This window comes from Erpetoichthys calabaricus, chromosome 13 (assembly GCF_900747795.2).
Source record: "Erpetoichthys calabaricus chromosome 13, fErpCal1.3, whole genome shotgun sequence".
Lineage (NCBI taxonomy): Eukaryota > Metazoa > Chordata > Cladistia > Polypteriformes > Polypteridae > Erpetoichthys > Erpetoichthys calabaricus.
Genome location: NC_041406.2, coordinates 118352236 through 118491971, shown reverse-complemented (window position 1 = coordinate 118491971; position 139736 = coordinate 118352236). Strand labels below are relative to the sequence as shown.

The 139736-nt window shown below is 39.2% G+C and overlaps 1 protein-coding gene and 1 long non-coding RNA gene across 3 annotated transcripts; both read right to left on the bottom strand.

The window, feature by feature from the left end:
- Positions 1-26155: 26155 nt before the first annotated feature.
- On the bottom strand, positions 26156-92698 carry dpy19l1l (dpy-19-like 1, like (H. sapiens)). The gene is made up of 22 exons (XM_028817503.2): positions 92318-92698; positions 86871-86895; positions 85731-85818; positions 83010-83147; positions 82239-82359; positions 73567-73660; positions 68736-68793; positions 65795-65886; positions 65607-65706; positions 57567-57644; positions 55478-55564; positions 53259-53318; positions 52242-52322; positions 50343-50444; positions 42480-42551; positions 42043-42119; positions 41341-41365; positions 34695-34814; positions 32959-33133; positions 32749-32848; positions 29014-29139; positions 26156-28930 (listed from the first exon to the last, which is right to left on the bottom strand). Exons 1-22 carry the CDS (start codon positions 92508-92510, stop codon positions 28762-28764), a joined length of 2181 nt encoding a protein of 726 aa, XP_028673336.1. The 5' UTR covers positions 92511-92698; the 3' UTR covers positions 26156-28761.
- A 20001-nt stretch (positions 92699-112699) lies between these two features.
- Positions 112700-123782, bottom strand: LOC127530080 (uncharacterized). 2 transcript variants are annotated; one of them, XR_007936612.1, is made up of 2 exons: positions 123750-123782; positions 112700-113439 (listed from the first exon to the last, which is right to left on the bottom strand). It is a non-coding gene; the product is annotated as an uncharacterized LOC127530080 (long non-coding RNA). The 2 variants fall into 2 exon arrangements; XR_007936611.1 differs by lacking the exon at positions 123750-123782 and adding an exon at positions 119133-119218.
- Positions 123783-139736: the final 15954 nt, after the last annotated feature.

Below are 139736 nucleotides of genomic sequence, written 5' to 3'. Positions count from 1 at the left end.
TGAGAAAATAAATTCTGAAACAAAGAAGATCATTTGAAGATGATGGAATCTCTACCCGGGACTGATTTAAATTGCACTCCTGTGATCTATTGGATCAGAGCTGCGATGACTTCCAGGGAGAATCAGGATCAAGGCCGTGTAGGTCAAGTCTCTGCAGGAGCAGCCATCACAGTTAGCACAGTGAAGGTTATAAGAGGTGCTATGTGTCTCCGACAGTGTGGCACTGAAGTCAGGTATGCTTGTTGTCACAGGACTGGCACAGCCGAGTATGAGAACTGTGCCACTTAACAGTAGCCAATATGCAGTGAAACTATAATAATAATAATTCATTACATTTATATAGCGCTTTTCTTAGTACTCAAAGTGCTACCCACACAGGGAGGAGAACCCACAATCTTCCACAGTCTCCTTACTGCAAAGCAGCAGCACTACCTCAGTGCCACCTGTGAGGAGTTTTTTGATAATTTTTGTTTCCTATTTTAGTTTTCTAAGCTTCATTTCCTTCACTCAGCTTTTTCTTTAGCACTCGCTGTACGTCCCTCAAAGACTCTTTGTCACCAGACTTGAATGCTCTTCTCTTCTCATTCAGCAGACCTTTTAGCTCATCAGTAATCCGAGGCTTGTTGGTTGGAAAGCAGCGCACTGTCTTTGAGGGTACCACTGTGTCAACACAGAAGTTACTATAATCTGTGATGCAGTGACAGAGTCCCTCAGTATTGTCCCCATGTGACTCGCACATCATTTCCCAGTTTGTCGTTTGGCAGCAGTCATTCAGAGCCATTTCAGCCTCCGTCCTCCACCTCCTCACTCATCTGGTGGTACCAGGATGCCATCCAGTAACAGGCTTGTAACTGGGAACTACTGAGTAAATGATACCTACATGGCTCAAGCTGGCACTGTGCACACTGTACAGTAATTAGTTATGGGGTATTGCCCTCTAGTGACTGCAAAAAGGAATTTGCCAAGCAGACAACCCTAATCTTAACCATAGTGTAAATGGACGTGGCTCTGGAGGTCTGCAGCCAGACTCTATTGACGACCAGTGAAGTCAACTCCACCTAGCTGGAGCACCAGGGTGGAGGCTCTGGGCTGTAGAGATATATGTTTGAAGTCTTGGCTTCAGTTTCTTTGCCTTTGACTGTCTGTCACATGAACAAATATGTGGATTAATGGTGTAAAGTGCCTTGCAATGACCTGGAGTAGCAACTGTCCACAGTCATGCAGGCATACAGGGTGCAGGGTTTCATGTGACAAGTTCTGCAGAACACATCTAGAGAAATGCCACAGAAGGACGTACCCCTAATGCTACATCAAGAAAACTGATGGCAGTAAGGGCCTCAATATTGACATGAAGAAGTCAAGAAGTAGGGGCCATGAAGAGACCTGCAATAAGGGGTTTAATTTAAAAAAGACAGGGTGTGAATGATGACTTGGCATTTAGGTGTGTTCATCCTGGACCATTCCGAGGGAGGGATGTCGGAAAATAAAAATATGATGAAAGAAACCACCATGTTCCTTCAATCAGTGCTAATTTCAGGTTCATTTGTTTGGGAGGAACTCCTATTGGTTTATTTGTTATGTGATACACAGTACTGTGGATAAGTTTTAGATCACCAAAGAAAATGATTTTTACAGTTGGTTATCTTGGATTTAAGTATTTATATGTTTGTGAAAAAACCATACAACTTTAGAATAAACACAAATCAATGTTGTTACAATAAAATGTAACAAGAATGTCTTGTGAAACAAGCCACTTGAATAGAAAACTGAAGCAGTTCGCTTTGGTATGCTGCTGTGTTTTTGTAGTAAATCCTTTTTAAGCGTCTTGCAGGATTTTCTCAAACTCCTCTTTTGACTTTGGTTGCTTTTTGTTCTTTTTCCTGTCCAAGTGATCCCACACAGCTTCAGTAATACTGAGGTTAGAGCTCTAATGTGGCCAGTCTAATAACGATGGTGGACCATCCGCTACAAGTTGGTGTTTGTGACTGTGTTACCTGTCTGTTTGGGGTTGTTATTGTGCTGAAAGGTGACATTTCTATCAATAAGTCATTTTTGCAAAGGTACAGCATGAGGAATCAGAACTTGTATTTCTGAGCAGTTTTAAGTTATCTAAATACACATTATGTCAACAGCTCCACAGCAATAGCACCAAATGAATACAAGTCTGATGCAATAGATCTACTACACTACAGCTTTAGAACAATCAAGTGATAGTATTAAATGTAACTTTTAAAATATTTGGCAATACAGAATGTCAAAACAAACACATAACAAAAAATAAACACACAGCCACTGATTTCTGCAACAGGATTCCTAAAGATGGTGTCTCCATGCTTCATGTGTTTCTGTCTGGCTGTCCAGCCAAAGAATGATTGAGTTTGAGAAAACTACTTTGTGTCCTACCCCTGTATCATCAGTCAAGTTCAAATCAAATGTTCCTCACATCAATACCAACAAATATTCAACAAGGCAGTAGTCAGTGTAGGGGGCAGAACAGTGAATGCTGGTTAGATGGTGGTGTAGTGGTGATGCCTCCTACCACCAGTGCCCCACTTTAATTATTCCTTGGACTGTGTTATGCGCAGACCTCGCATGTTCTTTATGTGTTTGTCTGGGTGTCCTCAGGACCTCTGGTTTCTCCCTTGTGTAGCCATTGCCATTCTGGACTGTGGATCCTGTTGTCCTTGAAATTGGCTGGCAAAGAAGAATTGGGCTAAATGGCCTGCTCCTGTTAGAGCACTTATTTGTTTTATTGTTCTATGACCACTAGAAGGCTACTGTACAGCTGGCAACAGCGCCACCCCAAAGGAGAAAACAAATTCAGCTCAACTATTGGGTCAACTACACCTTAGTTGGAAGTCCAAAGTTTTCTTCAGTAGATGTTTATCTGTTTCTCTTATTGTCTCGAAGGTGGCCACTCCAGAATTGTGGATATCCCTGGGTACAGTTTGCCTTCATTATCTTTTTTGGCTCTGATAGCCTCCTGATTCTTTCTCTTTCTGTCTTTCCTGATTCTTCCTCTCCTGTGTTAGTGGCAGACCTAAAGAAGTCCCACTAGAATGCTGTATACATCACTTCCTCCTTCTGCTGTTATGGCAAACTGATGCCAACCCTGTGCAGCCTGAAAGTCAAGTGGGGTGCTCAAACACAAGTTGTTGTTTCTAGTACACATATAAAATCCCCCAAACACCACAAAATTATTGTATAATATTGAGCTGATGGCCAGAAAGAAGAAAGCCAGGATCTCTTTCAATCTGTGTTGCGTTACTACAGCCTACACTAGACCTACTAAGGTGACTGTGAGAAGCCAAACCAGAGTTACAACTGTTTGGCTTATTGATATGCTAGGCTGGGCCTAACTTAATCAGACAAACCAGACCTGATTCTTATTTTTGTGGTTGTCAGGCAGATGACGTATTTTTGGCAAATACATCAGAATCATACAAAGAGGCTCATCGACTGTATGGTCAGATACGGTGGGTCCAGACCAGAGAGAAGAGCACGAGAGTGACTGATTCTGACCCAGTTACATTATCCTAAAGACCCAATGACAAGATGGGATTTCAAGGTGATTCTTTTTTCCTTTGCTTCTTGAACCTGGAAGCATCAATAACGTACACAAAGATGAGCTGGGCAAATGAGGACACACACAGTCAGCAAGGGGTTGGTGCAAAGTGGTTAAGTGCTTTTACTTTGAAAACAAATTCAAAAGTGCAGTGCTTCACTTAGTCTATAAATGAATAATCCAATAACATGATGTGCAAGTTACATTCAACAGTAAATGAAAGAATACCCATCTGAAATGTAATACCACATTGACCTTAACAGTAAGAGTTCACATCATTGCACATTATGTCAGATTATTTTCTTCCATGAAGTTCCTGCTGTAGTCAGATATTCAGGATGCCACTGTAAGGCTGATCATCTGATACTAAATACCACCATTCTTTTTTGTGCGTTAGATTTTCAACAAGAAAATGTAATAATAATAATAATAATAATTCTTTACATTTATATAGCGCTTTTCTCACTACTCAAAGCGCTCTAAGCTTTTATGAGCCAGAAACCTGAAGTACAATGTTAAATAACATTATATATATGGTATGTATGTAAAAACAAAACAAAAATAATAATATCTTTTGCTTTCTAAGTGTTATCAGCTTTTGGGTTTTATAGCAAAAGCCTTCCCTTTAAATTGCATGGTTCGATACATTACAGCAACTTCTTCTTTGTTAATAATGTTATTCTTCACAACAGAGGCAGAAGACAGAAGAGCCATTATTGGCCACATAAGAGTTTTGAGTCTGGACTTAAACAAACTGAGTTTGGAAAAACGTGGCTCAGCAGTTGTATGGATAAAGATGTCTTCAGCAACTGAAGCTGAGTTGATAAGAATGCCACTGATGCCTTTGATCTTACCCAGTATTGCTAGGACACCATTCCCTAAGCAGGTAACTGCAGAATGGAAAACTTTCAGCGCTGTCAGTAAATGCTACCCAGCAGAACTCACATCTAAAACCAGCTTACCTGTCCCTGTTCCTTTCCGCGTGAGCAGACCCACATGTACACACAGAGACGCTTTATTACAGGCGTCTGCACTTTAAAAATGACTTGCTGGGTAGGTAGAGCATATGGTGAACTGGGAAAACAAGTTACTTTATACATCTTGAGTAATTTTTGAAAGTGACAACAATCTAATAATCATAATAAACCTTGTAAAAAGTCTGGGGATATAAGCAGAGTGAATGTGTAAGGCTGGAGTGAAGCCACTACAGCTACCTTCCGCATCATAACATAATACCGACACAACTAGCACACAAATATTATTATATGTTGTTTGTAGAATTAGTAGCAATAATTATTATAATTTGTACTTTATTTCATGAGATAGTAAGCAATTGTTTGCCTAGTTTGAGCCACTGTATTCACCCCACTGTGCACATCCCTGAAGGAAAGGTTGGGATATAAATCCAGACGACCAAATGCATGAAGAAGAGTTGAGGTGGCCCATAATCCAAAACTGAGATGAAAGTAGCCAGTATTGCATAGAGGCTACGATACTGGATTTTAATCTAAATTGGAAAAAAAGGCCAGTAAAAAGTTCTAATGTACCTGGACCTTGTAATTTACCTTTGCTAAAAGCATCAGTCAACTACAGTACATAACACAAAAATAAGCAGAAGAGTGAAAACAGTCCAAAACACAAAGTTTAGGAGCAAGCCAACCACGCACAATCCTAGAATCAAGAAGGCTTATAGCCAAATGCCCCTTTTGATTTCTCTTGCCCCACCAAAACTGTAACTTCAGCCCAACAACTGTTATAGATGGGAGGGGCCAGAAACAAACTGAATGTGGGAGAAGAGACCGAGGTGGAGAGGAGTCCGCATTCTGAAAGAATAATGTGCTCATGAAATAAAGTGCTGTCTAAATACTTGAAAATAAGACTTATCTGATCAAAAAGACTTGCGAATCACATGACACAGGTGAACTGATTTTCTAAGGGTAGTTGGCAGAGACAACATCAGAAACCCTGTCCTGCACAGTCCAGATCTTCAGCTAGTTGAAGGCTAAATTGCTCACCAGAAAAGGGCATGACAGTGGCATCACAGTGCCCTCTGGCTCAAGGTCATCAAAAGAAGACACAAAAGAGATGCATGCTCAGGTACTGGGAGAAGGCCAGATCCAGATCCAGGTATCAACATTTGAACATTATTTAGATGATGTTTGGGATGGTCAGGTGCTGAATAATGATGGCTGTGAATAAGCACTTTTCAATGTATGGGATCAGCTAGAAACTATCTAGTATGCCAAATACAGAGATTGAATTCAGTGAAGAACGAATTTCAAAGTGTTTACCCAAATTCTGTGCCTTCATAATAAGCATCATCTTCTGCAAATATCTGAACTAAAGATGTAGCTCAGGATATCTGCTAACAGGAACCCTGGCAAGTACCCAGTTCTTTTGGCTTGTTCACCCACACAATCCCATTAACTGTAGGAGGGCTAACAGAGCAAACTTTCCAGGACTGAGGACTACACTAACTGATAATTGAAGCAGTGAAGAACATGTGTGCTAAACCTAAGGAATCTCTCGAGGAGCTGCAGAATAGAAATACTACACCTACTAAACCAAAAGCCAAGACCAAGCCTTTCCAGCATGTGGGGTACTACTGGAGATTCATACCCAATTTTCCTGATAAGGAGGAGGAGGTTGAGGAGCATGCTCTGATACCGTGTTGCCACACTCACCACATGCTGAACCACCTGGACTGGGACCCGAGTGCAGCAGGTGACACCTCTGCAGCACACTGGAACAACTTGGGGTTTGTTTACCGTGGCTGTAGTGCCAATCCTGCCACCAACCCCCAAGTTTTCCCTGCAGGTTGGAGGACCAGTTTCCTGATAAGGTTATTAGACCTCACATATAGAGCTCACAAGAAAGTGGTCTTGTGGTATCAACTAGACCAGAAAAGAGTGTTTCATGACCTAAAGAAGACCCTGGCTGCAGTGCCTGTTCTTTCTCTCCCAGTTTTTACTTATTTGCAGTGTAGGCAGTCTAATAAACACACCCCTGGCCTAGGTATTTGTTCCCAGCAGGAGCGGTGACTGCGTGCAGGTTGAGCAGGAATCCGTGCTCCAGGCCCTGGGTATGTAGGGGCCCCAGGCAGTCTGTGCAGAAACTCATTGTGTTTCAGCGCCATCAATGACAATATTAGAAAGAGAGGCGGTGACAACTGCATGGGGCTACAAAAGGTGGGACTGCATAGTGACTTGAACCAAGTGGGCTGTTATGTTTTGAGCACATCAAAAGAGTTTTTCAGATGTCATTAATGACTTTGCAACTGTGGATTCTATAGAAATAAGTGCAGTAAGAATAACATAGTACCTGTTATTTACTATATTTGCTTGACAAGATGTTAAAAAGATGTTTTGTTGCATTCGGTTTGCAAATTATAACGTAAGAGCTGATAGCCTTTTGTATTTGGCTTGAAATGTGAAAAAGGCACACTGGAAATGATTGGCATTTGGGTTGTAATATTAGACAGGGTCATGGGGGTCGAAGCCTATCCCAGCAAGCACAGGGCACAAGGCAGGATTCGTCCCTGGACAGGGCACCAGTCCATCGCAGGGTAAACACACACACGGGCCAATTTAGCATCGCCAAACCACCTAACCTGCATGTCTTTGGACTGTGGGAGGAGACCGGGGCATCCTGAGGAAACCCACATTGGCACGGAGAGAACAAGCAAACGCCACAGAGGGAGGACCTGGGACACAAACCCTGGTCTCCTTACTGCACTGCGCCACCATGCAGCCCATGTTACAGAATGTAAGTGAATAATATTTTGCATTTGGGTTGTAGTGCAATAAAATACACTTTAATAATGTTCTGTTATTAAGTGGCTAGTACATTGTGAGAATGAGTCTGAGGAGGGGCCTGCTAGTACAGTTCTGACATGTATAATGGCACCCCAGGGCCCCATTGGATGTTATATTTGATCACAGTTCATTATTTTGGATGCGCTCTTATGTTTTGATAATATGAAAGTTTGTACTTTTATTGGGGGTTTATTTATTTTTTCAGGTGAACTTCAGTTTCCTGGCCAGTCTACTGTTTAAATAAAGGGATAAATAAAGGAGATTAAACAAAGTGTGCAGTCTTTGGATTAACGTTTGCATAAGGGCACCAGCTCCGCAGTGAGGTCAGGTTTCACTGGACTGCTGCCTGTTTACACGTTACATTGTTGGTTTCATTAATAAAAACATGAAACGAATCAATGACACGCTTGCTTTTTTAGACATGTACTTCATATATTTTTTGAAAATTCTTTGAATGTTTAAAAGTGCATAAAAGATGGCACAGTCTTCCACAACTGTGAATGCCCACTGACATTTGTCACATCATCAAGATCTCATATGAATATCCAGATCATGGCAGAATAGACAAAAAAGTAACCCGATGACTGTGACGCTGTTATTAGAATGGGCAGCAGATTTTGATTCTGCTGTTATTCTGCTTTTATTTCTGTATGTACAGTTCATTTGATTCGACTGAATTGCTTTCTTTTTTATCTGCATTGACAATTTTGTGCTTGAGTAGAATCCTTAAGAAGTGCTGCCCAGTGACGACTGTTATCTTGTTTTACATTTGATAACTCCTGGACAGACTGCAGTCCCCTTGATTTTGCACTACACTGAGTGTGTACCCAAGTAGATAGATGAAGAGTTGAGAGGATGAAGTATGGGAACACCACCCTGTCACTGTGGCACTGGGGAGTAGTTCATGTCTTAGACTGTCATGCCTGTTTTTATTATTTCACTATTTCCGCCTGAAAATTTCCATTTTAGGTGACAGGTCAGTCCAGTTGTTAATGCTGGTGCCTCTAGTCATTGCTTGTGTGGAGTCTGTATGCTCTACCTGTGTAGGTGTGGGTTTCATTCCAATATCCCATAAAAAACATGCAGCTTTGGTAATTAGTCATTCTAAGCTGGCATCACAGGCACAAATCTAAACTGCCAAGCTGAACTTACACTTGTAAAGCTGATATCAAATTCCACATCCCCGCTCACAAAGCCAAACCAGAGACGGGCACCATGAGCAGGGGGGCAGCTGAGAATGTGACTTACCTGCATGTACCTTACAGCTCGACACACAAAGTCAGGCGCCAGAAAGTCTCTGGAGAAGCGCCAGATGATATCAGTCAGAACATTCAAAAGACCCACTAGGAAATCTGCAAGAACAACACACTGTGCCATTAGCATTTAAGGACAAAACTAAGACAAATATACCTGGTGCCATGCTTGATACACACCACGCTAAAGCGCTACATTCAGGGTTCAAACATGCAGCAATGTTAGTCCTGACTGAAAGGACATCATTTTTACAACAGTATGCAATTAATTAAAGTAACTTTTGGAAACAGTGTCCAGGAGCACAAGAAGCTACAAAAAATATTTCTGTTAAATTACATGAATTGAGATCTGGACTCTGGAAAAAGAAATCTTCTCCCGAGGTATTGGATTCTTGCAGACTGCATCAGATTTTTCTCCAGGATTTTCCTGTATTTCTTTGGCCCTCTCCCCTCAGAATCATCCCCACAGCATTATGCTGGCACCGCCATGCTTCACTGTGTGTTTAATAATGTGCAATGTTTGGTTTACATCATGCATGGTGTTTAGTCTGATGACCAAAAGACTCAATTCTGGTCTCATCAGACCACAGAATCTTCTTTCAACTGACTTCTGAGTCTCTCATGTACCTTCTGGCAAACTCCCACTGACATGTTGATGCGTTTTTTTTTAACAATGGCTTTTTCTCATTGCCACTCTCCCATAAATTTATGATGGGTGAAGCACCTGGCCAACATTTGCTGTTTGCACACTCTCTAGTCTCAGACACTGTGGCTCGTAACCTTTTCAGAGTTCTCATAGGTGTCTTGGTGGCCTTCCTCAGTAGACTTCTTGCTCAATCACTCAGTTTTTGTGGACGATCTGCTCTAGGCAGATTTACAGCTGTGCCATAATCTTTCCATTCCATAATGACTGATTTAACTAACTCTAAAGGATATTAGGTGTGTTGGATATTTTCTTGTCTCCATCCTGACTCCAACCAGAACATCTGTTGTGATCTAAAAGTGGTTTCACTGCCACTAGGAATGAAGCTGAGGTACATCAAGTCTTATTGTTACATCTGTGAATGGGACACTGAAGAGTCTCATTGAATTAAAAAGAACTGGCTGCTCCATAAGCATTTGGTTCCAGGGCAGAAAAGTGAGGCACATAAACCACTAGTTGACCCAACAAAAATATTTATAACTCCTTTTCATAAAAAGGTCCAGGACACCACAACATCAAAAATCTCACTGGCCATCACAATGTTGTAGAAGATGTGAAGGATGTCACTTCCTACATTAAAGGGAGTACAGTCTACTAAGGAAGAAGAGCCTGCTCTGCCATTTCTAATATAGTTCCTCTGTGCTCTGAGACCAGTCCAACCTGTAATTGATGTGGACCCCCAAGTACTTGTAGGAGTGGACCACCTCTATCTCCACTCCTTGAATTGTCAGTGGCCAAAGAGGCTCTTTGGTGAAAGTCAATAAAAAGTTCCTTGGTTTTACTGATGTTAAGTTGCGGACAATTCTCTTTGCACCAAGAAACAAAATTCTCCACCTGACTCATGTTCTCGGTCTGACAACTCCTGTCCTTACTGATACACCCCATAATTCATTTCAGAATTTCTGAAAGTGACAGAATACAGATGATTCCATGAATTACTTAAGACAAGATTAGGAAAGGCATTCTTTTTGGTCCAAAAATCAGACATGTCATCAATGACAAGTGGTTTGAAAATCTGCGAGTGGGGCCTGAGGATATCATATGGAAGGCATTCAAGGACATTGTTGAGAATTTTCTTAGCAACTACACAGCACCAAACTACATTCATCATGCTTAAAGCAATAAATCTATGAATTGCAAAATAATGCTAAAGATTAATTTTCTGCAGTCACACTTAAACTTCTTCCCTGCAAATCTTGGTGTAGTTAGTGATGAACACACAGAAAGGTTTCCGCAGGACATTGCAATGATGGAAAAGCAGTGTTAGGGCAAATGGAATCCATCAATGCTGGCTGGCTGCTGTTGGAAAATGAAATAAGAAACATCAGGGGCCTCATGCATAACACGTAGAATTTGCACTATAACATGACGTAACCACAAAAGTGGAAATGTGCTTACGCATAAAGAAATTCAGATGCATAAATCTGTGCGAATGCCAACTTCTACGTTCTCCATAAATCCTGGTCAGCGTGAAAAGTAACGCACGTGCACACGCCTTCTGTCCCACCCCAAGTCCTCCCAGAATTACGCCTGTTTGAATATGCAAGTGAATATAAATAACCCTTAAGCTCAGCCTTCTGTGAAAAGGCAAGGGCAAAAGCAAGAGGGAAAATAGAAGAATTTCAGCGAATACCAAGTGGAGACAAGGAAAAACGTACTATTTGTTGGTTTAAACAGTGGTATAAACAACAAAAGGAAGTTGATCGAGTGACATAGCGTGTCGGAGAAACTCGAAAGCTCAAGTTCACAAAGTCGCACAGTGCCCGAAATAAAAAAGAAATCACATATCAAAGTTGCTGTGAAAAGGCGAGTCAAAGCCTACCGTTTGAGTGTCATATGAAAGCTTATTAGGGTACAGACAAAAAAAAAGGCACACAGTGTGAAAAAAGCACAAAATATCACCTTTAATCTCTAAATTTCCACTTTAATCACATAGTTTATTTTGTCATTAAAGTAGAACATCATAAACTTCAAATTAAAATCGTTTAATTTAATAGTTTCTCAATCCCATCGTAACTAAAGTAGCAACATTAAATGCTTTGTTCTGTATTTGATCTTCTATGTGCTCTATGTGTGTGAATCACTACATGCTTCTGGGCTTTCTCTTCCTCCAACAGGACACAGAATCCATTACATTCGTGATATTACAGCCCTCTGAATAATTAAAATACTGAGATGTATACGTGATATCATTTTCATGATGATAGGAGTTAAAGCATGTTATGAAACATGGGAAAACGGTGGCGCATTGATTGTTCATGTCTCACACAAGATGCTTGCTGCGCCATGCGTGACCTTCGATGAAATACTTTATTGTAGCAGTACTGTCTCTTTCAAATGTACTAACCTCCAATTCCTGTCTTTACTTTTCTCCAAATACCCAATCGCCACACAATCAGCTCTGTAATAGACGTTAAGCCATCTATAAGCTTAGGACACCGATTCTTCTAAACTTTTAAGGAACATTGAAATATCTTTGTAGTACGTGTTTAATTAACCTATCCATCTATCCTTCCAGTGTCATGTCAGTACCAGCAAGAATACAGTGCGAGGCAGGAACAATCTGTGAATGGAGCTCCAGCTCCTTGCTAGTGCTGCAGCACCGTGTAGTTAAAGTTAAAGTTTTATCTGTATAATATAATAAACATATTTTGCTGCATTTCATCTTAAGAATGATATTGTCATCATATAAAGTGGCTTTATAAAGTGGCTCAGGTTGTGCAATATTATAACTGTATTGCAAGTTTACAGTGAGGTGATTGTACTTATAAGTACAAACAGTTCTACAAGGAGCACTTGATGGACTGATTGAGTGCGTTTATAGTTCTTGGGATGAAACTGTTTCTGAACTGCGAGGTCCGTACAGGAAAGGCTCTGAAGCGTTTGTCATATGAGAGCAGTTCAATAGACAGCATGGCTGAGGCAGCGTGTGCTTGATGCTGTATACCAATAATTCTCTTTCCGATCAGCTGCTGTAGAGCTGTGATTCACACTCAGATACAGTGATATAAATACTCCGAGTGGTGCAGTGAGAGTAATATGGAAAAAGATGATCCGCTGTGTCAACACCTAACGGGAGCAGCTGAAAGAAGAAGAAGAAGGTGCAGTGAGAGTAACAACGCTAAAGCAGTTATGGTATTTGGAATAGTTTGACCAGTCTGTGGACCATTATATTGTTACAGGTTAATTACAATCAGATGCACTAAACTAATAAACAATTTTAGGTTAATTTCAGTGTATTTATAAAGCTGTGTCAGGGATGTGGATCTAAAAAAAGAAAGGGTAACCACACAGGAACAGTAGCACTGCTTTGACACTGGGTGCCACCAGTCTGCAAAACCAAGCAGAGAACTTGCATACGCCAGGATTGGAGCTACCGTGAAAATGTGTCTGGCTTTACACCAAGTTTAGGTTTTATACATCGCGATTTGAATGTGGAAACGTTCTTACGCAACATTTTTGTGCGTACGCACCATTTATACTTGAGGCCCCAGATGCTGAACAGAAATGAAAACAGGCTCAACTGAACTAATGCAATGTTTCAGCACCATTAAGTGGGCAAACACACTAATTTCATGTGTCTCTAATTGTTATGTGATGCAGTCAATCTGAGATTACATTTGTGTTCAGCTTAAAGCTGTCTATCATAATCATCACAAATATTTCAGGAAACAAGACTTTTGAAAAAATTAGTTTTCCAGTGATATTACTAAGACAATTGAAGATCATTTCCCCCAAGAACCACAGCCATTCCCAGCCACACAGAAATATTTATGCTTAGGAAAATAATGCATCTAGACAGATGAAATATATAATAAAAACTGATAACAGTGTACAAATCATATGTCTTCTTTTGTTCTACCCTTTCTTTTGTTTTAAAAAACGAAACACCACAACAAATATAAAAAGAAAAAGTGCAAATCCAGACAATTCAACACAGCGAGTACACAAAATTGATCAAAAACTGCTGCAATACTCACAAACACAACCTTAACAAATGTGCTGGCACAAACACACTTCTGTTTAGCATGTATGATTGTTTTTTGAAGATATCCACAAACTTGGATGACATGTCTAATGTGCCACTTTTTGTATATTCACATCAGTTGTGCTAATTATGGCATTTCTGTAGAAACGTTACATACTAACCAACACCATGTCGTGACAACAACAGCTCAAGATGGCGGCACCCATAAAAAGCAAAACTGTAACAAAAATGGCACAATTTCTTTTTTGAACCTCCTTAGCAATACATTTTTTTCTCAAAAAGACATGTAAAAGGCACTGAATTTTTTGGCTTGAAAAGGGACATTTTTATTAAATCTCTGTAAAACGTGCAAAACACCAAAAGTACAAAGTCACAAGTGTAAAAAGTATAATAATAAAAGTAAAATAATAATAATAATATGAAATTAATAATAATAATGATGATGCTGATATCATCAGCAGTTACTGGTTGCCATCTATTTGAACGGGAAAACTGCAAAGGTGTACAGTCATTTACCCGATACTCTTCATCATAATGGTTCTCAACAACAATTAAAACATATTTTAAATTAAGTAAGTGGATCTTGACTGTCAATGTTCGCTTTTATTCCTGTCTGCCTCACAAAATCAAAACAAGGGTCACTTTCAGATTCATCAGATTCACTTTTGGTTTCACTGTCCATTACAATTTCACTGCCTGAAGACAGATTCATGTCGTCATCACTGCTAATATCACTGTCAAGAGCGTGCTAACACCTGGGCTGCTGAAAAACGTTTCTTACGAGATGTCATTATGAGGCAAAGAGAAGACACATCTACACCGTTGATCAGGTAACACTTGGGCCTGACGCTTAGGTAAGACAGGCCTATACAGCTGCCTGAGTAACATTCGGGACTAATGCTAGCACTTCCACAGTACGAGTGACGCTCGGGTCTAACACTAAGGAGGTTAATAACTAAAAAGAACAATAATGGACACAGAAACAGGTGCTCAGGAAGTACACAGAATCATAACAGCTGGAACATGCAACTGAATGGATACAACACAAACGAAGGGCAGATACACACGCTCAAATGCATCCAGAAACATTGACAAAAGAGGGTCTGGGGTGTAACATGTAGAAATGAACCATCTAGATGTTGTATAAAAACCACATTTTTACCTGGCATTCTGAGGAATGTTAAAGCAAATGTGTTCATGTTTGGTTCCTGAAAGCCACAGTAGCCATAAGTTTTTATTCCAATGCAAATACTATTGGAAAATGTTATGTTCATTTGTGTTTGAAGTTCTGTTTTTTTAGGTTTTAGGTTTCATTTAAGGTGTAGAGCTCCTCCTGTATGACTAAAGTCGAGTCTCCCCATGTGAGGGCTGGCAGTAATGGGGGAAACTGAATCTTCTTTATAAGGACAGTTGCGGCAAAAGGAGAAGGCTGAGGTGTAGAGAGAGTGCGAAAGTGTGTGAGAGGTGCACCAGTCCTAGGGAGAGCTGGGTGGCTCAGCAGATTGAGGCTCCTGCTAGATTTCTGATTAGGAGTGGGTTTAGGATTTTTTGGAGTGGGCTGTTGCAGAGTCCAGTTTTTGTCATTTTTAAAGCCTGCTAACAACCCTTTCTGGATTGAGTAAATATTGAGGTAAGAACCTTTGTCTTTTTTCACTTTGTCTTTATTAATCTGTCCTGCCTCCACACCAGTGATTGTCTTGATTTTACACTTCAGTTTTTTTTGTTAAACCAAAACTGTGAGTTCTTTTTAACTAATTTATTGTGGAGTAAGATCTACCTTTTTTGTGTATCTGCCTCTCCTTTATAACTCCAGTCCCAGTCGGTCCCAAACTACTAGTAAGGCATCTGCTCCCACAGGTGGTTTGTGGCAGTGAGGATATAAAAACCTAAGAGTACAGTTTCTGTTGACAGGGTTGCTCACCAGTATGGTTTCTTATTGGATTGAAAATTCATTTCACTTGCAATATGGTATAATCCATCCACCCATTATCCAACCCGCTATATCCTAACTACAGGGTCACGGGGGTCTGCTGGAGCCAATCCCAGCCAACACAGGGCACAAGGCAGGAAACAAACCTTGGGCAGGGTGCCATCGCACCACAGAATATGGTATTCTTCATCAAGAAAACATGGATATACTGTAGTGATGAATAATTAAATAAACAATTCAATTTAATAAACATACAAGAAGACGAGGGGGGTATTTTCCGTACGTCGCTTAAATCATCCGAGATCAGATGCCTCATCTTGGATGAGTTAATCCCGGTGAAACTCATCCGGGATAAATCATTTTTTCAAACACAGCCGCGTAGTAGATTAGTTGAGCTGGATCTAATCATACAAGATGAATGCGCACGCCCGCGCTGATTGAAAAGCCCATATATGTTGAGTCTAGAAAACATGATCAGCAAGTCTTTGATAGGCTGTAACAAAATGACGAAAGAATGGGCGCATTTTTTTTCACACAAGCGGAGCTAGACCTTTCATTCGAAGGACATGAAGAATTTCAAGATTTAATATGCACAAGGGGTAACACTGCAAAAGCAGCCCAAACCAGAAAAGACGGCTGGCAAAAAGTGGCCGACAAATTAAATGTGTGTGCATACTTACTGAAAGCAGCGTTTCATTTCCTATGTGTCAGATTAATTATTATTTAATATGTCATAATTCCAGATCAAATGTGAGCACAAGGAGAACACGGGAACAGGTTAAAGTGAAGTACAAGAATATACTTCAAACTGGTAAATATTGGTATACTAGCAAAATACCCGCGCTTCGCAGTGGAGAAGTAGTGTGTTAAAGAGGTTATGTAAACATATATATACATAAACATAAATACACACACACATATATATATATATATATATATATATATATATATATATATATATATATATATATATATATATATACACTAGCAAAATACCCGCGCTTCGCAGCGGCAAAGTACTGCTTTAAAATTTTTATTAAGAAGAAAAGTAAACCTTTTTAAACTGAGGGAAAATATACCAATAATTATTTGTTAAGGATATCTTTGTATACCATATTGTCAGTTCGGCGCTCTGGTTGTAATATGACCAAGCTGTGTGCTGAGCTTACTCTTGAGCATGCAACATATAGTTGACCATGTGAAAAGCAATCTTGCCTCAAATCAATGCCAACCTTTTGTAGGGTCTGTCCCTGAGACTTATTAATTGTCATTGCGAAGCAGAGCCTTACTGGAAATTGGAGGCGTTTGAATTGAAATGGGTTTCATCGATAACTTCACATCCAGCTTTTGAGAGTTTAAACATTCATAAACATCAAAGTGTCCACTACTCAAATCGTCACCTGTGAATCTAAGATGTTTAAGAGGCATTGGCGGTTGTCCAAAGGTGTAAAATATTTGGCCATTTCGGTACACTTGAAAGCGACAACCGAACAATTCAGAGGCAGCCATCCACTGACATGCAGAACCATAGGTGAAGGGCTTAAGCATTTCACTCTTATAGTGCTCCTGTGTAGTATAATTATCTCCTGTACCGTCATCAGTCCACACCTTGAACCTGTCCCAGTCATTCAATACATAAGACACAAAGTTCCTCCGGATATCAAGAGTGAGCCTGATATGGCCGTGTAATATGTAACACAGAGAATGGAAAAGGCAGTCGCCATCTCCGGGCATGGAAACCACTTGGTAAGTGACAGTTTTTTGATCGATGGTGATCACCTCGATAGACTTGTTAATGGGGGTACGGCTGGAACGATAAAGAAAATGGGTTCCTGAACAATGTAAACTAAGTTTAAAATATCTACACAATAACTATAATCGTAATAAACGAACAATAAAACATCAGAGAAGCCGTGGATTAAATAAAAAGGCTGCAGTTATCAGCATCGAGACGTGAATACCGTGGTGAAGCAAGGAAGAGAATGAAGAGACCGGAGTGACGGACGGCCTTATATAGGCAGGCAGCCAACTATGTGGGAGGCATGGGGATGGGGGACCCAATGCCGCCTCACACGGCGACCAAGCTGCAGGCTATGGACGTATATATGTACGTAAGTAGGATTCAGTTAGTGTTGGGAACCCGCGTACCAAATTTCTTGAAGATGGGCCTATAAGTAACAAAGAGCGTTGGAAAGTTCAATATGGCGGCCAACAGTGGCGTCATACCACCGAAATAAGTACATACATCGGTTTCGGTTAGCGCAGGGAAGCTGCCTACCAAATTTCGTGAAGATGGGGCCATAAATAAGAAAGTTTAACATGGCGGACGTTGTCGACCGTTATGACCATTACGCGTAGAATTTCGAAATGAAATCTGCTTAACTTTTGTAAGTAAGCTGTAAGGAATGAGCCTGCCAAATTTCAGCCTTCTACCTACATGGGAAGTTGGAGAATTAGTGATGAGTCAGACAGTGAGGGCTTTGCCTTTTATTAGTATAGATATATATACACACACACACACATATACATATATACACACACACACACACACACACACACACACACACACATATATATATATATACATACACATACAAACATATATATACATATTTACATATATATACACATATATATACATATCTACATACATACACATATATCTATCTATCTCTATATCTATATATATATATCTATCTATATATCTATCTATATCTCTATCTATCTATATCTATATATATATATATATATATATATATATCTATATATATCTATATATATATATATATATATATATATATATATATATATATATATATATATATATCTATATATATATATATATATTATATATATATATATATCCATCCATCCATCCATCCATTTTCCAACCCGCTGAATCCGAACACAGGGTCACGGGGGTCTGCTGGAGACAATCCCAGCCAACACAGGGCACAAGGCAGGAACCAATCCCGGGCAGGGTGCCAACCCATCGCAGATATATATATATATATATATATATATATATATATATAGCAAAATACCCGCGCTTCGCAGTGGAGAAGTAGTGTGTTAAAGAGGTTATGAAAAAGAAAAGGAAACACTTTAAAAATAACATAACATGATTGTGAATGTAATTGTGTTGCCATTGTTATGAGTGTTGCTGTCATATATATATATATATATATATATATATATATATATATATATATATATATATATATATATACATATATATATAGCTGATTACCCAGTGGATTTGCTCACTGAGTGCAAGAGAAAAAAATAAAATGCAGTATGTATAAAATAAGTTTGTTAATTGCCAAATTTATTTTTCCACAAATAAAGAGCACTTACAATAACATAGAAATCAATATAAACAACATTAACATCATTATCATATGAGAATATGAATATGTAAGAAGCACATTGCATATAAATATAAATTATTAAACAGTAAAATCTTCTTCTATAATACGCTACCGTGGCTATTCGTTTGTCTGTCCAGGATTTTAAATCACCTGTAGCTCGCAAACCGTTTCACCTATTGACTTGAAATTTGGTACACATATACAACGTCATGTCTACTATTCGCTTTCGGGGTGATGATTTTATTACTCTTTTTATCTTTATTTTATTTTATTGTAGAATCAACTCACAGCTGCGCAAACCACTGCGGCCGTAGCGGATGCGTACGGGTGCCGTTTTCATTCCCTACCACCTTCGCTAATCATTCTTGAGGCAGATTGAAGACTTAAGTGCCAGCTTAACTGAAAAATTAAAGAAAACATACTAAGTTATCGCAACACAAAAACTAACTTAATCAGTTTTAACGGGAAAAGATGCCGACGAAAGAAGAGAAGCAGCGGGACGCTAGGGTAAAGAGCTGCTCATTAAGCAGCAAGTGCATCAACCTCTGAGCAAACGAATGGTAAACGTACAGAGAAAGAGGATAAATAACATGAATGCTCATGTCAAGTGTATTCACTCCACGTTATCGTGCAGTGCGCTGTTACTGGTATTTTCATAAAAGAATTTGAACAACATATAAGAAGCGTATAAATTATTAAACAGTAAAACATAAACATTTAAGAAGTAAAGATACATTGAGTACTACTGCAGTGCTTTCGGGTATAGTACATTTTTTGTTTGCCCATAACATGCATAAATGTATACATTTTTTGGTGTACCTACCCGAGAACACGCGACATGACCCGGCAGTTAAAAGTTTCTCGCTCCAGCAATTTTAACTCTGTTACAAAGTCATTCAAAGTCTCGTTTATACCTCGTGTCTTCTCATTAAACTTGTATCTCGCGAATATGGTATTGCAAACGGCAGCTGGAGCGTTTCTATAAACTCAATTTAAACTTACGGTTTACACCGTGCTTTGAAGATATAGTACGCGACACGTGTTTCGCCGTAATTGTGGGCTCATCAGGCGTACACACTCACTGCACTCCCTTACGGGAATCGAACCTCGGCGCTAGAGGCGAAGCCGCTAACGTTGTGCCACGCCGTGTGTTTCGTTCATTTGACAGCATGTAGATCGGGGTAATTACATTGCAGGCATTCGTAGTCTGAATCACAATCTGATTGTATGGGTGGTTACCTACCAGGTAACGGTTGTGGTTAGTCAGCAAGTCGGCTAACTTCTGCCACAGTGCCCTCTTTCAGTTGCGAGAAGCGGATCATAGAATGGTTGAAATAGTTTAATATATATAGCAAAATCCCCGCGCTTCGCAGGGGCGAATATGGTATTGCAAACGGCAGTGGGAGTGTTTCTATAAACTTAATTTAAAGTTACGGTTTATACCGTGTTTTGTTTCATATTCTTTTCCTACCTTATCAATTGTGTAATGTGTTTTTTGAACAGGTTTGATTCATTGAAGTGATCACTCCTGCTCATTTAGTCACTTCACGTGAGCTGCTCTCTTGTGTGATGTTGCGATGTCCACGGCTTTATTTAATGTTAGCTAAGACCCGGCACTTAAAAGTTTCTCGCTACAGCAATTTTAACTCCGTTACAAAGTGATTCAAAGTCTCGTTTATACCTCGCGAATATGGTATTGCAAACGGCAGGGGGAGCGTTTCTATAAACTTAATTTAAACTTAGGGTTTACACCGTGCTTTCTCAATTGTGTAATGAATGTTTTCTTCAACGCTCTTTGGGGCTGTTCCTTGTTTTCAGTTCACGTGATTATGTAGGAGGCGTGATGACGCGACACGCAACTCCACCTCTCACGGCCATCGAGCTGCACTCCATTCCAGTACATGGACAAAAAAGAGGTTCCAGTTATGACCATTACACGTAGAATTTCGAAATGAAACCTGCCTAACTTTTGTAAGTAAGCTGTAAGGATAGAGCCTGCCAAATTTCAGCCTTCTACCTACATGGGAAGTTGGAGAATTAGTGATGAGTCAGTCAGTCAGTCAGTCAGTCAGTCAGTCAGTCAGTCAGTCAGTGTGGGCTTTGCCTTTTATTAGTATAGATAACTATTTAAAAAATTGTTGACATAAAGAATCATATACTGTATAATGTAAAGAACATTAATTTTAAAGCTAATAAGAAGGCAGACAAGCAAAAAACAGGTGGAGGTCCACGCTGTCCAGACCAAACTTGCAGAAGAGTTGGCTCTCCAGCAAAATGCCCATCGCCCTGTTTCTGAGGGCATTCCAGGGGGAAGCTCCTCCTCAGAACCAGTGGCAGGATGCAGTGGTCACTTCATTTCAGGTAAAGGATGGTCATTGCATATATTTCTCCTCCATGTGTGCTATAGGTATGTTCCATATAGCCCTCTTTTTTTTGTTGGATCAGTTGCAGGGAATGTCATATCCCTAGAACCTGTGTCTGACCAACGAGATATTAATGAAGGTCGAATATTTGATGAAGATACTGTGTCTGATTATTCATCAGGAGGAGAGGTACATTTTCCAAATAATATTTGATCAAACTCCACTCTGATCAGTCCCATGTGCCCCAATCACATTTGGAAACCCTGGGTAATGAGAATGTTAGGCTGATTGTGAGATTCTTTATGGAACTGTGGGTGTTTTTGCCTGTGTATTACCTACCTGCAATGGCATGAAACGCCTCTTTTGTCTGCGCACACAGGTGTCCAGGAAACACTATGAAAACCCGAAGGACATCTTTCAGAGCCAAACAGACTTTATGAATTGCCTGGTAAACTGCACTTTTAGTTAGATTTTCCGCATCGCCTACAGTATATAAAAAAAGTGCTGCTTGCAAAAAAACTCAAGGCAATGCATACTGTCTGTGTGGTTGTGAGAGCCCGACTTCGCCGAGTTTGACTTCGAATATAAGTTGCTAATAAATCTTTGAGGTACAATATTCCCCCTCGGCTAAATCGGTATCTTTCGAAAAGAATTTCCTCCGGGAGCAATAAAGGATCTTGCCGATCACGCAAACCCCTCTCTATATGAAATTCTCTTCTTATAATTTGCGTATCGATATCAATTGGCTGCTCATTCATGAATGGTGAAGTCATGACTGAATGAATTCCACGCACGGACACTGATCACGTGTGTAAACTAATCCTTGATTACGTCGAACAAACCTGCTCCGAGCAGGTTTGAGGATTAGGATGTGTTGCTATGACAACACTTCCAGCAAGAGTTTCGAAAAACCGACAGATCCAGGATCAGGCCAAATCATCAACAATTACATCCGGCTAAACGAGTAATCCATGTATGAAAAATACCCCCCAACTCCGCAAATGATAAACATAATCAGGTCTTTGGGAAAACCTTCACCTTGATAGTGGTGCCATTCTTTGAATTATCAAATAAAATGAGATTATTCTGTCAACCCTGGTACAATCTCAGCTGTTCTCACTTTAGTGATGAATCTAATTATAAATTCTAGAAGTCACTTTGATGACGGCAAGGAACTGATGATATAATAAGACAGCTGTCTCAGCATACGTAATCTCTCAGAGGATAAAGAATGTCTTGAAATCACTCATTAACTTTTATTACCAACTAGGCCCTAGCGTCAGGTTTTGATGTTGACTTTTTTTTTTCATTTATGATCCTTGAGTTGCTGTCTTGTTTCTTGGTTGCTTTACTATTATGTTCTCCCATCTTTGACTCCTTGCTTGTCGTGTCTACAATTACATCTGTGTCCATCAGTTCTTGGTTTTTTACGCTCCCACAACAATCCTTGGACACTTGCATACAGTGCCAAAAATTTTGTCCAGCCCGGTTTTTGAGTTCTGTGTGACATGATGTCAGATTTGGCTTTTTTTCTCTGTTTTTTTGTGTTGTTCCAATGCACATAAAGGAAATAAACATGTGTATACCAAAACATTTGTAATTGCAACAATTTTCTGGGAGAAATGGTGCATTTTCAAGGAAAATTCCAGGGGTGCCGATAATTTCGGCCATGACTGTATCTCATAATTGGCGGTTTGACTGAGGGGTTATGAGATTTCATGTTTTCCTCCTGGTGGTCTGTTTCACTCATCTAATATTTGTCACAATCCTCACTCCCCCCAGTTTGATTATATGAGAATATCTTGAGGAACAGATGGGTTGAGTCTCTTGCTACATTGATATGGAGACACATAAGCCTCACTACTCGATGTTATTTTTCAGTCTGATGTGACTGATCGATTTTTGTAATCTTTCTTCCTTATTGCAAGTTGCCACAGGGAAGGCTAACACACCTCCCCCCTCTTTTGCCGTACTAACCACACATATGATGGACCTGGCACATTACTGTCCTCTTTTAATTATAAATTATTTCATTTCACAGTCTTCAAACAAGTATCACACCTACTAGGCTAAAAGCTCGCACTCTCATTTGTTCTTGTAAATGATGCTTTCATCACTCAGCACTTGGCCACATCTAAGTGCCATTTTATTCAAGTGGATGCACTTCAAGATGTAAAAAATGAAAATACATTTTAAAGATGAGTGTGATAAAAATACATACACTGGCACACTCAAGAATCCTCTTACTACACACAAGTATAACAGTATGGGTGCAAGGATGAGGCCACTAAATTAGAAATATTGTTTAGCTCAGCATCAAAAGTAAACTAGAAGGTGACAAGTTTAAAAACACAGCCCAAGTGTTAACACACGCTGTGGGTTTTCCTTTGCAGGTATTGATACACACTTAGGAACTTCATGTTGCAGTTTGGTGGACACTTAGTGAGGACCTCTTTGATCCATTTTGACTGTCATTATTGCTTCTGCTAATTATCCTGTTCTTGATGCAGCGGCCATCTCTTAGTTATCTCAGACATTTCTCGTGACTACGGCCCTGGTGCATGTGTAGCTTCCTCTCACTCGTTTTATTCAACTGTTGGGCAAGCCATGGTGTTGTCAAGCTTCTGCTGGGAAGGCACAGATTTAATGGCGCCTCTGCTGAGGTGAAAGGGGTTACACTGTGTGATGAGCTCAAGACAGCAGAGGACAAGCACACGTCCACTCCCTAGACTGCTAGTCGCAAAATCCATGCAGAGCTTAGTGGCCCAATGCTGGCAAGAGTTGTGCAGAATGCATCATGCCAGGAGGAGACCACCTTGTTCTGCTTATGACTCTGCATATCCAAGTCATGTGGAAGGAGGATAATGCTTAGGTTTTATAAAACATTGCTGAAGCTCCATTGTGTGCAATTTTGGTCTCAGTTTCAAAAAGAAGACACAGGTGCAAGAGATGAACTACTAGACTGACTTCAGAACTGCAGGCTATGAGGTCAGAGAAACAACTGAAGGAGCTGAATTTGTTCAGTTCAAGCGAATAGAGACTGAGGCGACATGAATCAAGGGTCTCAAGCTATGAAGGCAGTCAGTAGGGTGGAGACACACAGGTACGGTAAAATCTGTTCCTCATTAAGAGTCCTGAAGAATTAATGGAAGTTGGTTATGAGTACATTTTACATCGATGCTAAGAATCTCAGCTCTTCACAAAGGGGTGAAGTGAATCCGTCTTCAGGCAGTGAAACTGAAGCGATTCTTATGAATCTGAAAGCAACGCTCGTGTCATTTGCACATTTGCAGTGTGCTGTTAAAAAGCTGATCAATCTAGAAAGAAAATCCACAAGGAACTGTGACGTTGGATTGTGCATTTCACTGTCCTTCATGATATACCACACAAACAACACATTTTGACAGTATGAAAGGTATTAATGGTATTTTTATTATTATTTGTATCATTATTATACTTTCTACACTTCTTTGTACTTTTAGTGTTTTGCACATTTTACAGTAAAAAGAGATTTAGTAAAAATGTAATTTTTCAAGCCAAAAAATGCAAAGCTTTTTGTTTATTTGAGAAAATAAATATGTAATGCTTAAGGATGCTACAGTGCAAGAACAGGTTTTTAAATTTTTTTTAAAATTTGTATAAAACTACATTTATTTGCTTGGAAGATGCTTTTATCCAAAGCGACTTACAAAAAAAGGTAAACACAGTTGAGTAACATTGGTCTAGGGCCTGTTTGTTCAGTAAGTGTAACAGGACAGGTAACAAAAGTTGATTGCCACAAGTGAGAAGGTGCAATAACTAATACTACAATAATTGATTATGATAAAGTAATTAAACCTAAACAACAAATTAACCAGCAATTTAAAAGATCATAGTTTTTTTTTCTTATATCAATCAGATATTCACAGAACAGATGGGTCTTCAACTGCTTCTTAAATACATCGAGGGGGTCCACAGTATGAATGGAGGTGGGTAGCCGATTCCACCAACTAGGCGCTAAATAGGAAAAGCTTAATAGCACATGTGGGTACTCCTCTCCTGCCAGAAACAAACTGCAGTAGTTCAGGTGCGACAAGACCAAAGTCTGGACCAGAAGTTGTGTGGCATACTTGGTCAGATAAAGTCTGATCTTGCAGATGTTGTATGTTAAAGAAAGTGGAGTAAAAAACAGAGAAAAAGGAACTGCAAAAGTCGTCCCATGCAGTTAAGCAAACAGCAAGAAAAGCCACTTTAAGGAATTCAGACCTTTTTATTTTGCCCTTCTATTAAAACGGATCCTGTTTGATTTTGGATAGTGAGCTTGCTTTAAGTACCTCAGCTTTCCAATAAAATAAGCGAGAAAGACAAATTTGAAGTTGCTGCTTATTTAACAATAATGTTAACAGCAAAATGTCTTTCACTTATAGAGCTGTTAGGCATGTAGTCTCATGTCTTCTTGATAAACAACTTATGAACATTTGCGGCTATTTTAAAGATTGTACTGTGCTTATTATTTGTTGTTGTGTGTCATACATTATAAACTTTGGTAAGAAACAAGCACTGTTTACCATTATTAAAATGGTAATCCATATTTATAATTGGGCGGCACGGTGGCGCAGTGGGTAGCGCTGCTGCCTCGCAGTTGGGAGACCTGGGTTCACTTCCCGGGTCCTCCCTGCGTGGAGTTTGCATGTTCTCCCCGTGTCTGCGTGGGTTTCCTCCGGGCGCTCCGGTTTCCTCCCACAGTCCAAAGACATGCAGGTTAGGTGGATTGGATATTCTAAATTGGCCCTAGTGTGTGCTTGGTGTGTGGGTGTGTTTGTGTGTGTCCTGCGGTGGGTTGGCACCCTGCCCAGGATTGGTTCCCTGCCTTGTGCCCTGTGTTGGCTGGGATTGGCTCCAGCAGACCCCCGTGACCCTGTGTTCGGATTCAGTGGGTTGGAAAATGGATGGATGGATGGATATTTATAATTACATCTCAAGAATTATGAATGAAAAAAAAAGTATAAATATAGTAAATGCATACTTTTAACAGTATAAAAGTTGTAGTGCAATTAATGACTAAAAATGATTAAAACCTAAAAGTACAGACATTTTTACATTTAAGCAGTGTTTAATTGCCAATACAGTAGTACCTCAAAACCTACATTAGTAACGACCTAACACAAAAAAACTATTAAGACCCCCCTATAAACACCAAAGTACAAACTTTACTAATGGTAAATAAAAATAAAAAAAAAATTGCCAAAAAAGTTTACATGAGTGATGTTGAGGTTGCTTGCTGGGGATGATATGGAGGAGGAGGAGAAGGAGGTAACACTGAAGGTGTTGGAGATGTTGATGGCTGATTCTCATCAGTAGCAGACAATTGAGGCCAAGTGTTGACACGCTTGTCCAGAGTGCCCTGAATGCTCTGGCTTATCTTTTCAACTAGGATGAGCCAATATAGGGCGGCACGGTGGCGCAGTGGTAGCGCTGCTGCCTCACAGTTAGGAGACCCGGGTTCACTTCCCGGGTCCTCCCTGCGTGGAGTTTGCATGTTCTCCCCGTGTCTGCGTGGGTTTCCTCCGGGCGCTCCGGTTTCCTCCCACAGTCCAAAGACATGAAGGTTAGGTGGATTGGCGATTCTAAATTGGCCCTAGTGGGTGGGTGGGTGTGTGTGTGCTGCGGTGGGTTGGTGCCATGGATGGATGGATGAGCCAATATGGAGCCAAAACATTGTGACAGTCCCACATAATCTTTGCAAATGCTTCAGTGTAGAACACAATTTTCCCATGGCAGATTGATATATACAAAGAATGTGAAGAAATAACTTCAGCTCGAATAATATTAAACTTATCCTTGAAGTCAGTGATAGCCTAGATACTGGGCTATCTTCGTTGAAACCTCCCATTACTTTTAAAAGTGTGTTCTTACTTTCACAAGATCCCAACAGATAGAGTGAAGTTCAGCCTAAACACTTCTGAAGGCAAATTAAAAAGTATCACACTCAGGCTTTGGATTTTTTTTTTTTGAAAACTGTATTAAAAATATTTTCCAGTGGTGCAGCTTATTGACAGACAACAATTGACAATTATATTTACAGTGCATGTCTAAAATAAATTTTAAAGTCAAAAATATAATTATATGGAAACACTTTTCTTAACAGCTCACATTTTTAAACTTAACATCACTAAAATCAATATATCAACATGGTGAAAGAAAAACAAATATATTTAACTCTAAAAAAAAAAAAAAAAATTCACGCAAATACCGAATGGCATAAATGATAAATCAGTGTGAGGTCTGCTCAGAATGGGGGGCTGTATAAAGCGAGCGCCTGCGGCCACAGAGACTCACTCGGACCAAATCGGGCCTCCCATTCACGTATGAATGTCCAGTCTCACTCCTAGTGTGGCGTCCAACCAAGAAGTGGAACTTTAGTTTGAAAGCAGGGAACGCCTCAGACTTTCACTGTGCATATCTGACCTCAATCTTGTCCAGGTTTTTTTTAAATTATTTCCTTATGGTATAAAAGTCAAATTTGATTTTTTCCAATTTTTTTACTTCTGTGTAATTCTACCCCACGGCTAAAGGTAATAATGATAGTGTGATGGACAACAGAATTCACAATGATGTTGGAAAAGAAGAAAAAAAATAAAAATCTATCTATTTATAATGATTTATTATAATTACTTGGGGAGTTGGAATGAAAATGTAGCAAATACAGGATAAAAGAGAAGGCCTTTCTAGATGCACGAGTATAAAATGCAACGTGGCATCACTCTGACTGAAAACAGAAAAAAGCTACCAAGCCCACAAAGGAGACGATAAAAGGCATCACTATGTGAAAACCAAAACTAAAAATGTTTAGTACAATTAAAATCAATTTTAAACAAGCCATTATGCTGCTAATCATACGGCACATTAGAGTGTCTTTCCATCTGAAGGTTTATTCTTTTTCACCAATGTCACCCTCTCTGTTGGTCACTTAACTTACTTTAAATTAGTTTTATTAGTTTTTGGATAAAGCACTGTTGGAAAAAGTTCTGACACATTTTCTGCTATTTGATTCAACACTTCAAGCAAAATGTGCAATACATAAGTGAAAAAAAAAAAAACGGAGATGTGCGTGTGGGCAAACAGGCCGGTCACAAAACAGAGGACTGAGGCACAGTAGATGATGGATGATGCCACAAGATTTCTTGAGTACATGGGCTATGGCTGCAAATGGGAAATGCAGATTGATAAACAAGCAGTGAACATAATCTTGTTTTTAGACACAAAATGAGAAAATGAGCTGCAGGTAGCTATATCTGAGAATTACACCAGCTAGAAGAGCTGGTTGAGATCAGGCACGTGAGATTTACCCTCTCAGGCGAAATAAAGAGAGTCACCTAGCTCCCCAAGTTAAAGACTGGCCACTTTATGAAGCAACACCCTTGCACAGAGGTTTCTGCCACAGTGTGTGTTTGGCATCATTTTTCAGGACAAGGCTAGACTTTTAGTCCTGAATGGACGTGTTGCTGCATACTGTAGTAATATTTCAAAAACAAGGTATGTGAGCTGTCCATGTATTCAACTATATTATTTCAAATTTCATTGTAACGTGGCTGGCCATGTACATGCACCTGAGAGCACTGCATCTGTGGGACACACAACCAAGAGGCAGTGACTGGGGGGGGTTGATTTTTTTCAAAATCCCTTACAGTCTCAGTTATGCCTTCCATCATGGGATGGCAACAAATGACAGGAGGACGAATCCTGCTGCTGCCTCAAATGGAGCTTATCTGTTTCACTTCAGCAGTGGGGTTCTTACAAATCTTTGGTAGCTTTGGGGACTCTCAACACAGTATAAACATCGTTCTGAAAGACCATTTTAAAATGTGGCTGTGGATTTTGCTCAATCAGTGTACACAGAGGGACTTTGCCTATATTGGATGGGTCCTCCACATCCCAGATCTCTGGCATGCTACATCCAGGCCTGAAATACAATGAGAAAATGAGATTAGTCTTGTATCCTAATGACTTTACCTGTCAGTCCCAAAAAGTTCAAGTCACACATACCGTGTGCGTCGTATGCACCAGGATTCCTCCAAAATAAAGTAGTCCACTTTGAGTCTCATCAAATTTTGCTTCACAACCTCGGCTGGTTTACGGCTATACATGGCATAAACAAGCTTTGTTCTTTCTCTGTTGGAATGGAAACACAATATTAGAAAAGAGGAAATAAAACAAGAAAAGAATTATTAATATTTCAGATTTCAGGGATAGCCTCAATGGAAAGACAAAGTGATTAAAGCTTAATTCAAACCATAGGCAGTGATGTTCTCTGCTCAGTTGCTCATTCTTCCTGCACTCTATTTCTGTTTGGCGAGATGTGCCAAGTGCAACCTAACTAGGAGGAGAAATGGCATTGCCCATGACCATCCTAGATGTTTAGCAGTGCTTATTCAATGCAGTTGTTCCTTCATCTACTTATTTCCCAGCAGTACAGTTCTTTCATCCCACAGCTACCTGACGTTCTTTAAATATTCGCCTAGTTAGGGACATATCACAAGTGAGTCACAGAGTGTGTGGGGGGGGTTCAGATGCCAGGATTTGAATTTCAGGACTCACTACAAGAACGTCCTCGGAGTGTCAGTACACTGGATTCAAAGGCTCCTGTTTGTCCATAGAGTATACTGTATAGGAGCTCAGAAACAGCACAGCAACAGTGCAGCTTGCAAGTGCACATTTTATTTAAAGATATTTGATTATGACCTGCGGTGGGCGGGCGCCCTGCTCGGAGTTTGTTTCCTGCCTTGCGCAATGTGTTGGCTGGGATTGGCTCCAGCAGACCCCCGTGACCCTGTACTTAGGATATAATGGGTTGGATAATGGATGGATGGATGGATGATTATCACACATTAGAATCAGGAACCAAACTGTATTGCTTGGGTGTGAATGCCAATTGCTCAGAAACATGCCTTACAACAGCAGGCAGAAAAACAAAATAACAAGACATTTGACCAGGCTTGCTAGTCATCATTACTAAATAAAGTAAAAGATTCATGAACTACATGTTTAAAAGATAAAAAGTTGCAAATGTCATATACATATGCCAGTGGCGGGCCGTCAGGGCCTGCAAGGCCTTCTCTGCTGGCCTAAAAAAATATCTGAATCACAAACTGATGTTAATTATATTTTGTCCATGAATACTTATTAAATAATTCCAAATAGTTTGTCTTCCTTTCATAGCTTTTCCGATGGTTGTGCTGCGCCTGCTTCCAGACATGTATTTTCGTATTAAAGCATTTAACCAATCACATTTCAGCCATCACTTGTTGCCAGGCAGGGTCAAAGTCAAAGAAGTCTGCCAGGAGGCCTTCACAATCCGTTCTGCAGGCCCTCCAACACAAAACAAATGTTGATTAAACTGTTGCTTCAACCAATCAGATTTTGAGTTGGTTTCACTAGGGCTCTCTAGCAGGTGTACGGCAACGTCACCGTATTCAGACCTGTTGATTGGATAGGATGGTGCAGATGGTGTAATAGAAAAACCTGAATGAGAGCATCATGGGGCAGCTGTACACATTGGTATGTTTGGCGGTGACCATTCTCGTGTCCACTGCTTCTGTCGAGCGGACTTTTTCAGCCCTAAAGCAAATCAAAACTTATGCCAGAAATACGACAGGGCAGGTTCAACTTTCAGCATTAGCTTCGATGGCGATAGAAAGGGACTTCATGATGGAACTGAAGCGCACGGATAATCTGTACGACAAGAGTAATTGAACTGATTTTGAGGAAAGAGAGGAGGATCGATTTTGTTTACAAATAATCTGAATTTTTGGTGAGTAAAATGCTGCGATTTTCCTAAATAATATTGCAAGTTTATGAGTTATTATTGATGTTTTTTATGTGTGTTGCGGGCTGTAGCTGCAGTAGAAAGGAACTTGTACACCCCTGGTTTGTCTATTCAATAAAGGCATTTATTGTGGCTACAGGAGTTATCTATCTGCGATGCAATGGCTCTTTATACTGTATTTCTGCATATTAAGATAGTTTTTATAACCATAAATTAGTTTTTGAGGGGCAGGTTGATTCAGATGGAGCACTACTGAAGGCCTAGGTGTGAAATGCATGGTCCGCCACTGACATATGCCTGTGAACCATCCAGAAATCAGGAAGGAATATGCAAGCTCCTAATTATGATTTAGTGGCTCCTAATCATAACCATATAATAAGTAATAATTTACATGAATGTTTTAGTCACTGTTTTTAAAGTGATTCTTGCTATGAGCATAGTAGCTAAGCTATTAGCAGGAGGCTGGAAAAAATTAACAAACTGAACTGTTTTATTGTACTTAAATATAATATGCTGAATGCAAGCTTCAAGCTGTACAGATTCAGAAGACCACAAGACTACAATACTGAAATAATTTATAGTAATTATTAATAATAACAACAACAACAACAACATTTATATATTGCTTTTTTCACCTCTCAAAGCACTTTACATAAACAGAGGGGAACCACTTCAGCCACCACCAATGTGTAGATCCCACCTGGACCATGCAATGGCAGCCACTAATGTGCTAGTACGCTCACCACATATTAGAGATAGACAATTAGAGATGGAATGATTAGGGGTCAGAACTGACAAGGATGTGATTGGTAATTTACTTAGGACATCAGGAAAAACCCTATTGTTTTCTAAAGATGCCCAGGGATCTTTAATAACCACAGTAAGTTAAGACCTCGGTTTTACATCTAATCTGAAGGATAGTGCCATATTTAAAGTATAGCCAATATTACCAGGTCCACAGTTTTCTTGCCCAGTTGGCCTATTTTTGATCGTTGTTTGCAAGGAAAAAAATGGGCTTTCGTGGGTTGCAGTTTTTTGGGCTACTTTTTTTTAAAAAACATGGTACTTTTGGGCTATTTTTCAACCCCCCTCTACTGCATTTGTATAATGTTTTTCATCCATCTGGCAACCTTACCCTGATATTTGCACTTGTATATTTTCTTTACTGAAGTGACACCCCTACCAGGGTTTGATGGTATGTACCTAACCCTCCCACTTTGACATTTGCCCCCCCCTACTTTTCAGTGTTTTATTTTGTCTACTTCGGGTATTGAGTTATTTGTTTGGGCAAATTTGTTATTTTTAAGCTGTCATAGGGCTAGAAATTTCTTTAAAGACATGGCAACGCTGAGCACAGGGTACCAGTCACTGCACTGGGGCTTTGGGATCCATGCGCAGACTACAGGGTAAGCACCCTCTCCTAGACTCACCAACAACGCTTCCAGCGGCAAACCTAGCCTTTCCAAGATGCTCTACCATCTAAGTACTGGCTGGGTCTGAACAGGCTTAGTTTCAGGGGGATGACCTGTTCTGAAATGCATGTGTACTATGGCTATTCAAGCGTAGCTTGTACTCATTGTGTATTCTTGTACTATTTGGACCATTCTTCATGATGCTGCAGTTATCATCTACTGTTTGCTTCAGTATTCCTGCACTGTGAACTACATAACAAAATTATTGTGTGCAGTACCATAAATAATAAAAGGAAAGATTTATACGGCATTTTCAATGTAAACAACATTTTGGTAGCAGCAATGGAAGCAGAAACACTCATTACATGGCAGACATGTGGTACAAACTTCAGAACTGTGAAAAAGATGTTAGAAAAAAAATTATATGGTTATTAATTATGTGGACAATTTAAATCAGATTACTCAACATTGTATTCTACTGGGGAAAAAATCAACCATCTACACAAATCCAGGGTTCATGGTGGATGAATTAAAAAAGTCTACCTCAGTCCAGCATCTTCATAGTGGGGATGGTTAACAATTGGTCTGCCAGTTGACAGTTTGACACTTGCCATGGTTGGCATTGCTCCAGCAAATACAGCATCTACAAGAGAAGCATTGAGAGACTCTGTAAATACAGCATCAACAGTTGAAAGGTGGAGCTTGTCCTGAGAATTGTAGCGCTGACAGAAAGCTGCTTGCACCTCTGCTTACCTGCTTTTGTCCTGGTTTTGATCCACTCAAGAAGCTCCTCCTGGGGGACATTGCTGAACTCTCCAATAATATTCCACTGACCGCGAAGATTAGCAATGCCTTGGACAGCCATGGCAGATATTATTCCAACCACCAGCAGATGATGGAGGGCCTTAGGCTTAATCCAGCCAAACAGCTACAAGCAAAGCAATATTATTGATAAGGGCAGGATCAGGTTTAAGAAATGCAGGACTCTGAACTAAGTGTTACCATTTGAAAACATGGAAAGTTACAGTTCATTTTTCTCTGTCATCATAACACTGCATATTAGGCATGGCAGTATTTCTTTATTATTGTCTATGATGGAAGTATTATAGGTAAAATTAAAACAGTTTTAGAAAGTACAGATATGATAACAGTGTTTCTGAAGTCATATTACAAAGATGCTGTAAATTAAAGCATACAAATCAGCAGGAATGATGTTAAGATAAAGGCCTTTAAGTGTATAAAGTCAGCCATGAATCTGAGATTTACAGTATACTGGTGTGTATCTTCCATGTGATGTTCACTTTGGGTTGTAGGTTCTGGGTTCATAACCTGCATTCAAACTTGTTTTACTCATGTTTAGTGAGTGTCTCTAACTAGAATGTTGTTTGTATTTGTTTTTTTTAATAGTTCCTTATCTATTCAACAATCTAAGGTCAACACCACTAAATCTCAAAATAACAGCAAAAGTGAGTTGTATGTAGCCCAGGGCTATCAAATGAGAGCCTGCTCTTCAAGTTCTGTATTTGGATGGTCTCTTCAGGTTTAAAACAGTTAACTTTAAGGGACATTTATTAAACTTTAATCCACAGCAACACTGACAGTAATACAAACTTGGTGAGTTGTGAATAAATCCTACAACAGTCCTATCTGCAAGAAGCAAGCCAACTGCCTGTCTAGACAAGATCAGTCAGAAGCAAGGTAACACAACACTATACTGACACATTCTTTATGCAGAAAATAAAGATCCTGCTCTATAGCTCTCCTTAATACTCACATTTTGGAACCCATGTTATTTGGAGTTTTTTGAAAAAGTCAAGCTCTTTGGAGGTTGGCTGTAGACCAATGACATGTCTGAAGCAAGGTGCAAGTGAACAAAAAGATCAACATAAACTGCACACTATAGATTCTATAAATGCTTCATTTTGCACATCTGTAAAACAGTTTGTAATTGAGCATCTAGAATATGGCACTTGTAATATTAGTCCCTTTAGTGTTTGTCTTTCTAGTTTACTCTTTCTTTCCTACTTTTGGGTGGCATTAACCATACTTTAGTAGCTATTTCATTGGTTTCAAAAGGTGAACATTTAGTAGACATCAATAAAAAGGTTGAGGCACACAAACACCTAATGAGAAAGGGCTAGTGAATGGTATACAGAATAAACATTCGGGTTATGCATTTTTATCTTCAGCTCTTTCTGCTTTGGCTCATTCCCTTCACATACTGCAGATATCAAGGACAATAAAGCATTTCTCTCCAGCCACTTGGGTGCTCTAGGAGCTACTGGGTTTTATTCAACCCTGTTTTTTATTCAGAAGTCGGTTCTAACTTTACACTTAACTCTTACTTTCACTAAAGTTGAGACTTCTCAGTTTCTGGATTTATTATCAAACTGGACAAACTGAACACAGGCACAGTGCAGTCATAGAGGCTTACAGGACTTGCTCCTGTAAGGTTAAATTGTGTTTTTATAATGAAGCAGTTGTCTTACCTGTCTTGAACAGATCAGTGATGCCATAATGCACATGTGAGGAGTAAGAAAAAGCTTCAGCCTCATGATCAGAATTGCAAGCACAGCAAAAGCTATGAGCTGGAAGAAGTGGTACACCATCTATAGAAAAAAAAGCTTGACATTTTCATTCCCATCAAATAAATGGCTTAAAACAAAAGCTAGATATTAATGGTGGTGGGTGAAGATAGTATAAAAAATTCTGTTATCAAACAATATCTTATTCTTCAAAGTTTAGTATGGAAATGATCACAGAAGAACCTCAAAGACTTATCAAAATGGAGTGACAGTTAATATTATTTATGGTGGATGGTAGATTCTTACACATTTTCAACAAGAAGCAAGATTATGTTAATGCGGTGCCCTGAGCTCTTTGTTTTGTGGTTGTGTGCTTGTTGTTGAGCAGAAGAATGTGTGTGCTGTGATGCATATATTTCACCAATCCTAAATTCTTTCTGATGTGGCTGACCAACAATACAGACTGAGAGAGTGTGAGAGGAAATACTTCAATTGCTGGCTCTCAACTGGATATCTCAATTAATCCTTTCCTTTCACCCAGACTGAAACATCCATATTAATGTCACGATGGCCTCATTTCATCAGCCTAATTCATTTAGGCACAGCAACAAGAAACAAAATAAAATAATCAGCAATGTGTCACTGTAATGTGTGTTTCAAATGGATTTACAGACATATACTGTACTGCATATTCTATACTTTGGCTGTATCTATACATTTTAGATTTTATCTTATATTTATATGCACATGTAAGAATTTTTAGCTTTACACTAGAAAAAGAATTTCACTTAAATTGAAAATCCATGCAAGAATGATTTTAAGAAAACTTAATTTTTCAGGTGTAAGCAAACATTGACAGACTGCAGAAAAACAGATGAGGTCACAGGGATGGAAAACGATTCCTTATATAAAAGTTTTTACTCATAAACCTGAACATGTGGCACAAGCGGGCATGTGACATAAGAGAGATAAAATGAAAATTTCAGAAAAATGCTAGGTAGCTGTGGGTGACACTGAGTAATAAGTTAGCATTTAGAGAATATTGGTTGTAGTTGTCCCTTAACAGGACCATTTGTTATACAACAGGTAAACCCAAAGCTTCATCCTCATCTTCATTTAACAAACTGCAGTTGAACAACCCTGAAGTATTGCAATTGTGTTTTACTGCTAAGAACATAAATGTAATGACAAGGCCAAAGGAGAGCCAATGAATATGCAGGATAACTGACCCATGAATGAGGAGAAAAGCAGGTCATTGATTCAAAAGCTCAATCTGGTTTAAGTACATTTCTCTATCATGCAAAAGAGGATTTTCTGGAAATGGTGTGTGCTTAGGGGATGCTTTAACATTTGACAGATTTCAGGTAAATGGCTGAGGCCTGAAAGAACTGTCAAAATGGACAGGAGTGAAATGTATTCTGGGAAAGCTGAAAGACCAAGCTTGTGCGACCAGTTTGTTTGCAGCTTTTGATACCCATGGAGAAGTCGTAGTGGTCGAGGTGCCGCTAAGATTTACACTGTCAAAGAAACAATGATTTATTTATTTATTTCAGTGGGGACAACAGGAACGCACCCAGCCTTGGCCGGACTCGTATATACTCACTCAAAGAGACACTGTTGAACAGAAGATTACATCAAAAATAATACGATATTTTATATTTCTATTTCAGTTAATCTAACAATTAAATGCTTAACCATTCCTACTCCTCTACTGTAAGGACCAATAATAATATAACAATAAACACTTAACAAACACAACAATGTTCAAGCTTATCATCAAAGTTTTCTTTGTATTACTGCACATGAGGGTTGGTGACACTGAAAAAATATTACATGTCTATGCAGAATTGTGAGAAATAAAGAAAATTGTAATTCTAGAAGTAACAAAAAAATAAGTTTGAATCAAAAATGTACACTTGTAAATCACACATTGAAAGAGAACCTACAGTATTGTAGTCTAAACATGTTTCTATAGAATACTCTAAAATTAGTAAGCACTAGTTTGTAATGCTTTATAAAATAAGAACACACGCACCCACACACCAAACGGTCAATTTAGCATCACCAATTCACCCAACATGCATGTCTTCAGACACTTTTTAGTTTGCTAAAGACATTAATAAAAACCATAAGAAAAATGACATAAAAAAAGAGAACATTAAAAACTATATGCAAGATGCCAAGCAAGGCATTCACATTAAGTTTACTAAACCGTAGCTATGCCTGACAGTGACCAACCAAAAGCAGCCTACTGTAAATAAGTCACTTTTAAGTTTTATATACTGTATATGTAATAGGTCATTCATTTCTGGAAGAATACTCGTATAGTTAAAAAACTACAAATAGCGCAACTCCTGCTTATTTTCCATTTTTATTTTATATTGAACTTTTCTCAGCGTGTATCATCACAAAACACATTGTCCACAAACACACCCATTAATGACATCCCAAAACTGTATGGTGAAGCAATCATTATAGTTCAGTTTGATGCGTACAAGCTAATGCCTATAAAATGCTGTATATAAATCATAAAATTCCTCTGCATTATTTTCTGTGCATTGTAACCACAATTGGGTTAATTATTTGGCTCCATACCATAGGTCACTGTCCACTGGAGAATTTTGCAGTCAGTGCTATTATCCATGTCCTTATCTGAAGAGACGCCGACAACTTTGTTCCGTATAAGGGTTCTCAAATTGAACATTCCTACAAACGCTCAGAACTGTAACATATTTGAAGCCTTACTCTTCAATTAGATTACTTTACTGGCTTCATTTATGCTGCCTAAGCAAACTGCTTTGAGATATTCATTTATCTTGGTTTCTCATTTAAACAACAATAAAAAAAAAAAAAAAGTTAATCCATTGTGGACCACAGAAGTAACATCTGAAATAAAATTAAATCAAGCTTTCATGAGGCAATTTTTACAGCTTAACAATTTTGAAGTACAGTATAGGCCATGTTTCTACAAATTTGTTGACACAGATTTTTCTGAAAACACTTTTTTTAGTCTATTTGTTATCTAACTGCTTTAATTCACAGGTCCAGGGTTATAAACAATTTGTTAAGCTGGTGCTTAAAGCTGTGGCCTCAACCAGCCTCCCTGTACCCGGCTCAGTGGGAAGTTTACTATCTTGAAAGTGATGGATGGTTGATTTGTTTTTATGTTTTGTTTGGATATGAAATATTTGACTAATATATATAGCGTACATTTTATATGAAAGGTAAACAAATATGTTAGTATTAAGATTCTGGAGAAAGTTTTTTAATCTGTATACAGTTAAAAAAAATCCAACTGCTTCAAGACTATCATAAACTTTTCCCTATCAAAATTGCTTCATAATGTCTATATGGTTATCTATGCATTACCCATATTTCTTATTTCAGATGGAGGATATCGAAACAGGGCTGAAATGATCGGCTTCTCATAATGATAAAAGGAAGTTTCAAAACTGTTATACTGATGTCAAATTGATAAGGAGGAGTCAATCAAATTAAATGCAGATGGAGGTTTCAGTCCATTATCTCGAAAATCAAAAGCTCAGATAATCATAGCAATGTGCCAGTTAAGAAGAAAACTTGAAAAAAATAAAATAAAAATAAAAATGATAATAAGTAGATGAGGTCTGTTTTTAACAAGCTGAAAAAGTGTGGAAGGAGCTTCAGCAGTCATGATGCATCAGTCATACATCCGAAGAAGCTGCTGCAGCGTGGGCACAACTAAAAACTATGTGCAAAGATATTTTACCCAACCACTGCACCTTTACCAAAAATGATCTGATCAAAAAATCCCAAACAATAAATAAACTTATTAACATTAATACATTAAAACATTTACAGATACCTTTTATTGTTTTTTGCTTTGGCCTTTCATTTTTGATGGGTATTTTACTAATAAAAAATTAATAAAAATAGCAATTAATTTATCATTTTTAGAATTTCATTTTTATTTGCATCTGATTTAATAACATAAAACTAGACACTTGCATTAACAAAACAAAAAAATGCTTTTCAATTTTCATGAATATCCTACATGAGAAGGGACTGGACCACCACAACAACCTTTTGGATAAGCTTTTCTTATCAGTGTTGTTGATAATCTGCATTATGTTTTGAACACTGCCTTTGTATAAAAGGAACATAATTGATGTGATTAAAATAGTGGATGTAAACTATTTCTAGTGATTGTTTTCCACATCACATTTAGAGATTGACCAGTAAATACCTTAAAAACTAATCAAAACGTTCGTTTGAAAAATATAATGTATATTATCACAGATTTAATGGACATTTTTGGGTTTATACAATTTTAACCTATACAATATTTAAATTATTAAAAAAGATGCATCTTTCATTAACAGCTGTATAAAAATGAATATTAACTTTGATCACCATTTTAATGCGAACAATATACAAAAACAGGAAAAATGTGCTTCTTACATGAAAAAATAGCATTAAATCACTTTATTATTACACTGCTGAGAAACAGATTTTATTTGTAAAATAATTTTTGCAAAAAAAAAAAAAAAAATGCTAATGTATTCTTTTATTTTTCTCATGCTGGCAGTTACACAATAAACTTACTCCAATTCTTATGGAATAAAGTGTTCCTCATGCACCCCTCAAAAGACTTTTGCCTTAAATTGAACCTTTTAATTTTTGTAATTTCTGAAGCAAAACAGTTTAGTATGTAGATTCATACGAAATAAAAACTAAAAAAAAACTACTGAAGATAAAAAATAGCATGTCAACTATTTCTTTAATTTCTTAATTGTACATGTGTAGTATTGAAAAGGCTATGGTGCAGTTTGATTTAACAAATACAAACATTCAGTTTCAAAATAAAATGTCATTGCTAAGAAAATGCCAAAATGTTCATACAGTTGGTACTAGGAAGTGATAAGGCTAAAGAATTAAATGTTAAAAATGTAGGAAAACTGATTTTTTTTGTTTTGTAATTACACACGTGAAGAGAAATTTGGAGATTTCCAATGAGCTTATATATTTTTTTGACAGTCTAAAGGGTTTGTACGAGACAAGATAACATTACAGCGTTGTGCAGGTAAAGGCATGCTTGTTTTATGGAAAACTTGAACTGCATAGTTGATTCTCCTGTGCTGCAGATAAAATCAAATTTATATAGTATTTAAGCATCACAGAAAAAGTTCACACAGATCCCTGTGTGGGATTAACCACAAAGTTATTATTCTGTTGTTTAACTGATAAGGAGCCCTCACAGAGACTGGTAAAATTATTTTCTCACAAAATACAGAAGCTATGCTCACCTACATTATCTCCAATTTTTGTAAACTGTGACATATTGCATGCAAACGGTGGTATTAAAAAAGCATCATTAACAACCTACAAATGCCACACTTTGTCCAGCTTGCAGAGTCTACCTTGTTTGACAGATGCGGTTAGCCACTTTGAACCATGGTCATCAGGACTGCAAGTACAATACAAGTGTGTCTTACAAGAATGTCTGGATTGGCTCATGGAGCTTTACACCATCTAGTGGATGAAACAGCATAATGCAGTTCTAGTGATTATGAACTGAATGAAGTAGTGATGCAACTGTACAGCACAATGTACTCTGCCTAATGATGTAATTAACCGACACTGACAATGTTTTTAATAATCAATTATGATGATTAGTTGCTGCAGCCCTACAACAGATCCACCCCAGTACTTAAAGGTTGGTATGGTGTTCTTTTCCTCAAATGCTGCTACTTGGTTCCAAAATGCTTCTTGCCTTATGCATACTTAAAGCTTTTTGTTGTAATTAGACCACATTTTTGATTTACTTTTGATTGCTCTTCAATGAAGGCCATGTCTATGTAAGTAATGCTGCACAACAGAGCTGCTCCCACCATTCATTTCTCTGCTAAACCTGCCTGCTAGTGTTTTGCATTCCTGCACATTATACAAGCTGTTCTATCTGTCAGTTTTGTTGGTCTTTTAGATCTTGTCTTAACCGCCAGTTTCCCTTAACTGCCATTTTAGACTATGGAAATTGCAAGCTGGACGTGCTTTGATATCACTTTATGCCTTTCCCCTACTTTGTAGGCATCAATTACTTACATTTTCTGATCCTCAGTCAGTTGCCTAGATTAGCCTATACCTGTAGTTGTTGAGTTTTCCACAGTATTTAAAGAGTCAAAGAATTCATCAGGCTCTGGAAATGTCATCAGCTAACAAGTGCTAATAATAATGCTAATAATAACAATACTACCACTAATGATAATAATGCATTTTACTTATACAGCACCTTTACCTTTCTCAAAGAGTTTTTTTGACCAGACTAACACTTAAAAAGCTAGACCACACTAATAACCTAACGTGATTTAAGACTTTACAACAGAAAGGGTGGTGAAACCTTTTCAAATGCCAAATTTACCATTTTGTTTTTTGGCATTTTTTGTTATAGGACTCTCCAACTGATTCTAACTTTGCATGGCCCTTTGTGGTTTACCGAGAACTGCCCAGTACTAAAAACAGCATTTTCATGCCTCTAGAACATTTGCCAGTATAAGTACTCAAAATGTTCTACAACAAGAAATTCTACTCCCTGCTCAGCAGACATTAACTAGAGCAGAGAATAAATCCTTACCTCTCCATTTGAAAACTGTGCAGTCCTGAAAAAGAAACCCAGAAAAAAAATACTTTAAAATTATTTTATTATTTTGTTTGTTAATTTTCTGGAAAGACATAAATGCACTGTTACTTTAAAGATAAAGGCAATCACTATATTGATGCTTATAAGAAACACCAACAAAACATTTAATAACTGACATACTTAGTCTGTTATTTCACTTACAACTTTATTGATGTGTTTAAGCTTTTGATTAAACAGACAGCTCTTAATAAGGGAACACAACAGCACAATGGTTAGCACTTGCTTAAAGCTTGCTTCCTGGGTCATAATACAGTGACTAATCATTTCCTATGTGGAAGTTACACATTCTGCATTGGCTACTCCAGTTGTTCTTGCACTTCCATCAAAGACATGAAAATTATATTAAGTGAGGACTCCAAATTGGCCTTTTTGTAAGTAGGAGTGCCGGTGTGTGTGTGTGTATATATGTGTGTGTGTGTGTGTGTGTAAAGGGGCCTTGCAAAGGACTCTCTGTCCACGGCTGCTTATAGCTCTGCCCTAGTGCTGCCAGTATAGGCAACCCACAGCAATCCTGAACTGGAGTAAGTTGATTTTTAAAATGGTAAGTTATGAAGCTTTTAATATTTAATATGTATTAGTATTATAAATAACTGGTGGCAGAACAGGAACAATGCCAGTGTTAGCAGAATCACTTACGTTTCCAAAGAATATTTATCACCATTTACCATGTGACTTTCAGTCTTTCTGGAAAAAATCCAAACATCCTTTATGATCTGTAAAACAAACAAATAAAAAATTAAATAAATAAGATATAAACAGTCAAGACAAATCACGATTAGAAGGATATTCTTCCAGAATCTATGATTGTACAGTAGGTTTCACAAAAACTTAGCTATGTCTGATTACTATTTATAATGACTTCCAATAACTGAGGCTTTTATTTTCCCAGTGTTATTTGCTCTAGCTCAAGCTGCTCCAAGATATAATTTAGGGGCTGATTAATTTAAGACACAGCACTCTACTTGGTGCCATAAAATATACATAGCGTAGCTAGCAGCTTAAGTCTATAGTTAAATGAGAAGATTGCATGCTTTAAGGGCCTTTCAGCGTGATAGCTGCTAACTGCATTTTACCTTCACTGTAATTGCAATGATGACAAACAGGGTAGTAGGAAGCAGCAGAGTTCTTGTATATCTCAAAGGAGTCTGCAATGAAGGAAAAAGAAGAGTGGGGTTGGAAAAGATTGCTAGACTACAGAAATTACAAGCCACATACAGCATACCGTGTAGTTGGTAGCTTCCTATCCAAACTAAAGAACATGCAATTGGTTACTTATGAAAGGACAACCATCACAAAATATATCCAAGACACTGAAAAAACTGCATTGGCAAAAGTACAGCATCAGTAGCCAGAGTGAAGAACTACAACATGCTGAAAACACCAATAACCTGGCACTACACCAGGGATTGCATTTGTCCCACACTAACAATCTTCAAACCAGACAGATTCTTCATCACCTATGCCAGCAGTCACCACAGCACAGAGCTCACTCAAATTTTTGGCTTGTTTTTGAAATGACTAAGATGCACCGGAGATCAATTCCTCAAATGGTGAAGAATGAAGGACGGAGCATTTTGAAATATGACAAATACTGGACAAGACAGGCAAGATAAAAATTCAGTTTATGGGTCACTAGCCTATTTTCCTTTTTAAGGCTGTCTTTAATACTGACAGTCTAAAAAAAGGTGTAAAGGTCCTGACATTAGCTGCTTTGTTGTTTCTTTCACAATAATTTGTGCAAAGTGCTTATGCCTGTCCTGAAGGTTCTCAAATACAAGTTTCATTACTCAGTTGTCAGAATACTTTGGGATCTACTGAATTGTCTCCTTTAGAATTTTGAAGATTTTAATTGGGTCCCTGTCAACAGTTTACTCTACCTAAGTGAAAAAGCTGGGGTTCAGTTCCCAGGCCCAAGATATCAGAGTTTAAAATGCAATACATAATTATACAATTTCTTTACAAAACTTCCTAATCACTTTCTGTATTACCTATTACCAAGACAGGATTAGTGAAACTATAGGTGACAAAAAACATGCCTTTAAAGGTGCATAACTAATCAAAAATGTTAATGAAAGAATAGGTAAAGGATACTGGGCTCAAAATGCTGCAGTGAATAAGCCTTGATAAAATAGCAAGGTTGTCAGTAACATAAATGTACAAAAATGTAACAACATAACATATAAGAATGCATCGTGAAATGAAAGTGGGACTAGAGAGGAAACATTTCCAGAATAAAAGCAAACATGCCTGAAAGAACTTCCATCAATGTGTAAAAAAAAAAAAGGTGTACATGAAAAAAGACATCTGAAAATGTCCTACTTCACAAAATATTTACAGACATATGGTTACAAAGATAGCAGAGACAACTAAACAACAAACACAGGGTGAGCCTGCTGTTGCTGTATTGGTAGCAAAATTTAAACAAATTATGAGAACATTTGTTCAATAAGTGTACTGGAATTAAAATCTTACTCATTATGGGCTGAAACAGGGCAAACATATTAATGATTGCCATAGCTGAGGATGGCAGAAGGATATAGTCAAATAACAACACTGCAATTAAAAAAAATTATTTCCAGAATGTGCAGGAAAACAAGTTTCTACAACACCTGTGCCAAGTCACAAACCACCAAACACCAAAAAATATTTTGGACTTTTTGGTTACACATGTCAGAGAAGCAGGAAAATGAACATGATTTATTAATACAAAATGAACATGATGTATCATGCCATGCCAGATATGGCACATTTGAAAATGTAACATTTCTGTTGGCTAGGGGAAGGACATATAAAAATTAATGCACCAAATCTTATAATTAAATATCCTTGTACTACAGTCACTGTTCAGTGGACCACAACTATATAAATTATTTTTTACTTCTCTCTCAGGTGGTCAAAAAAGCAGAAATATTTCAAGGGCAGCCCAAGGCCTTATTTACACTCACTAAAAAAGCTAACTAATTGTGACGTTTAGCCTTTCAGACTCAAATTTCACATCTGTTGGTGCGACAGGCATCTGGGAAGTAAAAACATTGTTCACTGGGCCAGTTTCTGGTTATACCTCTCTTATTAATATCACAGTTATGGATAATGAAACTGTGAAGTACTGTATGATTTATATTGGGAGACTTGCAATAGGTACTCACATATAATTTAAGGCTAAGATAAAGTAACCTTTGTCACTGGCAAAGGCATCGAAATTATATTTATCGCAGAGTCAAGACATTCGTTAAGAAAGCTTAGACATTTTTCTAGATGCTCCAAGATTGCTACTAACTCCCTGATAATTTTTTTCCTTTAAATAATAAACTAACATTATAAAAAATCTAATATAGGAAGTTTTTATAAAATAAGATGCAACATGAAAACTGCATAATGTTAAGAAAAAAAATCTTATTTGATATTAAGCTATTTTTCTAATAATGAAAGTAGTATTTTCATATAAAGACTGACAATTGATCCTTGATAAATGTGTCAAGAAAAAAAAACACTAACCAAAAGCATACAAATCATTAATTTCTCTTTTAAATGCAGAATTACTCTGCACTGCCTAGATATATTTAAAAACCTTTTATACAAGTTATTTTTAACATGTTGTATATTATTGGACACACCCCCCTGAACTTGCCATTGCCTAGAAAATAATTTTTTTTAGAAAAGTATAATTAGCTTTACTTTTCACAATGCTAAGATGATTTCTGTTAACTTTGGAGAAACATTTTTTAGCTCAAACCTTGAATGACACCAACCACAGTGTAGCAGTGCTACCGTAGGAAGAACTCCATTTCCCAGCAGCCCAAGGGTGATTACCCGCATAGGATGACTAGAACAGAAGTGGGGCTGCTGGGAACGAAAGAGGCCAGCGGGAAAGTTGAAAATGGGACCTGATGGAGCAACAGGAGATCGGTGTTTTTGTGTATCCTCTCCAATGTGTTGTCTAAAAAGTCAATTGGGCCAGGATTGTTTCCGTTAGGATGAATGGACTGTCTCGTGCCTGCCTGTTTGGTGTATAGTGGTGGATTTATCATCATGCGTCTTCAAAAGCAGCGCCCCTGGAAATCTGGCCCCTTGCCACTCAGGACTACCGGTAGAACTGTTTCACTCATTTTCTACGGAAGCTATTCTTGGGATTCTCATCTTCACACCATACCATTTCACCTGCTTTTGCTGTATTGGACTGTAAAAGGATGTTGTTGTGAGTGTTTATTGTTGTTGTTGTTCATTGTCATGTTACAATTGTATCGCTGAAGGGGAAAAGGGGGGGTTTGTCTGATTGTTCTTGTTTTGTATTGGGTTTTCATTTAATATATTTTTTTATTCATTTGTTGGTTTTGTGTCTCTACGGAAGCTCTGAACCGCACAGTGAGAAAAAATTATGGGATAACTCTTATCTCGTACGTACGGGATACTTTTACGTACGTACGAGATGTTTTCGTGTACGTACGGGATACTTTTACATACGTACGAGATGTTTTCGTGTACGTACGGGATACTTTTACATACTTGCAATAGCTGTGACGTATGTCAGGTACTGCCCAGAACGTCAGTCACAAAATACCCATCACATACCCCGTTACACTATGGTTAAGATTAGGCTTGTGGGGGGGGTAAGGGTTTGGGTACGTGCTTTGTTTACAGATATTCGTCTGCTCACTCATACGGAGCACCTGAGGAGATATGGTGTTTTTTTCTTCCTGGGAATGCATAGCCTGCTTTTATAAACTTGCCAATATCCATTTCTGTGGACTGTAACTGTGTGAGGAAAACATCAGACTGTTCAGTGATATGTCCCGTTTCCAGAAAATGATGTACAGTAGCACGCGATGGCATTTGGTGCTCATCTGAATGTATGAGGAGCACACGCAGTATTGGCCGGTGCGACCTTAAAGCACCTGGTGCACAGGCTATGGTAAGTGGTGGGCACGATATATATACATGGTGGGCATGACATAGTAAGTTGTATGCAATAAATTGTTTCCCAGGAAGAAAAAAACATATCTCCTCAGGTGCTCCGTACGAGTGAGCAGACGAATATCTGTAAACAAAGCACGTACCCAAACCCTTACCCCCCCACAAGCCTAATCTTAACCATAGTGTAACGGGATATGCAATGGGCATTTCGTGACTGACGTTCTGGGCAGTACCTGACATACGTCACAGGTATTGCAAGCTGCAGTTAAACCCATCTCCTACCATCCCACACCTTTAATAAATAAAAGCCCAGCCGTCTGCTTTTTTATATCACAGCGCTACAAGAGCTGGAAGTGACGTCAAACTGAAGCGCCAAAGCCTTGGTAAAGGCATAATTAGGTAGCCGCGAAGCGCACTTTTGTAATATTTTAATGCAACTTTATCTCATACGTACGTGAAAACATGTCGTACGTACGTGAAAGTATCTCGTATGTATGTGAAAACATCTCGTACGTACATGAAAGTATCTTGTACGAATGTGAAAGTATCTCGTACGTACAAGATATTTTCATGTACATACGAGATAAGGGTTGTCCCAAATTTTTTTTCACTGTGCGGTTCAGAGCTTCCGTATGTCACTGCTTGGGACTGTGTGCAGGTCGGGCAAAGGCTGAGTGCGTCCCTGGAATCTCCACAAAAAAAATAAATAAATCACTGTCTCTTTGATGGTGTGAATCTTAGCGGCACTGGACCGCTACAACAGTATATTCCAGAATATAGTTTCAGAAATTTATATTGAAGTCTTAAGTGGTTTAAATAATTACTATTAAAGACATGAACATCAACACATAAGCATGGCAAGCATGTTTCTAGTACGTGATATACAGCAGGACACTTACTTTTGCATTTGGTATATTCCTGTGGTCAACAATGTGGCACAATAGGCATGCATCAGTCATACCTTTAACACATTTTTTAAGGCATATACATTACTGCAGGGAAACACCTGGCAAATGAGGCAATCTTTACATTAAGTAAGCTTTAAGTGAGTACTGTATATAACACCTTTTAGTGAGTGACTAGACTGAAAAACATGGAGGCTGGATTACTTGTCTTCTGACTATGTATGCAGTTTATCACTGACACTGTTGAACAAAACACATCCCTGGGTGCCAGTGGGAATATCAGGATATAAAATTCTGCAAGTTATCAAGACCTTTATGTTGGCACAGCATGGCATGAATTATTTACCTGTTTATGCTGGGCAGACTACATTGAAAAGCTATATTAAAGTTGAATTATTAAATCGTATATAACTACTGTGGGAACCAGCCCGGACACAGACAGGCGGACATTGATGGTTTAGTCACCAACACACGTTTATTCGCCATATGTACAATATTTACAGTTACTGCACATAACCCATTGCCCCTGCACCACACACCCTCAGTCCAGGCCTCTCACAATCTTGCCTTCCTTCACAGCCTCCACTCCTCTCCTCCGAGCTACGCCCACTTACACCCGACTCCAGCTGACGAATGATGGGAGGCGTCCCCTTTTAAGTCAACCCGGCCATGCTCCAGGTGCCACCTGATGAGCTTCCTGTCCCACTTCCTGGTGTGGTGGAAGTGCCGCATGATAATAATAATAATAATAATAAATTTTATTTATATTGCACTTTATATTTTAGCAATCCCAAAGTGCTAAAATGAGCACCCGGAAGCACTCCAGGTGTCCCTGGTAATCCTTCCGCCAGCACCTCCGGGTGTGGCAGAAGTGCTGACGTCCAGGACTTCTCAGGTGCCCCCGGCGGTGACCATGGGCCACTATAGGGTTGAGCTTCCATGCTCCGTTCCCGTGGCCCCCATACCAACTAGGGCGGCTGCCCTCTCATGGTCCGGAAAAGTGTAGTCCCTCTCCCAGTCCTTCCAGGCATCCTGGCTGGGTTCCACCCCCAGCCGCTTACCACACTATCCATTTTTTTAACCTTATTTATCCAGCGATTACACAGTTGAAAAAAGCCAGAGACTATCCTGGGGCAACAGGTGTAAGGCAGGAACCAATGTTCAACTTTTTACAATAGTTTTACAAGCCTTGCCACTATTTAATTTTTGCTCAAAGACATTTTTCTTTTCTCTGGAATTCCTTTTTAAGTTGTGCTTTGTGCCTTTCACTAAGGGTATCAGTGTTAGGTCTACCGATACAATTGAAATGTATTGATTCAGTCTTATGCAGAAATTATATCACCATATGAGGTGTTCAAAAGACTGCTAAGCACCTAGTGTATTGAATTTATCAAAACCCATTGAAACTCCAGAACCTCTTATCACACATATACAGTATATGGTTCTTAGCATCAAACGGCAGATTTGAAAATTCACCTTAAGTATTACAGTGGAACCTCGGTTCATGACCATAATTCGTTCCAAAACTCTGGTCGTAACCCGATTTGGTTGTGACCCGAAGCAATTTCCCCCATAGGATTGTATGTAAATACAATTAATCCGTTCCAGACCATACGAACTGTATGTAAATATATATATTTTTTAAGTTTTTAAGCACAAATATAGTTAATTAAACAATAGAATGCACAGCGTAATAGTGAACTAAATGTAAAAACACTGAATAACACTGAGAAAACCTTGAACAACAGAGAAAACTAACACTGCAATAGTTCGCGCTATAGCGCTACGAACTGCTGGCTAAAAACACTTTTTTTTTTTTTTTAAATGAGTTTTAAGCACAGGGAAAAAAATGAACATTTGAAAAAAATCCGTAATTTAATAAACCACCAAGAAAAGTAGCATTGCAACAATGCACGCTACAAACCGATCGCTGTAAACAGAAGTGAAAACAAAATCAATCCCGGTGCATTCTTTAACTGCCTTCCTACCTTATGCGTCCAGCTCTCTCTCTCGGGCGCCTCTGCGCCACCGCCCCCCCCCCCCCCCTTCTCTGTCTCTGTCTCTCTCTCTGTGTGTGTCTCTTTCTCTCGTGTGTGTGCGTTTCTCTCTCTTGCACGCGCGCCTGTGTGTGTGTCTCTCTCTCTTGTGTGTGTGTGTGTGCGTCTCTCTCTCTTGCGCGCATGCCTGTGTGTGTGTGTGTATATGTGTGTGTCTGTCTCTCTCTCTCGTGCGCCTGTGTGTGTGTGTGTGTGTGTGTGTGTGTGCGCGTCTCTCTCTCTTGCGCGCGCGCCTGTGTGTGTATATGTGTGTGTCTCTCTCTCTTTCGTGTGTGTGTGCCTCTCTCCTGCGCCTGTGTGTGTGTGTGTGTCGCACGCTCTCTCTCTTGCTCGCTGCACAGGAAATGCACAGGGAGAGACTGAACACGTACAAACCGAAAGGGAAACTGGCTTGTTCGTATACCGAGTGTGTGGTCGTGAACAGATGCAAAAGTTTGGCAAACTTTTTGGTCGTAAACCGATTTGTATGTGTTCCAAGACGTTCATGAACCGAGGTTCCACTGTATCTGTGAACTACACATTTTTGTTTCATGTTAGGCGCATCTGAATGTACATACAGTACAATCTGTATTTTATAATTTGAGGAGTACTTCTTTTGAAGTCAATGGCATGAAAAAAACATCAGATGCACACTGACAAATTAATGCAATTAGAAATGACAACTTCCTAAAAAAAGAAAAAAAAAAAGATTTCAATACAGAAAAAATGAAAATGAAGAAAAAAAAACAGAAGGAAAGATGGGTACTTGTTTAAAAATAGGGTTATAAATTGTGTGAAAGCAAATCTCAAGCTTATTTGGAGATAGAAATCTTGTATTTGGAAACAGAAATATTTTCCCTCTTCTACTTATGGTGTTGCCCTTGAATATTCTCAGTGTTAGCAAGTAACACTGTAAGTTGTTAAATAGTCCACCGAAACCTACTACAGACTAGTCAGTAACTGGAAAGATGAAATATAGTTGACATATTATTAATGAAGAGCAAATAGAAAATAAATCCAGTCTAACTGGAGAGAGCAGTCAATTTTGAACCCAACAAAGACTATTTTATCAAAAAACCCTTACCTCTTTTTCCATAAAGTCAAACTCTGCAGCACAGGTATACATCATGGTATCAAAATCTTTGTAGCTTGTAAACTTAGACTTTATTAAATTACTTATGTGTGCCTGTGAGTAATAAACAAAAAACAGATCAATTGAGCTACATTTCATAAGCAACATCATTGAGACAGTAAACACAGCAGACATTCAGAGTTAACATATCTTTGAATTGGGGGATTGTTGTGATGGGGGGTGGTGGTGGTGGTGTTGTCAACATGATACTTGCTCTCTCTCAAATAAAACAATGTCAAACAGACTGCCTATTGTTTTCACTTCTATCATTGCAAAATTTTTTAGTATCCACACAAGATATTCCATTTTTTAAGGTGGTGACTCTTACTGACTTTAATTGTACTGCCGATGCCTCCTTCTGTCTGGTGTTCATACCAGCCCAACATAACATAACAGGTCGGTGTCCTGCATGTCTCGTTTTCCTCCTCAGCTCTTCCTGACACATTAATGATGCCATAAGGGGTCCTTTTTGCATACATGGTGCTTTCAATGTTTACTATGCTGGATTTTATTTTTTTCACATTCTAAAAATGTAGTTCTGAATTTATATTTCCATACGGATGCTACTCATACATGTTTGAATTAAATTACCTGTTCAGGGATCAGCTCTAATGAGTGGTTTAGGTTAGTCTCTAAACATCTTTTTCATATACAGTAAAACAAGTTTTGCACATTGGTCAGACATGTAAGCATGAATTTCCAACTGTTACTCTGTACACATCACAATACTACTACTCCTATTACTACTATATGTGGATGGTTGTCCATAATTTCTCTTCCAGTTCTCTTTTCAAATATGTTTGTCACTGAGCAATAACTGACAGCAACTGGAGTTTCATACCACTGCCAGGATTTCTTGTGGCATGTCAAGGCTGCATGGATATTCTGCTGCCTAACTGTCTTAACTTCATATCTGTTTTACATGCTGCCGACTTACAGAAACAATATGGGAACAGTTGTAAAAATTTCACAGATAAGCACAACATAGCATGGCAAATTGAAAAAAGTATTACCAGCAAGAGCAACCTGGTAAAAAGGAAATTAGGAAAATAAATAACATGGCCAAGATGAATGGAAAATGAAAATGTAACATGTGTTCTGGTTGTGTGAAATGACAAAAATGCTTTGACCAATGATGGAAAAGAAATGGAAGCAGTTGTTCAAGTGTAAAAAAATAACCATGGACATGGTGATGTATAATGTGGAAAAATCATGTGGAGTTACACATTTACAAAGAAAGCAGTGAGTTATAATTAAGTATAGGAAAGGAGGCATTGTGATGGGCAATAAATCAAATAATAATATTTAAAAAGAGAGTATCAATTAAAGACATATTTCAAACGTGCATAGGATGAGAGAAAGAACATCTGATAAAGGAATGGAAGAAAAGAAGATATTTATGGGAAAAGAGGAGTCATAAAGTACAACAACCAATAGCTATGAGTAAAGTCAGAAGACTTGACAGGTATTATGTGTGATGTAAATTGAAACATGGTGAAGGGAAAGTGTTACAGTGAATCCAAGGCGAGTGTGGGGTTTATTCCAAAACTAAACAGGATCAATGCAAAGAGTAAAAATTAATGAAGTGAAAAAGACTAATATACGGAGTTGTCTCAAGTAATGGAATAAAAAAATCCAAAAAATGAATGTTCTTATTCATTCATGCAAAAACACACAAGACTCACTTCCACATAATCCCTTACCATAAGTCATCATTCTAATTTTTAGAAAACAGAAATAAGAACTCTCAACTATACTTCCTGAAACCCAAGGTGGCATAAATGAAAATAAGGTAATAAAGATGCAGTGCTTGAATATAAAAAAAAAATACATACAATTCCAATAACTTACATCATCTGAAGTCCTGAGAAGAATGGACAGTAACATTTTCAAAATTATAGTTGATATCAACAAGATGATGCTCTGGGCAATCTATTGAAGAAAAATAAGTGAGAGACCGTCAAACAAATTAAAAAGTACTAAAAACCACAGCAATAAAACAAACCAATACATCTACTTATAGGACTGTGTTTAGCTCTAGCTCGATTAGCTTACTTTTGATCGACTAAAATTGGACACTAATAAATTATATTATATATTTATATATATATAAATAAATGAATGAATCCACTAAAGCTTGACACTATGTTTATATCATGTATTTCAACAGTGTATTAAGATGTTCAGTGCATATTTCATGGTGGCACAATGATTACTGGTAATACGAGGCAGCAGTGTTTGAATACTGACTCGTGGTGATCTCCATGATGTATTTTCATGTGTAACTATTGTTTACATCAGTGTCCATCTGAACATTTGCTTTTATAATTTTCGTAATTTCTAAGGTGCTCTGGTATGGATAGTAATATGTCTGTATATGATGGAAAGTATCTAGTGCCTCGGGTGAAAGCTTACACCTGCTGTTGTAAGGAAAGACTCTGCCAGATGCAGAACTGAATTAAAAATGGATATCCATACTGTATATAATGAGGATATCATTTTAAAGACATGGTTATTTTGGCTTAATGATTTGATAACTAGAACCAATTAAATATGTGACTAAAGATTTCACAGTACTTTATTAGTGTTTTGGCATCTGAAGGAAACAAGCACACACTCCTTTCACCATTAAATTATTATATCTGATTTTTCAGATGAATAAAACAATAACTCTGAAGATTAGAGGGCACATTTAATTTGTGAAGGTTTCTTTAAAAACATCAGCTTGTGTTTTATTGTAAGACATGAAGATCTAACAAATGTGAATACAATCTGGTGGTAAAAATACATTATTTATGAGGTGAAGTTCTACATCATCGTCTCTTTTGTCATTTTCTTTGCAAGTCATATGTGCTTAGTTTTACTTACCCACAATAGAAAGCCCTCCTTGTAGTACTGAATGAGTTTAGATTTCAGTGCAATTATACCCTAAAACAAAGAATAGATAGAATGATTCACCACTAAAATGGATTTTTATATTATTTTTCTCCTCAGACTTTGGAGAAATGAGACCAAATGATGTAAACAGAACCCTGCCTTCCCTAAGAAGTCTCATCTGGTTATCAGTTGTTAAAGGCTTAAAAGGTAGATGCTCAAATTCTGAGTACAGCAGCCCTCACCAGTACACTCTGAGAATTTTTAAAAATGATGCCTCAGACATAATTTTAACCACAACAGAGTAGAACTGAAGAAAACAGAGGAAAAAAAACCCACTAATGTGGAAAAATTCTATAAATGAGGACTGAAAAAACAATATATTCAGACTTGTATTGTGTCATGATGTTGTAGAATAGCTTACTGTCACCCAATCATGACCAAAATACAGTCATTTCAAAAAGTTAGTACATACCATGGAAACTGTTAAATTTCTCAACATATAGATCTGTACGTAAACAGTACCTACAGATACAAGTGATATACTTGAATAAAAAACAGAAAGAAAAAATTCCTTTTTAGTTATTTATTCAACAAGAATGTCAATAGGTGTTAACAGTGTACTGGGGTTAAAGTAAGTACATCCTAGGCCTCAGAAACTGGTATTTCCGCCTTTAGCAGAAATTTTGCATAACTGCCCACCAGTCTCTGACACAATGAAATTTATTGACCACTCCTCCATACAAAATTCTTTAAGTTGCAAAATGTTTGTGCATTTTATTGCATGTTTTGTCCATTTCAAATCCCCCACAACATTTAAGTGGGATTCAAATCAAGGCTTTTACAAGGCCTGTCCACAACCCTGTCTTTCTTCTTTTTGTGTTTGCTAGTGTGCTTCTGATCATTATCGTTTTTAAAGGTCCATTTCTGGTTCAACTTCATCTTTCAGACTGATGGACTCACTTTCTCTACAAGCTCACTTTGATATAATGCACAATTCATAAACTGCCTTGATGGTTGTAAGGAGGCAGGAAAATAACCCCAAACCATAACATTCCCACCAACATGCTTCACAGGTAGTATACGGAAATGCTGTCTTTGGTTTGCACCACACAGAATGCCTGGTTTTTGCCTATATGATCAATGGAAAACTGTAGTCTTGCTCTAATGTTCTTTTTGGACAGCAAAGGCTCCTTCCCGGCACACTTTGCATGCAGGTCAAAATTATACAATCTCTCTCAGATTGTGATGCATGCACTTTGACTCCCACTTTTGCAAATTACCTGCAGATCCTGCAATGCAATTTTGGGGTTCTTGGAGATTTCTTTTAGTATTAAATCATTAGCTCTTTGGATGAATTTACGGAGTTGGCCAGTCCTCAACAAATTAGCAATCTTTTGAAAACTATTCCACTTAGGGATGATTTTCCGTACAGTGGAATACTTGATTTCAAATAATTTCGCAAACTTTATAAATCCCATGCCAGACTCATAGGCATCCACAACCTTCTTTCCGAATAGCAACGAAAACACCAGACCCTAGATATCGCCAGCTTAAATAACACGGGTTCCACCTGCATTATCTCTAAGGAGGTTCTAATCATTGGAACTTGATATGGAGCACCTGATTTAAATTTTATAGATTTGAAGTGGTGATAAAAGTCAAGGTGTACTAACTTTTTAAATGTGACAAAACTGCATTTTTGTTAATATAGACTATATGAATGAATCCACTATGTAAATTGTATGTGCCATTCATTCAAACCTTTACCTGTAGGCACTGTTTGCATGAAAATCTAATGTTTGCCTGTTCAAACAAGTAGAGAAAGTAAACACTTCTCATGGGATGTGCTTACTTTTTCATGTGACTATTGCTTGTATTCACTTCTGGCATTATTATTTAAAATAACTGCAAGTGACAGGTAGCGACCTAAAGTAGATCGATGTTTCATAGAAATAAAACTGAGACTTGCATAAGCAATAGTGCACCAGAAACTCAACATGTGCCAAAGCATTTATCTAAAATAATTTTCTGTTTACAGGGTGAAAAAATGACTGACTATGCATATAATTTAGCAAGTGTGTACAAAAGAAGCAAACTGAAAACAAAAATAGCAACAACAAACCAATTAAACTTCATTGAGGATAAAAAAATAGTGAGTACTATTATGGACAGAGCTAGTCAATAAGCTTTAACAAATTAGGTTCTCTTACCCCCATTGACACCAGTGAAGAAGCATAAAAAGAAGTCAACAACATAGAGTTTCCAAACATAAGGACAAAACATAGCAAAAGTGAAGCCTGCAAGACAAAAATGATGGTCAGAAACACATCTTTCTTAATTTTGCCTTTGAATGTATTACCAAGTGCTTGTCATATAGATCTGGATGAATGAGAAGCTGCCATGAGAAATTAAAGAGACAAGATACACAAATCACTACCATGAACACTATTTCTGCATGGAGGATACAGCTTTATTTTAAATTTGTCCTATGTAATTTGGGAAGCTGGAGAAGTTTGTAGGGTACATAGTGACCCTGAAAACATGCACAATAACAGATTTAAAAACTGCTAGCTTAAGTCTCAGATTTCACCAAATATCATCAATGTCTGTATGTTTCTCTCATGTTGAGTATTTTTTCCTTATTTATGTTACACACCAATGTCATTCTGTCATTAGTTCTGCTGCTTTAATGCAATCATACAATTAGATTTTGTACATTAAATTTTTGGGTCATTTTGTTTGGTCATGGTCATTCTGTTATACATTGCATTTAATTCTGATTTTCTGTATTTGTTTTACTTTCATTCAGTCTTTAATCATTACAATACAAGAGTTTCAGGATGGTTGTTTATACAGTTTCATTTAAATTTGTGTTCTGATTTAAATTACTGTAAAAATTTGTTTTTGTTAGTCCATTGCATTTGTTGCTTTTGTTCTTTTCATTTTACTAGCTTTTTCCAATTATCTATATTCTTCATCTTTTGTTTTGTTCCAATTAAACATTTAAATTGTCATTACATTTTTTGCATTTATGCTTTATATATTTAAACATCTCTGCCTTTTCCCCACATATACCTTTTTGAATTCCTGCATATTACCTATGTATTTATATTTTCATAAGCAGGTACAGTCAATTCTCATTATCTGCAGGGGTTACATCCCTGAAAAAACACTTATACTGAAGCATTGATCCTAAGGGAAAAATAGGGTTAGGTTCTGATGGGATGCTGGCTCAGGAAGAGGACTGGCAGGGGGTAATGATCTTTCTACATGTTCACCTATGGAAACCTTGTAATGACTTACTTCCTCTATAGTCAATTTTGATTGTCTTCTAGACACTCTGCCACAGACTGTGAGCAACTGCAGTGAGGATAATCTGAAGACTTCACTAAACCATCCAATTGGTAATGGCGGTGTGTACAAAGGGCAGGGACTTTATCAGTATGAGCCAATGACCTGCATCTACTGGGAATTCTTGTTCATGGGGGACAATTGCAAACCCAAGTCCCTATTATGAATGGGGTTCAATGACATGTCTTAATTTTTTGTCTGTCCAAGTCTTTTTCCTCTTCTGCATGGCTGAAAAGAAAAAGAAAAAAAAAAAAACTTTCCCGATGTCTAGACCTGCCCTCAGCGAGGACATTATCAATGAACGGACATGATTAGATCACAGGTGTCACAAAATGTGCTACACTTTATAATAGCGGATAAGCGAATCCTCAGGGCTGGAATCCGCAGATAACAAGGATTTACTGTTTTTCCTAGTGTCTTGACAGGTTTTTGCCTGAATTTTGGGAAAAGCAACAAATATATGAAAGATGAATAGAATCAGAAACAACTGCCCTGTCTTGGTTGGCAGTCAGTACAGAAAAGAACGGAACAAGAAGGACTGAATATATTCTTCTCAAATGAAAGCTTTCTTTCTTAATTTAAAACTACAGGCAACATTTCAACAAATTCCATTTCTTCCATTAAGACCTTGCAAAGTTCAGAACCACTAAAAATTGGCTGGGATTATTACAATAATAAAAACAGAAACACTTCCTGTGAATTCTGACACTCCCAATCATACCAGCTATTACCAATAAAAACATAATTTCCAAATGAATATATGGAAACATTTCTGCTGAATCAACAAAATTTATAAACAGAAATCATCCCTTTCTAAACTTACCCACAAAGGCAATTCGCAGGTATCTGAGAATGTGAATACTGTACTAATGTTCATCTTTTTGTCCGCAATTGCAAGCATCAGATGGCACAAAGTAATGCACAAAAGAAACTAACACAAGTATTTACCATGTGGGCATACAAAAGGTGCTGCAGTCTGTCAGATTCAAGGTAGCCAATGATGTAAGCAGCAAATAATGATGCAACCTGAAAAACAGTAAGTTAAGATGAGAGTGACGGAGACTATTCAAGGCTTGCATAAATACTGTTCTTCCAAAGCTGGGATGTGAAAAAAAAGCATTAGCATTTTCTAACACTATTCCTACCCTAGCAGCAATCAAATTTTAAAATCTTAAAATTAAGGTCCAATCCAAGGAAACAATTAAATGGCTGATGCATTAAACTTAGATGAACTATAATCTAATCGCTCTAAAACACAGTAAGAAAAAGTAACTAAACCAAACACCTGTGACTTTATCACTGTACGATTCCATTAGGTCTACATTTTAAAAAAGAACAGTGAAGAGTTACCAGAGAGCTGGGAAGCTACAGCAGATGTAGTAAGGGTGACAGCAAGAAGGGTGATTGGCGTGACATCTGGAAAGTGGAAGGAGGAAAAGGAAACCTGGTGGTGGAATGAGGAAATACAGGAGAGTATACAGAGGAAGAGGATGGCAAAGAAGAAGTGGGATAGTCAGAGAGGTGGCGAAGGCTAAAGAAAAGGCGTATGATGAGTTGTATGAGAGGTTGGACACTAAGGAGGGAGAAAAGGACCTGTACCGATTGGCTAGACAGAGGGACCGAGCTGGGAAAGATGTGCAGCAGGTTAGGGTGATAAAGGATAAAGATGGAAATGTACTCACAAGCGAGGAGAGTGTGTTGAGCAGATGGAAAGAGTACTTTGAGAGGCTGATGAACGAAGAGAACGAGAGAGAGTTGGATGATGTAGAGATAGTGAATCAGGAAGTGCAACAGATTAGCAAGGAAGAAGTAAGGACAGCTATGAAGAGGATGAAAAATGGAAAGGCCATTGGTCCAGATGACATACATATGGAAGCATGGAGATGTTTAGGACAGAAGGCAGTGGAGTTTTTAACCAGATTGTTTAATGGAATCTTGGAAAGTGAGAGGATGCCTGAGGAGTGGAGAAGAAGTGTACTGGTGCCGATATTTAAGAATAAGGGGGGGGGGGGGGGTGTGCAGAATTGCAGGAACTACAGGGGAATAAAATTGATGAGCCACAGCATGAAGTTATGGGAAAGAGTAGTGGAAGCTAGGTTAAGAAGTGAGGTGATGATTAGTGAGCAGCAGTATGGTTTCATGCCAAGAAAGAGCACCACAGATGCAATGTTTGCTCTGAGGATCTTGATGGAGAAGTAAGGCCAGAATGAGTTGCATTGTGTCTTTGTGGACCTGGAGAAAGCATATGATAGGGTGTCTCGAGATGAGCTGTAGTATTGTATGAGGAAGTTGGGAGTGGCAGAGAAGTACGTAAAAGTTGTAGAGGATATGTACGAGGGAAGTGTGACAGTGGTGAGGTCTGCAGTAGGAGTGACGAATGCATTCAAGGTGGAGGTGGGATTACATCAGGGATTGGCTCTGAGCCCTTTCTTATTTGCAATGGTGATGGACAGGTTGACAGACGAGATTAGACAGGAGTCCCCGTGGATTATGATGTTTGCTGATGACACTGTGATCTGTAGCGATAGTAGGGAGCAGGTTGAGGAGACCCTGGAGAGGTGGAGATATGCTCTAGAGAGGAGAGGAATGAAGGTCAGTAGGAACAAGACAGAATACATGTGTGTAAATGAGAGGGAGGTCAGTGGAACGGTGAGGATGCAGGGAGTAGAGTTGGCGAAGGTGGATGAGTTTAAATACTTGGGATCAACAGTACAGAGTAATGGGGATTGTGGAAGAGAGATGAATAAGAGAGTGCAGGCAGGGTGGAATGGGTGGAGAAGAGTGACAGGAGTGATTTGTGACAGACGGGTATCAGCAAGAGTGAAAGGGAAGGTCTATAGGACAGTAGTGAGACCAGCTATGTTATATGGGTTGGAGACGGTGGCACTGACCAGAAAGCAGGAGACAGAGCTGGAGGTAGCAGAGTTAAAGATGCTAAGATTTGCACTGGGTGTGATGAGGATGGATAGGATTAGAAATGAGTACATTAGAGGGTCAGCTCAAGTTGGACGGTTGGGAGACAAAGTCAGAGAGGCGAGATTGCATTGGTTTAGACATGTGCAGAGGAGAGATGCCGAGTATATTGGGAGAAGGATGCTAAGGATAGAGCTGCCAGGGAAGAGGAAAAGAGGAAGGCCTAAGCGAAGGTTTATGGATGTGGTGAGAGAGGACATGCAAGTGATGGGTGTAATAGAACAAGATGCAGAGGACAGAAAGATATGGAAGAAGATGACCTGCTGTGGCAACCCCTAACGGGAGCAGCCGAAAGAAGAACCACCAGGATTTGCAAAGGTTTGGGATGGGGAGATATCAAAGTACATCACATGGATGAGCAGAAGATCTACCTAGAAAATCACCCACATCACGATCTCTCTCTGTAATTAGGCAAAGCTACCTTACTTCACCTATACTTTTTGTATGTTGAGTGCATCATGCAGTCCAGAGATCAGACAAGACAAAGAAGAAGCCAAGTGCTCACACTATATGGATTGTTGATGTGCATTGTTCCTGTTCCAAAGAAGGCAGATGCTTTTTCACCTAATGACTACAGACTAGTGGCATTTGCGTCTCACATCATGAAGACCTTTGAGGGACTAGTCCTGGACTATATGAGTTGTCTTGTGATAGACCACCTGGATCCACTGCAGTATGCCTATCGGAAAAATATTGGAGTGGAGTGCAGGATGCACTTATCCATCTGCTCCACAAGGCTTATTCTCACCTGAAAAAAGTTGGAAGCCCTGTGAGGATTATGTTTTTTGAATCCTGATTTCTCCAGTGTGCTCAATACCATACAGCCATCTTGGTTAAGGGGTAAGCTCAGATATATGCAGGTTGATAAGCCTATGGCGTCCTTGATAATAGACTACCTGTGTGATATTCAAAGACTGTTTTTCTGATATGGATTTGAACATCACTGGAGCACCTTAAGGAACAGTCCTGTCTCCTTTTCTCTTCACTCTGTACACCTCAGACTATAAATACAACACAAGGACATGTCACTTGCAGAAATTTTCATGATTCTGCACTTATGAGGTATATCAATAAGGGGGAGTATAGGAGTCAGGTGGTGAACTTAGTTTCTTGGTACAAACAGAACTGTCTGCAACTTAACATCAGCAAAACTAAGACACTGGTATTGACTTTCAATGCACCAAAAAGCCTCTATGTCCACTCACCATTCAGGGAGTGGATATTGAAGTGGTGAACTCCTACAAGTACTTGGGGTTCCACATCAATGACAGGCTGGATCAGTCTTATAACACAGAGGAACTATAAGAAAGGGCAGAGCAGGGTCTTTTTTCTTAGAAGACAGCTTTTCTTTGGTGTACTTGGCTATTAACGTCAATTCGAGAGATGCCCACCAAATCAACAAGCTAATTAAAAGGGCTGACACAGTTAGGGGACACATTCTTGACACCCTGGAGGTAGTACCAAAGAACACAATTAAAAAGAAAAAAAAAACTGAGTATCATTATGAATGATGCTGCACATCTTCTCTATATCACACTAAGACTGAGGACTTTCACCCAACAAATTATTCAGCAGAAGTGTGTCACGAAACACTACTGGGGCTCTTTTATTCCAACAGAAATACACCTGCATAATGCCTGACAGTGACTGTGAAGGCCAAGTTAGATTTTTTTTTCTTTTATATTTTATTTGTGGTGTGTGTTCAGACCACATTATAAACACATATTTATCTATCTATGTACAGTAGTTACATTTTTTTAAAGAACTGTTAAAAATGCCAAATTTCCTTCTGGGGACAAGTAAAGTTCTATCTATCACACAGGAAGAAACAACAACACACATATTCTGGAAATGCCCTGTTGCAAAGGCAGAGCTGGATATCCTGGAACTAGAACTTTGAGACAGTGTGTACCATGGAATAATCTTCTGGTACTTTATAGACTGTTTCCTGGCACCTACACACATCTGTAGCACCTCAAGAAGGCTTGGCACCTCATGTGCTGCATAAAGGGGATTCAGGATTGTCACAGGTGCACCAGGAGCCTGTTTCGGGATTAGTTTATCTGTGATCCTGCACAGTCTAAGGAATGTAGCAGCAAAACCCTGCATTTTTTTCAAGACAAAAATTAATAAAAAGGACATGGTTATTACTAATTTCATTAAAATGTCAGTTGATGTATTATATCACTGCAATGGATAGTGTAAATATTAGGATTAGGCATTTTGATTAAACTTGAATTATAATGTCCAAATGTGGCAGAGTGTTAACTTTGAAAGGAACATGGGCTGTGGTTGCCTGTAACATCAGCCAAAGTGTAATTATTATTTTTTTGTGGTTGACCAGAGATCTGTTCGTTAACACTTAAATATCAAAATTAGTTAGAACATGACTCCCTACCAAATAATGCTTAGGAACAGAAAACAAACTATAAACTTTTGACAAAACATCAGTGTATGTAAACTGCTCCACTTTCTAAAGACCCAGTTACATCCTTTGCATTTTGCGTTATTTGTTGAAGAAAAAAAAAAGTTATTTTTGTTCATATTGATACTGTATTCTAAACAAAGAAACGGAGTAGTGTATTTTATGTGACAAATATGCTCTTTGAAGATAAATGAAAAATCATTGCTTTCTACTACCAATATGAAGATTCAAGGTACATGATGGAAACTGATAGTAAATGTAACTAAACCACATATCAAATGATAAAACCTATCATACACAAAAGCAACACTGAATTGGTAAGAAAAATTAGTGGAATAATAAACAAAAAAAAAAAAAAAAATAAAAAAAAAAAAATACAGAAATATGTATATGAAAATTAAAACTGAAGTGACCTGGCTCATTAGTCTCTGACTTCATTAAAACGATCATTGTTAGAACACCAAGGCCAATTCTGTATACAGTGCTACAAGAATAGTTTCATAGCCACACACACACACGTCCTAATGTTTCACTGCAAGCAAATCTATTTTTTTTTAACTTTTTGCTAAATTTGTTGCTCCTTATTTTTCTGTCTTAAAATGTGTGTTTGATGCGAGTTTCACTATAATACTACTTAAAGTATATGTTGATAGTAATTGAAAACTTATGTGGGAAAACTAAACTGTAGTAAATTGTTCCTTACTTCTTATCTGGCTGTCTTAATATGCTATACTATATATACACAAAGTTCAATTTTATCTTGTTGCATACAAACTATATGCTCTTATATGATGCAATATAAATTACTGATATAATTTGATACAGAACGAAAAAAATGTGCCCCTAATATTTCAACTCATCACCTGGAGTTTTCATATCTGCCAACAGCCACTATTCTTATGATACAAACATTTAAAGAATAAATCAATGATGAAACAAACAACAATCTGCCTCTTACGCAAGGTATCAAATTTCACATCTAATTACACATACCAGCCATCCAAGGAATTTACCACTAAATTACTGGTTTATTGTCATCTATAAACAGAACTGGAACGGAGTATCCTGGGAAACTTGATCCAGCAACATGCCAGTTTCAGACCTAGGTATGATTTGCCAGGTCTGCTTGTGTACAGACAAAGATGTAAAATTTTGGATCAAGCACACTAAATATCACTTAAGATATGTTGAACAATGAACTAATCATAAGAGACTCAGATCAGTCAAGAGATTATTTTCTATAACAACTGCAAAAGATTATCTGATTTCCCCCCCAAAGTTAGCTATATAAAAAATGTGAAAATTATACAGCATGTAAAACAAAGGAATGATTCTTCATCAAATTCAGAAAAAAAGCCATTGGCCAGTTACTGCTAGACTAGATTATAACAACATATACTTTTTTTTTTTTTTTTATTACTATTTTTCATATTAAAGAACTGGAAGTATTTTCTGTCAGACAAAGAACCACATGTTCAGGGGACAATAAAGAACAGTCAAGTGGACAGCCTTGTTCTTTTGCAGTATTAATTGAGTTTAGTGTAATGTTTACAAACACTAAAAATATAGCAGCATACATCTTCAAAATCTTGCTGCTTTGTATAGGGTTCTATTTTTTTTTTAAATTTGCGTTCCCATTCATCTTTTAGACTGAAACAAAAAAAATTACTCACAGTGCATCCGGAAAGTATTCACAGTGCATCACTTTTTCCACATTTTGTTATGCTGCATCCTTATTCCAAAATGGATTAAACTCATTTTTTTCCTCAGAATTCTACACACAACACCCCATAATGACAACATGAAAAAAGTTTACCTGAGATTTTTGCAAATTTATTACAAATAAAAAAACTGAGAAATCACATGTACATAAGTATTCACAGCCTTTGCTCAATACTTTGTTGATGCACCTTTGGCAGAAATTACTGCCTCAAGTCTTTTTGAATATGATGCCACAAGCTTGGCACACCTATCCTTGGCCAGTTTTGCCCATTCCTCTTTGCAGCACCTCTCAAGCTCCATCAGGTTGGATGGGAAGCGTCGGTGCACAGCCATTTTAAGATCTCTCCAGAGATGTTCAATCGGATTCAAATCTGGGCCACTCAAGGACATTCACAGAGTTGTCCTGAAGCCACTCCTTTGATATCTTGGCTGTGTGCTTAGGGTCATTGTCCTGCTGAAAGATGAACCGTCGCCCCAGTCTGAGGTCAAGAGCACTCTGGAGCAGGTTTTCATCCAGGATGTCTCTGTACATTGCTGCAGTCATCTTTCCCTTTATCCTGACTAGTCTCCCAGTTCCTGCCGCTGAAAAACATCCCCACAGCATGACGCTGCCACCATCATACTTCACTGTTTCCCCCAAATGTGACGCCTGGCATTCACACCAAAGAGTTCAATCTTTGTCTCATCAGACCAGAGAATTTTGTTTCTCATGGTCTGAGAGTCCTTCAGGTGCCTTTTGGCAAACTCGAGGTGGGCTGCCATGTGCCTTTTACTAAGGAGTGGCTTCCGTCTGGCCACTCTACCATACAGGCCTGATTGGTGGATTGCTGCAGAGATGGTTGTCCTTCTGGAAGGTTGTTCTCTCTCCACAGAGGACCTCTGGAGCTCTGACAGAGTGACCAACGGGTTCTTGGTCACCTCCCTGACTAAGTTTAGATGGCCGGCCTGCTCTAGGAAGAGTCCTGGTGGTTTCGAACTTCTTCCACTTACAGATGATGGAGGCCACTGTGCTTATTGGGACCTTCAAAGCAGCAGAAATGTTTCTGTAACCTTCCCCAGATTTGTGCCTCGAGACAATCCTGTCTCGGAGGTCTACAGACAATTCCTTTGACTTCATGCTTGGTTTGTGCTCTGACATGAACTGTCAACTGTGGGACCTTATATAGACAGGTGTGTGCCTTTCCAAATCATGTCCAACCAACTGAATTTACCACAGGTGAACTCCAATTAAGCTGCAGAAACATCTCAAGGATGACCAGGGGAAACAGGATGCACCTGAGCTTAATTTTGAGCTTTATGGCAAAGGCTGTGAATACTTATGTACATGTGCTTTCTCAATTTTTGTATTTTTAATAAATTTGCAAAAACCTCAAGTAAACGTTTTTCATGTTGTCATTATGGGGTGTTGTGTGTAGAATTCTGAGGAAAAAAATGAATTTAATCAATTTTGGAATAAGGCTGTAACATAACAAAATGTGGAAAAACTGATGCGCTGTGAATACTTTCTGGATGCACTGTATTTGTCCAAACAGTAGTAGTAATAGAATAAACAGTATTGCAGCTTACTAGGGTGTTCGTTAGAACCAATAACTGAAACTGAAGAGTGTTCAGTTAAAATATGATCAAACAACATGGAGGTGCCAAAGAAAAGATAAATATATGAAAGGACACTCAATTAATTTTAGCTATCAGGAAGAGGTTACATTTTAAATGTTATTCACTGAAAAAGATACAAAACAAATGCAAAAGGGAGTTGCATTTTTATGGATGGTTCTCCAAGAAAAAAAAAACTCCAGTGAAATATATACATACACATTTCATAATATTTTACAGGCGTGCACACACACAGGTTACCAGATGATACTTACCTGAGTAAGTAAAACAAACTGTGCAAACTGCCAAGGCAGCATGAAAAACACATTTGACACAGAAAGGGCGACAAAGGCACATTTTCCTGCTTTGGGAGTCCTAACAAAACAATAAGATTAAATGTATTAAAATGAAGCGCTACACTCAAAAGACTAGACAAAGTTGGCCAAAAATGTGCTGTCCTCACCTGAGAATGTGTGTTAAAACCAACATCTGAAAGATAAGAAATGGGTAGGAGAAACTCTCGCGCAAAGGTGGAGTCCACATGACACGTGTACTCTAAACAGAAAGAAACAAAGCACAGGGCTAGAGTAAATGAGAAGCAAAATGACACAGGCAGCTGTTGTTTTTAACTGTTGTGTGAAGTGCGGCCAGCTCATCTCAGTTTATTACAGACAAACATCAGAAGATCTTTCCATTTGTGGGTAACTGTAATTAAGCCTGCACTTGTGTCTTTGTACTGACTTATTTATTGCTGCTTTGTGAAAAAGAAATATTTGCACCTTTAGGATACACTAAGCGTATGCCAATCCATTGGACAGAATGTTTTCTGACATTCAACCAATTCCTAAAAAAATAATACTAGAGTGAAAAATTTGCTCCAAAGTTTCACCCTTACTTCATAAACCAATATTATTGAACGTGTAATGTTCCTATCTAATCACATATTCTCAAGACACACTTTGGCCCAGGTGAATAAAATAATCTTGAAATTCTCCAGGAAAAAAGCAATACATGGTCTTGAAATGAAGATCTTTGGGACAACACTCAATCTTTTCAAGCATGAACATCATTTTCAAGCCAATATCATTCCAGGAAAATAACACAATTATGAAGCAAGTATATGAAAACAGTAGAACTACATCCAGAAACCTACAGATGCATTACAATAGGTCTCTCTCTAGTCAGTGCTAAAGATGAACAAACTGCAGGTACCTGCTTGGTATGGAACAAAGGTTACAAGGATCATTTGCCTAGACTTGGCACACTAAGCTTGAAACACATAGTTACTGCTAAGCAGTTGCAAAAGGTCTCATCAGCAAACTGGTGCACCATGATTTGTTCACAGACCAAGTAGAAATGTTTCTGAAGACTCTGCAATTGTCTATACAATTTTAAACAGGAAGCTCTGAATGAAAACAGATCCTGCTGGTTATCTCTAATAGACACAAATGTTGCTGATGTGTAAAGCAGCATTTTTTTCTTTGCAGGATTGTATCATGTCACCATCACCATTTATTACCGTTGACTGAATGAACAGAAATCTGGAATATTAGAATGCAAAACCACTGATTTTTTGGATGTCACCTGTTATGACAGTGCTTACAACTTCGGTGTCACAGCCATATTAGATTGCATTCAATTTCTGGCTCAATTGCTTTTAGTCTAGAGCTACCTAATCTCCACGTGGGTTTTCCTCTGGGTACTTGGGCTTTTTTTCCCCCCTACCCAGCCTGGGTAGGTGAATGATGATGTGTGTATGTGCGTAAATGTACCCTGCAATGGTTTGGCATACCAGACAGTTTCTTCACTTGTGCCCACGTACTTCAGACCATATGACACTGAAGTGGATGAATGGAGTTAGAACATGCACTGATATGTAAAGTTGAAGCTCCAGGACCCAAAGAAATATAAACATTTATGTATATACATTTATATATATACACATTTACTGCACTGTATGATTTAATTTGAATTTGATTGCAGGATATTATCAGACTCAACAGAGTCTTTACAGAAGGTGTATTTGAATTTTCTTTTATCTTTTGTTGTATGTAAAAATACAACACGAAGCATTATAAAGTACCAGCAAAATGCCTTACATAAAAATAAAGACTGGTAGATATCTTTTCTGTTTTCATGTTTAAATATTTCTAGGTATTTATGACACACCAGAAAGTATTGTCTCAAGTTGGTGTGTTTTTCCATTCAAAGACAAAAGAATTTGATTCTATTTAGACTACACTTAAGGCAGAGCACATGGATTCAATGCTGCATTTTAATGTGTGAACTTGGGCCATATATAGTTGGGCAGGTGACTATGACAACAAGGAGGCCGGGGTTCAAGTCCCAGGTGCTGCCTGCATGGAGTTTGCATGTTCTCCCTGTGTCTGCATGGGTTTCCGCTCCAAAGACTTGGTTTCTGATGTGTCTGTGTTCACCCTTCAGTGGTTTGATGTCCTGTCCAGGGATTGTTTGAACATTGCATTTAATGTGTGTTGGGATAGGCTCCATCTTCCAAGTGACCCTGCTTTGGATAAACATGATTGGAAAGTAGATGGATGGATGGATGTTTGAACTTAAAACATGATTGTATTGCATCATGTCAAAATGACATAAAACACAATCAGAAGAAATTGATTTAATCATGATGCAATTAAGTGTTCAAATCGAATTAACAAATATCTTCAAATTATAACACTTTATTGCAAATCAAACAGAACTGTTTAGAAAGCTCAGATTTTACAATTACATTGAAGGACCAACAAACCTTTGACTCACATACTTTCTTTTGTATCTTGTGCAACACCTGCATTTCTATCTCCATCCATCCTCTTCCACTTATCAGAGATCGGGTCGCGGGGGCAGCAGCTTGAGTAGAGATGCCCAGACTTCCCTCTCCCTGGCCACTTCTACTAGCTCTTTCGGGGGAATCCTGAGGCATTCCAAGGCCAACCGAAAGACATAGTCCCTCCAGCGTGTCCTGGGTCTTCCCTGGGGAATCCTCCTGGTTAGACGTGCCCGGAACACCTCACCAGGGAGGCGTCCAGGAGGCATCCTGATCAGATGCCTGAGCCACCTCATCTGACTCCTCTTGATGCGGAGGAGCAGTGGCTCTACTCTGATCTCCTCCCAGATGACCGAGCTTCTCACCCTACCTTTAAGGCATTTCTATCTTGCATTTCTATTTCTCTACTCCCCTCACATATGTCAGTTCCATAAATTCTATACTTTATGTGGAAACCTGATGAATTTACAACTGTTCATACTTTGCACTGTTAAGTTTTAACTTTTGATCTTATGTTTCAGAGTGGAATTAACTGTCAATATTTTTTCTCTTGTAATAACAACCATTTTAGAATCAAAAAAATTCAGTTAATTTATAAGATATTTTGGTAGAGACTTACCTCCCCATGGTTAAAAAAGAAGCATAAGACTGTCACAATTCCTCCAAGGCTGCTGCCACTGACAGAAAAAGAGAAAAGGCCGTCAGACAAATTACTGATTACAATCTAGAAATGTAATCTGTTTTGAACACTTTAGGGCTAGTCACTGACAAGTACACATGACAACTATGAAATGAACAGACAAAATAAAAGAGCCAAACAATCTGAATTCTTCTTGACACATTGCCATAACAGAAAAAACATAAAAGAATGAAAATTAATCTCTAATGTAGGAAACAGCACGGACATTGAACTCGTGAATAAACCAAGTGTAGCTTTGTTAAGCAGCGGGAAAACACCACTTGTTGGTAGCTGACAGGAAGGTGGGCAAGTCTGCAAAATGTATGGTGAAAATTATGTGGTCATTTTGAAAGTTACCAATTTCTCCTGTGAGAATCTTAATAAATTAACAGTATGCAAGGAGTTTAGAGGAGGATATTACCAAAATTAGTACAACTAGATATTTAGCCTCTGCACTGTGAAATCCTGAATCTTTCAAATTGATTTTAAAACCTAAATATCTGTGAATTTAGTCTCGGGTCAAACTATTTAACCAAAGAGCTTTTCAACTGGGATCATGACAAATAAAGTAAAGTCCAAAAAGAGAATCCTTATATGGCCTTGTAAACTAAAATGCAAAGAAAGGTGCAAGTAAAACAACAACCAAATACTAGCAAGTTGGGCCAATGGAAGAAAAGAATCACAGTAAACATAAAGCAGCATTGCCCTCTGGTGGGGAAAGCAGTGTCAGCCTACGAACATTCCCATTCCATTTGAGAAACTGTCTAAAGGAGTGATTTTTGAATTGTGTATAGGGGAATTCTAGGGTTTCAGGTTTTTACTTGAGCTAGTCTCAGAATCGGGGACTAATTTTTAATTTTAATTGATTGTACTTTTTATCTCCTGCATTTTCAAAGGCATCAGACAGCAAGAATAACAATTAAAAGAAATTGTAAATAACAGGGGATGTACAAACCAGTGTGTTTGTTCATGCTGGTCCCAAGCACGGATAAATGGGGAGGGTTACGTCAGGAAGGGCATCCGGTGTAAATTTTTGCCAAATAAATATGCGGACAACAATACAAATTTCCATACCGGATCAGTCGAGCCCCGGGTTAACAACGACTGCCATCAGTACTGTTAGCCAACAGGGTGCTGGCGGAAATTGGGCTACTGTTGGCCGAAGAAGAAGGAGAAGAAAAGGGGGGAGACGTGTCCGGAGGCAGGAGGAAAGTAAAGAGAGCTGAACTGAGGGTAGGAACTTTGAATGTTGGCAGTATGACTGGTAAGTGATATATTGTGCGTGCAAGAGACTAAATGGCAGGGGAGTAAGGCCAGGTGAATTGGATGTGAATTTAAATTGTTCTATCATGGTGTGGATGGGAGGAAAAAATGTGGTAGGAGTTATTCTGAAGGAACAGTATGTCAAGAGTGTTTTAGAAATGAAACAAAGAGAGTGTCAGACAGAGTAATGATTATGAAGCTGGAAATTGGAGGTGTGATGATGAACGTTGTTAGTGTAAATGCACCGCAAGTTGGGTGTGCAATGGGTGAGTTGGATGAAGTGAGGTACAGTGTACCCAAGGGACAGAAAGTGGTGATTGGAGCGGATTTCAATGGGCATGTTGGTGAAGGGAACAGTGGAGATGAGGAGGTGATGGGTAGGTATGGTGTCAAGGAGAGGAATGAAGAAGGCCAGAGGACAGTGGATTTTGCCAAAAGGATGGACATAGCTCTGGTGAATACGTATTTTAAGAAGAGGGAGGAACATAGGGTTACGTATAAGAGTGGAGGAAGATGCACACAGGTGGATTACATCCTATGCAGAAGAGATGATCTGAAGGAGATTGAAGACTGCAAAGTGGTGGCAGGGGAAAGTGCAGTTAAGCAGCATAGGATGGTGGTCTGTAGGATGATGTTGGAGATCAAGAACAGGAAGAGAGTGAGGGCAGAGCCAAGGATCAAATGGTGGAAGTTGAAAAAGGAAGACTGCAAGGTTGAATTTAGGGAGGAGGTAAGACAGGCACTGGGTGGCAGTGAAGAGTTACCAGACAGCTGGGAAACTACAGCAGATGTAGTAAGGGTGACAGCAAGAAGGGTGCTTGGCATGACATCTGGAAAGAGGAAGGAGGAAAAGGAAACCTGGTGGTGGAATGAGGAAATACAGGAGAGTATACAGAGGAAGAGGATGGCAAAGAAGAAGTGGGATAGTCAGAGAGATGCAGAAAGTAGACAAGAGTATAAGGAGATAAGGCGCAAGATGAAGAGAGAGGTGGCGAAGGCTAAAGAAAAGTCGTATGATGAGTTGTATGAGAGGTTGGACACTGAGGGGGGAGAAAAGGACCTGTACCGATTGGCTAGACAGAGGGACTGAGCTGGGAAAGTTGTGCAGCAGGTTTGGGTGATAAAGGATAAAGATGGAAAGTACTCACAAGAAAGAAGAGTGTGTTGTGCAGATGGAAAGACTACTTTGAGAGGCTGATGAATGAACAGAACAAGAGAGAGAAGAGGTTGGATGATGTGGAGATAGTGAATCAGGAAGTGCAACGGATTAGCAAGGAGGAAGTAAGGATAGCTATGAAGAGGATGAAAAATGGAAAGGCCGTTGGACCAGATGACATACCTATGGAAGCATGGAGGTGTTTAGGAGAGATGGCGGTGGAGTTTTTAACCAGATTGTTTAATGGAATCTTGGAAAGTGAGAGGATGCCTGAAGAGTGGAGAAGAAGTGTACTGGTGCCGATATTTAAGAATAAGGGGGGATGTGCAGGATTGCAGTAACTACAGGGAAATAAAATTGATGAGCCACAGCATGAAGTTATGGGAAAGAGTAGTGGAAGCTAGGTTAAGAAGTGAGGTGATGATTAGTGAGCAGCAGTATGGTTTCATGCCAAGAAAGAGCACCACAGATGCAATGTTTGCTCTGAGGATGTTGATGGAGAAGTTTAGAGAAGGCCAGAAGGAGTTGCATTGCGTCTTTGTGGACCTGGAGAAAGCATATGGCAGGGTGCCTCCGAGAGGAGCTGTGATATTGTATGAGGAAGTCGGGAGTGGCAGAGAAGTACATAAGAGTTGTATAGGATATGTACGAGGCAAGTGTGACAGTGGCGAGGTCTGCAGTAGGAGTGACGGATGCATTCAAGGTGGAGGTGGGATTACATCAGGGATTGGCTCTGAGCCCTTTCTTATTTGAAAAGGTGATGGACAGTTTGACAGACGAGATTAGACAGGAGTCCCCGTGGACTATGATGTTTGCTGATGACATTGTGATCTGTAGCGATAATAGGGAGCAGGTTGAGGAGACCCTGGAGAGGTGGAGATATGCTCTAGAGAGGAGAGGAATGAAGGTCAGTAGGAACAAGACAGAATACATGTGTGTAAATGAGAGGGAGGTCAGTGGAATGGGAGGATGCAGGGAGTAGAGTTGGCGAAGGTGGATGAGTTTAACTACTTGGGATCAACAGTAAAGAGTAATGGGGATTGTGGAAGAGAGGTGAAAATGAGAGTGCCGGCAGGGTGGAATGGGTGGAATGTCAGGAGTAATTTGTGACAGACGGGTATCAGCCAGAGTGAAAGGGAAGTTTCTACAGGACGGTAATAAGACCAGCTATGTTATAAGAGTTGGAGACGGTGGCACTGACCAGAAAGCAGGAGACAGAGCTGGAGGTAGCAGAGTTAAAGATGCTAAGATTTGCACTGGGTGTGACGAGGATGGATAGGATTAGAAATGAGTACATTAGAGGGTCAGCTCATGTTGGACGGTTGGGAGACAAAGTCAGAGAGACGAGATTGCGCTGGTCTGGACATGTGCAGAGGAGAGATGCTGGGTATATTGGGAGAAGGATGCTAAGGATTGAGCTGCCAGGGAAGAGGAAGGCCTAAGCAAAGGTTTATGGATGTGGTGAGAGAGGACATGCAGGTGATGAGTGTAACAGAGCAAGATGCAGAAGACAGAAAGATATGGAAGAAGATGATCTGCTGTGGCAACCCCTAACGGGAGCAGCCGAAAGAAGAAGAAGAAGTAAATAAAGAGTATTTTTACCATAACTTCTTGATAGTAAAAAGTCTCTGTTGTCAAATTAATCTGTTTAATTTTGCTACCCTAATTTTATCCACATATTGAAAAATTAACAGACTTCAGTGAAAACAATAATGAATGCTAAAGGTGAAGCTGACTGTTCTCTGTAATATCCACCTTTATGCTCACTAGTACAAATTGCTTTAAATAACCAAACAATTAATAAAAAAACAAACAGGAACTTATCCCTCTGTTAAAAATTTTAATTCAAAATGTTAATTACTCAATTGACAGAAAAAGTGTAAAGAGTTTAGTAAAATTCAGCATCTGGTTGAAATTAAATCCTTCAGCCAGTGTTTCACCTTAGGACTGAACTTAGAGAACAGCTGCAATGCAGCTGTGGTGCTGAAGAACCACATTCGCACAAACACAAGGCAAATGTACTGCATTTACAGGTTATTAAAAAGCAAACTGCAAACTGTTTGAAAAGTATTACATCAATATACTCAAAATACATCAATAGACGCAGTGGAGACCTGGCAGGCTAAGCAGTTTGTACTCTTTCAATAAAACAAAAATATTTACAGACAGCTGTATACATGCAGTGTGTGTATAATTATAAACGAGAATATACGTTTCTATAAATAACTAAAAGTGAAAAAAATAACTTTTTTCCAGCAAAAAATGCTGTTCTTTTCAAATTGTTTTCAAATTATTCTGAGAAGATGAGATGTAATACTCAAGGTAACTCACTGCCTACAATAGTGGACTTACCTTACGTAAGCTCCAATGATAAAGAAAAAGCTCAGCATGAGTCCATTAAGTGCAAACACAATTGCAACATAAAAGGAAGCTGGGTCTCCCAAACCTGGCAGAGAAAAACAAAATGTGTTCAGGCCAATACCAAGACATGATCCTGCCAAAAAGGCTACATATGTCCTATGATATTATTCATAAATAGAGATTATAAAGTTAAGCTTGATATCTTGGCACCATAGTCAGCAATGCAGAAAATGTATATGATGAAAAAATTATTATAGGCAAACACTACATAAGGTATAGTACTCAACACAGCTTTTGATCTCCCTCTTGGGGGCCGAGTGTAAGCTCGTAGACCTGAACTTACATGAAGACAAGGGATTGCCCCGGAAAGAGAGCAATAGTAATGCTAAAAAAGTAACAAAAACCACAGGAAAGAAACCATACGTAGATACATCAATTTGGAATATCTTGATAAAGGAACAGAAATCAGCAAGCATTAGGGGAATAAAGGGAAACTACTATAGTTTGTGACAGAAGAATAAGAAATGTGAATAAAACCCCTATAGATTTAACAGTCTAGTGAAAAAGCCCACAGCCTAAGAAGCAAGTCTCTTGAACAGTGACAAACACGGCAAGGTCAGACTAAAATGTGCTAAAACTTACTGAGATGAGCCAGTAGAACTTTGGACAGATATGACAAACACTAACATCAGCTAAAGTGATGGCAAGATGAACATGTGGAGAAGGAAACAAATTACATACAGTTCAAAACATATTTTACCACTGTATTTGAGAAAGTAACTGTGCTACCCATCTATGATGGGTTTCAAACTAAGTAATTAACATAGACCTCAGCAGTAACAATGGTAGCACACCTTGCAATGCCTAGCTATTTCTGTTATCTACCTTTTGATATTGGATTCATAAAAACTATTAATGTTTGTGATGTGACATCTATTGGAATAACAAATGCAATGCATTTTACTACTAAAATGTTTGTGATATGCAATCTTTTAGAATGACAGGGACATAGCAACCAGACAGACACACAAACACTTATCCTTTTATTAACCCTTTTATTATTGCCGGCAGGACTAAACAATGATGCTTTTTTTTTAAAAACTGCATACAATCATTGATTCCTCATTTCTTTTATTAAAGTACAGTGTTTTGCCATTAAAATGCCATATTGCATACTCCAATACCACATTGCAATGTTTTTCTTGTGAAGATGTTATAGAATCTTGCAGCTATTAGTGTTGTAATTTGGATGCACAGTATCCTTTCTTTACAAACAATATACACTCTGATAGTAAGATCTGCAGTTCAAAATGATACAATGCCATTGGTCTTCAATAATACATTTGTATGCTATGGACACTTTTTTGAAAACAGTAAAAGCACAGAAAAAAAAAATCTTGCTTTTGGTACTGCTTCAAAACAGTAAATCTAGATATATTACTTTTTATTTCATAATAATGTTTTTTCTGTGTGTTCGTGACACATTCAATGACACTTTTAAAGTGCTTGGAAACTTATTCTAACATGCATGGAAATAAGAATAACATTTAAAGTGCATTTTATTTTTCAAATTATTCTGCTGTCACATATGTCACATAACTATATTCTTTTGGTGTAAAAGTTCTGAAACAGAAATGTCTGACCTTTATTTTGAGGGGTGAAACATGATATTGAGTGAAGCATCAGAAAAAAACAAACTAACAGATAGGTGACAGCGATGAGTACATTCCTTAATAATATCAATAGATGCAAGGGATTTCAAACCCAATATAAAGCTTTAAAGTACTTTGCTGGACTACTTAAGGTCACCTGAAACTGGACTTTCAGTGATGGTACTTTGAAACATTAATTTAAATACTGTATGTGGAGAAATCTACAAAAGGATAACATTCATCCTTTCATCTCAAATATCAATTGCTTGAAAGGCATAAAAAGAAATTTTGACCTCACCCTCCCAGTAGTTAATGAAGAACTACACTTGCATCTGAAGGTTTACTGACAGGGTGGAACAGTGGTGAAGTGGTAGCACTGATGTCTCATAGTAAGGAGAACAGTCAGGGTCCTCCCTGTGTGGAGTTTGCATTTTCTATGCATGTCTGCATTGTCTATCTCCCTCGGTCTAAAGACATGCTGGTTAGTTGGATTGTTGATGCTATATTGGCACGAGAGATAGAGACAGAGAGACTCTGTGTGTTTGCCCTGAGATGGAGTAGCACCCTGTCCAGGGACTGTTCCTGCCTTGTGCCTTAGGCTTCCTGGGGTAGGCTCCAGCTCTCACATGACGCTGCACTGGATGAAGTATGTTTAGAACATGGACAGACAGACGTTTACTGATGTATGCAAATAACAAACTGATGTCTTTAACTGCATGTGAATGACACCACAAACAGATTTTAATTAAAACATACAGTATGTGTTTACATATTTTCTGAAATAATCAGCCTTTTAAAATTTCTCATTACAGAAATCTCCAAATATCACCTGGCTAACTGAAAACTTGTATGGGAGAAAATGATTTAACATATGTTAAACATATGTTTACCACACATAGCTTAGCTGAAAGACGGCAGGACAGATAAAGGAAGAAAGGAGCAATATTTCCAACTGCTGGAAGGGCAACAGGAAACATACTGACTTGACCATGCAAATCTTATTAGAAGCTTTAACATTTCAATTTAGGCCAATGGACTGTTTTCACATGAAATATTTATAAATAACTTTATGGTAGATAAGAAAGAAAGAAAGAAAAAGAGAGAAATATTCTCTGGGAGGATACAATTTAAAATGTAAAATTATGGATAAGTCAGTACTGAGAAGTACTCAGGGATAAAAACAGTCCAGGATGAAAATTACGTATGTAAGGAAGTCATATTAAATACTTGCAATTACCTATGAAAGCAAGCTCTAGCATGAATATTCAGAAAACTCTAGTTGAGCAAGATGAGCAAACTGGTGTTTCAAAAATGACGTGTTTGAGGCTTTTACCAAACTGTTGCAAAGGAAAAAGTATGAGAAATGTGGGAAAAAGCCAAAGATGTAACAACTGAAAAGAGATACTTTATCATAGTTGCATAACATGAAAGTTTTATCAATAAATAAATCGAGTGCTAAAAGGAGGAGATGTTTTTCTCTAATACCAGCCTGAATATAAATGCAGGGATCAGGTTTAATATCAAAAATAATTTAATACATAAAAAGAAAAAAAGATTTGAACTGCAAATTGAATTAAAGCTTAAGTTAACAGATCAGAACCACCATTGCTGTCTGCTTCAATTGTAAAAATTTAAAAAAAAAAAACACACATGGATAAGATGCTAAATGATGCAATACATGAGAATGAAGGGGAAGGGAACTTAAAGCTAAAAATATTGAGAGAAAGTCTGAAAATGCAGACAAAGAAACAAAATGGAAAAAATACAAAATAAACTTTTAGCATTAAAAATGAGAAAAAAGGAAATATTCCAGGAATCGATGGATAGAAAGGTCAAATGGTATTACATAAGGATAATATCACCATACCAAGCAGACACTAAACTGAAAAAAGAAGTAATGAGATACATTCATTCCTTTGAGTCAAGAAGAGTGAATATTATTTATAGCACAGAGGTCAGAAATGTCATATTCTGAAACTGAAATAAAAAAATTTGGATTTTAGGGAGGGCGGCATGGTGGCGCAGTGGGTAGCGCTGCTGCCTCGCAGTTGGGAGACCTGGGTTCACTTCCCGGGTCCTCCCTGCGTGGAGTTTGCATGTTCTCCCTGTGTCTGCGTGGGTTTCCTCCGGGCGCTCCGGTTTCCTCCCACAGTCCAAAGACATGCAGGTTAGGTGGATTGGCGATTCTAAATTGGCCCTAGTGTGTGCTTGGTGTGTGGGTGTGTTTGTGTGTGTCCTGCGGTAGGTTGGCACCCTGCCTGGGATTGGTTCCTGCCTTGTGCCCTGTGTTGGCTGGGATTGGCTCCAGCAGACCCCCGTGACCCTGTGTTCGGATTCAGCGGGTTGGAAAATGGATGAATGGATGGATTTTAGGGATATTTAAAAAAATTCAGATTAAATTTAATTTAAACAAATCTAAATGAAAACATTAAGAGATGACTTTAGAAAAAATGGGAGATCAGCTATAAAATAAAAATAGAGCTTAATACTCTGTTCTGCCTTTCTTCTAGAACTGGTAAAAACAAAGCCCTAGACATAACAGCAGCTCACTGTGGACAACTTTAATCAGTAAATGTAGATGAAATCAACGGCGGTCAACAGGTGGTTTAAATAGTCGAAAAACAAGGTTTCAATTTCAAATTAAAAGCAAGCATTTACTCAAATATATTTGAACTTGGGTTAAAGATTCTGGACATTAAAAGTACAGTTGTTTTTTATTTTTCATTTGCTATTCTTATGATGAACAGCTGCAGAATACACACCAACAGCAAAAAAAAAATCCTACTGTAATTTAGGCAATTGTTATTTAAATATAAGAGCAATCAAAATCCTGAGCAGGTGCATCCTGTAACAGGGAAGCATCAACACTGCCCTCTTGTCTTCAGTCTACAACTGACCTGTCACAACTTCTCACAAGAGGGAGACATAAATTAGCCATAAAAAGGAACTTCCATCCATCCATCCATCCATTATCCAACCCGCTATATCCTAACTACAGGGTCACGGGGGTCTGCTGGAGCCAATCCCAGCCAACACAGGGCACAAGGCAGGAAACAAACCCCGGGCAGGGTGCCAGCCCACCGCAGGGCACACACACACACACACACGACAATTTAGGATCGCCAATGCACCTAACCTGCATGTCTTTGAACTGTGGGAGGAAACCGGAGTACCCGGAGGAAACCCACGCAGACATGGGGAGAACACGCAAATTCCACGCAGGTAGGACCCGGGAAGTGAACCCGGGTCTCCTAATTGCGAGGCAGCAGCGCTACCCACTCCGCCACCGTGCCGCCCTAAAAAGGAACTTGAATCCTTAAAAGTAACATGCACTATGCTTCATTAGTTAACACTTTAACTTTTTCATTCTAATTTCTTTTCGTTTGCAAAGCAAGAAATGCTTGTGACAATGCTGTGTAGGTCCCGCTTACAGCGCTCAGTAAGCATCCTGAACTACAAACATATTGTGACGTATCTGGCTGCTGCATGGACAGCTGTGAGAAATGGGATTTAGGGTTAGGGTGAAGCCCAGAGGAAAGCAGTTTTATACATAATTTACATAACATTTCTATTATTATTAAGTTATTAAGCAGTTCGCATACGTTTGCAACCCGAGATTTTTCTTCTTTTTTTGCATATAACAAAGACATATTCTTTGCATTTGCCATTCCAACAGACTGCACATCACAAACATTAACACTGTTATCGTTTTTTTCGTGTCTGCCGTTTAGGAGGGTGACAATGAGTTAAATTCCAATGGATGTTTTTCAAATGTTGACAAGCAATAAGCAAAAGGTATAACTGAAAACCACAGAAAACAAAAACATCAAAATAAAAAAAAACAGTACGAGGAAAGTTCAAAGAAATATTTTTTTTTTTTTTTACAATGTTTCTGTTTGGGGATCGTTGTGTAAATGTGTACGACTGAGCTGCGACCAAAGATCTAACTGCTCTGTGGATGATTCATTCAAGCATTTCAAGGTCACTTCGTTGTAATGAAAGCATCTGCTGAATGTACTTCGTAGTAACGAGATTTCTATAGACTCGTGTCATATGGGGAAACTGTCGGGACCATAAAAATACTTTGTTGTAATACTCTCTCACCTCGGTCTCTCTCCTCTCTCTGTGCCGCGGCAAAGCCCCGCCCGCCAAGCATTCTGAAAAGTTTGAGTGAGTCTCCGTTGCCGGCAGTTCTCTCGCGGCCCGGCTGTCAGACGGCTGCGGCCCGGTAGTGGGTCGCGGACTGGTGGTTGGGGACCCCTGCTTTATGGGAATGCGCTTGACAGAGACTGTACCTGTCGAGACAGGTTCAGACACTCAAGGACACAGAGGAAAGGAGCAGAAGGTACACACTGGGCAAGAGATACTTTTAAGTTTGTTCTACTGTCCATCTTTGATAGGGAACATGGCTAGTAAAGGTATAAATGATTATTACGAATATCTAAGACAACAAACTAAAAAAGATGAAAGAATACAACAGAAGACACTTTATAAAGTCCACTGTTATCAATGATATCTCTCTACTATAAAAAAAAATCCTGGGAGAGAATGACTAGGGAGACGAGACATGATCTTCACGTGAAGATCACAGAAGACACTTAAGAGATTGGCCACGGAGTGTCTCGCGGGGACGTAGAACATGAGATTCTTTAAGACACGCCCTACTTACAACCAATATCAAATAAGACCACGGGTAGCAAAATATTCAGGCGTGTCAAGGCTTTGAGCACACACACATCCAGGGCTCTGAGCGCATATAAAGTGTATAAGGACAACACGTTATAGATGAAATGTCGACAACTAAGCAAAGAAGAAATAGCAGCGCAGAGAAAAGAGACTCAAAAGCGTTGAAAAGAAAAAAATGCAAAAAAGAAAAAGAATAATCTAGGTGCAAATTCAGAAAATAAGGAAAGTAATAAGCAGTCTGGAACAAGTGGAACTGGAAAAAAAGCATGTTCAAGTGGGCTCAGAATTAAAAGACAAAGTATAACTTCATAAAGACATTCAAAAACGTTGTCACTATACACATGGAGAGCAGGTTAGAGATTATAAAAGCAGTGGAATTTGAAAGGCTAAAAAAAAAAAAAAAACGATGGCGCGATACACATGCAGAGAAAGGTAAAGAATATGAAAGCAGGAAAATTCGAAAGTATTGTAGCATCCCTTCCAGGTTGAAGCCTTTTTTTTTTTGGAGTGACTGTTAGGTTTGATTGAGGGAGGGCGGAGTACAGCATGGAAGACTGACAGTGGGGTATTGATTGATGCCGTAATGTGGTTTGGGTCCCGGGACTTGAGGAGGGGGTTGGAGAGGGTGCTAGAAGGTTGTGTTTAGGGTTACGAAGTCGGCGTTCTTTATCTTGATTGTTCAAGTAAAACTTTTGTAAGACTTTACTATGTCTGTCTGTTTTTTTTTTTTACTACTTCTCCTTTCGAGCCAGACGCGGAGGTCGCTACAGTATCAAAAAAAGATAGTAAAGATCGCATTAGCACAAACAAAAGGAAATTATTACTCGAAAAAACAGAAAATAATCATTACGGACCAGGTGTAATTGAAAAAATAGCAGGACAAAGCGAGGTCAGAAATAGAAGACAAAGAGTAGAAAACAAAGTAAAACGTCATAAAAGAGGTCAAAAAACAAGGGGGCCAAACACATGCAGAACAGGTTAGAGATAATGAAAACAGTGGAATTCAAAAGACTCAAAAAAAACGTAGGTGCGAAACACATGCAGAGCAAGATACAGAATATAAAAGCAGAAAATAACAAAAGTGTCAAAACAGAAGAAAGTAAACATCGCATTAGCGCAAACAAAGAAATTATTACTCTGAGAAATACTGAAAAGGCGAATAGAGATCGAATATATGGACATAGGTGATATATCTGAAAAAGTATGTAAATATTGTAAGGCTTTGAAGTTTAAGTCAGAGAATTTCAAAAATGGGGTTTACCTCACATACATTTATTGGTTACTTTGTACAAAAAAAATTATTTACTGCTGATGATGTAGATCGTTTTGTCTGTGCTGAAATTCCAAACAGAGAAACCTATCCTGAATTATGGTACAAAGTCATTAAACACATGTCTCACAGACCTCATTTAAAAGATTCAGCATGTTGGAACTCGAAAGATTCCAAATATTGTTTTTAAAGAAGTTCTGAAATAACTAATGAAATAGCAACAATTCAAAGAAAAAAAAAATCTTGTGTGTATCTGGAAAACCAAACACGGGGGTTGGTGAGCAAAGCCCCTTAGTTTTCTTAAAGATATTTTAAACTTGAATTTCAAATACAATGAGTTTGTTTCCTTAGTATCTATGATATTAAGTCTGAAAATTCCACGTTAAATTCTTGCATTAGCACACAAATTCAATGGGACCCCAAATAAGTCATGTAATTAGTCTTGGTAACAGATGTAATAAGACATATACACCACTAGCACATGCAAAGCACAATCATATAGTGCACCCTAAGAAAAAGAAGTGTTCTAAGTATACTGTATAATGTTAGGAAGAGGGTCTCAAGCTTAATCTGCTGAGAACAGAAGTTAACCTGTTTATTATTCTTCTGACATCAGACACCATCCACAATAAAAGAACTGTAGATGTAATGCTGCAAGTTTAACTTAAGTAGGAATTAAAATGAGATTCATGTCATTAAATCTTATAATTGTAACTCTGACATGGAAAACACATTTTTACAATCTCTCCAAAAATGTAACAGGAGCTTCTGAATCCCAAGATCTCTCTAAACTAATTACCGTATCTATAACATGGGATAGCTTTATATGTGATAAATGCTAACAGATTCCTCTTCAATGAGTGAAGTACTACACTCTGAATCATTTTAGATGATGCGTTTTAAACTCATTCTTGGTAAAGAAAGTCTGCAGTTTTATTAATGATCATATTTGTCAGATCAAAAGTGCCTAGTGGTTTTAGTTTACTCTGGTTTTAATATTGTATTAAACCCTTACAACTCTTTGCAGAAATTACTGCAACACAAAGCATTCTTGCCTTCACAGCTGTTCACAGGATGTAGTCCTTCCCCTCTATTGACAGTCCAGCAAGTTTTAGTCACATAGTCAAAGTGACCCATTGTTCCTGTGTAAAGCCTGTACCAGCTGGCAAGGAGAATCTGATGGGGAAAAACAAAAACTCTGGGTAAGGAATATTTACCCCATGACTCCAAGTTAAGAGACAGAAATCAAAGAAATGACCAAAGACCTCATACTGCTATTGAATAACAGAATGTTTTAAAGGAATACAATAAAGTAATGAGATTATTGATGGCATTGCCTGTACAAATATACATGATGAAAGCTTTAATTTCCTTAAATATACAGTGGCAAAAGAGAACTAGTTTTTAAATTTAAGTAGCCAGAGTCAAGTTAATACTCTTTAAATTACTTTAACAAAGGAATTAGTTCAAAGCGGCAAAACATATTCAATTCCACTGTGTCTTATCCTGCATTCTATTATGTCCACATCCCTGCATGCAGGGCTGTATTCAGACAACTGGTAAAGCACAGCTCAAACAGGACAGAATAAGGCAAGTGAAAATAATGCATACCACTTGAGCACTCTGGAAGATCCTGTAGCTTAAGAATATTTTTCCTAGCTTGTACAAATAGTAAGCCAGGCTTCAGAATATACTTAATCAAGTAAAATGAAAATCCATGAATGCTGCTGCAGCAGGGTTAAGCATGGGTGTTGAGTGCCACACCACTAATCCATTAGCTTCCAACAAAAATATATGAATAATAATAGAAAATAAAGTAGTTTTACCTCTGGGTACAAATTAAACCTCTTCAATGTGTTGATAATAAGAGGATACTCGGTTCGATTATCATTCATCACCATGATTACTCCACTTAAAAAAGAAGGTGCCTCAATAATAGTCTTAAAATAGGAGTAATAAAGGCCCTAGAAAAGAAAAAAAAAAGACAACATAAACTCATTATGTTTGATAATGATTTTAGTTTCTTGTAAACATTTGAATTCTAATGGAAGTCTTAATTGTCTTCTAGACACTTGCACCATACAAGAACAAACTTTTCATATTATATTAAGAGGCATGAAACATGAGTGCAGACAACAGTGATTGATATAAAACCATAACTCCAATTAATATTATCTTATTTATTATTAATGTCCATTATGTCTTATTCAGGGGCGGCACGGTGGCGCAGTGGGTAGCGCTGCTGCCTCGCAGTTGGGAGACCTGGGGACCCGGGTTCGCTTCCCGGGTCCTCCCTGCGTGGAGTTTGCATGTTCTCCCCGTGTCTGCTTGGGTTTCCTCCGGGCGCTCCGGTTTCCTCCCACAGTCCAAAGACATGGAGGTTAGGTGGATTGGCGATTCTAAATTGGCCCTAGTGTGTGCTTGGTGTGTGGGTGTGTTTGTGTGTGTCCTGCGGTGGGTTGGCACCCTGCCCGGGATTGGTTCCTGCCTTGTGCCTTGTGTTGGCTGGGATTGGCTCCAGCAGACCCCAGTGACCCTGTGTTCGGATTCAGCGGGTTGGAAAATGGATGGATGGATGGATGTCTTATTCATTTTCTTATTTAGTAAAATTTTACTGGCTTTACAGATTAAATTACAAATCAGTCAGGCATACTGTACAATGCAACATACTATTCAATTTCATCTGTTTTCTAATCCACTAACAAAGTTTAGGGTTGAAGGGAACTGGTACCTTCGGTGGACAGGTTCTTGCAAATTTGAAAACCAAAAAATAAAAATACACATTTCTGTTTAACTGCTGACACACTTATAATGTTTTTAAAAGAGATGTTTAAATTAACTTAAAGTTACTTAATTTCCCATTTTAAACCATTACCTTAGAAAACAGTAGAAATACAGCCATACTTGTGATTAACAATATATCTTGGCAACAGTCAGGAAGGCTCATGAACTCTTTTAATTTATTAGATTTGAGAGGAAAGCCCAAACAACTCCCCCTGTGTTCACCAGCTTCTACAATTGCAAAGTGGAGTCCATACCCTCCACATTCCTTTAATATGGGTAGTGACATCCTTCCATTAATCTACAGCTCTGTAACGGCCAGTGCATTTTTCTATGCTGTGCTGTGCTAGTAACATCACATTAAGAGAGTCCAATCAAATCAACAAGCTAATTAAAATGACATGGTCAGTTATGGGACACACTCTTGACTCCATGATGGCCGTACCAAAGAAGAGAATTAAAACAAAACCAAGCGCCATTATGAACAAGGCAGCACATTCTCTCTCTGTCACACGACCACCGAGGACTTTCAGCCAACAAATTATTTAACAAGTGTGTCAAAAAATGCTACTGGGGGTCCTTTATACCAACAGCAACATGCCTGTATAATGCCATACTGTGACAGCCAAGTGAAACGTTTTTCTTTTGTGGCAACCCCTAACGGGAGCAGCCGAAAGAAAAAGAAGAAGTCATTCTGGTGTGTGTCCAGACCATTGTGTGTATGTGTGTGTATTTTTTCTTTAATGAGCTACTATAAAAAGCCACATTTCCCCCTAGGGAGAAAAAAAATTAGATCTGTCCATCCTGGTATGGCATTCATTCTCAATAGCTATATATTCTAAAGCACTGGACATATTACAAATGATAAAGCACATTGTCAGTGGACATTTTTGATCTTTCTGCATCTAACACACTCTCCATGTGATCCAGGCAATGTTGATCAAGACAGGTATCAATGTTGCCCAGATAGCCTGAGCCATACTACTTAGTCATTCTAGCCTTTTCTGCAGGGGCAATATTAAATGACTATCATGCCACTTACATCCTAGACAAGGAAAAATAGAGTACATCCACAAATGTCTTTTGAAACAGGTTTCTACCGAGATACAAATTGTCCACCTGTGAAGTAAATTACAGAGATATCCACCACAACAAGTCCATTCATCCTAAAAGCCAGCTAATGGCATCTGTCAAATTTTTCTAAACAGAACCCCATAATAATTGATTTTCACAGAAAATGATACAATACTGGCAGATGAAGGATGTCCAAATAAAGCAATTTAGATTAGTATTATAATGAACCAAACACCAGATAGATATTGTATTGCTGTTAAGTAGTAAATGTTGACGGAGGAAATGACAAGAGGACGATAGTCTGATATGAGGTCTTGGCAAATAAACTGACACAAAATAAACCAAAAAAGACGATGGGAGACCTTTACGTAGGCTGTGAAAGATCTGAAGGTAACACCTTGTGGAAGACTAAAAGGCTCCTGAACATCACAGGTGTGTAACTAGCAACAGATCACAACATGCTAAAGGAAGGGCTTTGAGAGTGCCGTGGAAAAAGTTCTTATGAATGAACTGTCAGATGTGCATTTGTGAATTTTCTTTTCCATCAGTCAAGTTTACAAAAACACAAATCCACCACTTTTTGTGCAGGTCTGTACTTTAAGGCTAAAAATACTGTACTTACAGTAGGGATTGTAGAAAAAAGTAACAAGTAAGATTAGCTTCCCATTTGGGACAAAGCTATCAGTACTTACCATTTCTGTGCGAAAGCCCATCTCCTTTTCCAACGTAGAAAGATGAGAAAAATGGCGGTCATTTTCGAAAAGACTGGAAATATGATACCTTGAAGATAATAAGTGACATAAGAAAAACCTTAATCATAAGAAACACTGAAGACACATTACACTATAAGATCTATGGTCACAATCAGCAAAGAATATCTCTGCATTTCATCTCAGCACCCCTAAAAAGAGACTGTAGGGCAGGCATTTTTGGAATTAATGGAATTAGAGAAGAACTAGTTCACAGTGCATCAGCAAAAAGAAGAAAAGGTAAAAGTTTACTCTCAAGATGGAAAAATAAAAAAGAAGGTCAGAGACCTTTCATAAGGTGGGATGAAGGCTATACCCTCAAAATAGTGTGTCTCTAACTTTCTTTGTGACCATTATCAGAATCCCTTATCAGAATTAAGCAATATTTTGAATTACAGTTCACCCTTCCACTTCTCACACAATATTTGAAAGGCTAGCAAGAAATATGTCTTCGTATACTGCTTCTAAATTGAACAACTAGTTTAAATGGGACTACTGGCTTGTTTAAAAATCAGAAAATAAACTTCTAAATATACAGCTGCAAACTGGAACCCAGTGACAAGCTATAATTGTAGCATCATAATGCCAATTGTGCCTAATAAAAAATAAACACTGATCTGGACTGAATCTGAAGTTACATAAAATTTTAGCGCTGAAATCATGCCTCAGTTCAGGAATTTGTTCTGTGGTGTTGTGACTAAGTGCACTATGCCAGTCACAAACTGGAGAACTTCAGGTTACAAATAAGCTATCATCATGTTGAGCAATGCAGGAATATTCAAGCCGCTCTACAAATGGGATAGTGACTAAGTTGCAAGTGGTATGCTTACTTGTGTGCAGTGTCAGACTGTCTCCTCCCTGCCTTCTGTTCCTACATAACATAACATGTTTTTCTTGAACAATTCTTATCAGTTAATGCTTGTGGAATAGCAGGTCTGCGAGTCATCAATAGATGGCTAATTTTAAATAAATAATCGCCCCAACCTACACACGCATCACATAATTTCTCTGTGATGTTCTTGTCCAGATGAATTTGAGACAAAAACTAATAAAACTAATAAAACAAAAGTAAACAGTACTCACCAGTGTAAAACCCCAGCAACTGCAGCTGAAAGAAAACAGGACAAAGATTATTGGGGAGATCTACTATTGTGTGCACACTTAAATCAGCAATTAGACTTAGCGAAAGCACACTGTATTAGCAAAGTAAAAAAATGTCACTGTTAAGTTGCACAAAACTGAAATCTATTGATTGCAAGAAATAATATTTAATTTGTGTTACATTTAAATAGAATTCTTCACAGAGAGCTATGACACAATGATTAGGACTCTTATTGCTTCCCTATCCCAGGTATTTAAATGTTACTGTGTAGTGTTCACGCATTCTGTCTGTGCGCAAAAAGTGTGCTTGATTAGTCAAGAGACCATTCAAAATTGAGAAAGTGTAGGTATTTATGCGATTCTGTCCTGCAATGGAGTGCCACATCATCCGAGGTTGGTTGCCATCTTGCATCTGACACTATTTGGATATTCGAAGGCTTCCTGTGACCTTAAAGGCGAAGGGAGTATTTGGAAGTTGGATGGATCAATTCTTTATAGTAGATGAGCTTGAACTGCTACAGAAATTGTCAATGGAGCACACAGAGTATCGCTGCATTGTGAAAGTCATCCTTCTGTTGTCTTACACTCTTTAGAATAACCTTTGTGATTTGTTTTGTGATTTGTACTCAACAAAATGTTCTATGTAACTATGGACGTTTACTATAATATATTGTTTTCTCAATAATTACCAATTATACATTGCATTATATCTAATTAGTCCTTGGCATGCCATTCACATTTTTTTTTTTTTAACTATTACGCTTCACAAAACATTTCATGCGCACGTCTAGTTCAAAAGGTCACAGCATTCTTTCAAACATCCATACTGAACATATCTTCATGCCCAATATATAAAATACCATCCTGTTAGTCTACTTAGTTGATTCTGTACACCATCTGGATCCTGAAAATCCAAGTCCTTTAAGAAACCCAAGTCCTAGAAGGTGCATTTTACAATATATGGCCAAGTCTCAAATCTGGTCAGGTCTGCTTATAATTATTGTAGTGATTCCTGAGTATTTACCAATCCATCTTGTTCAGAGTCATCTGCATACTTACCTATAATTTTAATATGAGTAGTCCCAGCACAGATACTTGAGGACCCCACTTTTAACATCACCTTTCTTGAAAAAAAGTTTTTCCCATCAGGTTTTGTTACACTTTCTGTGTTAAAGAACATTTTACATCCATCTGCACTCTATGCCTTAAGAAAATTTACATAAAATATATCAGGTGCGTTGTTTGCATAGGAAAGGTGTTATATAAATAAAACGTATTATTAACTCATAAAATCGCAGCATACAAGTAAAACACCATCTCTCCTGATTTAAGCTAAAATGATTGTTTGTGAATCCACCTCTACTTGGTGGTGTCTTGCCTCCCTTTTCTTCCCAAACTGAAAGATATCAAGCTTTTTACAGGCCTATTTCTCAGGTTATTCTTTGATTTAAACTATGGCTAAAGGTAAACGCCTCATAATGTGTTCCGATCATAAGACTGTGGAGAAAGATAACTGATCCCTCAAGTGTTTAATACTTCTAAAATAAATATACACATTGCTGTGCCTTGTGTGTGTGTGTGTGATATATTATTATTTTTCACTATAACATTATTTTACATAATGAGCAAATATACATTACTGTGACCAAAACAGTTATTGCATGTCATTGCCAAGTGAGGTTTTGGCTTCCAGCAGATTTGCAATTAAAACATTTTAGAAAATGTTTAATGTGTGAATATTTAGGGTTTCTGTGTGCTGTTTAATATAGTTATTGTTTTGGCAAAGCATTCAGTACCTGGCAGTTTTCCAGAAAGTTTTAAACAATCAAGTATTTAAATTTCATACTTTGAGTATTCATGTCAGAGAGTATATGAAATGCTGAATTGATTTTGTTAAAGCATACGCAAAATAAGACATTTTAATATTAAAAGATATATGACTGAAAAAGCATAGGCATTCATGCTATTCATCAAAGTATTTATGAAAAAACAATTTATCTAAACTGAAAAACTGACATCGTTATTGAAGTTTATAATAACATTAACTTAGAAAATGTTACAAAATATATTACTACAGAATATTAATTTCTGAATGGGACCTCGGAAAGGAGACATAATAAAAAGCCAAATTTCTCCCGGTGAGAAATAAAGTTTATTTATCTAGCCAGCTATTTATCACAAAGAACAGAAAAATGATGTATTAAATCAAACATTAACTTAACATTACCTTGGAGAGTAGGCAGGCAGTGCTGCACAGTGGTAAAGGTTTTTGACTTCAAACCCTGAGGTTGTGGGTTCAAATCCCACCACTGACCCTGTGTGAAACCTGAGCAAGTCACTTCACCCGCTTGTGCTCCAATTGGAAAAAGAAAAGAAATGTAACCAATTGTATATCAAATGTTGTAAATTGCTATGGATAAAGTTGTCAAACAAATAAATAAATAAATGTAAAATGTAGTGCTCTGCATGCAGTTCATGGAAAGTTTAGATAGCAAGGTGTCAAAGGGAAAAATGAATGATCACAGGCCAAAGCTTTTTCTCTCAAATCTGTGCAGGTTAATGTTGTTTGTCCACTCCACTGCCATGTAACTATAGCTTAATTTATTCATACTTGCATTTATATTAGATAGATACTTTATTAGTCCATCCATCCATCCATTTTCCAACCCGCTGAATCCGAACACAGGGTCACGGGGGTCTGCTGGAGCCAATCCCAGCCAACACAAGGCACAAGGCAGGAACCAATCCCGGGCAGGGTGCCAACCCACCGCAGGACACACACACAAACACACCCACACACTAGGGCCAATTTAGAATCGCTAATCCACCTAACCTGTATGTCTTTGGACTGTGGGAGAAAACCGGAGCGCCTGGAGGAAACCCATGCAGACACGGGGAGAACATGCAAACTCCACACAGGGAGGACCCGGGAAGCGAACCCAGGTCTCCTAACTGCGAGGCAGCAGCGCTACCACTGCGTCACCGTGCCGCCTACTTTATTAATCACAAGGGGAAATTCACAATTAAAAATATTTTAAGCATTCTAAATTTCAAGCAACCTCATTTACAGTATAAGGTTATCTTATACACAAGCAGATACTCATATCTCTACTGAATGCACTGCATTATGGTTTTAGTTTTTATTTTGCCAAATAAAACTATTACAGTAGCATTGGGGTACAAGCCCAGAGCCAATCCTGGACAGACTGCCAGTCCAACACCATGCCAATTTAGCATTTCTTACTACACATGTTTGGAATTTGGGAGGAACACCACAAACATTTACAAAACATATAAATGCCAGACAGTCTGTGAACTAGTCTGCAATTTAAATATGTATAGTAACTTGAAATGAAAATTATGTTTTTTTCAAAAGTGAACTAGAACAATAATTTGAAACTGCAAAATATCTTTTTTCATTCTAGTCTTTTCATGTTTTAGCACTCACAGTGCTTCATGTTCATCTATATTTTATAATTTAGGATTTTTTTTTTGATAACTTGGTAGAACTGGTTTGCTGGTGAATACATGACCAGTATATTCAGCTTGACATAGAGATTAATAAAGAAAATAGGACGTAACACTCTCAGCTCTACTTAATTTAATTTACAGTATTAGAGGGTCAAGCCCAACACAAAATCATCAGATGCCAGGCATGAATCAAACATATACAAACTACCACTATTTTACAGGGCCCACTTACTCACACAGAGCCAATGTGATTTCAGCAATTAACTAACCTATTTGTACAAATGTTTGGGGATGTGTAAGTCAAAATACAGAAAAATACAGGGAGAACATGCAAACTTCACACAGAAAAATGACTGGGCATTGGATATGAAACCATGCAACTGTCTAATAATAAACATGTTACCTGAAATAAAACAATGAAATTCACCATTGTGGTTAGTACTAGGCATGAAAATTAATCTAATAAGGAAGTGTGAAATGCAGTTTATTTCAGGGTTTGCCTAGTATTTTTAGGCACTATATTCAGTTTCCAACTTTATACTATACCAGGAAAAACTAGTAAGAAATTATAACTATATTGGGAGTTTTTGTTATTATTTTTTTAAGTATGAAAATATAAAAATTGGAGTGAGAAGCATATCACGTAAGACGATTTGTGCTTTCTATTACGCACAAGTAAGTTACACATTTTTCATATTCATGTTTATCATAAAACCAGAGTGGGGTGACCTGTTGCAAGTTGGTTGGACATGCATATAAAAATTTTACTGTACTCTGTGCATGTAACACTACTGCTAATAAAATACTGCTTTTTCCAGTTCTTCAAACAGCAGTGCATTCCATTTCACACTCAAATATACCTACTAGAATCAAAGGGCATTACATTTTAGATTGTATGCTTTTGGCAAACTGTACAATACCTGGCAATATACAAAAATATTTAGTACCCTTGTATTTTGTGTGGAGAAGTTGGGTATAGAAAAAAACTTTTAGCATGTTACAAAAAAATAAAAAGTGTTCTACAGTACTTGTTTCCAGAAAATAAATCATTAACTAGTCTTGTTTGCCTAATGAAGGGGCCATAGCTGCCTCGAAAGCTTGCATTTGTAATCTATTTAGTTAGCCAATAAAAGGTGTCATTTCACTCTTCTTGCTCCTGTATCAATCTATGGTTAACACAGTACAACACTACTGCTATTAAAACAACTGTGGGTAGGAAAAAGATTTCTTACTGTTTCCCCTCCCACTTGAACTTTGTTGACCAAACACAACAGAAAGCAGAAGCATGGAGGATGGCAGTTGTGTCGATAGCACTATGTGATTTTCTGTATTTGCAGCATCACATTTATCCTAATCTTCCAGCCATCTGATAAATATTTAGTTAATGGTCCACAGACTGTATAGTGTATTTTGACAAAACAGAAAATAACCAGCCAACCAAAATGCGTGTGCACCCATTCAATCCTTGATTACAAAGGGCCTTCCACCTAGTGCCTGATCAATACTATTTTCAGTAGCTGTCTTTCTATTCCTCCCCATGAGACAATGTATTAGTCAGCATTGTTTTGCTCTGCCCAGTTCACCCCTTCTTGGCCAGCCCTGCTCACAAGCAGCAGTTTTACTTCCTTGAACTGGGTTGCATGTTTTCTTTTTTACCCTCCTCTCATTGGATGCCCTGCTTAACCAGTGTTTCCTTCCACAAGCCACTCACAGGGGCATTTTTATTGGGTACCCCTTGTGACTAACCTATACACTACCTTTGCCAATGCTTATTTCATATGCACAACTGACCTTATTTCCCAGTGTTTGGCCTCACGGCTTGTTAGTTGTCTGCTTCACCAATTCCCTTCCCTTCATACCCATCCACTGTCAATTCTACTTCCCTCTTATAGATGTGTGACTTAACCCATCTGATGCCTTATTCCCCAGTCATCCCGTGCTAGTTCTGCTTTACTTACCTAACAGCAAAGGTATCCCTATATTCAGCAGGCTCCCGCCGCGGCTACCGATCTGGCCGGAAACAAGTCGGCTTTTCCCCCGATCGAATACGCCACTCTTCTTCTCCTCGATTTCTGGACCAGAGCGCCTGGGTTTATCGTGGCGTGTCTCTCGGTGCTGCTGCTGCTGCTGCCGCCTCGACTTTACCGCCATGTCCTCATTCTTCTCCTTCTTCCACAATCTCTACTACTGTAGCAGCACAATGCTGAATCAAACACCAGGCGTGCCAGATAGCAAGAGCAACAAGGAAGAAGATCCAAGACGAGCAGGATAGAACCACAAAACAAAGCCAAGACCCGTCCCGCTAAGAGGGCGAGCGTAGCAAAGGCTCACGGGAGACTCCAACCGGCTGCGCAGACGTCCGACCATCAAGACCGGCAGAACAGCTCATGTACGCAGACTGGAGTGTATCAGCCTATGAAATAGGTCAGCTGCGCAATCTGTGGCACGTCTAACTGAGAGTGTCACAGTATTAGTAGTGCCCAATTTGAACACGTAGGATGAGCAGAAAGAAAAGAGACATTTTACTTTTGTGTGTAAGATGCGTTTGTAGTTCAATTTATAGTCGAAGAGGAAAAACTGTGTTCGTGTCTGTCATCCTTTCTTCAAAGAGAAAACAAACAAGCACACTTGCAGAAAGGTACTGCGCGACGTGTCATGGCACATACCAACTGTGCGAACTCGATACAGATGACAAGAAACAGCTCTGTTGGTGATTGGTCAAAAAAATAAATGGGCAGTGTTGTGTGCTCAGGCCGCGGGCGCATTTTTGTACCTCTGCAGGTAGTGGAAACTAAATGCACTTCATAATCATCTTTAATTATTTACTGTATGTTTGACAAAAATGTACCGATGAGTGCAAAACAGGAACTAACACTAGAGGGACACCAGAAGTCGGCTGGCATATGCATAAACGTAAATAAAAAATACATATGTAATATCTTCTTCTTCTTCTTCTTTCGGCTGCTCCCGTTAGGGGTTGCCACAAGCGGATCATCTAAAAATACATATGTAATATAAATTAATAAAAAAAAATATATTGGTAGAAAAATCCTTGCAATAAATAAATAAATAAATAAATAAATGATTTAGTTTTTCACGCCAAATATCTATTGATTTATTTATTTCCAAATTTAATGATATCCAAATGTATTTATTTACGGATTTCTTCTTCTCAGTGTTAATAAGGTGGGCGGCCTACCTTTTGCTAAAACACTATAGGTTAGAAGGGCAAACCAGGGCGAAGCAACAGTAACCGATCGATAAGTTCTCTGTACATCTCTTTGGTCGAGCAATGGCTTCCACAAGGAAACCGCTAGAGAAGGTGTTGGGCAACCTCTTGAAGTATGTGCCAAATTATTTATGAATCCCACCATGCGAAACCGAAAATTGAACACAACGGTTTGGTGCTCCATTTTCAACTTCATTAGCTAATGATCTTAGCAGCAAGAATTTGGAAAGCCAACTAGCATTTCTTCTCATCCCAGCAAGGCCAAGGCAATGGGGCGCAGTGCTTTAGAAAACACTTAGGGCTGCCCACCTCATTAATGTAGAGATAAAGAAATCCGTAAATAAATATATCTGGAAATAAGTAAACAACCAATACGTAAATATGGAAATAAATAAATCAATGCATATTTGTCGTGAATAAATAAATTAATGTAATTGTTGTATTCTCTTATTTATTTATTCCTATCAGTAATTTATATCTTTATTTTTTTGTGCCAAATATGTATTTATTTACATTCAAGTCACGTTTTGTCCTCCATACACTAGTTCACCCTACCTGACCTATAGAGATAGAGTCCTTAAGACATTAAAAATAATTTTAAAAATTTTCAAAAGGTTTACGTTTAAACATGGTGAACGGTTTTTTGTCATCGCATTTATATTTGGTGACAATCCATTTTCTAAGCGCCGACTGAATATTCGGTCTCTGGAAGTCAGCGTCTATCCGTAAATGTGACACTGGGGACAAGGTGAAAACCTTTCGTGTACTGGGGCAATTGAGAACCGACAATCCACAATTAGAACCCATTGCTCTGGCAGCATAAATACCCATTGTACTAGCTTTACCCAAATTCGCATTTTTAAATTAAATGTAGGCCTAACTTATACGAAGCTTCCAAGGAAGCGGTGAAATGTCAGTGCAATAAACGGGCATTTGAACAATGTGAATATGCATAATGGGGGCTGAGTGACCATCCACTTACTCAGATGAAAAGGTTTGGACATACGTTTGTACGGTCATTGTCCTTGCGGTGACCAGCTGAATAACTTCCCACGCTTAGTTTAAAGCGGAACTCTGCTAACAAAAGAAAACGACACGTTTCTAAAATACTCGTTTCCCAACCTCATGAAAAGCATATTACAGTGAAACGTGAAAAGAACAAAGGTAACGCGGTTAGCTACCTCGGGTGAAGGCCTCCATCTTTAATAATCTCAATATGTTAATAATGTATGCAGAAGAATAATAAAGGAAATTAAGTTACAATTTTATTTATGATTTACTGAAAAAATGAACCGCTTGGAAACAAAACCACGTTGCTCTGCCCATATACTTTAAATCAGATTTAGTATACTTTTTGTTTCGTTTGAATGACCTATTCCCCAATTTTCATAAAAGTAGGGTCTCACTCTGCGTCACAAGGAGCTCTGAAAGGTAAAGATATTTATTTATTTAATGGTTAATTACTCGCTATATTTCTATGCCAGTTTAAGGAAGGAGGTTGTACAGTATGTGTTTCAATCCTGTAAATATATTCTTACTTTAGGGATTATATGAATGGCTACGAGTGTAGTAAAGGCCCAGACGTTACTTGAGAATAAGATGGGAATTAAAAAACACGACTACGCTAATTTTACTCCAACGTAAAGTGGCGGACATTATGTGGTGCGAGTTGTCTTGGAACAGGGACCCTCTCTTGTGCTCTAAAATAATGTTCAACTTGAATTGCGCCTTTTGCTAGCATAGGATCCACAATCCTTGCCGTGGATAGACGTGTTAGGAAGATGGATGGCTGGATGGACGGATTTTAGACCAAGTCAGAATGAAATACAGTATATTGTGATTAGAGGATCATGCAAAAGCTGAATGCCATGAAGTAGATCTGTTCTTCAACGTCTTTGTTTGAAATGTTTCTTGCTTAACATTTCTTCATGTTATCATCCTCAGGCTGTGGCTAGAGTATTAATTAGACTTCATTTCTCTCCATTTGAAAATGTGGCTTTTTTTAAAAGAAAAAGTAAAACATATTCTTTTCATAATAGTTATACAACAGGGTGGGCCATAAGTTTCCATACATAGGAAAAATATTTTTTTTTAATGAAAAACCATGTTTATTTATATAATATGCTCTACATGACTGCCATTGTTTTGAAAACACATTTCAATAAGTGTCCGCCACTGCTGATGAACACGTATTAGCACAGCTGGAGTTATGCTTGTAATGGCGTTGGTGATACGTTCCCTAAGATGATTTATGTTTCAGATACCCTAAAAAATGTGTTTGAATAAAGAGCAACGAATTTAAATCATACTGATGGCCGGGGCAGGAATGAAATGTGTTTTCAAAACAATGGCAGTCATGCAGAGCATATTATATAAATAAAAATGTTTTTTCATAAAAATTTTTTTATTTTTCCTATGTATGGAAACTTATGGCCCACCATGTATATGTTGCTTCAAAAAATTAAGGGGACACTTAATTATCACAGTCTAACACCAAGTCAATTAAGCTTCAGGGTTATCAATCTGTCCATTTAGAAAGCATAATCAATTGTGAATCAACTTCATCATGCTTTGGTGCAAATGAAAGCGACAACAGGTGCACTGGAGAAACAACAGCAGGACAACCCCCAAAAATGGGGTTTTGCAGGTGGCCACAGACAATTGCTTTTACCTTATCCTTCCTCACTGATTCTCCTGTAGTTTTGCGTTTTGATTGATCTTGTCACTACTGGTAGCATGAAGTGGTACATGGAGCCAATTCAGGTTGCACAGTCCAGTTTCTCCAGGATGACACATTCGTATGAGGTGTTGCAAGAAGATTTGCTGTGTCTCCTAGCATGGTTTCAACATTATGGAGGAGATACCTGGAGATGGGCTGTTACACGAAGAGTGCTGGACAGGGCCATAGAAGGGTATCAAACCAACATCAAGCCCAACATTCTCTAGTAGGTCCTGTGCTCACAGCAAAACCATGCAGCAGGCTCACACTGAGCACATGTGACAGACATGAAAGAGTCTGGAGACGTCTTGGTGAGCATTTTGCAGAATGTAACATCATCATTTGCGGTGGGTCAGTGATGGTCTGGGGAGGCATATCCTTGGAGGGTCGAACATACTTCCACATGCAATGATATCCTTTCAGCTGTTAGATACCAGGATAAAATCCTCAGAGCCACTGTCAGACCTTAAGCTGGTGCAGTGAGCACTGGGTTCCTGCTGGTGCAGGAGTGTGTAGGCAGTTCTTGGATGAGGAAGGCATTGATGCCATTGACTGGCCTGCACATTCCTCAGACCTGAATCCAATTGAGAACCTCTGAGATGTTATGTATTTGTGTAAGTAGCGCCACATATTTTCCAGGATCTCACTGATGCCCTGATCCAGGTTTCATCAGGAGTATGCTCAGATGCTGTTGGGAGTGCATACAGGCATATACACTATTGAGTCACATTATGAGCTGCCCTGATGAAAATCATGCAAGTTGGATAAGCCTGTAATTTCAGTTTTTGACCGATTTTCGGTGTTTTGTTGAATCCAGTCATCAGTGTGTTGGTGATTTTGGTTTCCATAGACTGTTGTTAACATCATTGTGTTCTCAATGAATTATACAGTATTACTCAGTAAAGGTTTTTCACTTGAATACTGCATTCATCAAGAACTGATGTGTGATTTAAGTGTTCCCTTAATTTTATTGAGCAGTGTATATAATTTCTTGTGTTATAGTCTCTTTATTGTGATTTGGTTTACTGTTTTAAGGACTGATTTCACAGTCTGTCCTTGGAGATTATAAACGCCACGTGTACAGTATGTGCAACCTGTGAAAAATTCCAAGTTCTCACGAGTTCTTAGGCCAGTTGAACAAGTCTTCACTAAAAATATCATAATAAAACGGTAAAAGTATGGCAGTAATGGGTACCAGTCAAAAAACCTTAAAATGACCATCATTTGTCGTTAAAATAAAAACAAAACATAAAATACACCATAATCAATAAAAAACCTGTTTTTCACGTATTAAAAAATTTTACATATTCATATCAGTATTGAAATCCCATAAGAATATAGATCTTTCGCAATATTATCCATTCTATTAATTTAAATTTATAGTACAGCTATGTAAATAATTTTAAAATAATTTATATCTATAGAGCTGATTCATAATTTTACATATTTATTTGTATTTTATTGTAGTGCACGCACGTTTACTTTTAATAATATACTGTACTCTGATTTCTCATATGAAGTTTTTATGTTTCCTGTTAAAATAGACAAGCAAACAAGTTTTAATGTATTACATTATTTTTATTACTTTTTCTAAACCATGTTCTAAACATTCTTAAGAAATTAAAAAAAAAACATTGAAATTGATTCATGTTCATTTAAAAATTTCTTTCTTTACAATTTGCACACCTTCCCAAGATGCGCCAGCCATATGTTTCCCACTGCTGTAGCTTTTAATATTTGAAATGCATCATCAATTTAGTAGCATGTGGAACCAGCAAAATTCAGTAAGATGAAGACAAATTTAAAGCTTGATCTGAAAATTCTATAAGCTCTCTGTGATCTGGCAAAGTGTTCAATTCGGTGATGATGAGTTCACTTAAGTGATATTTTTACAAGATATCTGCATTCTTTTTGGGTTTCAGTACTAATCTGAAGCATTTAAAACCTTTTAATATGTGAAAAACATGTTTTAATAGAAATTTACATACAGAATACAGAGCATCAGAATACAGCATCTGCAGTCTTTTGTTGCATAAAGACATAATTGAAATTTCTTAGCATCTTCAGTTTTTTTTTTTTAATTTGGTAAATGATTGTCATTGTAAGGTTTTTGGTTGTCATCCATTGCTGCCATACTTTTACCGTATTTTTACGATTTTTTGTATTTTACAGAGTATAATTTTTGTGTTCATTTTAAACATTTTTTTCTGTACTTATTGAATTGCCAAGTAATGCTACATTTACAGATGAAAAATGTATATGATTTCCTTCAAAAAGTAGATATCTTTGTTTTTATAGTGACAGATAAAATCTATTAAATGAAGAAAACGCTCTTTTGCAGTTTAATTTTTTACACAAGAAGATATCAGTTATTTGCAATAGCATGAAAGTACTGTAAAATTTGCCCATATTTTGTTCTATAAAGTACGTTTTTTACAATGTTGTATAGAGAAACCAGCCAAGTAGGTGTGCCACACAGGCTTTTATTTTATGAATCGTGCATCTTAACTACAGAACACTTTAGCTATAAACTGAGGATACAACAAGAACCCATCGCATTCCTCTTTTCAGTCTCTGCGAATGTGTCTTCGTCTTCCTCATCATCTTTTCCAGTCCTTACATAATCAAGTTAATTTAAGGTAATTCTCATTTTCAGGCTAATTACAGAGAATCCCACACCTTGACTTTTGCAGAGACTTGGCGAGCATATGACTGAAAATTTTGGAGTCTTTCTGAGAATACCCCTAAACAGCAGTGCCAACGAGATGTGTCAAACTACAGCCTGCTTTACCTATGACGTAGGTCAGGTAATGCCCACAACGTCTTGTCATGAAACGCTCTTTTGAGTTAGGTAACCCTCCCACAACTCTAATTTTAACCACTCTGTTGGGTGCTACCAGTAAACAGTACGATGGTAGAGTCTTGTATTGATTGCCAATGTTGTAACTCAGAAACAGTCAGGAAAGAGACATCGAGTTGTAGTTTTTAATTATACACTCCTGTTTCCTTGGTGCATTCTTCTAAATAGTTATACTTTTTGTACTCATTCTGATACAAAACGCACCAATACAACAGAGACGATCGTGACACATAACCCATTCTCGCTGTAATTGCATGCTTTTTCTTCTTAAGGATTTTCAGTTATTGACACCTTGAGAAATCGCTGAGAAATTGTGATCAGTATAAACTGCTCTAACAAAAACATATCTCCTAGCCTAGGCTAGGGGTTAGGAGAGGGGGTATACACATTCATACCACCCCCCATCCCAAAAAAATAATCCAAGGCATTTTTAAAGACTCAAGCACCGATATACACAAACTGCATGATGCTGTCAGTAGTTAAATTACTTTTTGCGATGATGTGCTCATTTCTGGTAAAATTTTTAAGGTCTCTCCTAACTACAAATGACTTTATCAATAGTTCCATCATTTCATAATTAAACAAAAATATGCTGGATTTAAACAAGGTGATCATGATTATGCATGTGCAGCACTTAGGGAGAAACATTTACAATCAAAATTATCTGAACTTAATAATATTAATGTAAAATAACAGATTTTATCCATATGTATTCTGAGTTTTGCCTGTGCTGTCATTAAAGCTAAAATAATGATGAAGCATACTGTATATGATTTTAGCTTGTACATTGATTCATCTAATAATTGTCATTAATTTTGTTTAATATTTGAATAGTATGATTTTAGTGGGGAAAGAAGATACACTATATGGACATAAATATATGGACACCCCTACAAATTATTGAATTCAGGTGTTTCAGATGTATCCATTATTAACAGATTCATAAAATCAAGCACATATCCATACAATGTCTATCGACAAACTTTGACAGTAGAATGGATCGTACAGAAAAGTTCAGTGACTTTTAACAGTGGCACTGTCATAGGATGCCACCTTTGCCCTAAGTCATTACATGAAATTCCTTGTCTGCTAGATCTTTCTGATTAACTGTATGTGCTATTATTGTGAAGTGGAAGCATCTAGGTGCTCAGGCCCAAACTGGCAGACAAACACAAACTCAAAGACCATACGCGGTATAGCAGGTCCACAGCTCAGATCAAAGGCCACTTTTTAAATAAATAATCGCCGCACTCGCTGCTAATAGCCGCACTCGCGGCTTAGAGAGGGGGCGTGGTAGTGTGCCCGGAGTGGTTTCCGGGTGAATTTGTGATTGCCATACCTGATCCACTTCCCAAGAGCATATAATAGAAGCGCGAGGCAGTCAGGAGGGGAAAAAAAGAAGGAGAAAAGAGAGGAGGGGAGAAAAAGAGGAAGGAAAAAAGAGAGAGAAGGAACGGAGGTTAATGGAGAAGAAGGCGGCAGGAAGGAGAAAACCGGTGTGGGAGAGCGAGAGCGAGAGCGAGAGCAGGCTCATGAAAGTTGAAAATGCAACTGGTAGGTTGGCCCGAAGGAGTGTTTGGCCAACTCTCAGAAGGGGCAGATTGAAGCGGTCGCTCCAGCTGAGCAATTTTGAGGAGCTAGAGTGACCAGCAGAGGGGTCAACTGGCCGTTGAAGGAGGCGGAGTCGAGGAGGCGTTGGGTGTGTTGAGCCCCAGCGTGAGCTCCCTGGCCACTGGGGAAGGAACCCAAGTCTCAGTCTGGCTGGAGCCTGACGTAGCCGGGGATCGGAGGGATACCAGACCAGAAAAGAAAGAGCTGCATTTGCCGGTAGGGCAACTCCCCTGTTGCGGGGCCCGAATGGGAGAAGCAGGGGAGCCACCAGTAGAAGAACGCACCTGGCTTTAGTTTTAAAAGAGACACTGCTTCCAACCGTTATTTTAACCTCAGTTTTTAAAGGATTTTTTCTAATGTGTTTTTAACCTCCACGGATTCACCTGTTTTATTGGATTATTTATTTAATGACTTATTTGAAGCACTGCACTATTTATTTGGACACTTTGTTTTTGATTTTGCTGCTTTTAATAAAAGCACTTCGCACCTTTTGCACCATCCCCTTGCTTCATGGTTGATGTCTTCACTGCTTAGCTCATCGGTGACATTACAGACAGTGTCGGGTTCAAGAGCTCCCAGAAGCTGGATAGGAGCATGGAGCAGAACCCACATCGACACACCATAGCATGTAAAAATTGCCATTCCTCTGTGGCATCACTCAAAACAGAGTTCCAAACTGCCCCTGGATCAACATTAGCTCAATAAATTTGCATCAGTAGCTTCTTGAAATGGGTTTCCATGACCGAGCAGCTCAAACAAGCCTATAAGATCACTATGCGGAATGCAAAGCATTGGTTAGAGTGGTGTAAAGCAAGCCACCAATGGACCCTGGAGCAGTTGTGACAGATGGCCAGGACCCATGCCTGGCTGGGACGCCCATTCACCACATCTGCCAGGGGGACACGGGTGGGAAGCCCAGTATCTTCCCCTGGACGCTAGATGGAAGCACCCCTGGTTTGCAGCGGTGCCTCGGACTCCCCCAGGGCTTCATGGGGGTTAGAGTTCTGTGCAGCTCTGTGGGTTTCCGCAGGCGCAACCAGGGGGTGCTGCAACAGGAGCAGCTGGCCCCTTTTGGGCACTGGTTTCACCTTACCCGGAAGTGCAGCCGCATGTCAGCAATCAACCACCTGGAGCACTTCTGGGTGCCTGATAAAAGGGAGCCAGCAACCACCACTCGGCAACCGGAGTCGGGAGGTGGAGGACGATTCTTGCTGAGGAGGAGTGGTGGTGCTTGGTGACTGTACTGTGGTTTGGGACTGTGTTGTGGCTGGGGGGTTCACGTGGAAGACGTGCCCTTCAGCTGAAGAAAAATAAAGGTCTTAGTGTTTTTATATGTGCCTCTGGTGTCAGTCTGTGTTGGGTTCGGGCGCTATACAGCGTCCATATCACACAGTATAAATGTGTTCTCTGGAGTAATGAGTGACATGTCACTATCTGGCAAACTGATGGACAAAACTGGGTTTGGAGGATGCCAGGAGAATGCTAACTTATGGACTGCATAGTACCTTACTGTAAATTGTGGTGGAGGAAGGATAATAGTCTGGGGTAGTTTTTCAGGGTTTGGGCTAGGCCCCTTCGCTCCAGTGAAGGGTACTGTTAACGCTTAAACCATGCAAAGACATTTTATGTAACTGTACACTTTCAACTTTGTGACAACACTTTGAAGAAGACTGTTTTTGTTCTAGCATGACTCTGCCCCTGTGTACAAAAGGGGAGGAAAGAACACCCATATGTGTTTCATCCATCCATTCTCTTCCGCTTATCCGAGGTCGGGTCGCGGGGGCAGCACCTTGAGCATGGATGCCTAGACTCCCCTCTCCCCGGCCACTTCTTCTAGCTCTTCCGGGAGAATCCCGAGGCATTCCCAGGCCAGCCGGGAGACATAGTCCCTCCAGCGTGTCCTGGGTCTTCCCCGGGGCCTCCTCCCAGTTGGACGTGCCCGGAACACTTCACCAGGGAGGCGTCAAGGAGGCATCCTGATCAGATGCCCGAGCCATCTCATCTGACTCCTCTCGATGCGGAGGAGCAGCGGCTCTACTCTGAGCCCCTCCCGGATGACTGAGTTTCTCACCCTATCTTTAAGGGAGAGCCCAGACACCCTGCGGAGGAAACTCATTTCAGCCGCTTGTATTCGCGTTCTCGTTCTTTCGGTCACTACCCATAGCTCATGACCACAGGTGAGGGTAGGAACATAGATCGACCGGTAAATTGAGAGCTTTGCCTTATGGCTCAGCTCCTTTTTCACCACGACAGACTGATGCAGAGCCCGCATCACTGTGGACGCCGCACCGATCCACCTGTCGATCTCACGCTCCATTCTTCCCTCACTTGTGAACAAGACCCCGAGATACTTGAACTCCTCCACTTGAGGCAGGATCTCGCTACCAACCCTGATAGGGCACTCCACCCTTCTCTGGCTGAAAACCATGTTCTTGGATTTGGAGGTGCTGATTCCCATCCCAGCCGCATCACACTCAGCTGCGAACCGATCCAGAGAGAGCTGAGGATCACGGCCTGATGAAGCAAACAGGACAACATCATCTGCAAAAAGCAGTGACCCAATCCTGAGTCCACCAAACCGGACCCCCTCAACACCCTGGCTGCAGCTAAAAATTCTGTCCATAAAAGTTATGAACAGAATCGGTGACAAAGGGCAGCCCTGGAGGAGTCCAGCTCTCACTGGAAACGGGTTTGACTTACTGCCGGCAATGCGGACCAAGCTCTGACACTGGTTGTACAGGGACCGAACAGCCCTTATCAGGGGGTCCGGTACTCCATACTCCCGGAGCACCCCCACAGGATTCCCCGAGGAACACGGTCGAACGCCTTTTCCAAGTCCACAAAGCACATGTAGACTGGTTGGGCGAACTCCCATGCACCCTCCAGGACTCTGCTAAGGGTGTAGAGCTGGTCCACTGTTCCGCGACCAGGATGAAAACCACACTGTTCCTCCTGAATCCGAGGTTCAACTATCCGATGGACCCTCCTCTCCAGAACCCCCAAATAGACTTTTCCACGGAGGCTGAGGAGTGTGATCCCTCTGTAGTTGGAACACACCCTCCGGTCCCCCTTCTTAAAGAGGGGGACCACCACCCCGGTCTGCCAATCCAGAGGCACTGTCCCTGATGTCCATGCGATGTTGTAGAGACGTGTCAACCAAGACAGCCCTACAACATCCAGAGCCTTGAGGAACTCCGGGCGTATCTCATCCACCCCCGGGGCCCTGCCACCAAGGAGTTTTCTGACCACCTCGGTGACCTCAGTCCCAGAGATGGGGGAGCCCACCTCCGAGTCCCCAGGCTCTGCTTCCTCATTGGAAGGCATGTTATTGGGATTGAGGAGGTCTTCAAAGTACTCCCCCCACCAACCCACAATGTCCCGAGTCGAGGTCAGCAGCGCTCCATCCCCACCATATACAGTGTTGACACTGCACTGCTTCCCCTTCCTGAGACGCCGGACGGTGGACCAGAATCTCCTCGAAGCCGTCCGAAAGTCGTTCTCCATGGCCTCCCCAAACTCCTCCCATGCCAGAGTTTTTGCCTCAGCAACCACCGAAGCTGCATTCCGCTTGACCTGTAGGACTCCTTCTTCAGCTTGACAGCATCCCTCACCGCCGGTGTCCACCAACGGGTTCGGGGATTGCCGCCACGACAGGCACCAACCACCTTATGGCCACAGCTCCGGTCAGCCGCCTCAACAATAGAGACATGGAACATGGCCCATTCGGACTCAATGTCCCCCACCTCCCTTGAGACGTGGTCGAAGTTCTGCTGGAGGTGGGAGTTGAAGCTACTTCTGACAGGGGGCTCTGCCAGACATTCCCAGCAGACCGTCACAACACGTTTGGGCCTACCAGGCCTGACCGGCATCCTCCCCCACCATCGAAGCCAACTCACCACCAGGTGGTGATCAGTTGACAGCTCCACCCCTCTCTTCACCCGAGTGTCCAAGACATGTGGCCGCAAGTCCGACGACACAACCACAAAGTCGATCATCGAACTCAGGCCTAGGGTGTCCTGGTGCCAAGTGCACATATGAACACCCCTATGCTTGAACATGGTGTTTGTTATGGACAATCCGTGACGAGCACAGAAGTCCAATAACAAAACACCACTCGGGTTCAGATCAGGGGGGCCATTCCTCCCAATCACGCCCTTCCAGGTCTCACTGTCATTGCCCACGTGAGCATTGAAGTCTCCCAGCAGTACGAGGGAGTACCCCGAAGGTATGCCCTCTAGCACTGCCTCCAGGGACTCCAAAAAGGGTGGGTACTCCAAACTGCTGTTCGGTGCATACGCACAAACAACAGTTAGGACCCGTCCCCCCACCCGAAGGCAGAGGGAGGCTACCCTCTCGTCTACCGGGGTAAACCCCAATGTACAGGCTCCAAGTCGGGGGGCAATAAGTATGCCCACACCTGCTCGGCGCCTCTCACCGGGGGCAACTCCAAGTGGTAGAGAGTCCAGCCCCTCTCAAGGAGATTGGTTCCAGAGTCCAAGCTGTGCGTCGAGGTGAGCCCGACTATATCTAGCCAAAACCTCTCAACCTTACGCACAAGCTCAGGCTCCTTCCCCTTCAGAGAGGTGACATTCCACGTCCCAAGAGCCAGCTTCTGTAGCCGAGGATCGGACCGCCAAGGTCCCCGCCTTCGGCCACCACCCAACTCACACTGCACCCGACCTCCTTGGCCCCTCCCATAGGTGGTGAGCCCATGGGAAAAGGGACCCACGTTGCCTCTTCGGGCTGTGCCCGGCCAAGCCCCATGGGTGCAAGCCCGGCCACCAGGCGCTCGCCATCGAGCCCCACCTCCAGGCCTGGCTCCAGAGGGGGGCCCCGGTGACCCGCGTCCAGGCGAGGGAAAACGCCATCCAAATTTTTTATTCGTCATAGGAGGTCTGTTAAACCACACTTTGTCTCATCCCTCACCTAGGACACCTATGTGTTTCAGACTTTTGGAAAAGTTGAACTTTTATTTATTGGTCCCCAGCTAAACTCCCACTGTTCCAGCCAAGAGAGACACCTCCACTTTTTACTCACTGCCAAACTCATTTAGTTTGAGCATTGTTCGTCTATTGGTCCAGTGTTAACAGCCCCGAAGCACGCTGCTCTTGTATATATCCTTCCCATATGTGACACTCCACATGCTTGACTAACACCCCCCCACTAACTAACACTATGCTACATAGTGTACAGCTGCTGTCCAGCCCCATGACCCTCTGAGTCTGTAGCCAAATCATTACACTGTCCCCAGGCTCCTCGTCCATGAGGACACATCAAAGTCCCGATACCTTTGGGGCAGCCTTGTAGTCTGTCTGGGCTGGTGTGGAGATCAGCCATTCCTAGATGGAGAAGTTTCTCCAGGACCACTGTCCAAAGGGACCAAGTGGAGGTCATCTGGGGTGTCCTGGCTATTTGCCACCACAACCTCACCCTCCTCTCCTAACCCTCCACTGTAGGGTGCCAATCAATCTACACAGACCTGATTCCCCGGGCTGAATAAGTGCTGCCAAACTCGGATGTCATAGTGGCATTATTGACGTATCCCAGCCTCACACAGCTGTACCCGAGCAAAAGCGTGGATGGCATCAACTCGATTCTGCAAAATGGAGATGTATTCAGGCACCCACAAATATTTGTCTCTTTCTGGAGGTAATCCATATTCCATGTAGGCATGGACCCTCAGTTCTCACCCCAACACTAATAAGGCCGGGGTTCATTGTGTCAATTCCTGTATGGCTCACTGGTGGTAGAGAACAACTTTGTCTTGGCAGCAACTTCTTCCCAGGCCACTGAAGAGGAAGATTCCTCCCCACACATCAACTCAAATTCAATGACCTCATTGAGTCCCTACTCCAAAGTCAGCAGCTGAGCAAGCTGCACATGGTGGTGAAGAGCGTTAGGTGCCAGCCCCCAGAGAAATACATCTCGTGCTAACTCATTCCTAATCACACAGGGGAAATGCACAAACGCTTGGTTTACTAGACCCTGCACTTCAGAGGTCCACAGACACTCACTTGTTTACCAAACCTGGTTGTGTATCAGTTTTTGTAACCCCAGCTTAGTTTCCTTACACCCAAACCAGCATTCAGTGGCCTCTAACAGTCTACCCAGGTGCATTAAATCTGTCTTTGGGAAATCTTCCAGTATTTTCAATGCCTCCCCATCGAAGGCTGCCACCAGTTTTGTTGCCCTGTTCTTGGTTTTCCAACCACTGGCCTCTGCAATTACCTCAAACTGATTCCAGTAGAGTGCTGATCCTGTCACCCTGCCTTTAATTTCGGGGAGTCAGACTGTCTCATTTCAGGCTCTGATGTGCCAAGCTCATCCATGGGCTCCTCCTTCTATTTTAACCATGATGGTGGTGACAGAGGGAAATTGTTGTCCGCCATTTTTTCTATGTCTGCAGGTATCCTCCCTCAGTTGTGGCTATGCGGGATGAATTATCCCACCTTCTGACACCACTGTAACAGCCACAACCAGGCAGGGAGAAAAGAACACCTGTATGCGGTTCAGAGGCTTGAAACCATTGAACTTTTATTTATTGCTCCCCAGCTAAACTCCCACTGCTCTAGCCGTGGGTGATGCCTTCACTTTTTACTCACTACCAAACTCATTTAGGGTTAACACTGTTCGTCTTCTACTCCAGTGTTACGGCCCCAAAGCATTCCGCTCTTATATTTCGTCCCCATGTGTGCCACTCCACCTCTCCTTCTGCCAGCATAGTGTTGAGCTGCTGTCCAACCCCATGATCCTTTTAGTCTGTGGCCGGATAATTACAATAAAATAATATAAGAAATAATAATGAAACATTTTGAGACCCCATTGTTATTATTTGCTTATTACTATAGCTGTCAGGTTGCTCTGCACATCATTATAAATAAATTCATTGTCTTCTGCAATGGGAAGATGTGGTCAAGTAGGACAGACAGAAGAAGCATTTTCTGTCACACTTGCCGTTTTGCTCAATTCACCTGACCTACAGCAATCTCTGTTTTTTACACTGGAAGCATTTTGCCAGTTCCCTCTTTCACTGATGCTTTAAGTACAGATGGTATCTTTGGTAGTTTTGTATGGCCTGTTGCGCCAGTTGCTTGATTTGGGCAGTGCTTAGTTATTTTCTTTCCTTTTCATAATGAATCTGTTAGTTGTCTGCTAGCTAACTTATGCAGATTTACTAGCGTTCACCCGGCTGGACTGTAATGTCACGCGACATGACCCAAATTTTTCATGGTTTATTTAGCATAAAAATGCAAAAAATATATTTATTTTTTGGAAAAAGAAAACAATTTTTTTGTGGTTGACTCTGTGGAGGTTTGATGTGGGGGCCCTTTGGGTCTGGAGGCCCCTTTGCCTTGCAGGTTCTGCAGGGGTGTCTGCTATGCCATTGCTTGTATTAGAAGGTATATTAGAAGGTGTATTAGAAAGTTGTTGTTTTTGTAACAACAGGACCTACTCCCTGGAACACCAGGGATCAGTCTTTGTCTGGTCTTTCCCTCCAACCTTTCTGGCTTGGGTGATCCTGCCACTGGGATGGCTCTAGGGTTCCTTGAGACGTGCAAGCTACCGGACCATGACAAGATGACAATCCTCCCAGACAGTGGACCAAAACTGAAAATCACTGGAATCTTGAAGGGAAACGTAAACGAGGTAGACTGTCGAAGCAAAGCCGAGAGCCCTAAACCACAGCTGGGGAATCATAGCCCAAGTACTGCCCTATAAAAATAGGTAAACTCACCTTACTAGTTGTACGTAAAATAGTACCCCACATCACGATACAGTTTAGTCTGTTAAAGGAAAATATAAGAGAATACTTGGGGGTTTCGCCCCCTGCTTGCTTTGCTCGCCAACCCCCCTGGCCTGTGCTACACGCCAGCCACTTCACGTCTCTGCCGCCTGCGTATGTGGATTTCACTTTCACCAAACAACAAATCTTTTAATTCTCGTGGATATGCTTCTTCATTGGGAAGAAACATTACTTTTCCCTGATGGCAACACGAATTAGATGATCTACAAGTCTCCGATTTAAAGTTTAAATCTGAACAATATATTCAATCTCTTTTCGTTGTTCCATTATTTCACAGAGTAATCATTTCCGTTTGTAATCAGATCCTAATGCGATCTTTACTATCATTTTTTTGAGACTTTCAAATTTTAGTACTTTCATTATCTCTAACCTGCTCTGCATGTGTATCGTGCCAACGTTTTTGAACTCTTTACAACATTCTACGTTGTCATCTACTCTTTGTCTTTTATTTCCAGCCCCAGGCGTGGTTAAATCTCTTGGCACAAAGTCTCATCTCGTGGGACATGAAAGTATCTCTCTGAAAAAGTCTTGTCTCATCCCAGAATTTTTTTATTATAATAGAAAGATACTTATTGACAAAGAGTAAGATTGCTTTTGGCAGTAACAGGATTTGAACAGGCAACCTTCCTATGGTAAGACATTAATGCACGCTGCAGTTGGTTATATGATGAACCGTGTACACAACAGTATGGTATGCAAAAGTGGTCTGTCACTAGAGGTCAGCCAAGACTCACATTTACTTAAAAATCCCCTAACAGATTTAATACAGTTAAACCTTAAAATTTATTTTTAGTATGGCACTGTTCATTGAAAACATGTTCATTCAAAGTGCTGTAACAAGTCTAAATGAAAATAAAGATGTTCTAAAAGAAAATAATATGAATGGTAAACTCTACAATTTGTTTAATGCACACAGATAAAAATACAGATAAAGTGAAAGATTAATGCATAAGGCCAGATTGGAGCTTTAAGACAACTACTTTTTCAAGTATGTTAGAAGTAAAGGGAAATTTTGAAATAGGTCTAAAATTATTAAGCATATTTGGGTCACTCATTTTTATGGCAATGGTCTGATAACTGGTACCATCGTCTAATGGATAATTAATATGAGGTGTCCCAAATTAATATCCGCATACTTATCAGACTCCAGTCCTGATTAGTCTTGCTAATGTAATCTCCCATCCATCCATTTTCCAAACAGTCTTATCCTGAGCAACTGTAGTTATTAAAACATAATCATTAAAGCACCTTTTATAATTTTTCCTAATAGTTCATTAATTGAAAAATATGCCAATAACTGATTTTCAGACACAAACCTTTAACTGATACAAGTAGCATAGTGTTTTTAAATACAGTACATTACATGTCAACACAGACTTTCTGACTCAAATCTCATTAGGAAGCTTTTTCTTATTCTGCTTCTAAAAATCATTATAGATGTGAATAAATCTGGAAATAATTACTGCAAAAATGGCACTCTTTCCTTCTTATATTGATATTTTCTTACTCTTAATTGGAATACAAAATGTATGTAAATCTTACTCTCTTATCATCTATTAACAACTATAATGGCACTTTGTGGTTCGTGTACTGTTTAGGTACTCAGATGATTTACAATTTCAAATGTAAAGGGCACAAAAGCTGGCAGTGTTTAATCCCATTTATATTTTATGAAAGAAAACTGGGACAATACAGCAAGAAACCACAACAACCGCAACCACAACAAAAAACTGCAATGGTTATTTTGTTACCATTTCAAGTTGTATCCAAAAGACAAAAGTGAGGTTTATGATTGGCGGATAAATCATAAGATTTGGTCCCATAGTAATTTTGGTACATGGATCGTAAAATGAGATGCTAAGTGCTAAGTCCTACAGAAGAGCGCTTTTTTTTCTTGGACCTGAAAATTAATGGGGAATGGAGGGAGTTCAAAAGTGATGAGCAGGTTCCCCATGATATGAGGTACAGATGAAGAATAAAATATTTGTTAATATAGGCCTATGCTGTATTCCCCTCTCGTCTCTCGTGGCAAATGAAGAACAAACCCTTCTTTGTTTAAACGAAATAAAAATCGCATGTAAACCTGTTTTTAAATTAATTATTTAACTTATTAACAATAGTGTGGTTTGATATGGAGTTACTGTACATTACACAAAATACACTGGTAAGAGCTAATGGAGGATGTGATATTTCCTTTCTCGTATTATAATATGGAGTTTCAGAAAGAATGATATCATCATCGTGGACCAACCGATTTATTTTATGTGCACATACTAAATTTATTCACTTACAGTTTCTTTCTTTTAACTGAAAAAATACTACTTAAAACCAATATTAAAACAAAATATTATGTCATTGCCACGTGAATTAGTAAATATCAATAGCCTATGTGTGATGTTTTTAAGCTATACCGCACATAACCGATCAGACTTTGCTAATGCTTATTATGGCTTTGTGTTAATGTAGAATGCAGAATTAGTCATTTAATACTGTTCAAATATGTCTCATATGTGCTTTACTCAAATTTTAACTGTTATACTAATAAACCCTCCTTTAGTTTGTATGCTTTCCGTAGTCTCTCTGATTACGCGTTTCTGCGATTATGAGCTTCCGTTATCACACTACGTGTCAAATGATTGGAGAAAATTAACCTTGTGGTTCCCAATGTTAACAAACGTCTCCCCAGTGTGTACATTTTAAAACGCGAATTATATTAATTATTTTGGAACGGTGTATATTTGGGTGTGTGTTAGTTCGGAGCCCTGTCCAAACCTGAATGCTGTCCTGTATACCCACCTTCAGCCAAAAAAACACCTACTACCAGTTCTGCCAGCGAACTGAAAGTGGATACGTTGGTAAGAGAATGTAGTTAGATTGACAAATGTAGCCACGTTCATAACAAACTGATGATAAATGCGAAACATTCCCTTCTTGTATCACTATGTGGCCTATGGCGCTGTATTAAAAAGCGGATAATCTCTCCAAACGTTAAACTCACTCAATCGACATTTGATTGAACAACTTAAGTGTTCAAATCGTGTATTATCATTTCTAATTTCATAATAGCACAAAAAGGCACTAACGAAAGCCTTTTTCAAATGTTTGCATTGAAAGTGTCGCGAAATTCTCCTGCCTTACTGACCTAAACCATGCGGAACTTTAAAATATTAAGCACCTAATGCGCCGAAACATGCAACTACAAGTCTCTCTCTCTCTCTCTCTGTCTCTCTCTCTGTCTCTCTCTCTCTCTCTCTCTCTCTCTCTCTCTCTCTCTCTCTCTCTCTCTCCCGCCGCGTATCACCTAATAATTAATTACAGACTGAGAACCAACCACTTGCCTAAGGGGATCAAAGGCTGTAGTCCATGCCATTCTCTGTTTGGCCCACTAGATGGGGGCAAAAGTATAGCACGTGAAACTTTATGTTTCTGAAAAGTGCAGCAGAACTACAACTTGTTTAAGTTCAGTTTATTTTTAATCGACCTAACACTCATGTCTTTCGGAATAAACTATCCACACACAGTGCTTATGTCTGTTTTGGACCGTTTACAGAATTAAGATGGCAGTGCATACCAGCCTTAACAACATCCTTAACAATACTGTAATTGTTATGAGCTTCCTTTTTAATTTTTTATGGAATTTTCATATTTCATGTTTTACTTGGATAATTTTGCAGTCAGTTTGTTTTTTGATGAATGAAGAATCCACATCTTGCAATGGTTTTTGGATTTTAAAGTTATTTATAGGAGTTAAAAGCTTTTTGCCCCTTTTTTATATGATTTCTGGTTTTCATGGACACTGCTATTATAGGGTTGTTGCTTACTAGTTGCCCAGGAAACTTTCTGCTTATTCGGTGCATGATGTCATCTATGAGATGGGTTAAAAGTTCAGTGCAGACAACTCTCCTCATCCAAGATTGTGGGAATAAAGTAAAATCTTTGTTGAGGAAATCTTCCTTAAAAAGGCTTTAAACATCTTTAAGCTCTGTTTCTTTTCTGGTTATGATTGTAGCGTTTGTTTTTTATTATGTTACTTCTACTGGTCCATTCTTTTATTTTTTGTGATAGTCTCTATCCTTTAACATAACAGTAGTGACCTCAGAGACAGAAAAAAAGATAATTATAATTAAATATTTAATTACAGCTGGTGAGCACAGATAGACATCTTAAACTTGTTTTGGTTTGTCAGGTTCTAATCACTAAGGTGGTTTAGTTAATGCTTATCAGGTCATTATCATTAAGTGGAGCAATATGTAATATGTTTGTCTGAAATTATATATGGCTTTCTCAGGGCTGTAGTTGGACTGTCTTTCAGCCCTGGTGTGACATGATGCAGACCAGTGCACCCCCATTTGGGGAGAGGGGCATTATTACTAGACTGGCATGGTAACTGCCATCAAATGAAAAGAGACACACAGCTCCTAAATAAGCTGTCTCTTGCCCTTTTCAACGCACTGATGTAGATGTTGGTGACAGGTGTCATATTTAGAGGAACAACAAGCTGCTATGGTCAAGAGGATTGTCTTGCAGAGTGCAGGTAGCTTCAGCTTTGTACACTTTGTACCCTTGCTAGTTAATGCCACACTTACCAATTACTATTACCACATCCACAACATACTTTGTCTTGGGGATCCTTGGAGGTGATAACAGAAAAAGCAAATCAAGGTCTTTGGACTGGAGAGGTGCAAAGTAATCAAAGCATGTAATAGCCTTCTCTTCATTCCCTTTATCTGCCTGAGCTTCTCTTTATCCAAGGCTGTTGTTCCTTCAGTCATGTACCAGACGTATAACCCTCTGTTGTCTCTGGCATTGATCCTGCTGTTGAATGTACTTCTTCCCTTCTAACAAGGCCAGGCTCATCTGTAATAACAAAGAAATGAATCAATTAATAGAACTAGTACTATGTAGTGTGTGCTACTCTGTACCATGGCTAATTTTTAATACATGATACATGATGCCTGTATAGCTATAGTATATTATTGCATATCTTTCCATAGATAATTTCTTCATATCCTACAGTCATAATAATATATCACACTGGTCATATGATTTTCTGTAATATTAAAAAATACTTGTAAGCCTCAATCCTGTCATCACACCAAAGTGCCGCAATGTGGTATATACCTGTTACTGTTCTTTTCTTTACTGGACTGACTCTCTGTGGCTGCTAGTGGGAGCAGAACTGTGAAACATAAGCAGCGTTTTGTTCTCCATGGACATTCAGAGTTCATAGCGCTTCGATTGCTTAATACTTGCATCAATAATTCACTAAGCATTCTCCTTTTCTTAACAGGCTACACATAGCCCAAATTCTAAAGCAGTAAGCTATCTGCAAAACAATTATGTCATTATTACCTACTAAGCTGGGTATTGGCTTTAAGTTACAACTACACTTTCTGGCTGCTAAGGTATTTAGCGAGCATCAATGTTAGCCTGACACATTTTGTTAATAATGCTAGAAGTTCAGTGTGTTTAGGCAATATGTCAGAATTTAGGGACAATCACATTTTCTACTGTAGCTAGTAAGCTAACTTGCTGTCACCTAGTGCTACTGAAGTTGTGAGCCAATGTACTTTTGGAAAGTTAATGGATGATGACTTTTCACACCTGCACTAAATGAAACTTTTATTTTCGTACATTATACATTTTCAGCATCACCTTTTTTCCTTTTTACCTTTGGTATCCATTGTAAAATGATTAAATACTGCAAGCAGTTTAAGAAAATGGATGTATAGTCAGTTTCACATGCTCAGGGTTATACCACCTGGGGAGGGGCCATCTCATTTATGGATTTAATAAATGCATGTTTGTTCATTTATGAGAACCGGAAAGGTTGCGCTCTGCAGCCCAAGTGGCCCAGAAACATCAATGGCTCACTGAAATCTCCCCATGTTTCCACTGGCCATTCCACCCCTAGACCTTTCTAAAGACAGAATTATGCTGTATTCTGTATCTTCCTTTGAGACAGAAAGGTATTGTCTCAAGAGGAATGTGAATGTGAACCTCCTGGTTACAAGGCTATTGCTTACTCAAACAGAATGAAAGTCAACAGCTTGTCTAGAAGATGAAGTGAATATTAAATAGTTTTCCACAAGCCTCCCTGGATGGTTTAAGTAGCATTTGAACAAGGAACTTAATAGTGTTTAACTTATCATCCAATGGATACAGTAGGAATCTATGATAAAATTGATTCTGAAATCTGAACCTTATTTTGTCCATTGAGAAAAAGAAAATTGTGCCACCTTACACAAAACGTTTTGGGTTAAGACCAAGTGTGTGTATGTTGCAGATCAGCAGGAAAAAGGCTATGCATGTGAAATGATAAATGCATTGATTTGTAGGATTCCCCAAGAATGTAATATTGCTTTTAGAAGTAATGATGCATCATATTCCTCAGTTACTTCCTGCCGAATGGCTGGATTTCTCAGAATTCATTTGTCTGCAGCCATTTGTGATAAATGTGAAGCGGCGCATAGGCGGAGTGCCAATAGGGCTGCTGGGCCGTCTGTAGCCATTCCCTGTTTAAGTTGGATGAAAGGTCTACATGACATCATGACGGCTTTGCAAACACTCACGCACAGAGGGAGCCACCCAGAAAGAGTTCTATGGACGCATCAAAGTCCACTCTGATCACAGCAGTTAAAGGGAAAACAGGCTGGTATATTTGACTGTTTAGCCTCTCCTATCAATCTGTCCTCCTTCAGACATTTATATAAACCACATCTACTGAGGCTATGGAGCAAGTTTCAAATCTATACTGAGTCTAAAATATCTTTATGAACTGCACTGGCTGACCTGCGGGTCAGTCTGGCCAGTGCAGTAGCAACAAAGGGCAAAAGAACAAATGCACTGGTTAAATGAGCAACTCCATGTTTGAATAAGCTAGAGAAAATAAACAGGTGGACTTTGTGAACAATGACTCATGAAAAAAAATGTAGATGAATATAGATAATGCCAAAACTAACTGGTTAAGTCTGGCTTAAACTAAATAAAGTAAACCAGAGTAAAGCTTAAAACATCTGGACTAATATGTCTTATATATATTTCACTTCTGGTTCGTCCTGCTTCCAATTCAAAACCGGTCCCGCCCACACGGCATTTCTCGATTCCTATTCGTCCTCTTCCATGTCATGCACTATACTGGCCTGCTGAGCGTAATACATCCAACAAGTACTCGAGGTGCTGCCACAACGGTAAAGTAGCTTTACCACCTTTGCGGGAGCCACCTGTGTCTTTACAACAGCTTCTTACACAGCAAACATCAGAAGCTAAAAATGATCGTGAACATATTTGAGAATACAACTCTTCTCTAGCGTTTGCTTCCATGGGTGCACAGATAACTCGACCTCCTGGCCACGGACCATACTGTTTTAAAATACACGGGCAAATTTATCACCAAATCTCTCCACTATACGCTAACACTTCTACCTCTCCAGGATATGGACAGTTGTATGTTTTTGACACAGTGCAAACTACTGAAGTACGCTTACAAAATAAAGAAAACTCTGCATGCAGCGAAAATGTATTTCTTCAGCTAGATTCCATGCTCAGAACCATCAACCCCTTCGCTAAATCATACAAACACATGCATGAAATCGCTCAGTCCAATCCAACAGCATCTGTGCAAATGGTTTTCAAGGAAAACCCTGAACAGGATTTACGATGATACAATGCCCCGACATTGCAGCGATTTTCGTCGGAGAAGATGGCGAAACACCTGCCGAAAGGGACATTTGCATCTATCCCATAGGCAACTCCTGTAAACAGACTTTCACACTCAATATGAATTGCGATCCTATGGTTTACCCACTTTTATTCCCTTACGGAGACATTAGCTGGCACAAAGATTTACAACATGTTACCGATAAAAGAACCACCAAGCAAATAAGGCTTACTCAATGCCAATTTTACGCGTACAGATTAGCAATGACGAATGCATTTAGTATTTTGCAATCCAGCGGCAAACTATTCCAACAGTACGTCGTAGATGCGTATGTTAAAACAGAGAGTGCGCGTCTCAACTATCTCAGATTACATCTACAAGATCTGCGCGTGGAACAATACAAAGGACTATCAGACGCATTGCAAGCAAACACTGAAAATAACAACGTACGTGTAGGCAAAATGATCATATTACCATCCATATTTCCAGGAAGTGCAAGATACATGCAACAAAACTATCAGGATGCCATGGCCATAGTACGTAAATTCGGAAAGTCTGATTTATTTATCACTTTCACATGTAATCCTGCTTGGCCGGAAATTCTACATGCACACTGCGTCTTTCAAGAACTATTTATTTCTTCTTGATTTCTGAATTCCTTTCTCACCGTTTTCCGTTTCTATTCTTACACCGCCGTATGCTACGGCGGGCGACGGCTAGTTAAATATATCAGTTAAACCACATTCCACAAATGATCCTATCAGTAATGCAAGACCAACAATTAGCCTACTTTCTAAAATAAACATTGAGAAGTAAAAGTAAAGCAAAAATTAAGTAGATTAATGTCAGTTAAACTTGTAAACTGTACAATGTCAACTGGACGGGGGTACAGTATTGGGGTGTGTTTGCCACAACCAAGCTTATGCATGAACTAACTGGAGTTGTAGCCCAGAGCCTCTAAACGTAATCAAAATACATTCAAAAATATAATTTTGTTTTATTCCTGCGGGTAGGCTGGTCAATCAGGCCCTCACACACACAATAAACAGCACTTTGCAACAGAAGCAGGACATGTGGATTAAGGGCTGTTGGAACATAAAGCAAGTAAAGAAGAACGTGATTTATCACGTGATAATAGTGACAGTTCTTTAAAAATGGCCGCATAGTGATAGTTAAGCATACAGAGGTGATGATTTTGCTCAAATGGTAAACTAGGACACCACTTCCAAATGTGTGTATTGTGACAAAAGTGTCATGCAACTTTAGAAGCTATCATCCGCTGGATCTCTAGGGTGCAAGACAGATGTATCAGGTACAGATGATCATTTCAGTTTGTTCATGAATGATGACATCTAATTGTGACTAAGCCCAAAAGACATACTGCAGTAACTGATCCAGCAGCACGCTCTGAAATTGAAGTGCAGGGGGAACATGTAGTTTGACGAGCTGCTGGTTTTATTGGCACTTAGCCTATATCAATTCAGATGTGGTAGTCAACAAAACCTTTACCTGAAACACCTTATGGGCTACAGATCATGAGTGAAAAATGTTTCAGCTTTACTGTTTACATTATGTCAACAACAAATTAACTGTTAATTCACAGTATTTGTGAGAAATCATTTTAAAACTGTACTTTGATGCACTGAAAGCGAGATTCATACCTTAACAGAAGATTTGTTTTTGATGAATCACTTGTGTCATGGAAAGGTTGTTTGACAATGAAGCAAAAATACTTCATACAATGGCTACATCCACACCACTGAGCCATACATATAGTCAAGGGTGAGCTCATGGGAATGCAGCTTGAAGACTTAGGTGATGGTATTTCTCCTTCGAGACAGGAGATGGCACTGTGTACTGATGACCTCTCTTCTTCCCCTTCTGCAGAAAGGAAGATTGACACTTTTCCATCTCTGACATCACTTCCTGGGTCTGTCTACTTGGAACCGCCTCTTCCTCTGAGAATGCCTGATATTCATTGCCTGAGACAACAGACCAGACAATTCGATCTTTTGCATTTTACACAATATATATATATATAGTATATATTGCTCATAGTCTCAGACACTGTTTCTGTGGTTCTTGTGGCTATCCATACACCTATTGTATACTCTGGCATTTCTTGTGTACCAGCTATTTTCCAGTTATTTTTTTCCTCTTAAACTTTAAAATTACATGCTAGTGAGTGCCAAACAATGGTTCAAGTTCATGGGGCCCCTATTCCTTAAGTTTATCCTTTGTTACTACCATTCACCACAAACCAAGAAAACAATCAGAGAGATGTAAATAAACAAAAGAAGTGTGGTTTAATTGGATACAAAACACACAGAGCTAGGCAGAATATACAGGAGTTAAAATAATAGTAACAAAAGAAAAAAAGCCTAAAGCCCCTTTGGGCCTAACTAATACAAGTGGCATTCTTATACCCCTAGGATGTTTTTACATATTATTGTTATACAACATTGAATCACAGTGGATTAAATTTGGCAGAAATGACTCTTAAATGTCAAAGTGACAACAGATTTCTGCAATTTGGTCTAAATTAATTACAAACATGAAACACAAAATTATCAATAACTTTAATATGACTTTAATATAACACACCTAAATCACCACTGGTGCAACCAGTAGGTTTTAGAGGACACATGATTAGGTGTCCCAGTATCTCATCCAGATACTTCCTAATGGTTGTCAAAGTTTCTGCTTTAACTACATGGCTCAGTAGTTTATTTCAGATTTCCACAACTCTTTGTGTAAAAAAGTACTTCCTAGCTTTAGTCTTAAATACACTTCATCTTAGTTTCCACTGGTGTCCTCAAGTATGTGATTCACCCTTAAGCTGAATAAATTCTGCTGGATCTACTTTACCAGAGGTTTAGTAGAAATGCACCTGTATTTGGAAGGTCCTGCTTGTGGTGAGCCAGTGTCTTGTCCTATCCTACACAATGAAGACAAAAGAACAGTCCAAGCAGCTCTGTGAAAAGGCAAATAAAAGCACACATCAGGGGACAGAAGCAAGGAAATATCCAAGTCACTGAAAATCCTTTGGAGTCTAGTTAAATCAGTCATTGGGAAAACAGAGTATGGCACGGGTTTTAGTCTGCCTAAAGGAGGAAATCCACAAAAACCTGAGTGATTGTGAAAGAAGAAGGCTACTGTGGGAGGGCACCAAGAGATGGTGTTGAGTCTGGAGAAAATATGCATACAACTAGTGTTGCCCAGATGCCTCACTAGTTGCAACCTTATGGGAGGGTGGCAAAGCCACAATTGAAAACATGTTATATCTCAGCTGGAGTTTGTCAGAAGGCACATAGCTGACTGAGGAAGGTTCTATGCTCTAATGGGACTAAAATTGAGCTTTCTTGGTTATCAGACTAAATGCCATATCTGGCATTAGCCAAACACTGCACATTATCAATAACACACCATTCCCCCTGTTAAGCGTGGAGGAGGCAACATTTTGGAGTGGGTATACTTTTTTTCCTGGTCTGAATTTTATTCCTGGTTTTACTTTATTAACTTGCTCTTCTTTTAGTGTCTATGATGTGTTTGTAAATCACAATGTGACATTTGTTCCGGAAAAGTGCTATATAAATGAAAGTAAAATGAAAGCAGCAAATGTCAGGGAAATCCTCCAGGAAAACCTGATGAACCTGCCCCCTTTTTTTTTTTTTTTTTTTGTTTTTGTTTTTGTTTTTGTTTTCCATCAAGGCAAAAACCTCAAGCATAAAGCCAAAGTTACAAAAGAATGGCTTAAAATCAACAATGTTAATGTGCCGGAGTGGACAAGTTAGAGTCCAGATCTCAAATCAATCAAGATTATGTGGCTGGACTTCAAAACGCCTGATCACCCATGATCCCCATGCAACCTGACTGAGCTTTAGCAGTTTAACAAAGAAGAATTGAGAAAAACGTCAGTGTCCAGACGTAAAAATCTGATAGAGACCTGTACACAAAGACGAAACGCTGTGATGGTTTTCAAAGGTGCATCTACTAAATATAGTACTGACTTGAACAATACAATAATTCATTCTGTGTTTTATATTTCTAATAAATATAAATCACTTGCAGGGATTTGTTTTTACTTACGAAAAAGTCTTCTTCTGTTGATCAATGTCACAAAAGTCAAAATAAACTCAGTGAGTTTCAATGTTGGATAACAGTAAAATGTGAAAACTGTCAAGGTGATAAATACTTTTAATAGGCACTACCTGAGCTACAAACAAAGTTAAGTAAACTCAGATCACCACTTAAATAAGAAAAAACTGACAAAACAGCAAATTAATAAACAAAACAATTCCTGGGAATTTGTGTAAAGTAAAGTCTGAACAAATAAATAAGCCATAAATATATTTTTAAAAACTCATCTAACTACAGATGACACACCAATGCTTTCTAAATTTGCCCACTACTGTCTAATGTAAACCCTACGTTAATGTTGTTAAAGTCAATTTAAAATTGCAAAGCACAGTTTAAATGAAATAATGTCTGAAGTAAACCAGATAAACTGGATAAAGTGAAGACCTAATGCTAAACAAAAAAAAAAAAAAAATACTCCTGATGGGAAGAGTATATGATAAATATTAATTAATGCATAAGGAGAAGAGACTGCCTACTTTAGCTTGGCATAAAACATATCTTTCTTTGTGTAAACTATTTATTTATTTATATTTCCAGCTCAATATGAGTTATTATTCACTTTAACAGACTGGCATTTTGCTTAACTCAAGATTCTGCTTGGGTCTGTTAAATGCAGAGCTCTAGGAATGCCCCAAAAGCCAAGTTTATTGGAGCTTTTTTACTTGAGGAGTAAAGTGACACAGATGGCATAGTCAAGGAACTCAAATGTTCAAAATTAAATTGTGTAGCTCATTTTTCCTCTTGCTCTGTTGTTGCCTTTGAGTTTATAATTGTTATATGCTGACTAATCATCCATCAGCCATTAATGAAAGCTAAGGGACCACTAAAAAGGATCAGAATGAGGACTAACTATTTTATTTGTGCCAATTGCATTTACAGTGCAGCTGCTCTGTTCACCATGTATTGTACTGGGTGACTGAACCTCAATCATGGAATTCCATATGTCAGTTGAGAACAGTGGCTCGGAATCTGAAATAAAGACATGACACTGCGCATTGCTGTTCATACCCACATACTTTATACATTTGACTTCTGCGCGTGAATGCCGAGCTTTCAACACCATTTCCTCCAGATCTGGCAGATGCTGCCAGCCTCAGACCAAACCCAAATACAACAGCCGTCATGGAAATGCTTTGGGTGTTAGCTCAGCTTGTGACCACACTGATTTCATTTATTTTCTCACCAAATACACCGGTGATCTGTGTCTTGCGTCATTCTGCCCATCAGCCTGATTAAAGAGGCTGTTAAGTGTAAACCCACAAACATGCCCATTTCTGGTTGTGCCAGAGTAGAATGCAGAAGAGTTTGAACTTTACTGTTGATGAATAAAATGAAAAGAAATGTATGGTGACAGCTGACAGTAGAAGTGAAATCTGTGCTTAATACTACATCAAAATTAGAACTGACGAGGTGAGACACCTAGAAGCTCTGTCTGCACAACGCTTTGAAAATCTGAGTCCACGGTCACAAGACTGTAGGATATAGACATCAGAAAAGATTAGACACTAAAAGGTTAGAAAATATCAGGATCAGACCTCAAAAGCCTAGATCTGAATAACACTTGGGAGATTCGAGAGCCCAAGTTTTTTTTTAAATTTCACACATGTTTGAGATGAAATAGGATCAGACATTTGGACTGAAACTGTGTGGTGTCTAGGGTGCAAGATGTCAATATAACAAAGCTGTATGGTGTGGAGATCTAAGAGAATCAATGCGCAGGGAATAAAATTCTGGATCAGTAAAGTTTCACATGGCAGTAGAGTTTCATATGGCCAGACTCCAAAACACGAGATCTGCTTGATTTTCAGAAGATCAAAATCCTACCATGGCAAGGCTTAAAATTACATACTGTAGATATGAGATGATCAGACTGCTGATAGAATATGCTACAACAATTCTGAATTTTATTCCTCAGGTAAAACTGGATGACATTGAGAGTACAAGTTAAATTACAGCAAAGCAATAGGCCTGCACATTCCAACAGGATCTGACTCTAAGAAAAAGAATCCAAGAGGTTAAATTGAAAAAGGCCTTATAAAGACTGAGAGGATTAGACTTTTGGAATAACACTGTATGTCAGCAACATTCGACAGGGTTAAAAGGAAAAAGAAGACTTTTGGCTGCAGAACTTTTCAGTTTAAAGAGTCTCTTGGCTTATGCAATTGCTTGTTGACACAGCCATTAAAAATAAAACTCTGCAGTTGATTTTCTCAAGTTAGTTTTGAAATTCAAAGCTGATTTTTTATTTCTAATGAAGAGAGAAATATTAGACGAGGAGAAACACGCGTATGTGATAAGGAGCATGAAGTATCAGTTGTCCAGACATTAAGCTCTCCTAGGATTGTCTGGAAAGTAATTCACTTTACTGTCTCCTGGAGCTTAAGGCTTCATCCGATAGCAGATCCCACCCTGCTCAGGTGCAGCCCCTGAGTGCTGTACAGCTGATGTAGCCACTGAGCCACTCGGGCGACAGGGGTTTAACAATAACTATTAGTAATCTGCACAGCCCGGCCTCGCCATGTGATCAAGGTATCACCCATTCAACTTGTCTGCTCACGCATGCTGAAGTGGATTAAAGAGCTAAGCCACTCCTGCTGCTTGCTGCATATTCAGAAAATTGCTGACTTCTCTGAAGAAACCCTTTTAATAAAAGTCTCATTACAGCCCACAACCATTTCTCTGCCTTTCAAAATTCTTGCTTCTGCTATTCCTAAAAGAAAAACCTGCATAAGAAACTGCCAGCAGCTGGCACATGCTCAGTATACCACAATGGCGAAACAAGGAGCAAAGTGTGTGTAAATGTGAAATCAAAACACATTTTTATTTAATGCTTCTTCTTGTTATCACAGAAAAGCTTAACTAAACAATATTCACAAACAGCAGGTAAGCAAAACATCCATTTGACCATAACAGTTGGGTAATGCACTATGAACCCCTATGGTGCTCATAGAGGTGCTGTTTTACATCTTGAAACGACCTTCCTCTGTTGTGATTTCTGCCACAACAAGGCACAAAAAGATGGACAGGCCTAAAAATAAAACACACAAATTCAGCTAGGTCTGACTTCCTAGAATCAGTGTCACCCCAGATAGCCTAGCCACAAACTCCAATGGTAGGTTTTTGGCTTGCACAGGCCCAAAAACGGGGCTAAGTCTTTTAAATATGAAAAGATCAAAAATTCACAACATGTCCAAGAACGAGGATGAGGGGAAACCCTTGAAACCTCCCTTTTCCAAAGGAAACAAAAGTAAAGTTTCTTTGTATTTGAAAAAAAAATATCTTAAGAGAAAAGGAATAAGAAAAACGTAAGGCAGGAAAGAAGTAAAAAAAAGCAAACAAATCCAAATTAGAATCCAATAAACAGTACCTTATAGAAAATGCAGGGGTCTAAAGTGTGTTGTGTGGCACCCGGACGGGGTTCATGCCCAGCTGGGATGCCCAGGAGGACCGGAGGAGGGCTTGTGCCTCCTCCAGAACATGAGGGGGCGACCGCCCTGGTTGTATTGGGGGCCACGGGTACAGGGCTTGGAAGCCCAACCCTGTAGGGGCCCGTGGTCATCGCCAGTATAAAAGGGGCCGCCTCCCTCCATTCCATGGCAAGAGTCGGGTGGAAGTGGACGAAGCTCGGTGGAGATGAGTGGAGGCGGACCAGAGACAGTGAAGGCATTGTGTTGTGTGGCCAGGACTGAAGGGGTGATTGGTGCTGCGGCACTGGGTATTGTGCACTTTAAATGACTGTAAATGTTGTAAATAAACGTGTGTGTGGTGAAACCATCATGTCTACATGTCTGTGTCCGGGCTGTTCCCCACGGTTGATTAGGTTCATTTGGTATTTTCTACATCTTGAACACTATTTTCTAGGTCATTCTATCACTGCTGTTATGAGAGTTGTCATTGGCGCTGCTTCCAGTGTTTCGAGGCGTGTGGCTTCTAGGGTTGTGACCCATGGGTAAACAGGATAAAATGTTGCCTGGGGATTCCTTTTGTTATTCAATCTGTGGATATAAACCTCCTAAATATATCTAGAAAATACTTAAAAGAAACTTTTTGTTATTCTGCTTCTAGCAGGTTTTACTTGGTTTGATCTAATTGTCTTTTTTTTCGACTTTGATTCTTGTCTCATATTCGGATTTGGTAGCTAGGTTTATTTTTCTGTCTTTTGGTTTAATTTTTTATGCACTTCTCCCAGTTTAGCTCAGTAAATAAATCACCTCTCTGTTTCTTATCAGGACAAAAAGCCAGTAAATCAAAACATGAAATGAAGATTAAAAAACAAAAAATGAGAACAAAAACACAATCCTAATGCTACTGCGTATCTGAAGCTTCCCCTTAAATATTAGCTGGAGTCAGTAACCCAGCTGCATGATTTGGTGGCCCCATCTCCCTTGATATATATAAAGGAGATAACTGACTACATACAGTACGTTAAATTCATAATGCATGAATACAAGTATTTCCTCTAGGGGGCAATAGCTACCTGGTTGGAATACGTTCTTTTGCAATTGCGGCGTCTTAAGTAATACGAAACTATATAGTGTGGGACATGGCCAGCCTTTTATCCCGGCCAATACCCCCAGGCCACCAGGTGGAGCCCTGCCTGCAACATAGAGGTGCCCCGAGTTCCAGCAGGGCATTATGGACAATGGAGTTTTCATCCACAGACCTGCTGGATACCACAGGGGCCCCTAGAGGACGCTGCAGGGAGGCCTAAAGACTCTTTCGTGCCCTATAACCTGGAAGTACGTCTTAGTCACAGCGACAAGGGAAATGACGTACTTCCGGGAAGAAGAAGAGGACTTTTGATCTGACCCGGAAGTGATAGTAAGTCACGTGGACTGAGGGATTGGAAACACTTCCGAGTTAGGGACTATAAAAGACTGGGAAAGATACCAGACGACGAGCTGAGCTGGGTGGAAGGGTGGCAACGCGTCTGGGAGAGTGGAGGATTGTGTTATTGTGTATTTATGAGTATTGTGGAGAGGAGGGTGCTTTGTGCACGTTATTGTTCAAATAAATATTATATTTGGACTTTTATCTGGTGTCTGGCGTTTGATCTGTGGGTTCAAGGGAGCAATAGCGTCCCCTATCTGTCACAATAGATAATATTAAAAGGCGATACCTCTCTCATAGTGATACAGCAGTAAGAAATCACATAAAAGAAAATAACTTAGCTTTCTTTAATAACGATTTACGCAGCATTACAGATGAGGAAGCCATAGCAAGACTTTTATCAAGGTGGGATCTCGATGTATACAGTCTGCCGTTTTCATTGCTGCGATGGAAGGATTTTCAGGATGGATGACGATATCACCCATCCGTCCGTCGGCTTCGAGGTGTTTGGCGACTGTCCAAGTCTTTTATACTGTTTTCTGCACATGCAGGCCCCCACTCAGGTAAATCATGCCATTCCAAACAAAGCAATGAGAGGATTCAATTTTATCTCTAACATACAGAAATAGTACAATGACCATTTTTGTAGTTGTACTTTTCTCTCTTCAAATGCTTACCTAGCAATTCTAAATGCTGAGAGCCTCTGTGTGCTAAATCTGGCCTGTACGTGTGAGTGGATTTATAAAATAATTTTAATTATATAATATAATATAATATATATAATATACAGTTTATATAAATTATAAATAATTTTGTACAGAGCACAGTGACATTAAACATATATTCTGATTACAACAAGATAAACATAATAACAACAAAATCATAATATTACATAAGGACAAAATGAAACCAAAAATACAATATACAAAGTTATATTAAAAACAAAAGATTAAATTAAAAAAAACGTAAGGCAGGACAGCCACCCTGGGTGAAATGTCCCCTTAATATCTATCTGTGTCCTCAAGTGCCTGACAACCCCCTAACTTGAGTGTTTTCTAGTGTTTCTTGTTCTCAGAAATCTTTATTGGCCAAACCAGATAACTGATTGCTGTCTCATTTGGTGCCTCATAGTATTCTGCATTCAGTCCCTTTTTGCTTAGCCCTTGAATGGTACCAATAACAGATTATATTTGCTATGTTACTCAAACTTGGCAGCTTTTCATGAAAATACTGCAGATTAGAATGCAAAGGGCACTTTAATCATATTTTTGCATTGTTTTGGTTATTTTTTGTTCATATTCAAAGTTCATCTTTACTTGTTTGGAGGTTTTGGTCTTGTTGTGTTTTAAACTATTAAACATGTCCTGATAGTGTGTTATTATATCTCGTGTGTCTTGATTATGAATGCCTGTGACTTAAGTAATTTTCCATAAGTATATGGGGTGCGGAGCTTCCACTTTTTAATGTTTTTCTAATGCTCAAGAGATGCACAATTTTCCTGACACAATGGAAAAAGATGTATTTGTTTACTTAATAGCAAAGTCACATTTTTAGGATCTGTCTGTGCAAACGTTGTGTAAACGTTTTGATCCCCTATCAGCTGGATGTGGCTAGACAACAAGTTTATTCACAAATGAACAGTTAGAAAATGGGAAACAGAGCAGCAAAAGTTTGAAACTGCAAAATGAAGAATGAAAGAAATTAACCAGGCAGGGGACAGCTTGATTGGATTTAATTTCTTATTGGGACAAACAAAATTCAGTTTCAGGATTAAACAAAATTTGAAATTTTGAAATTCATTAACATAACCATTATTTTGACACTGAATATGAAGTGAACTTCATTTATTTGATTTAAAATGCAAACAAATTGAATGAAAAAGGATGTTAAAAAGTGCATCTTGGCACCTGGCACTATAAATTTAATAAAAAAAATCAGAGAATAAACAAACATTGAAATAAAATTAATTAAAAAAAAAAAAATAAAAACATGCAAATCACCTAATACCCCATAGAACCTATTTTCTCCAGATTATACCCATGTGATAATAATGTTCATATAAACTTTTAAATGATCCTGTATTGGGAGACTAATCCTTAATCTTGTTATCTATGCCACTCCTTCTATGTCACCAGCCTTGGAACTTTATTGATAGTGTATGGATTTTCTATTTTTGTGTCTCAGTTGCAGTGAAAAATGAATTCCACCTGATATTAGTTGCTGTAAGTGTGCAACTCAAAAACTCCATCTTAGAGGAGCACTGTGCTGCACTTTCCTGACATTTCTTCTGTATTACTGAAATTCTCTTCTCAATGTCACTCTGCCCAAAGAACTAACAGATTCAAAAAGTTGCTCCTAAAGTCCTGACTAAACTATTGAGCACATCTCTGCTCCACTGGGTGCCACACAGCACCTCATGTTCAAGACATACAATCATCTTCAGAGCTCTAATAATTACTTGCAGAACTGTCCATTCTAACCCTCTACAATACCTGACATAACTTCTTACACCTTAAAAACTTAACAGATCCCTGTCTCTTTTGTTACTATCATTGTCACTGTCCAATAACCCAAACAAAATATCCTCAGTGAATGCTGATGATGCTCTCTAGTATGCTTATCTATGAAAGTCTTCTTTCAGATGAGCCTATGAGGCTTGGTCTCGTTTTTACGGCACATTTTTCTAAGAATCTTTAAAATGCTTGAAATGTGTATAACAATAAAACAAGTGACTATTAAACCTTTTAAAATTATTTTCAAGTTTAGTAGTTATATCGTAGCTCTGTTTCCCATGAAGAACTGAATTGTAACTTGGTTAACTTGTTCATTGCCTAATTTACTCCCTGGTAGGTCAGATGCATAAATGAATTACGTGAATTCAGTTTACATCAGTCTCAATTCACTAATTATGATAATATACAGTATTTTAAAACAGAGCGAGAGACCACATGATTAAGAATTTTTAATTTTAGAAAAATGTATTATGCCATTTTTAACAGCAGGAAGACAGAAGTTTTTTGCCAGAGATTGGTGATGTAGTGTATGCTGATTAGCACATGTAGGTAAGAATTTCTCTTTATTCTGTACATGTGACAATAATAATTGTATAAATTATTTAATTAATTTAATTTATTGCATAGAATAAACAATAAAAAACAAACTAAATATCAAAAATAATCCAAAATAACAGGAAATAATGAGCTAAATAACAAAACTTCAAAACAGAGTTTAAAAGTAAGAAAATGACAGCTAAGTCCAAAAATTTGAAAAAGCAGTGTGACATTAAAAAAATACAAAATAAACAAATCAGTGAAAAATCAAAAGTTTTAATAACACAGCCAAATATGTAAATCTAGTTCAAAATCCAAATATAAGATAAATAGTCAAAAACAAAAATACCAAACTAAAAAATATTCGACAGTATGATAAGGAGTAGTATGGGGAGCAGAAGAACAACAAAAGGAAAATCCAATGCCTTCACAAGAGGCCAGAGTTTGTATACAGTATATATTGTGGTGGACGGCTGCAGTCCATGCCCAGCCGGTACGCCCCTTTGGTATATGTTCAGTGGGAGCAGCCATGGACTGTGCAATACCTCCCCCTGGATGCTAGATGGCCGCCCCCCCTGGGTTGGAGCGGTGCCTCAGTTTCCCGCAGGGCTCCATGGGAATTGGAGTTGGATGGAGTCCTGTTGTTCTGCAGGGGACCCACAGCTGGGATAGTGTATTCGCCACATCCAGAAGTGCAGGCGGAACTTGGCAATCAAGCACCTGGAGCACTTCTGGGTGGACTATAAAAGGGGCCAGCAGCCACCACTCAATGGCCAGAGTCAGGAGGAGGAGGAGGAAGCTTGGAGGAGGAGTGGTGGTGCCGAAGAAGAGTGTTTGTGTTGTGGGTGCTTTTGTCTACTTGGGACTGTGTTGTGCTTGTGGGGGTCACGGGAAAGACAGGTGTCGGGTCAGGCACCTATATAGCGCCTTGTTACATATATATATTACAGGTGGCCTAATCACTGCAGCTGTGACTTGGACTTAATTATGAAAACATTTAGCCCTTTAATTTCTTTACAGAAACTGAAGATAACAAAAAAGTAAATTAAAGAGATTAACATAAAATAACCCATTAACCTAAACAATTAACAAAAAATGTAAAAAAAAAGGAAGGAAAATTAACCTGAAGAAAGAATGCAAACCAAAATTCAGGGGTGCGTTCAATGCAAAACCATGATAATCTTATTGTAATCTGTCCCTTTGACTCAGATATATTCTTTGTGCATTTCATGTTTCTTTCACAACTCTTTCTTTGTTTTTAAAATAGGCATTGTCATTTTGTGCCATCATTCCTGAACTTCACACCAGCTGTTGTCATCATTGCGATGGTACACTGTATTTTGGCTGGCGTCATGATGACAGTAATCGTCCGAGATTTTGGATCTCAACCAAAGTTTTCTCAGATTTTGGGTCTCAACCAAAGTTTTCTCAGCAGTTTAGTGCATTTCTGGTTATCTAAGGCAAACACCTTTTCTGGTGTGCTTTTCACTTTTTACTTTTGGTTAACATTTTGGCTCAGTCATACTAGTTTTCTGACTTCCAGGTTTTATATCAATTTTTAATACAGACTCTCTTTGTATAAGGAGGGCAACACAATTTCTCATTATTCATTCTCTTTACAAACATAGTGGGAGCTCACTTTGAAAGACAGCCAATACAATAAAATTGAGCTGGTCTATGCACTTCTCTTTGTCATTCAGCCTGTCTTTTTCTTTATCTTGTTTTTATATAATGAATGTGCTAATACATCAGTGGATTTTAAATTTCCAGGTATGGACACACAAAATCTTCTATGCTTAAAACTGAACAGACTGCTTTGAGATGCACTTAGCCCCATTTTTAAGACATTTACAATCACTTTAGATTATAATTTATTCCTTAGTGACTCTTCTTTAAATTGAACCTTTATAACTGGGTGAGAGTGTATGTGAGTGTGCTAAGTGATGGCCCCACACACGGTTAGTTTAGGTCTTCCATCCAGCTGCCCTGCTATACTGAACTGGATTAAGCAGATTTGATAATGGATGGAAGGGCACTTCTGTCCCAGCAGTACTGCTCTTGTTATTACTGTATTGCCCACACATACTCTTAGCTTGCTCCTTCATGCTACTATTTAGCCTATTCTTATGTAGATTCTTCTTAATTAATGTTTTGAAATTTATCCTGATTGATTTTTATACTTTATGTTACTACTTGGAACTTAATTGCATTTTAAAGTACTTTGTGATGGTGTGCCTTCGAAAACATACAGTAATACTGGAGAAAATAGAGTAAATAGAGGGACTCAGTACTGACTTTGCTATGGCCTGTAATCTGCTGACTTGATTGGCTTAATTCGTTGTGGAAAGCCTGTTTCCTTCACCTTGTAGTACAGCTTCCTGTCTTATGAAGATCTCTTCCACATGATTACTTTGGTTTGCACAGCATGCAGTCACATGGCAAACACCTCAGCATGCCATCACAAGATGTGAAAACCCCACCTCTTCATCTCCCAAATAGGAAGTGTGAAAAATGAAGTAAGACAGAAGCTCTACATGCATGAATACACTCTATGCTTTTTTGAAATGTTTGGATTAGCTGAAGCTGCATCAGGTAGCACGTCAGAGCCCAAAACACAACAAAGCTGATCTCCTTGCCTGAGTTTCTGCAGAGACAAACTCAATTAAGCATGGTGATTTCCTCTAATTAAGTAATGTAGGACCAAACCACTATTGCCGTTACAGCTACACCAGTAGAATTAAGGGACAGTTTTGATACTGTGAAAATGTTATGAGAGTGAGTACTTGGCTTAGGTAAAAAAGAGGCATTATATTAAAGGGATCTAAACATGTATAAGAATAGGTAGTTTAATGTACAATACATGCAATGAATACTTTAACATGTGTGGAACCTGACCCGGACACAGACAGTCAGACACGTTTGAATTACCCCACACACGTTTATTGAGGTCTTCCATCTTTACAGTTCTACTCACAAACCCCAGTACCCCAAAGTTCTGGCCAACACACAATGCCTTTTCTTTAGGCCGCCTCCTTCTTTCCTCCAGAGACCTCATCCTCTCTTCTCTCCCGACTCAAGTCATTGTATGAAGGGAGGCGGCCCCTTTTTATAAGCACCCAGATGTGCTCCAGGTGTGTTCCGGCAATCTCCCACCAGTGTGGCTGAAGTGCCAGCTGCATCCCCAGTGTCCCTGCTCGTCTTCCCCCCAGCACTTCCGGGAGTGGCGGAAGTGCTGAGGTCCAGGGTCCTCCAGGTATCGGGGTGCCCCCGGCAGTGACCACGGGCCCCTACAGGGTTGAGCTTCCCAACTCCGTACCTGTGGCCCCCAAAGGAACAAGGGCGGTCGCCCCCTCGTGGTCTGGAGGAGGGCGGTCTTCTTGGGCGTCCCAGCTAGGTACCATCCCCATCCGGGTGCCACACATGTTGTACAGAAAAACAGACAGAACATAAAATATGAATATAATAATGTACAAAACATATTATTCGGTGATCATGAAGGAAAAGTGTCCTTTGCGTCTTTCAGTTTAGATTTGATATTGTGAGTCTGGGTTACCAGAGATTTATAAATCAAGGAGACTGAAGCACTCAATCACCTTCGTCAATGCTATCTACAAAACATATGTATCAAAAGTCAACAACAAGTTTATCTCTTCAATAATTTTGAGAGTATCCATTTCAGATCATAAAATTCCTTTCATGTTATCTATTCCAACCTCACACAAAGCAAAGCAAACAGCAACAATAAGTGTGCTTACATGTACACACTGTCACACACGTGCAAATAGGAGACAACTAAAAGGCTTGAATAATTGTAATTCCATGCCTGACCAGGGCTGCGGTGAGGTGCACCAATTGTCATTCTCAATCCCTTACAGACCATTCTCGGGAAATCCCGCCTGGTGTTGGTGCTGTTGATGACATCACTTCCAGTTCCGGCACTATTGATGATGGCACTTCCGGTTCTGATGGTGTCGATGATGTCACTTCCGGCCCTGATGACATCACTTCCTCCACTGGTCTTTAAAGCTGCCATCTTAAGTCAACGAGTTCAGTTCAATTGTGGACTCCAATCTGTTTATTATTTTCAAAAGCATTTCCAGCCAGGACACAATATACAGGTTGCTGCCCCAAACCTTTATGATGTCTCAGAGTCATCCTTATCACAACACAAAATAGAAAACTGGGCAGAAACCTCATTTCTTAAAAATCCACATTTACATGCGCAAGTAATCTTCTGGAGTTCTCCTTTAGCAAAAGGCTTCAATGTCATTAAACTGCACAAAGAAGAATTAAACATCGTCATTGGTCACAAGCATGAGTCTTGTGATAATTTACATGTGCTCTGAAGTAAATAGGGTTTTTCACCTTTTAACATCCTCAACCTGAGGCCCCAAAGATTTGATGTATGCACATGAGGTGCTGTGTCACTCGATTACACTGTTACAACACATCAATAGTACACAGCAGGATGAAAGAGAAACGGACACTTTATTTAAGTGATTCTGTTACTGGATTGCATGCATCATACTCTTCTGCTTGGAGCCTCTGAACTCTGCAAAGGAGCAGCACAGCGTTACTTGAACTTATCCCCTTACACCCAGTGCTGCGGAATAATAATGACACAGGTATTTTTACTTCAATAAAAAAAGTTTTGCATTATTTTAAAAAACTAGGGGGCTTTGTCCAATGCTCGCTTGGCACAGCGTCTCTGCAGCTCGCGTTATGAGGAGGGGGGCTGAACACACCGCAAGGTGACGCGGTTGCTCCTCCAAAACCCCCTTTAAACGGTGATACAATGGAAACAAATACAGTTTTTTTATACCTCCTCATTGCTCAGCTGATCAGCTGATAGCTTGCTGCTGCTGCCGTGCAGCATGATCTGCATCTTGCATGGCGCACTTCTGTCATATCACCTATGTCCATATATTCAATCTCTTTTCACTTTTACCTTTTCATCAATATTTCATTGAATTTTGATTCCGTGTTTGGAATTACATCGTGACAATGCAATGTATAACTGCCCATGAGTGAATATCGTTTCTTTCTCTTTACAAGAAATGTGTCTGACAATAGCATTCACACAAATAAGAAATGATTTCTCTCGCAGGATTTCACTTTCACCAAACAGCAAATCTTTTATTAATTCTTGCGGATACACCTCTTCATTGGGAAGAAACACTACTTTTTTTTTTCTGATGGCAACATGAATTATATGATCTACAAGTCTCTAACTTAAAGTTTAAATCCAAACAATATATTCGATTTCTATTCGCTGTTCCATTATTTCACTGGGTAATAATTTCCATTTGTTTGCGTTAATGCGATCTTTACTATACTTTTTTTGAGACTTTCGAATTTTCATACTTCCATTATCTCTAGCCTGCTCTGCATGTGTACCTCGCCAATGTTTTTTGAATTCTTTACAACATTCTGCTTTGCCATCTACTTTTTGATTTATTTCCAACCCCGGGCGTGGTTAAATCTCTTGGCACAAAGACTCGTTTCGCAGGACGTGAAAATGTCTCTCTAAGAAAAATCACGTCTCGTCTCCTTCCAACTTTCCAAAATTTTTTTTGTAATAGAGAGATAATCAGACAACTTAATGCACAATACTTTGTCACACACGCATGTTTAGGGGACAACTAAAGGGCCTGAATAGATGTAATTCCAAGCAGGACCAGGGGGTGGCGAAGTGCACTAATTCTCTCTCTCGATTCCTTGCAGACCATTCTAGGGAAATCCCACCCGGCTCTGAGGCAGCCAACAGTGTCACTTTCAGTTCTGGTCCTGATGACATCACTTCCCATACTGGCCTTTAAAGCTGCCATCTTGTTTCTAGTGAATCAGTTCTGTTTTGGACTCAGTCGTGTGAACGTGTCTGTTCTCTTTCATCAATTTTGCGGCCGGGAAAAATTATATGGGTAGCTGTCCCAAACCTTCTCAATGTCTTTTGGTCATTTTTGTGACAACTTTTAATGCATTTTAATACTGCCCTTGAGATTGTGTTGCAGAGTTTAGTACTGTTTGTTTAGCTCGTCATCATAAATTTAGCTGTTTCAGAAATATTGAGAAATACTGCTGAAAATGTGTGTGAAGCAAATACAGGTGCAGGCTGGCAGAGTGGAATGGACACAAAATCATTAAGTGTAGAAATATACCTCTGTTCATCTGGTTTCTCAGAGACCAGGGTTTACATGGCATTTTAGAAACCAGATTATTAAAGTGCCTGTAAAAACACTGATTGTCTTGACTTAGAAGACTTAGGGCTTTCTAGCCTCAAATACCAAACTGTGCATGTTCTATCGTACACAGTTAAAGAGACATTTCTAATAACTAATCACAGTAAAGATAATGATTACTTTTTACTTTTCATTCATACATTATGAATATTATGTATTAGGACTGGAAGGAAATTATGTCTTCTATCTTTCAATGATTTTAGACGTTTTAGGGATCCCTGAACACAGCCGTATCTGTATGTAAGAATGTGAGTTTGTGTATAAATTTAACTCAAAAATGAATTAATCAGTCAGAATGAAACTGCATATACAGTAGCTATATTCATTTTAAAATGCTAGAAGTATAATGATTTTGGCTGAAATAGTCTACCAAGAAAATGGTTTGGAATTTTTTGGCAAAGGGCGGCACGGTGGCGCAGTGGGTAGCGCTGCTGCCTCGCAGTTGGGTGATCTGGGGACCTGGGTTCGATTCCCGGGTCCTCCCTGCGTGGAGTTTGCATGTTCTCCCCGTGTCTGCGTGGGTTTCCTCCGGGCGCTCCGGTTTCCTCCCACAGTCCAAAGACATGCAGGTTAGGTGGATTGGTGATTCTAAATTGGCCCTAGTGTGTGCTTGGTGTGTGTGTGTGTTTGTGTGTGTCCTGCGGTGGGTTGGCACCCTGCCCGGGATTGGTTCCTGCCTTGTGCCCTGTGTTGGCTGGGATTGGCTCCAGCAGACCCCCGTGACCCTGTGTTCGGATTCAGCGGGTTGGAAAATGGATGGATGGATGGATTTTTTGGCAAATGTTTGTGCACCAAGTAAAGCATAAATAGTGTAGGACAGTATATACTGTCTATAAAATTAATCCCCTCCCTTGGGAAGTTTTTACATTTGATTGTTATACAATGTTGAATCACAATGGATTTAATATGGCCTTTTTGACACAGATCTTCAAAGAAGACTCTTTAAAATCAAAGTGAAAACAGATCTATGCAAACTGGCCATAAATTAATTACAAATATAAACAGCAAATAAATGATTGCATAATTATTGACCCCTTTAAGTCAATATTTAGTAGAGGACTCTTTGTCACCTACAGTATTCTTGAGTCTGTGTGCACTGGTCTCTTTCGGCTTTGCACATCCTTGCAGTGTTCCCCAGCTTCTTTGCAAACCTGATCAAGCTCTGTCATGTTGCTTTGGGATTGTGGGTGCACAGCCTTTTTCAAGTCCAGCATCAAATTCCCAATTGGATTAAGATCTGGACTCTGACTCATCCATTTTAGAATATTAACTTTATTGTTTAAGTCATTCAGTCATAGCTTTGGCTTTATGCTTAGGGCCTTTGTCTTGCTGGAAAATAAATCTCCCAAGCCACAGGTTTCTTGCAGACTATATCAGGTTTTCCTTCAGTATTTACCGGTACTTTATTCCATTCATTTTACCCTCTAACCTCACAGGCCTTCCAGGGCCTGCTGCAGAGAGGCCTTCTCACAGCATGATGCTGCCTCCAACATGCTTCAAGGTGAGGATGGTTGTGTGTTTGTTAATGTAAAGTGTTCGGCTTATGGTAAACATGGCATTTAGTCTGATGGCCAAAAAGGTTCATTTCAATATAATTAGGCCACAGAACCTTCTTCTAGTTGACTTTGGAGTCTTTCATATACTTTCTGCGATATTTTTATAATAGTGTCTTTCTCTTTGCACCTCTCATATTATGCTGCAATTAGTGAATCAGTGTGTCAATATTTGTTGTTTACATAGTTTCCTCAATTTCAGTCTCTGTAACTTGCAACTCCATCAGTTCTCATAGGTTCTTGGTGGCCTCCCTCACTAGTCTTCTTCTAGCATGATCACTCAGTTTTTGTGGACAGCCTGCTCCAGACAGATTTATAGACAGATCTGTGCCCTACTCTTTCCAGTTCTTAATGATGTACTTACTTGACCAAGCGTCCTCTTTTGCCCGGACATGTCCACTTTTTACGCCCTGTCCAGGGCGTCCTGGCGGGTTTTATAAATTCACGAAAATGTCCGGTTTTTCATAGGACCATTACGCGTGTACGTAAATTGACTGGCGTTTTGCACACAATACTAGGGTACTACTTTTTTGCGTGACGTAATTACTGGGAGGCTGCCTTGTGGGCAGGTCTGCGCCGCGCGCGCAAACACACAGACACAGACAGGGAGCAATGCAGACAGGGATCAGAGCAGAGAGCGGAGCAGTATAGCAGGGAAAGTCGTAAGTGCAGCTTCACCGATGAACTGCAAAGAAAATTTCCCACATACCGTCCCGGTCGGGACAAGTGGGAGGCGGAGTGCACCGTGTGCAAAGCCGGTACATATGTCTCGGTATCCAATAAAGGTGCTGGGGATCTGAAAGCCCACATGGACACCGAGAAACATAAAAAAGCTGTGCGAGGTGAGACTAGTTCATCTGCAAATTTGACAGAGTTTTTTGTCAGACTAGGAAAAACAGAAGATGATGTAAATGCAGCAGAAGGTGCAATGGCTTTTCATACAGTGAAACATCACAACAGTTACAGGTCCATGGATTGCACCAGTACTTTGCTTAAAAAGGCATTTCCTGACTCTGACATTGCAAAAAAGTTTAGTAGTGCTCGCACCAAGACCGAAGCCATCGTCAATGGTGCTATAGCCCCCCACTCTGTTGAAATCACTCATGAAGCACTCAAAGAAATCCAGTACTGTGGTGTTTCCACAGACGGGAGTAACCACGGAGCAGTGAAAATATTCCCAGTCATAATCCAGTATTTTGACTGGAAGAAGGGTGGCGTGCAAACAAAATTGATCGAAGTTAAAGACACACCCAATGATACAGCAGAAACCATTGCAAAATATCTCACAGAAACCCTGGCAAAAAACAATCTGTCGGAAAAATGCATTGCATTTACTGGAGACAATTGCAACACAAATTTTGGAGGAATCCGACGTGATGAAGCTGGAAAGAATGTGTTTGCAAATTTGAAGAGTTTGCTGCAAAACAAGGCTCTGATCGGTGTGGGTTGCCCAGCACACATATTGAATAATTGTGCACACCATGGGGCAGGCACAATAGAAATTGACATTGAGAATATCATATTCAAAATCTACCAGTACTTTCACATTTACACTGTGCGCACTGAGAGCCTGAAGGATTATTGTGATTTTGTTGAGATTGATTACAGAAGGATGCTCTCTCACAGCAAGACAAGGTGGCTGTCATTGTTCCCAAGCATTGAGAGGATGTTACAGATGTTTCCAGCTTTAAAGGCATATTTTCTGTCTCAGCAAAAGCCACCCATAGCACTCAAGAGTTTTTTTGAAAATGATTTTGCTGAAATTTACCTTTGGCACATGCACACACTCATGTCTGTGTTCCACACCCACATTCAAGAAATGGAACAGGAGAACATGTCCATTATGGAAGTGAAGAAGATATTAAACAATATACATACCATTCTTCTTCAACGCAAGAGCAACAACTTCATGTCCCTTAAAGTTAAGGGACTACTGGCACAGAAGCGCAAAGATGGCCTTGACAAAGGCTGTGACCAGTTCTGTGCAGATGTGCATGGCATGTACAGTGCATGTCTGGAGTATCTGGAGAAGTGGATGACTCCCATGGAAGAGTTCTCAACATTCATGTGGATGGATCTGAGTGAGCCACCAAACTGGAATGATGTGGAAGCATGCATCAATTACCTTGGAGAGAAGGGGGTGGCAGTTGATGATGTTAAGTGTTTTGACCAGGTCACCAATCTGAGGAAATTCACAGAAACGTGCAACCATGATGAGGAGTTCAGTGGCCTGCAGGTACACCAGAAGTGGACCAAATATTTTGAAAAGGCAAAAAGCATTGCATGTTACTCAGAGCTACTGACAATTGCACAGTTTGTCTTTGCACTTCCCTCTCACAATGCAAATGTTGAGAGGGTTTTTTCACTAATGCAAAGCCAGTGGACCAAGGAGAGGAACCAGCTCTTCGTAGAGTCACTAAAGGGGATTCTACTAGTTCAGTACAACTTCAAAGACATGTCTTGCAAAGACTTTCATGCTTATTTGTTAAGCTATCGAAAACTGCTAGGAAAGATCAGCTCTACAGCAAAATATGGATGGGCTGACAAGGAGGATGAAGAAGAGAAGCAGGATGAAGAAAAAAACTAAAGATGAAAAGTCTAGATTCTTTTTGTTTAAGTTTTTTTGTCTTTGTGAGACTCTTCTGTTATTTATTTTATTACATTTAAGAGATATATTGTTGAAGCTGGAACAGAATAGTTCATATTTAGAAAAATATTTAATTATTTATTTGAAGAGTCTAAGAGAGCTATTATTTTGTTATAAGTTTTTACAGATTTCATTTTATTTTATTACAGAGGTTAATTCTGCACCATTGAAGTATAATAAATAATGTTCATCAACCACCAAGAAGCTTGTCTGAATTCGTCTGGAGGCCGTGCTGATCGTCCTCTTTTTTGGAAATCAAAATATGGTCACCCTAACTTAACTGGACTTCAAAGGATATTCAGTGGCTTGGATACTTTCTTATATCTTTTCAATGACTTTTACATCAAGTGTTTTGGAATGTTCTTTTATCTTCATTGTGTAGGTTAGGCCATACCAGCAAACCCGCGATTCTCGAAAGAATCGCAAATCCAAGAATGGCAATCACTTTCTGTTCCCTCCGATATTTGGAGAGATGAAATATCATGGAGGGTGGGTGCGTCCTGGGAAAGTTCATTTAATTAAATAAACATATTTGTACTAAAGCGGTTTCTTTTTGGAGTTGTGACTCATCTGGTTCTGGTGTTTCAGAAGCGAGTTGCAGGCGCCTTTGTTTATTGTTTTTATTCATGCAGTCTCTTTTTTGTTTTTCTATGGCTGTGTCGTCAGCGAGAAGTCGTTTGCTGACGGCCGAGGATTCGCGTGCTGAAGTGACCATGGCGTCGGATCCGGGCACGGAGGGCCACATTACTAAACGAACGTGGTATATGCGGTGGTGTGGGCGGTCGCATTCGGGCGGCTGTACAACCTGGCATGCACGCTTTACCTCAGGTTTAGTTCACAGGTCGTAGCCATGGTAAAGTTTTCATTTAATTAAATAAACCTATTTGTACTAAAGCGGTTTCTTTGTGTGGGCGCCTTCGTTCATTGTTTTTATCCATACGGGCTCGTTTACAGGTCGTAGCCATACGGGCTCGTGTTTGTATTACTAAACGTTGAGCTCCTTCCATTTGGAGCCATGCCTCCTTTGCCTCTGCT

What these genes read in the sequence shown, in the direction of transcription:
- dpy19l1l (XM_028817503.2), bottom strand. Translation starts at nt 92,510, where the DNA reads ATGGCGGTAAAGTCGAGGCGGCAGCAGCAGCAGCAGCACCGAGAGACA. An exon ending in AGGAGGGCTTTCTATTGTGG is followed by an intron (nt 52,323 to 53,258) that starts GTAAGTAAAACT and finishes TTTCTTCAATAG; the next exon opens with ATTGCCCAGAGCATCATCTT. An exon ending in CACTGATCTGTTCAAGACAG is followed by an intron (nt 33,134 to 34,694) that starts GTAAGACAACTG and finishes CTTTGCTTGTAG; the next exon opens with CTGTTTGGCTGGATTAAGCC.